A 144,179-nucleotide genomic window follows, 5' to 3' on the forward strand; every position below is an offset into this window, starting at 1 on the left:
AGGGATTGTGCCAGCTCACAGGCACCGGAAATGGATCAGGTCAGGCACACCCATGTTATCCTAGCCCAGCCCTGCCTCATCTTCGGAGGAAAGGTGGAGTGGAAAGGAAAAAGTCCTGCTGAGAGGGTTATGACTTTATAAAGCCCAGACTTACCAATCAGTTTATCTCTGGCTGTGTCAGGAAGAATTATTATATAGACACGTTCTTCTTTTCCTTTTTTTTTTTTTTCTCTTTGCCTTCACCGGTGTATTCCTGGTATCCCCTGAAGAAAGAAAGAGATACTATGTATTTAACTTTTCTGTTTTAATTGCTGCATGTGCTGCTGCTGCTGTTTGGTTCAGGGAGACCTTTCTTCTCATGTCTCTTAACGCATTTTGGCACTGTACATGTGCATTGCAACAGGCCTTCACCCCCCCTTCCAAGTACCTAGCCTCCTTTTACAGCCGGCTCATAAATCGAGGGGATCGCTTCCACTGATGCAGCTCATAAACTTATCTTCACAGGAAAGTCTCTTTTACAGTCTTAAAAAGATTAAAAGGAAAAAAGAAGTAGCTCTTTCCTGGCCTTTACCTCACAAGAAAGGGTTTCCCTTGGTTTATTTTTATGCCCTTGGTCTTTTCCACTGTTTTCATATAATCTGTTCTTATCTTCATTTTTGAAAAGGCGTATAATGTCTTTTTTATAGTCCATACTTTCCATTTCTGTAGCCAATGAGCGTGCTTCTATTCAGAGTCCTTTCCTTTCTGAAGTCTTTTCCTAAATTCTACCACTCTTTTTAATAATCGACCATATAACTTCCCGCCCCCATTTCCATAGACCACAACATTATAAATCCATTATAAAAAACCCAAGGGTCCTGGTACTGATCCTTAGAAAGCTGTGAAAGCTTCATGGTGTTTTCTTGCCATCTTTATTACAACCTCTACTCTTCTACTCCATTTGCACAGCCACCTTCTGGTTTGGCCACTCGAGAAAACACTGTTTGTCTAGCATTTTGTTCAATGGGTTCAGAGGGGTACATGTGCGAGAAAGAAATACCACATTAGTAATTTTTACATAATAACCATGCAACAGGCAAAGGAGTTTTTATGTGTTTAAAGAGATAATCCTCCCAGTGCTAGTGCATGTAGTTGAAAATGTAATGTCAGGTAGTCTCAAGGTCAGGCAGGAAAAAGATCAGTTGTTTTTCTTAGAACAAAGGAAATTCATATGGTACAAGCTGGGGACGAGAGGGCTTCTGCTCCAAGGGCACTCTATTACAGACCTGGAAGGCAACCTCAGTGCAAAATGAGGGTAGAACATAAGATCAATGGGCCTGTGAAAGATTGCTCACTGTCTTGATAAAATCTGACAGGGTCCAAATTGATGCAAGAAGGGTCTTGCATTTCCTTAATGCAGAGGACACAAAAAGCTGTAAAGGCTGCATAATGTTACTCATGCAAATTAAAACAACCCTAATTGGTAAATGGGCACAGAACTTCTCTAGGTTATTTTCCCTGCTGGATTGAAATCACTGAAGGATGTGAAACGCATCAAGAAATTAAAAAAAGATGCAAAGGGCAAAAGCCTGCTTTTGGGTGAAACGCCATAGTTTTGCCCAGAGTTAAGGCTGTGGTGCTAGGAGCTCTGCCAAGTAGAAGGCCACCCAAAGGGGAAGTGTCCCTTCCTGCTTTCACCCTCCTGTTTCTCACCTTGAGGTGACACTGGTGTGTGGTGCAGTTTTCCGTATGCCAGGTGAGCTCATTAGGCTGAAGAAAAACCAGCAAAAGAGGTGGACAGTTCTCTGCATCTAGAGATTCAGAGGGTTGATGGAAAGGTCTTGAGAGTGCGAAGCAGGGATGAAAAGGGAGATGAGCCTTTTTCTTCCTTGCTGCAGTGACTCGTTAGCTGCCCCTAAAACTGCACTCTAGGCGGCCTCCCTGCAGAACGATGGGGCAGCTTCAGTGTAGGAAGGTTCTTCCTAGCTTTTGCCTACAGGGAACAGATAAGAACAGCAGCAGGGTATGGCAGCCCAGGCTGGTGCCTGTGCCACTAACTTTGGTATCAGCATCGCTTCCACCGCTTGGGCTGGGATTGTGTGAGTGTACGTATCTGACCTGCAGAGCTCTCCTTGCTGTGAAAGTATACTTTGGCCACCCCAGATGGCTGCAAGACCTCTCGTTGTTCAGCTTCTCAATCAATTAACCGTGTTCTGTCAGGATACCGTTTGCTTTCATGTTCTCATATGACACATTAGACATTCTTAGTGTACTCCTTACGCTTGCTCAGCGTGAGCCTCTAAAACACTCCCACTCAACAAAAAGTTGCCAGACAGCGTCTTTTCTGCTTGGTGCTGCCTGATAGTCAATTATTTCACTTCCCTTTGACAGTAGTTCTCCAACTGAAAATCCCTTCAGTTAGTTCGTTAATACCTGTTCTATAGGCTTTTGGCAGCTTTTTTGCTCAGAGGTTGCTGGAGATTTAGTTTCTCGTGAAGGTTAGCACAATTTTCCTGATCTCTCCCATTTCAGCATTCAGTCTAAATTAGGTTTCCTCTAAAACTTGTATAATGCATCCTTCCACTAGCTTCAGCTATATAACTCCGTTATTGTTGAACACCCAATTAAGTCATTGACAGCATGGACTGAGACACAGTTTAAACTCTTTCTGCTTTCTGCTTTACATTATACATGGTCGTGCAGCTTCTCATTTTGCTGCGCTCTTGTGATGTCTTGTTCTGAATTCATAGAGAAGCGTTATCCAATCTGGTGGCTTTTTACTTTAATATCAGAACGCTTGTGTTCTGCAGTGCCTCTGCTGCAGGACCATCACGTATAGATCTGATATCTGCCCTACATGAAGGATATTTAAAAGCCAATGGTTTTCTTTGACCAAATCATGACTGCTTATCTGGGGAACAGAAATTCAATAGGTGAAGGCCATTTGCTGTAGGAAAGATACATGATCCACTGACTGGAAGTTGACAGCCTAAGTATAAGCTTCAGTTTTGTAATCATAAGGGTTAAGCTAATGAGTAGCTACTGAATAACATAAAGGAGGACTGACTCCAGTGTTTGAAGTTAAAGCTGAATGCTGCTGTTCAAAGAGGAATCAGCTCAGGCTTATGTCTGATACAAAGTCAACTGCATAATCACAGGTAGTGCTTTCTGGAGTTAAAATCAATGAATAAGAAGTTATTTGGAAAAAAAACCCCAAACCAACCCACAGAAGCTTGTGGTTCATTTAGGAGGTATGGAAACCAGTTTTGGAAACCAGGGCCCTTTCCTGTGATATAGACATTTAACGTCTGGATTCAATGGTACAACAGAAGGTAAATGCAGATTAATGTAATTAAACACTTTAATTTGGATAACAGAATTTAATCACTTCTGAAAGTCCATCTAGGAATAGCAATCAGGCAAGTTTATTCTCTTTTTTAATCAAGCAAATATTTAGCTGCTTTTTTCATTTACCATCATGCCAGAACATGGCCTTTAATTAATTATATTGCTCTTCTTTAAAGCACAAGAGATTATCAAAGGCTTGTGTTCAGATAAAGTTTGAAAGGCCTTTCTGATGCTGAGTAGAATCCAACAGAAAGAATCACACAATTTAACATTACAGCTGTGAAAGACTAAAAAAAGTTATTTTTTTATAGAAAAACCTAAATTTTTAGTTAATGGAATTACTTAATTTCCCTGAAAAAGCAAACTGAGATGATGCTGTATATAAAGACTGCATGAGGACTAATCAAACTATCTTGTACGGTTGATTTGCTGTATGTTTAGCATATTAAGTTGTACTGTTGTTGGAAAGTTTTGCACAAAGCCACCTTTCTTTTTTACCCCGGGAACCTGGGTCTGGTAGTACCAAGGTGTACCAAAAATTGTCTGGTTTTATTGACTAAAGTTAATTGTCTCAGTGTGTGATCTACCACATTTCTCACACCATTTTCATTTTGTGCAGCACTGTGGAAAGATGCATCTACGAAATGTAATTTTTGTATATTTTGTTGTGTAGTCATGACTGCCTCTAAGGTGCCATTAACATTTTTTAAAATAAAAATATTTACATTTACTTGACCATGAATGTTGTTTCTTAAACTTGCTGTCTGATCACTCAAACCCCCATCAGTTTTTCTTTGTTGGTAACAAAGTTATTCAATCGATAGGGACAAAGTTATTCAATTGAACATAAGCCTCAGCTTTAAAATACTGATGAAACTGAGCATTCCGCTCTGCTGCAGTTTTGACCAAAACTGGTAATTTGTATTTTATTTACAGCTATAACAGGGCAAAACTGCAAACATCAAGTGGAGCTCTTCTCCAGAGCTTGTGTGAACACGCTATGCAAACGTGATGCTATTGTGCCAAGCAGTTGGACTTGCTTTGGATTACTATTTTTTTTGGAAATCTGAACTAGAAACCTAAGCTGAATTTTTACATTGTCAGAAATCTCGGTTACGTGTGCCAAAAATGTAATACTGACATGCCTAATAGTTAACATAACTGACATAAAGGAAAACATTTGCATTTATTTTTCACAAAGCGGAGGTCTTGTCAGATTGCACCGGCAGCCATTTGGAAAGATACTATTTTTATACCAAGAACAGGGTAGAAACAGTGCAGTAACAGCCTGTTGCTTTGCAATCATGCCGTACTTCCTATTTCCTCCTATTCGAGGAAATGGCATACAGCGGCTCCCGTGTCACCTGCAGACTTTCCAAGGCCTTGTCACGCTGAGTTTCTTGCGGGTGCCTGGAACTCAGTCTGTATTAAGGCTAACTCCATTGCCAAACAGCAGGTTCCCCCACAACGGCTAATAACTTTTGCCCGCTTCTGGCATGGGCTGAATAACCCCTGCTAACGCACTGGCAAACCAGACGTCAAAAAAGGCATCTCACTCGTCAGTTCGTAACTCTGGCTTTGAAGAGTGCATAACACAGCCTGGGAACTGTTTTAGCACCCAAAAATAGAAAGGCAGAGAGGAAAATACACAACTGTGCTGTTTAACTTAGCGCAGAAAGAGAAGTGTCACTCATAGCCAAGTAGCGGTCACTATTCGGTGTCAGGAATCACTGGATGAGACACATAACCCTTACCAGCAGTGTACGCTGAAAACACTTTGTGTTGGTGCCCCCAATACCTCCGAGAACCAAAGCTGTACGAATGTGCCAGAAACCATCCGAAGGCACCCAAGACTTCATCTGTTACTGCACTGCAACTCATTGAGACACACCAAAAGCTGCTTTGAACTTGTTAGTTCGGATACTGCCAGCAGTGCAGTTTAAACGTAGCGATAATGCGCATGTGCCATCGCTCTGCTCCTGCTAATGTGGCAGAGTACGGCAATCAAACGGCCGGTTCTGCCTCCCCTGGTAACTAGCACTCAGCTGATGTAATTGAAAGGAGAAATTTCCACCCTGTATCCTCCTCGATTCATGTTTGGGCTGTGGACTTAGGTGGCAACTCGTTAGTTTCGTGAAGTTACCTAATGGATCGATGCTACGTTACCTTTTATGTGCAGCCTACCCGATTCAGACAGAAGTAAAGCAGAGAGGCTGAACTCCCCTGCCTTAGGACAGGCTTGAAGTTGGCCAACGCTAAGCTGCTGAAAGCAGCATCAACATGCTTTTGACAGAAACTTTAAGAACTGAGCTTGCATTTAACATAGTTGTGATCCCTTCAGTTGGTGCGTGTGGGGTTCTACCCACCTGTGTGCATAAATTTGGAAAAACTCTTTTTAGTGTGGCTAGAATGGAATCAATCTAATGGAAGTTGTTCAGCCTGGAGAAAAGGAGGCTGAAGGGAGACCTTAGCGCTCTCTACAACTACCTGAAAGGCGGCTGTAGAGAGGCGGGGGTCGGTCTCTTCTCCCAAGTCACAGGTGATAGGACAAGAGGAAATGGCCTCAAATTGCACCAGGGGAGGTTCAGACTGGATATTAGGAAAAATTTTTACACGGAAAGGGTTATTAAGCATTGGAACAGGCTGCCCAGGGAAGTGGCTGAGGCACCATCCCTGGAGGTATTCAGAAGACCGGCTGACATAGTGCTGGGGGACATGGTTTAGTGATAGTTTTTTATCAGAGTTCGGTTGATGATTGGACTAGATGATCTTAAAGGTCCCTTCCAACCTAGACAATTCTATGATTCTATGATTCTATGAAATGAAAGCACAGTCAGGACTGAAGCCTGTAATATATGAGAACAATACACAAAACTGTGAAACCTCCTTGTATCCCAATAAATTCCCTCTGTAATTTCTGTTAAATACCATTTTAATAAGTTGGTACTAGTCTGCAAAACATCCTTTTTCCCCACAGTCACGGCCACATGGTTGAAGGGGAAGGAGGCAGAGGTCAGTATTTATAAGCAGGAGAAACTCTATGTACATGCTGAATAGAAAAGTAGAGAACACAAGGCCTGTGTGATCAGCAGTCCCACACAGCACATTTCCCTGAGTAATGGCTTCATAAACTGTCTCATGCTTTACATCTACTGATGTCCTACGTGCTATAAATGACATTCTGGCCCTACTGAGCTCAATGGTAAAAACCCCTCTCAGTTTAACCAGGGAAGACTCTTATCACAGCACTGTGGCACTTAAAAGCAATTTCATCTTCTAATTTTGCAATACCAAAAATATTCTTTTTCTCAGGCAATCTAAAACAATGTATGGTTTTAACTCTCCACCACAAATAGCACGTCACTCAGTCACAGACATCTCTGCCACAACTGTGTGAGACAATTAAACTATTTGGACACTTTCAGGCTCTGCTTACTCAGAGGATGACCGGAGCTTGTATTCCCAACACTAATTCCCCACTCGGCCTCTATCCTGCCAGGTTGGATTCAGGTCAAGGTGACACAAACTAAGCATGGATTAAACTACAGGTAAGAGCAGCAGCACGTGTGCATAACAGCAAAACCCTTCTCTAAAAATATGCCACTGGGCTACAGGAGCTTGAGGATTTATCTAATCTAGCAACTATTTTCAGCTTGCTCAACTGAGGCAGCAAGGAAGTCTAAAAGAGCTTTCAAACTCATCGAGAAGTTTTCTGACCATACTTACACAGTATCGTCCTCCAAAGAATGTATCTGAAAAATGCATCGAAATATTTTCCCGGGCTTCTCTACATATTTTAAAGCTCTTTGTCTTGATTTCTTTGTATGAGGATGAACCTTGCTGCCCTGTGAAATGCTGATCTACCCCAAACTAATATAAGATGTAATTTAAAGAGACATAAAATCTCTGATACTGTCAACCAAAAACCTTGAGGTCTCTAAATGAAATCTCTTTACTTTTACTTGAGCCCTACAGTGAATTTAAATAGTGTACCTTAAAGAAACCTTACTTTTTTGTGAAATAAACTACAGAGATCTGTGGCTGCATAAATTTCTATTTCTACAAAAAAACTGTGTTGTGGGAGGTGTTTCAAAAAAGGGAAATTGCAGGTGTTGGAATAATCCAACATATTATAAAGGTATTATACCTGCTTCCTTTATGTTCTTACTTAATTAGTAGAGTATGACTGACTTAAACAAAGAGAAAACAAACAAATAAACGCCAATATGTGTTTCCCCTCTCTCCTCAACAGGATAGCTTCTTTTCATAGTTACTTCTCTCTCGTTTTTTTTTTTTCATTTTTCTTGTAATATTTATAGTCTTTATTTTCTAGTCATTTCTCCCTCTTGACCTCTAGGATCATCTCTTGATTGACCCTCTTCTCTCTCTTCTGTGTCCATAAGCCCCAAGCACCTGCTTTCCATTCCTCCTTCTGTCAGCCATCTCTTCCTCATGCCCTTGAACTCCATCTTGTCTCTTGCTTTTTCTCTCTCTTTCCTTGTACTCCACAAGATTCCCAGGTCAAGCCCATCTGAGTCACTACAGCAGCTCTATTTTTAAAGCAAGCAGGGGTAGGAGCAGGTTTTCAGCACAGCTTCTTGCATCGCTGAGAGACATGGAGAGAGAGAGACGGTCACTGTGACAAACAGGAGCATCATCACCACCCATACTTCAAAAAACGCTATCAGGTGATTAACTACAATTACGTGACTCAGTGGGCCTCAGAGGGAAACACGGACCTTTTTTTTGATCCATGTGAAATACATGAAGGCAAAACCAAAGTAACACGATTTCCACCATCTTGAGTCATCCTCTTAGAACACGATTCCACACTGGAAATGGTTGCACAAAAATTGCACCATTATTCAACAGATTAGCTGTTGAATAGACAACCAACTCTGTTTGTCAATTTTAGTTACCTAAATAATTTTAGATTTTGTAATTTTTTTGCTATGTTCCCTGCAGAGGTCACACTGAGCGACCTAGTTTCTTGACGTCATGTTTCTCATGTAAATGAATTGTTTTCCAATAGATTACAGCTGTGTAATCCTGATGTGAACGGATACTAATAGAACCAGGGAAAGAATCTGGGCCACACTACCATTCCTGTTAATGAAGCTGCAGAGGAGAGGAAGATTTCTGTTTGACCTTAGTTAGCATTAATATTTGTAGAGCTGATAGTGAAAAAAATCATTTAAAAGTGAACAAATTCGATACAGAAAATGACAGTCAAGCATGCAACTTTATAATACTTTTTAAAAGACTTTTTGCATTGTAAAGTCATGTAGAACTATGCGGGTTTTTTTTATCATAAACCGTTTTGCATCAAAATTAAATTTTAGTTCATTTTGGAAGGTCAACTTTTAAGTTGTTGTAATGTTGCATCTTTCAGTATAGGTATATACATCGGTATAGATTGACTACTGTTGACATTTCACTTCTAATATTGCAAAGGTATTGGCCACAAGCGCAACGCTTGTGAAACTTGTAACAAGCACAACGCTTGTATACTGTACAGCAACATCAGTCTGCACAGCCAGTGAAGTAAGTACTAAACTCTTGCCACTGTAGCTATGGAAGCGACTGTAGTACGTTTCAGGCACCTTCTTGTTAGCTGAGCTTACAACCACCTCTAGGGGAGCCGGCTGTAATTGTCATCTCCAGATCTCTATAAAGCTACCGGCAAGTTTAACATTTGGGGTTTTTTTTCTCTCTTTCACCTTGGGGATGTGCGTGTGTCATCAGTAATACCCACCTGCTAATAAATTATTCGAAGCCAATTTTAATCCTTATTAAAGGATTGTTAATCTTATTCGGGGAGTGTCAATACTGGTCTGGATGATCGATCTCCCGCTTTAGTCGAAGAGATTCTAGAGGAATTGAGTAAGTTAACGAGAAGATCACGATTACAGTATTCCAGCCGCTCTTACAAGCTGGATTCTGTCAGAAAACCGCGGCCGTTGCCCACGAACGCCTGGAACGTATTTTCCTTTGTACGTGGCCATACACAAGCCTGAGGGTTCCGCCTGGTGTGGACAGCAGCTCCGTAAGTACCGCTGAACGCTAAACATAACGCAGGCTTTTGGCCTCAGCTAGAAGGCCTTAGATACCTGCCACCGCCCAAACTGCCGCGAGCTGCAAGGCCGCGCTTTCGTTTCCCTTCCCCCCCCCTCCCGTCACAAGCGAAACTGCAGCGGCGGGCACAGAACTTGGTGGAGTTCGGTGCAGAAGCTTCATGACCGCGACACGGCGGCACAAAACCCGCACTTCAAACGCTCCGCGCCGGCCCGAGGCCGGCCGCTCCCGCTCCCCCTCACCAACCGCCCCAGCCGCCGTTGGCGCCGGGCACCGCCCCTCGGGGGCGGGGCAAACCGGCGGGGGGACCGCCGGCGCAGGCGCGGCGCCGGGCTCCGCCCCCGCACAAAGCCCGTTGCCCTGGCAACGCCGCCTCGCCTCCCCGCCCCGGTTGGCCGCGGCCTGCCCCGGCGCTCCCAGCATGCTGGGCGCCGCCGCGGCAGCCCGGCGGGCGGAGGCGTCGGCGGGAGGTGAGGCGCCATTTTTAAATTCCCCGAAGCGGTGGCGGCCGCTGCTGGCTGAGCGAGGTGGGGTGTGAGGGACAGGGCACGGCTGAGGAGAGGCAGGGCGGGTCGGGCGGACTGCGGGCCTTCCTGCCTGGGGCTTCATCTCGCGGCCTGCGGCCTGGGGGCCCGTCGGCCTTTGCTCCTCCTACACTAGGCCTTTAGTTACCGAGTAGAGCGCTGCAAAGCCGGGGAGAGGGGTCGTCAGCCCGTCCCGGAGCGCGATTGTCTTTGTCTTGTGTCCCGTCTGGTGGTAGCAGCCGGCTGCGGCCTCTGTTGTGGCTGGTCGTGGGCTGGGGTGGTTTGGGAATCACCGAGCAGAAGCCCGGGGCGGCAAAGTAAAGGGATAGGAAGAGCCCGCTCACTGCCAGGTTTTCAAATGTTTGCGTTTGCATGTTTTTTTTTTTTTTTTTTTCTCACCAGTGAACTTCAGGCATGTGCAATTTGAGGATAATGATTATTTTCTGCACTTCTGGGTGTGTGACACCCCTATTAGTGTTGTTCCTCTGACCAAGTTCCTATATCCACAAGTAAAAATGTCATGGTGACTTACACAGCTCACTTTGCCTTGCATGCTCTTAGTCCACATACTGTAAGGTGCATAGAATCATATTTTTGCCTACAGGAGGTGTAGGATACATAGACTAGCATGAGACCCATGCCCTGTCTGAACATCTCTATTTTTAAGTCAATATGAAAGGATGTGATTTTTCAGAAGAGTTTTGGTTGTGGACTGTAGAACTATTTGTGACAAGCAGTCATCTGTATGCCCAAGTAAAAATGAATGAGGTTCTAGTAAGCAAAAGTTTCTCATGTGTGTTTGAAGGTCTATTGCTATGAAAAAAACCAGTGGAAAACATACTTGACATATGTAGGTTAGCTGTTCTCGAGTACAGCTAGATTTGCCAACCGTAGCTCCCAAGCAAAATTTCAGTTTGATCAGTAACTGCTGTCAGTTTGACTTAGTAGTGTATGTCGCTAAAGCAATTATTTTAATCCTGAGTTAAGATAAAACCTTGTTTGTTGCTTTTCGCCTCCTAAAATTAACCATATCTCTTGTGTAAGACAGAAATTGTAAGGGTGATACTGTGAGCCATGTGTAGGGTTGGACACTGAAGTAATGTGTGCTTAATTGTTGTTGGAATTTGTACTTTGAACAGTGTTGTGGAAGAAGTGATGGTAGTTTGAATGAGCTTGATTCTATAATGTAGAAGTCATACAGATGTTCTCCAAAATTTCTACACTTAGGCACACAAAGGTATTAAGTGTTTATTTTCACTGGATTCTCTGCAGTGATATCTGAGCAGTATCTAGATTATGGAACTTCCTATAATAAAGGTTTTCATGTTTCTCTGATTTTTTTTTTTTTTTTCTCGCAGTATGTGTGTGTGTATATATATATTTAAGGTGATTGCTTTGGCTATTGCAAGTTGCTGATGGTGGATTAGTAGAATACAGACTGTTGAAGAAATAAGAGATATGCTAGCATATTTCTCAAATTATATATAATTTTGGTTTTTATTCACCTGATGTTCACGGGAAGTCTGATCTCTCTTGAGTGTGTTGCATAGTCATTGAAGGTAGGATTTGTTTCTCTTGACTTTGTCTAAAAGCTAGGTATCTAGTCCAAGGCTGTGAGTTTGTGAACATCTGAGCTCATGATGTGACAACTCTTTGCTCTTGAAAGGAGAAAGCGTTGCCCCTCCTCCTGCCTATTTATTTGGCTCTTTGTTCCTTTCTCCTACCCAGTACCAGCTGCGTCCTTTCACTGATGATGTAGCTTGTTGGATTTTTCCATGAGTTAGCGTGACTCACTGACCTCATAGGAAAACTATTGAGTGTTTTCTGCTTGTTTAAGTGTGTTGGCTTTTTGAGTTAAATCGGTTCATGGAAGGGTCTGATGAATGACAAATCTAGGAATGGGGATGAAGAAAGGAGGAGTGGAACCTCCCATTCCTGGTGACAGTGAGCTCCTGTATTGGATTGCACTTTTTCATTAGTTCATTATGTAGTCTTACTGTAGACTCTTAAGTAGGGATGAGAAGGGGTAGTGTTTGAAGAGTCACTTTCATGAGGCTGTGCTTCCTTTGAGTGTCTCGCTTATACTTTCAGGCAAATAGTTGTATTGTTTCACAAGACCTTGGCTGATTCAATTAGGAAAAAAAAAAAAAAAGAAAGCATATAAAGAGGTCTAGAATTCTGACAGTCAGGCAAATGGATTAAACCATACATTTTATGAAACAGCTGTTTGGTTTTCAACAGATTTTACTGAGAATTTTAGTACTTGGACAAATCATGGCACAAGGCTAAATACTATTAATTCTTTCATCAATAGTTGCAAAATTACATTCGTTTTATCATTTAACTGTTTAAAACTGTTCAAATGTGATAAATTTATGTGTGTTAAGTGTGGCTCTGGTATGGAAAGCAGAGCCAGGAGTGAGTTATATGTGTCACCCAGGTGAATTACCAGCACATGCTGAAATCACGTAATTTGGTTATGCCAGGTAAGCTAGAAGGAAGCTTTGTTATTGTAAACAACATAGAATGAAAATAAAAATTGTAATATAAATACATTAAAAAAATGTATTGATATCTTCGTATTTTTCTCTAAATACACGTATTCTCACCATTTTAAATGCTTGTAGCAAACAAAAAGTTTAAATAGCATAGCTGAAAAATCTTCTAGAAGAAGAAAAATACTTTCATGTTGTGTAGATATGAAGGAGAGATGTGAAGTAGGTCTTTAAGCAATGTTTCTGTATGAAAGTAAGTAACTGGAGAAGAAAGGCAAAACAAAGGTGATTCTTGGAAATGTATGATATTCTACAATAAATATTGCTATTTAAGCTACTGAGTCTGCATTTCCTAGGTTTCAGGACTCTGCGCTAACCCTTTATACGTGTGCCTGCACAATATTATGTTAAGATTTACTAGTATGAATTCGGGGCAGCTGAGGCAAGTTTGCAGTTCTGTAACATGATAAAATTTGGCAAATATATAGGTGGAGAATTAGATATGATGTGGGTTTCATTTCTTTAAAGTATGTTTTATGGCTCTCGACTTGAACAGATCTACAAGAGAGAAAGACATTTTAACTAGTGTTCTTTTAATGTATTTCTCTAAAATTATGGGTATAGCTCACTGCCGGGAATTATTTTATGACTGGGGGGAGGGGAAGTTTTTTATTTGTAAGATTGTGAGTAGGTTAAATATTACAAGTTGATATTAATGATTTCAAGGAAAGAGCTCTCATGAAGTAATGAAATCTCTGTGTTATTGTAGTTTGTTAAAAGTTATCACCAGGAATGCAAATCATGAAACTTGCCACTAGATGTCCCTGCAAGCCAAAATAGTTTTGCTTCCTTAAATACGTACTGCTTAGATTCTTGAAGTCTGAAACGATCGGTTTATAAGCTACAATTTTTTTCCCCTCTGCTCTTTCCTTTTTTCCTTTTCATGAAATTTTCTTGCAGATGAATACATGACCAGTTGTGTGTCTTGCTTTACAATTTGTGCACTTTTTGATAGTAGTGAAAGCTGTGAGGAGAGAATGTATTTCCCACTTGCAGCAGCTTGGAACTGAGAGTACGAAAGGTTGTAATTCCATTTATCTTTTTCTTTTGGTTGATATGCTCTCAGAAAATGCTGTGGGTTTTTGGTGTCTTTGATTTTGTATCTGTTATGCCACTTCAGAAGTACTTCTTACGCAAGCAAATGGCAGGACTTGGACCCCCCTTTAAATCCTGTGTTCGTAATCCTGAGCTTTGGCTTACAGTTTGATAGTTACATTTGGTATCTGGAGTTTATGAAAGCAAAGATCTGAGACAGAGAAAAGTACTATAGCCTGCTTGTTGGTTTCTTTGTGTTTGGTGTTTTTTGGTTTGGTTTTTGGCTTTTTTTTTTTTTTTACAGTGATCATGACAACCCTGTTGGTATGTTTAAAAATTATGAAGGATGTGCTGCCTTGGGTTTTCTCTGTGTACCAGAACTTTCTGTCCTCTCACATGGTTTATTGTCCTTAGGATCACTGACCAGTTCTTCTCATACAGCTGTTGGTTTAACAATTGGAAATGTATTTATATTGAGTTTGGAAATTGCTGCTCTTCTTTGTTTCTCAACAACCAACAAAACTCAAGAATGAAAAATAGATACTGTATTGATTAGAAGGTTCTTCAGAACTTGTGCTGTTACTGTTTGAAATTGCTTGTGCATATAGGGCAGTCATTGAGGAGAACGCTCTTTATTCTGATTTCTCCCCCCTTATCCTCTCAGCAAATTTGGGTAAAGCAGAATACGAAGTTGCTACTGTCACTTTGCCTATACTAATGTTGTAACTGTGGTAGATCTTCCTCTGACTTTTCCCCATCTTAGTGACAGAAGGAAAAATGGGAAAGAATGGAAATGTAAGGCTTTCTTTACATGTCTTTTAGTGGAATAGGCACTGACATTCAATGTTTATTTTCCTATATGAAAAATAGATTTTCAACTTGCTTATAGTTCAGGGGTTTATAAAATCAAATTGTAAGTTTTTAAGATAGGTCCATGAAAAATTTAAAGAGTGGAATGGTAGAAACTCTTACATATTCATCTGTATGTGTAAAGAAGGTGAGGTATTTGCAGTAATGGTGGAGATTTAACATTTTTCCTGTTTGAGTTTTACTTTGTACAGGTATATTTAGTTCACTGCAAACATTGATCTCTTAGGCACCAGTCCAGTTATGCCAAAAGCTAAAATGGCAGAGTAGTTGGTTTCAAAGCCTTGTAACTTCCCTAAATTTCAGTTACAGTCCTTCCTCCCCCAGATCCCCTGGAAGTGTCAGTAATGGTCAGATTAATACAACTTGCTTCTAATATCGAAAAGAACTAATGAGACATATTAGAATACTTTCTCATTTCTCAGCATCTGTCAATTTGCAGCTTTCTCACACCAATCTGATATTGTCACATTTAGCAAAACTCTTTCTGGAAAGGTCACGAGAAACCACCAGATAAACTTTGAAAATGAGGAAGTAACATGTATCAATGATATTTCAGGGTTGAACTTTAAGCAGATATCTTAGAATCATAGAATGGTTAGGGCTGGAAGGGACCTTAAAGATCATCTAGACCACTCTGCCATGGGCAGGGACACCTTCCACTAGGAGCTCAAAGGTTGCTCAAAGCCCCGTCCAACCTGGCTTCAAGGCCACTTCCAGGGATGGGGCAGCCACAACTTCCCTGGGCAACCTGTTCCAGTGCCTCACCACCCTCAGAGTAAAGAATTTCTTCCTAATATCTAATCTAAATCTACCCTCTTTCAGTTTGAAACCATTACCCCTTGTTCTATTGCTACACTCCCTTATAAAGAGTCCATCCCCATCTTTCTTGTTGGCTCCCTTTAGGTATTGGAAGGCTGCTATAAGGTCTCCCCAGAGCCTTCTCTTCTCAAGGCTGAAAAATCCCAGCTCTCTCAGCCTGTATTCATAGGAGAGGTGCTCCAACCCTCTGATCCTCTTCGTGGCCCTCCTCTGGACTCGCTCCAACAGGTCCATGTCCTCCTTATGTTGGGAGCTCCAGATCTTCCAGATTGTCCATGAAACGTTGACTCTTCTCCAGAGATGGCTTGATAGGAATTCAACAGTGAGAATTATCTGCTCTTCTTCCAGCTGAAATGATGGTGTATTGAGTAGTACAACTTGTTAGGATAGCGTGACAGACTGTGACTGTGATAAGTAGTAGTGAAAGCTGTATGTGTCTGTTGTCTGTGGCCTCTGCTTGAACCCTGGTTAACAAGGCATAATTAAGGCATTACCAGCATCATAGTTTGATTTTTAGTGTGCAGCATAAGTAAAAATAACATTTCATGTGATCTGTCAGATAGAGGTGCTCGTGCTTGTTTTGTATTGACTCAAATAATCTCCATGTTTAAGTTTATTCTGTGCCCCTGGAAGGGCTATTACTTTTCGGGGCAGGCAGAATGAGCAGAGAAGAGCTGCCCTTTCCGTAGATGTTTCTAACCTGAGTTACAGCAGAGCCAGGATTCTTCTGTACTGAAAGCAAAAGCAGCATGTGACGTCTTTGGACTGTGAATGTATTTGATTGCTAATTGCATGTTCTTGTATTTGTTCAGGTGACGTGATCTTCTGGGATGTCAGCAGAAAAAGTGGATGGTGTTGTATATTAGTTATAAGTTAAATTTTATTTTATCCTCTCCGTACTTATCGTCAACAGTCATCATAAAATGGATGCTTTGGGCACTCTTCTTCCTCCCGTGGTTGGAAATGGTGATACGGCTAATTCACAGGAACTACAAAAACTTCTGATAGATGAAAAAATGCGATGTGAACACCATAAAGCAAATTATCAAACTATAAAGGCAGAACATCTAAGGTACACTAATTTAAACAGGTTTCTTCATTTGAGCTGTTGAAAGCTGAAGCTAAATGTTAGGTAAAAAGGATTTGTGTGTATGTGTATTTGTGTGTCTGTGTTAGCTATTTCTGTATGTAAGGACAATTTGAGTGTTGTTCATATTAGAAAATAAACAATTCAAAATGTCTAAAGACATTGCAGATTAGGTTTCTGAAATACTTTTTATGCTTGTAAATATGGGATAACTTTTCAGTATATTACAGGAAGAGGGTATTAATAGCTTAGTTTTAACTTGATATTTGTATGTTTGCTTCTGCACATGAGTGTTTTGAGCTTAAAGATCTAATTTTAGAGTGTAAATATAAAATAAATATATATTTTATCTTGCAGATTACAAGAGGAATATACAAAATCACAAGATGAACTGAAGCGGTTGTTAGTTGAAAAGCAGACTTTACACGACAAATTTCAGTTTCTTCTTGCTGAATATCGAGAGGAGTTGCTGGCTAAAACACAAGAGCTGGAAAAAATGAAGATGCAGGTGAGGTAATTTACTGGCAGGACTTAACATTAATTTTAATCCTGTAATAGGGCCATGCATATATTTCTGTTTATGTAAGATGTATATACCAAGGCTGAATATATTTCAGACATCTTGAAATTCACCCAAATTGAGTAAAGTTTCTTCTCTAGAGTGACTCTGGGATGAAATTATTGTTTTCTTGTTTAACTGATTCTTTCAAATCCTATTTTATGTGCTGTGTGAATAGTAAGACCCTCAACCTCTGTCTGTGTGTGCTCTCCTCTTACGGGGGGAATCTGATGCTCTGGAAGATAACTCAGATGCCTAAACCTGTTGGGATAACTGACTGGAAAAATAGGTACTTGTTTGTCTTTGTAATAACAGCTTTCCCTGACTTAAAAGAATCCAACCAAACAAAAAACCCCAACATTTAAGGTAACTTGGATGACACTTTCTGTAACTGCTTGTTTCCTTAAACTAATGCAGGACATAGTTCTTAGGAAACAAATATAGCATCTAACAAAGGATCCCAGACTCTGAATGGAGGAGATGTACCTTGGTACTATAACTAGAATTAGTTTTCAGGGACTTCAGGGTACAGAAAAATGAAAGAAAAGTAGAATAAAGTAGAATATGTCACAGATTGTGGATGAAATTTTTTTTAATGTTTTTTCTTGGTCGATAGTTTGTTGTATTAACCATAACCAAGAAAACTTAACAAAATACCACACAGCATTGAGCTTAGGGCTGATCTTGGTTTTGTTTAAAACCGCTATCCGTGTATCTGCTGGAGAACATGTATCTAATTTGTTTTACGGAGAATTGGTTTGGTGTTGCTCATTTTGATTCTTTGAGGTTGGTTCACTGACTGTTAAAGAGTTAGCACTTGGAAAAGCTTAATCTTTTATGTGAGACCACTTTTTCTCCCTCCCCTCCCCCACAGAGGAGATAAATCTCTTGGCAATTCAGCTTGACATTTGTATTGCTTCTACCAGTAAATACTGACATTTTAAATGCTTCTGTTACCTTCCCAGAATACTTTTAGTTTTTAGTTCACTAATATGTTTTTTTTTTTTCCTTCTGTAACTACTATTGAAAATTCTTTAAAAAAACAGAAAATTAAGCAGGATTACTAAAATCATATTTGAAATACTTTACTCCTGGTTATTTGTCCTATCACAGTGTAAATAAATGAATATGACTTGTTATTTATAACACCTTTCTGTCTTAAGGTGCTAACTCCTCAAAAATTAGAACTGTTAAAAGCACAAATACAGCAGGAATTGGAATCTCCTATGACAGAACGTTATCGGAAACTAGAAAATGTAAGTAGTAAGTATTAAAATTCTATTTCCTTTAGAGTAGTGATCACCAATTTATAGTTGTCCCTAAAACCTTAGGAAGTTAAAACTGAAGGGGGAGCAAAGTATGACATTCTTTATCTGGTACTGTTGCCCCAGGCAGTGAAAGTCAAAACCCTAGAAGAGGGAGAAGGAGGGTTTCAGTTCACCAAATATAACTTGTGAAATGATAGGAATGTTGCATGGACATTTGAAGGTAATAAATCTGAAAACTTGTCTGATTGATGTTTTTGGGTTTTTTTGGCCTAACTTAGGAAGTGGAAAAATACAGAACAGAATATAACAAACTTCGGTATGAACACACTTTTCTGAAATCAGAATTTGAACATCAAAAGGAAGAACATGCACGTGTTTTAGAGGAGAAGAAAATCAAATATGAGGCTGAGGTACATCGAATGTTACAATAGCTTAAAATGTATCTGATGACAAAGCTGCTCAAACACTGTGAAAACGTTGGTGCTTGATGGGTTGTCAGTTTGACACCATTTCATAACGTAGTGTTTGTTTCTGTTCTGTTAATTCTGAAAACACTTTTATGACTTAGCCTAAAGCTGTCTCTGTAGGTTTGTTCAGTGATGTGTCGCAATATCATTTGTGCTATTATAAGTAAAAATAGACTTGCCTTCTGATAAATGACAGCCAGTAGCTTTGCTTAATGCTTTTTTAAAATTGCATTTGTGATGAAATTTGAGACATTACGCTAACTGAAATTAATAAATTATCTGAGCAACCGATGTAAGTTTTGATTTTAAGTTACTTATATGGCAACTAATCCAAGAAGGCAGCAGAAGATATTATTAACAAGGGTGCATTTTGCAGCTAAGTTGGATCATGACAGTGGTGGTCAAAATGGTACTGAAAACTTTGGTAACTTTATTTCAGTTGTATTGACTCTTGAATAAACCATTCATGATTATTTCTGTTTCAGAATTGGACTTTCAAAAGTGTTGCTAAATAAACTGCCAGCTCATTTATGTTTTAAATATATGCAGAGTGTAAATGAGTGTTGCATATGTCATTTGCATATTCATTTAAGTATTTGTCTGGGAGCATATATCCTAAGATGCCAGATTTGAATGTATTAGTCCAAACATGAGACACAAATCAAAGCAATCATCGCTTTCAAAATCAATCCAAATTTGGAAATGCAATGTCTTAAAAACAGAACAGTTGTCCTTTCCGGAGCTAAACCCACATGCTGCTTTACAGCCTGCCTCTCTTGTGGGCTTGTTAAGTTTGTGCTCATCCTGCAGCTAATTAGCACACTTATAGAGAATGAAACTACCTTGAGCCCAGGGCACAATGTGATCTACTTTCTTTCTCTTAGAGCCTCTTAACCTTCCATGCCATTTATCACAAGGAGGCTACAAAAACATCCTAATTCTTAAATGATGGCTTGGGCATGTCATGCAATAAATGCTTGAATCTCCTCATAAAAGGGATTTGGAAGGCTTTTACTGCAGAAATTGGCTTTGTTCCATAGAGATCATTGATGCAACTTCTGAAAAGCACTGCTTCAGATCAGAATTTGGACTAATCTCCAGCTATCAAGCAATCTCTTACATCCCTTACTTCCTCACTCTTTTGCTGCCAATACTGCATTCAGTCCACATAACTAATTTTGAAACACTAGAATCTATATATTTCTAATATGTTTCTTAATTACAGTCTCAAGATTAGTTTACACCTATCGTACTACCTTGTAGCATGTCTTTTTGCTTTATTTTCTGTCTGACAGGGCCCAGTCATGTTGTCTGTCTTGAGTTACTAGCAGATTTGAGTTCTGTTGTGGAATCATAATATAAATTGGAAGAGACCTCCTTGTGGTCCAACATCCTGCTTAAAATATTTAAGTGTAATGAGATCAGGTTGCTCAGGGCCATGTCCAGTTGAGTCTTGAACATCTGCGAGGATGGAGATTCCACAACCTTTCTGGACAAACTATTCCACTTTTTAACCGTGTTTATGGTAAATTTTTTTCCTAATACGTGATTGGAATTTCACATGTTCCAAGTTGTGTCCATTGCCTCTCTTCCCATCACCATGCATCTCCTTTTCCAAGCTGAAGAGGCACAGTTCTCTCAGCGTGTCTTTACATGTCATGTTCTCCAATGCCCTGACCATCTTGGTGGCTGTCCACTGGACTTGCTCCAGTTTGCCATTCTTCTTCATGTACTGGACACAAACTCCAGATGCAGTCTTAAAAGTACTGGAAGGGATCACTTCCCTGGATCTGCTAGCTGTCCTTCTGTTAACCTGTCAGGATGCAGTTTGTCATCTTTGCTGCAAGGGTACTCTGCTGGTTAATGTTCAACTTGTTGTCCACTAGGACCCCAAGATCCTTTTCCATGGAGCTGCTTCCTAGACAGTTGCCCCCAGCCTGTACTGTTGTGTTGGGTTACTCCATTCCAGATGCATGGTTTGTACTTGCTCTTGTTGAAGGCCTTACTGTCGGCCCATTCCTTCAGCCTGTCCAGATCCCTCTGAATTGCAGTTCTGCTTTCCAGCACGTTGACCATTTTACCCCAATTTGGTGTCACCCGTAAGCTTGCTGAAAGCGTGCTCCATCCCATTACCCAGGTCACTAACGAGGACATAAACCAATATTGGACCCTGTACTGATCTCAGAAAGACCCCCTCTAGTTACAGGCAGTCAGCTGGGCTTTGCACCACCAATCATCACTCTTTGAGCCTGTCAGCCCAGCCAGTTTTCCACCCACTTTATCATCCACTTTTCTAGCCCATATTGCACCAATTTGGTGAGACAGAAGATTATGGGAGACTGTATCAAAGGCCTTGTTAAAATCAAGGTATACAAGATTCACTGCCCTCTCCTTGTCTGCAGTGCCAGTCACCTCTTTCTAGAAAGCAGAGAAGTAGGAGGCATGATTTGCCTTTGATAAACCCTGCTTTCCATCACCTTGTCTTTCATGTGTTTAGAAATGGCTTTTAAAAGGGTTTGCTTCACAGAACCTGATGTAAAGCTGACTGTCCTGTAGTTATCTGGATCCTTCTTGACTTTTTTGCTCTTCTTGGGTGATGGGTGTGCTGTCTGCCTCTTTCCAGTCATCAGGAACCTTTTCTGATCCGCATGACATTCAAAGATGATAGAGAATAGCCTTGTGATGATACCGATCAGGTCCTTCAAAATGCTTGGGTCCATTCCAAGGACTTGTGTGTGTCCAGTGGATTAAATGATCCCTAACATTTTCTTCCTCTATTCTGGCTACTGCTTTACTACCACAGGCTGCTAGGAGGCTCAGGGACATCTGAGGCCTGAGGAGAAGCCTTGTCAGTGCAAACTGAAGCAAAAAAGACATTGAAAAATGGCTCTGTTAATTTTCCTACTTTAAGAAAGAAAAGAAACGTGAATGTAATTTCTTAATTTTTTAAATGTGCACTGCTGCTCTTCCCTGAATTGTCAACTGCTGTATTTGTTGATGCCTGACACCTAACCAACGTAAAAGCTTTTATTTTTCTGATTAACAACTATCAGATTGCAAGGCTGGATAAAGATAAAGAAGAACTCCATAATCAGCTGCTTAGTGTGGATCCCACGAGGGACAGTAAACGTGTGGAGGCACTCTCTAGAGAAAAGGCACAACTGTATCAGAAATTAAAAGGCTTAGAAGCAGAAGTAGCAGAGCTAAGAGCAGAAAGAGACAACTGTGGTGTGCAAGCAGAAAATGTTCAAAGAGTACAAGTACGACAGTTAGCTGAGATGCAGGCTCTGGCAAGGTCTCTAGAGGTAAGAATCTTTTTTTTTTTCTTTCCTTTTTTTTTTTTTTTAATTAAATTTTGCCTCATTGTAGAGTGTAGTGAGAATAACACTTGGCCTGATAGAACTGTCGCTGAAGTCACTGATAATTTTTCCATTGACTCCATAATTTGAATTTGTACATTTCAGATTTAAATTGTAAGTACTTTGGGAATTGGGAGTCATGTACTGCCAATTCAACTTTGGAAAGGTGGAGAGCTCAACTGAGAGATTCTGTTGAATGATCTCCTTTCTAAACATGTGAGTGATATCCATTTCTGCAGGCAGTAAGATGCTCGTGTCAGCACTTGTCACTTGGCTGGAGTTAGAAACTCAAGACAATATGTTAGTAATTTGGTACAGTAAATTTTCTATTCTTTTCAAAAATGTCATGTGATGCTCCCCTATTTCTTTAATCCCTTCCTCATGTGTCATCTTGCTTGCCTACCCGTGTCTCTCCTTTCTCCAACACATTACTGCAATTGTTTAGTTCTTGGCTGTTGCTCTCCCTTAAAGAACCTCTGGCATTTCTGGCCTGTTGTATGTTTCCCAGGATTCCACTGTATTCCTCATCTGTGGTCTTCAGTCCTCCTGTCAGCTCTTGCTATCTCTGTAGGTAGTGAGTCTTTCCATGTAGATTTCTCACACAGTTGCAGCATACAGATAGATGGTTCATTTTCCTTTTTACTGTTATCAGTGCTGTATACCTTTCTTACAAAATGCTCTGATCACGACTTAAAAAGAAAAGTGCTGTAATATTCTGAATTTAGAAAACTAAAAAAAAAAGTCATGCTGGAAATAAGTCAGTTCAGAAAGAGGAAGGTGAAATCATAGGTTAGATTACCTTTTTGGTACTTAATAAAGCTTGGGGTCTTGAGTCTGTAATATGGTAATTGCATTTTATTTCCTCTTAATTCTTCAGTTAGTATAACTGCATTGGCCAACATATGACATCTTTTTGAGCACCACTTACTGGTGGTGGTGTTACAGCCCAGTGATTTTCTGGTAGTAATACCTGCTGCCTCTTAGCCAAGTCAGATTACCTCTGCTTCTTCTGAAGTAGGATTGAAAATGTGTGTGATTCTGTGCAGGCAGAGTTAGTAGAAACAGTTGTGACTTTTGAGTAGAATTCAAGACACTTGTTGTATTGGGACATATTGTTGAGCAAAGATATTTATGTATTATATTACTATATAACATAAAGGGTCAGTAATATCTGAAAGCCCAGATCAATTAAACCTTTCAAGTGAGTAGCAAGAGACAGCCCTGCTCCAAAAATCTTACCAATGCCTCCTTTATTCAAGGCAGAAAAGAAGTCTGCTGAACTACAGATTGATCGAATTGAAAAAGAACTGCAGATGAGTCATGAGCAAAACATCCTCTTAACTAGCAAACTTCACAAATCTGAACGAGAAGTCAATTCCTTAGCTGCTCAAGTAAGTACTTTTATGGTATCTGAAATACATTTTCCATACCCTGTTATGTTTAAGTTTAAATTTTACACTAAGAATAAAGTAACGTCTTCTGCTGTGATTTAAATAGGTTTGGAATTTTTTTTCCCGATTTCAGTTGGAAGATATAGAATATGTGACTTTACAGGAAAAATGTCATCCCTAAAAGTATCTCTAAAGATTGAGGTTATGCCCTTTTTATTTTATTTTCTAGAACTTTTTTCTAAACAGAACAGGGCTCAAAGGGGTGTCTTTATGTTCACGTTCTTAGTACTCATGAAAATAGCCAGCCTTATTTGATGAAAACAAGCATTACTTTTTCATAAAGTGTGTAAAGTACAACAGAGCTTTAAATTGAGTTTTTTCCTTTTTTTTTTTTTTTTTTTTTTTTGTAAATAGAGCTATCGTTTCTGGAGATCTTAAAAACTATCCTCTGAATCGGCCGTGTGAAGCAAGCTGCATTGGAATCACCTGCAGAGATTTAGGTTATGTTGGAAGCAGGATAGTCACATTAGCATAGCGTTCTTCTTGGGCTAATGCCAGCACAGCTTGTACAGAAACATTTCTGAACAGCACTCCATTGTGTCGTTTTAACTAGATCATTGTCTTGCTACATGTTTGAGTATCTTAGTTGCTGGGTTGGCACCAGATCTTAAGAAGTTCAGGATTTTTTGGTGATTGTTTTTTTTTTTTGGGTTCTTAGAGGAATTTCTAGAAAAATACTTAAGAAAAAAAAAGATCAGAAGGCTTCAAGATTAGGGAAAACCTGAAAGTGCTTAAGAAACTTGACATCACTGTTTAGAATTTAAGCATAATTAGCTTAGTGTGGATGCCAGATTCAGAGCTTTATCTGGTCTCAGTGACTCCTCAGCTACACAACTAAAAAAAGACAGATCCTTTATGCAGTTTCATGTGTGAATATTTGAATAAACAAGAAAAACCGAAGCACTAGTAAACCTTTTTACCTTCAAATGTTGCAGAATACTTACATTGCTTTATGTAAATTTGAATCAGGATACTAGAACTAGTGAAATAGTTACTTGGGTAAATATTAGCTTTCTGCTGTCTCTTATTCCCTCCTTTCTGGAGAGAATACTGGGTAATAAATTTTTATCACATCTGTCAGTTTCTGGTAGCAAATTTAATCCCCCGTGTTTTCTTACCTTTCTGCAGAGGCTTTAGTTAGTTCTGAACTAACTGCAAAGCCCGTAACTTTGGTTTTGTATATCTAGATGAAATGCAGGATTATTTTAAGCTCTCTGTTGACTTAAAGCTATCCTGCATTTCTGAACTTACTTTCCAAAATAACACTGACATGTGCTTTGCGTGGGTACCTCCACCCCCTTCTGCACCCACTCAAACTTATTCCTGAGCACAGGTGCACACATTTGTCTTCCGGACTTTGTGCCTTAAAAAAGCCACCTTAAATCTTTGCAGGTTGCCCTGAAATATTCTCAACTTAGTATTTAAGCAACCAAATCCACCATGTAGTTACTTAATAAGCTACTATGTCATTCTTAACCTTTTGCCACTTGTATATGCTAGCAGGTTGTAATTACGTTTGTCATTGTGAACGGATTTTCATTATAAGTGCTTTCCCCTAGATATTTAATTCTCATTGACCGTGTAATTACTGCGTACAAATGCCTAAACTATAGAAAGTTTCCATGCAAGCAGTAATTGTCTTTGATTTGATGTTCTTAAAGCTCCTGCTTTTACGAGGCCATTTGATGCGTATGTCACAGTTGTAGAGAAGTACTGGATTTAAAATGCACTTAAGACTATGAAGACCTGAATTTTGAGAAAGTAGTGTGACCTCCAGGAGGTCAGGGGAACTATAAGTAGTTGCCAAATTGAAATTACTTGGGGTAGCAATTGATAATCTGGTTTTGCATATCACTGTTTTGTTTTATTTAGGGAGATTAAATTTATTTTAGCTTAACTTTGAGGGATCTTTATTCAGAAGTGTGTGTACAGTATGTGTACATTGACATGCTAATGCTTGAGTTCGTGAGGTATCAGGGTCTTAGGCAATTTAGATCAGTGTCACAGCAAGATATTTCCAATGAGGAGTCTTTAATACCCCAATATTCGGAGGCTGCTTTGTAGAATGTGTAGTATTTATTCAAAAAACAAGTTTTCACAGGCAATCCTGCACGTCCGTACAAATATCACCAAGGCTTCTTAAAAGAGTAACTTTTCTACGTGTAGCTTGTAATAACTGGCTGGTTAAAGATGAAATACATGTCAATAATCAGACAGCCTGGTTTCTGGAAGATATGTTGTGTTTGAACACTTCAATTTTTTTAATATAAAACTTGCATTTCAAGATGACTGACAACTCATTCAATAATCTTCAGTGTGTGATCTGAGGAATTGATAAAAACCTGTAATACCACTGATTATGATTTGGGGAATCAGGTCATGTCACAGAATCACAGAATGGTAGGGGTTGGAAGGGACCTTCAGAGATCATGTAGTCCAACCCCCCTGCAAAAGCAGGTTCACCTAGAGAAGGTTGCACAGGAACACATCCAGGTGGGTTTTGAATATCTCCAGAGAAAGAGACTCCACAACCTCTCTGGACAGCCTGTTCCAGTCCTCTGCCACCCTTAAAGAAGTTTTTCCTCATGTTGCGATGGAACAGCTTGTGTCTGTTGCCCCTTGTCCTCACCAGGCACCACTGAAAAGAGTTTGGTTCCATCCTCTTGACACCTGCCCTTTAGATATCAATAAGCATTGATGAGATCCCCTCTCAGTCTTCTTCAGGCTACACAGACCCAGGTCTCTCACCCCTTCCTCATGAGAGAGGTGCTCCAGTCCCTTGATCGTCTTTCTAGCCCTTTGTGTCAATAGCTTTAGTGTTATGGTACCTATATACTCACTATTAGAATTATCTACAAGAGTGGATATTCTGAATTGGCTTCAGGAAGGCAGTAGATGAAAAACAAATCACTAAGGTATGTTTAAAATAAGCATAATCCATGATTCTTTCACAGATTTTCTTGTTAGCAAAATATCATCTGAAAAATCTTACAGTAAAGTTGCAAATATATATATTTTTATTTTAGTTGATTTGGTTTTTTTTTTCCCTAATTCATAGGTAGAAGAACTTAAACATTCTCATAAATTGGAAGTAACAAATGTCAAACTGGAGGCAGCACGAACAAAGAGTGAGGTAGAAAGAGAGAGAAACAAGATTCAAAGTGAAATGGATGGTAAAATGTGCAATTAATTTCTCATGATTTCTTTTGTAACTTCTAGTTGGAATATTACAATTATTTTTCCTCCAAACGTTCCCCAGCAGCCTTCACCTTCTAATTCTGGTCTATGTGATAGATCTGACAATTAATTTTATATTTGAAAAACTGTGTCGTTTCACTTGGTCTACTAGGTTAAGAAGAACAGTTGCATAACAATTTTGCATTTATGTAAATTAGAATCATAGAATCATCCAGGTTGGAAGAGACCCCTGGGATCATCGAGTCCAACCATCTACACTACAAAGTTCTTCCCTATATCATATCCCCCAACACCACATCTAAACGTCTCTTAAACACATCCAGGGATGGTGACTCAACCACCTCCCTGGGCAGCCTATTCCAATGCCCGACCACTCTTTCTGTGAAAAATTCTTTCCTAATGTTCAGTCTAAACCTACCCTGCTGGAGCTTGAAGCCATTCCCTCTTGTTCTGTCATTAGTTACCTGTGCGAAGAGACCAGCACCAACCTCTCTACAGTGTCCTTTCAAGTAGTTGTAGAGAGTGATGAGGTCTCCCCTCAGCCTTCTCTTCCTCATACTAAACAGTCCCAGCTCCTTCAACCGCTCTTCATATGATTTGTCTTCCAGGCCCTTCACCAGCTTCGTTGCCCTCCTCTGCACTCGCTCCAGCACCTCGATATCTCTCTTGTATTGAGGTGCCCAAAACTGGACACAATACTCGAGGTGTGGCCTCACCAGTGCTGAGTACAGGGGCACGATCACCTCCCTAGTTCTGCTGGCCATGCTATTTCTAATACAAGCCAGGATGCCGTTGGCTTTCTTGGCCACCTGGGCACACTGCCGGCTCATATTCAGCCGCTTGTCAATTAGAACCCCAAATTAGTGAATTTGTGACATAATTTGAGCATAATCTGTTTCAAATCATGTACTGCATGTGGTTATTTTTTCTATTCTTGCCAAATTCTACTGTCTTTTAGCTCTGCTTGAAACCTTAATGTACTTCAGTGGTTGTTTTGTTTTCTGATTCTGTGTCCTGTGAAATTGATAACAATTGGGTAAGGATGCCATGTGAAATAAAATACAATTTCTAGCTCCTTCTTTGAAGAACATAGGCAATGTTCTAAACTACTTAATTACAGCTGAGTATGTAGGCAACTTGAAATAGCTTTCCAGAGTGAAAAGCCAAAGCTTTCTAGTACTATTTATGTGTTGATGATTTGAATCACTGCACAGCTTTTCAGTGGACTATCCTCACCAATTTGCCGTAACCCCAAAATAGTACCTTGTCTTCCTGGAATCGTTATTTCTGTTCACTTGCCTTGATGTTAAGCTCTCTAAGAGCAACTAAAAAGTGGTGTTTTCTGTATCGCCAATGCACTTTACAGCATCATCCAAATGTTGGACCCTATGAAATACGAAACTAAATACAGGCATGACTTAAGCTAACCTGAACTTGCTGTGGAACCCAGTTTGCATCACTGAATTAGCTAAATAACCAGGAGTCAGTGTTATTGCATGTTGGCTTCTTTGCCAGTGAACACAGGTGTCTTGGTCACAAGTTTTTAATTTGCATCTTTCGTCCCTACCCATAGAGTCATAATTTTAGAATTGCCTCATTTGGTAATATGAGTGGATTAAAAAGTGAGATTTGTTGTAGCCAGTTACTACAGTTTCACTGCTAACCATTTACTGTTTAACATAAACTTTTCCGTAAAAAGAAAATAACTCATTTTCTTGCTTACCTTTTCATAGCTACTCTGGAACAGTTTTTTTTTTTTAATTTTTTTAATATTTTTTTTTAATCCAGAAACAACTGCGTAGCAGAAATTGCTTTAGAGTTTAAATCTATAATATTATCAACTGTTTAATTACTTTTGTATGTTAAAATTATAAACCCTTGCAGACAGAGATTCCAGTGTAACAGTTACTGTTCAAAAGCTTTTGAAATGTTGCTGTTTTACTAAGAAAGGCTGTGTCGCTTCTGGTTTTCTTGTTGGTTTTTTTTTTTCCCATTCGTTCATTCTGTCATGTGAATTGGGATTTTTAGCTCCCTTTTAACAATTTATAAAGTTATTTTAATACTGCATTTCATCAGGTTGATATCAATAATGACATTTTAATTTTTTTTGATGTATAATGCAGGATTGCTGTCAGACAAGGAAATTCTTAAGGCGGCTGTTGAACGTCATAAGGTGCTTTTAGTAGAAAAGGATCGGGAGCTAATTCGTAAAGTGCAAGCTGCCAAAGAGGAAGTTTTTGAAAAAATTGCAGCTTTACAGGATGAAAAGTATGTTTGTTGATTTACTGCTCATCTTCTAAAAAAGGAGCGTTTTGAGTGACTTTTAAAAATGTCATTCTTAGCAACTAAACGCTTCTGGCATTTTGTCATGACTCTTGTGTGCGTGTTGAATAATCTCTCAGGTTAGAACTCGAGAGCAGATTAGCTGATCTAGAGAAGATGAAACTGGAACAAGATGCTTGGAGACAATCTGAAAAGGATCAGTGTGAAGAGAAACTACGTGCTTTACAGATGGCAGAAGAATCTAGCAAAAAGGAACTTCAGCGTTTGCGGTAGTGTGGCTTTTCTAACCTTAACACAAGCTTCTCTTTTTTCCCCTGCTAATTTCGTTACAGTAGTCAGTATAAAAGTTTACTATTTGTAGATACACAAATGTTCATTATAGTAAATTAAACAAAATTATCTTTTGCATTGTTTAAAAAGAGGATAGAATTTAAAATGTGCTGTTTAAAAAAAAATAGCATTTTTCATCCAAACCTTTAAAAATTACATGATTTTAATGAACATTTTAAAGATGTAATTTTGCAATACTCATGTTTGTTAAAATTGGGTCCATGTTGGCTGCTGGCACAGCCCCAGCGTTAAAGTAAACCATTTCTCTTTCCATAATGTCACCATCTCAGCAACTGGCAAACTGGGACCCTAACACAGCATCTCTTTGAGTTGGTTATTGTATTTGTATGAAGGTCAGTATGATAAAATGAGCAAAAGTCATACTCCAAAAGCAAACAAATCAATGCATTTCTTACTCCTATATGAATTCTAATAATCAATAAAAATATATTTTTAATCATTGCTTAGTTAAATATTTATCGGCCTTTCAAATTGTGCAATATATTCTATTGTCAGACTGATTTGTCCTAACTTGTAACATCTATATTTTAGTTAGATAAAAAATAAGTATGTCTTATACAATTTTAGATTAAAAATTCAACAGCAAGCTATTCAGACAGAGGAGTTGGAAGAAAAGAAACGTGAAAGTGCTGATCTGAAACAGGTAAGGTTTTATTGCAATGTAATGTTTTATAGAGAAATACAGCCTTTCCTGCAGTTCCCATGTCCAGTGTTTGAAGATTGGATTGAATTTTTAAGCCCTTTTTTTTTTTCCTGAGGGACAAAATGCCTACAACAGATACTTAAATGCGGAAGTGTTCAGAAACAGTCATGCTTTCCTGGACCTTTATAAATGGATTACAGCTTTTTGCTTCGTGCGTTTTGTAGGTACCAAGGATTTCAAAGCTGAATGTTTATAGACTGGTATATTGAATATGGTTATGCACTATTTAACTGGAGATTCAGTTTCCATGGAGACTTATAAATTGTTTCTAGGTAATGCTTTGCATTTACACTGAGTCTCTCATCTGAGGTTCTTCAAGTGCTTAACAGATGTTTCATAAATGAATAAACTCGTGTAAAGAGGTATATTTCTATTGCAGAGTGAATTGATGGCAGTGTTGAAAATAAAACCTAATTCTTTTAACTCCTGCTCACCCATCATGTTATGTAGTAGTCAAGACCGTAGCTGTGCATTAAAGTAGTCTGCAAGCTGTGTGCACTTGAAGTTCAAGACAACGTGGGTTTTTTTTCCTTCAGAAATCAGAAACTGGGGTATCGGACTGGTCATGTGGGGAGGGGAGATGGAAAGGGAAATCATCCTTTCTGTGTGCTGGCTGCAGGGGTTGGGCTTTTCAGACTCTGTACTTGGTTTTGTGACCTGGTTGGTGTAGCCACTGCTGGCGGTAACACATTGTGCATTATGAGAGAGAAGAGTCTGGGTAGCTCAACAGCTCTGCTACTAATGTTGTGTGGTGCTCTAGTTCTGTTCAGGGCTTAATTTAATCATAGAATCATAGAATGGTTAGAGTTGGAAGGGACCCTTAAAGATCATTGAGCTCCAACCCCCCTGCCCTGGACAGGGACACCTCCCACTAGACCAGGTTGCCCAAAGCCCCATCCGGCCTGGCCTTGAACACTTCCAGGGATGGGCCACCCACAGCTTCCCTGGGCAGCCTGTTCCAGTGTCTCACCACCGTCACAGTAAAGAATTTCTTCCTAAGTTTTGGGGACACATCGCTGACTGAAGACTTCTACCTCCCTTTCTTTTTCTACTACAATAGAAAACCTTCTTTGTCCAGTAGTGATTTATTGCAAAGCTTCTGGAGAAGCTGTTGAGTAAGGAGAAAAAGGAACAAATAAGAAAGGCTTATGAAAAGCTACTGCAGCCAGTTGGTGTCTGTGTTTTGCTCTATCTCCGAATCTCAAAATTGATTGATTGTTATTTCATAACTTCTCAAATGGAAAAATTTCAATTTTTTTGTAGCAAATTCACGAGCTGCAACTCCAGCTTGCCTCACTTTCTCAATCTGAGAATGATTTGCTGGAGTCTAATCAGAAGCTGAAAGAAATAATAGAGAGATTAAAACAAGAATGTCAACATGCAAGGACTCAGGCAGAAAAAGCTCAACTGGAAACAGAGAAGTAATGTTTTTCTTCCTTTTGGCTTTACTTTTCCTTTCCGTATCGCTTGTGCTCCTTTCGTATGGGTTACTTAACTATGCATTGTAGGTTCTGAATGAAGTCAGAAATTAAAAATGTATAGGAAATACTGGATAATTGTAAAAAATGGCTACACCTGTTATGCAGCTTTGCTTGTGGTAACTTCAAAAATAGGAGGTTTTCCATTCATGTCTGTTACAATTAATTATTGACTAGTGAAATACACTGTATAAAACCAAATCCTATTTATACTGAAGGCAACGTCAAACGTATTACTTTAAGTGGATCTAGAGTTTCACACACAGGTCTTTTAAGAGTGTTTAAGCATTAAGGGTGAAAAAAGCATTTCGTCATTGTATTATGCTTTGATAAGGTTTTGGGACCCCCGTCACCTCCCCGGGTCCCACTAGATCCTTTTAACTGTTATTAGGCAAATAAAAGCTTATTGGATATCTTCTAGTTGCTCTCATCAAAATGAAAAGTAATCACTTTCCTTTTTTGCACAAGCTTTTTTGCACCATCAAAATATGCTCATAAATGCTGAAGGAAACCAAATCTTGTTCAGACTTCATATAGCGATGAACACTTTCCTGAAATTTAAAGATTAATTTGACAGTCTGGAATGGCTATTTAGTATTTCCCAGCCTAATAACCAAATACATGTCTAAATTGTACTGGATTATTGTGCGGTGGGCTTTTAAAAAAGTCAGTGTCCCAGATTAAATAGAAAACTTCCACAAGATGTAATGTTTGGTGTTTTTTTTTGTTTTAACTTCTCTTTTGCTATGAATTGGTACTGCAATCGCTTTGTTGTCATTAGTTGAAGTATTGCTTTTCAGTTTAACAAGTGAAGAAATTCTTGCATTGGGACTGCAGAGTATGTCTAGTTGTCAGTAGCATGTTAAATCCTCTGGATATTTACTTCAGGAAAGTGTATTCATATTTTAAGTGAGATTGTCACTGTTATTTGAGTGAGACTGTCAATGTCTTTTACATATTTGTGGGCCATAGACCACTCTGGAGCAGGTTTTCCTCCGAGATCATTGTTTAAGTATGTAGATAATGGGAGATTCACCGGGGCTGATACTGCAGCAATTAAGCAGATTTGCAGCCTACGTGGGAAGTCGTCCAGATCTGTCCTTCTGTTACCCGGGGAGCCTTGGGACACGTTTCCATTCTTTTTCTGACTCGGGGGGGGTAGGACTTGCTTCCTCTGTTCAGTAATCCTTACGAGCTTGAACTCCAAGAGTTAAGTTGCACCAATGCAACTTGGCTTAAAGAGGAAGTGAAATAAGGACCAAAAGATAAGGAAGTCCAAGATATACAGTTTCAGATAAGTAAGATAATGCCAGTTGAGCCAAAAGTAGGCAAAGCAGCTGCCTGCCTGCCTGTGTCAGTCTTAGGCTTGGAAATGAAAACGTGAAAGGAGAAAAAGGGCTGAAGGCAAACTATAGGACTGATACAGATGAGACATCAGCTCAAACAGGCACTTGTTACACATCTCAGGAACAGCATTAGTGGCATTAAAAAAAATAAAAATCTCGTGGCAATCGTCTCAATTGACGTTACTTTACTGTCAAGCAGTGCTTTTTGAGAAAGCTGTTTCGTTCCTGGATAGTAGTGGTTATTTACAGCCAACAGCAAGGTACAAACCACACTGCATCTGCTAAAAGAACTCTGACAGGTAGCAAGTGGGCCAGGATCCTGGTTCTGATGTGAGAGCGGATGATTCCTGCTACATCTGCTGTGGGGAAGGGAAAGGCTGTTTGGTGAGAAATTTATGGAGATTCATTCAGAGTCCCTGTAGGGAAACTGTATCGGCCCAGGACTGGAGTGGCGTGGCTGCACTCATACCCAGCCTCCGGCTGCGTTTCTTAAAAACCGCTGCACACGATCTCATGATTTGATTTTCTTTTTATAATGATGTCGTTAAATGTGCAGTTTGTTCTTGTCTACTTAGACCCCCAATGCAGAAAGCCCAAACAAACAAGGCAGCAGAGAGAAACTGGCTCCTTTTACTATCCACTACTAGAGAACCGAGCCTAATTTTAGTATGTTTTAACCATGCAATATGCTGTTGGTGGTGCGTGCTCAGCTGGAATGTTGTCTAGGAACCATACTGGTGGGAGCTTCATGTTGTGTTGGTATTTGTTCTGCTCGGGAGCACACACTGGTCCTCTGTCCTTCTCGGTTCCAAAGGCGTAGTAGACCTCACAGGGCAGCAAACCCGTTCTCTTACATCTCTCGCCTACCAAACAGAGCAGGCAGCTGTTGGCTCTTCTGACAACTGGTGTTTGGCAAAGGCTTGTCTTCCAGTGTGAGCCTTTCCTCTGTGAGCCTTTGATCTGAATTCCGAAATTTCCTGCGGATGGTTTGGCAACAGGCCACGCCAACAAGCAGCCAACAACTAACTAGCTCATTGGAATCAGTTTTTAAATTTGCCTCACAGTTGAACCAAACCTAGGACGATGTTAATGCGCAGGTTGGAATGTTGTTAGTCCCAGTGAGATTGTTAGCACAATCAAATCTAAATCGGATCCTTCAAGTATATAAAGTCAGGAGTTGTGAAAAGATGCATCTGTGTTAAGAGGCTTAAGGCATTAATCCAACGCACCGCCTTTGTATATATAACCTCTTAATCTTTTTAACCTGATTTTTTTCAAAGGACTTTAGAATACAAACGTATAGAGTGGCTGGAGGAGAAGCATGTGCTTACTCAGCGCATCACAGAGGCAGAAGAGAAATACAGCCAAGTGAAGAACAAGCTGTGTCGGGCTGCTGTTGCTCAGAAAAAGGCACGTTGACTCTTCCTTTATGAATGATCCAGCTTAGGAAAAGTTTAGCCTTACTTTGGCCAGATAGAATTGCTTTTTTTATCAAGAGTTTATTTGCAATCTACTGAGTATGGTAGTAAAATATATCAGGTTCTTCAAGATTAGCATAGAAATAGATTGAACATGATATGCAAAAGAATATTACAGCCAACAGCTTTCTTACAATGCCATCAAACATTTGGTGAGGCTTTTTAGCGCGTGCATGTGTGTATACACTGCTATTTAAGAGGTGGACTCCTTAATTAGTAAGGATGATGTTTCAGATACTAGACAAATGATGTCCTACTTTTCGTTGGTGGAATATTAAAGTTTTATGTCTTCTCCTAAGCTTTCTTTTTATAAAATAACTTGAAAGGAAAGGCTGATTAATTGTTTATAAAAGCTCAAGATTAATTGGCAATTTTATACATTGGACATATACAGGTTATGAAACCTGCCAGTAGCTTTTAAGGTTGTGTAAAGTTGAGGTCAACATGAGCAAAAACCCAACGAGACAAAAAAAGAAGGCATAAATTTTTTTGGGTCACATTTATACTTATTTATACATGGTCGTTTAAAGACCAACGAACAACTGACCAGCTGACAGCTGGGAATCTTTCAGTAGCAGCTACGGATCATCTCCCATCTCTTCTGTTTCCCGTCATGGGGATTCAGAACCTTCAAACAACACAGCACTTCTTCTTAAGGAAGGAAAATCCAAAAAACTACCACAACTTTGAAACCATGTAGAGTGTAGATTTAATTTTTACAGAATCTAATCTATCAAGGCGTTACTGAGCTCTGTTTGAAATATCTGTTTGACAGAGGAAGACTCTCACTGATAATAAACAAAGAAGGATGCAAGAGAAACTAGAACTTTTGGAAGCCAAGATAGAAGAGCTGGAAAAAGAAAACCAGGTGCTAAATAGGTAATAAACTTTGCTTTTTCTTAGCTCAAAAAATGATATATGCCCAAGATTTGGCTTATAAATACGAATTTTGAAGGTACATGACACTTGGTTTAGTAACTGGAGTCCAGTCTAATGGCGTTTTCAGCACTAGAATTCTTCGAACGGAGTGTGTTTAGGATGGGCAGCTGAGAGCTTATGAGACACCTGTAGGGCTGTCTCTTTTGGGGAGAAATGAGGGGAAAATATCTGGTAGATACAGTTGCAGGAGTCCTTTCGAAAGAAGGAAATGGAAAAGACTTCAGAATTGCAAGAAAAACGTACTTAGTATTTCTTTGAAAAGCAAACTCCTGTTTTTTTTCTTCACTGAGCACCTATGGAAGCCTTGATTCCAAGAATTAATTTAATGTGGCTCACTACTGTGAATGCTATTAAAAGCTTAATTTATTCCATGTAAATTCTAATCTGTAATACAGCAGACAGCTGAATATGTAGAGGGACTTTTGGATAGACGTTTAGGGAGAAGAGTATAGACAGGTCTTCCACCTTCCAGTTCTTCTGGTATGTCGTGTTCCTCCGTAGGGATAGTAAACAGCAGAGCTCTGGGGGAGAGATGCGCTTCTTTGTTGGGGGTAATAAAGATTTTGAGCAATAAGAAATCTGTTATTTCCTAGGCAGAATGTTTCCTATGAAGAATATGCACGTCTCCAGAAGAGACTAAAGGACTTGCAACGTAGGCACAATGAATTCCGGAGTTTAATCCTGAATCCGAACATACCGTCGCTCAATCCAGTCAGTATGATGTCTGCCTTGCCTCCTGGGCCTGAAGCCTCCTTCCCCCTTCTTCAGGTGGGGACGTATTTACAAGTTGCAAAAATAATACAATGAAAGAGGGTCCTGGAACAGTCCTTCATTACAGACTTCAGTCTTAACGAGGGAGTACTTGATCTTGGAACAGAGGAAGGAAACTTTGAGGAATGGTTCCTTGCAATAGGAAGGGACCTTTAAAAGTCACCTACTGCAACCCCCCCCTGCAATGAGCAAGGACAAACCTGAAGAATACCCACAAAACATTGAGTAAAATTTAATGAATAATGGTGTTTTGGACTTCACAATTTTTATTTTAAAATAATTAATTAAAGAAAAGGAAAGAGAAAGTATAAGAAAATATGAAGGCAGGCTGAGAGAGTTGGGGTTGTTCAGCCTGGAGAAGAGGAGGCTCTGGGGAGACCTTATAGCGGCCTTCCAATATCTGAAGGGAGCCTACAGGAGAGATGGGGAGGGACTCTTTATCAGGGAGTGTAGTGATAGGACAAGGGGTAACGGTTTTAAACTGAAAGAGGGGAGATTCAGATTGGATATTGGGAGGAAATTCTTTCCTGTGAGGGTGGTGAGACACTGGAACAGGTTGCCCAGGGAAGTTGTGGATGCCCCATCCCTGGAAGTGTTCAAGGCCAGGCTGGATGGGGCTTTGAGCAACCTGCTCTAGTGGGAGGTGTCCCTGCCCATGGCTGGGGGGTTGGAACTAGATGATCTTTAAGGTCGCTTCCAACCCAAACCATTCTATGGTTCTATGAAAATTAAATTATTGCTCATTTTTGTCCTTCGTAGGTGTGCAAATTGTAATATAACTCTTTTTTTTTTTTTTTTATTAATTTCAAGGAGGAACAGCATCAAAGAGAGCTTTCCCTCCTTCGCAAGCGGCTGGAAGAACTAGAAACCACGCAGAGAAAACAGCTGCAAGATCTTGGACCATCTAGAGAGCGAGTAACGGGGGGCGTGTACAGGCACTTGGCGAGAAACAGGATCGCTGGAGAGGGCAATGCACAAAGCGAGGACTCCAAATAAAATCTGCAAACTCTATGTGCTGATCGTTTTCTGTGGCTTATCTTTTGTACGTGCTTTTAATATTTTGCCAAAAACATGCTTGTGCGTGCCTGAATCGCATAAAATATATTCTGCATAGTTTTGTATTTATTTTTGATAGACTCTCACAATGAAATTATCAAATATAAAGGTTCAAAAAAAAAAAAGCATTGAAAGATTAACTACATTTTGAAGTGTTTTTATATAAATGAAGTAAAATTATTTGGAAGTGAAAACATGAAATAATCTTGTCACACGAATTTTTAAAATCCATTGATCAAGGTTTGGGTTGTGCTGACATCTAAGGTAGAAATTAAAATCAAATTTTTTTGATAAATCCTTTAAAACTTCTTTGATAACATTCTCTTACTCCTTCAGCGTAGGAGGCAGTAACTGCACCAGCGTGGAGTTTCGCTGGGTTGCTGTTCCGCTTGTTGATGATGCTGTAATCCACGTTTGGATCGTTATTTAGAAGTTCCCGTGCAGAGAGAGAGGATGAAATGAAATGGAAAAAATGCTGCAAACTTGAATTTCCTACCCTTGACAATGTGCCTCTTGTATTTTTACAACGGGAATAAGCAATAACCAGGGGTTTTTAATATAACGTAGAGATGAAGTATAACAAATTGCCTTCATGTTATGAAAGTGTAAGTTTGTATTTGTTGCTGCTGTAATTTGTTTACATAAGTAGAATAAAACTATTTATTCAAGGTCGAATGTATTTATTTAAAAATATTTTTTTCTTCCTTATCAGTTTGGCAACAGAAACTTGTAAAAGGTTGATTAATTTTTTTTGACTCGATAGTGAAAACTTCCCTGGAAGTGCAGGAATGATTTAATCTGTGGTTGGTTGGTTTTGTTTGTTTCCAAATACTGCAGTGCAAGTAGGAGAGAGTGAGACAGGCGGTGCCGTTCCGTTTAACAGCTTATTTGGCATTGTTTTTAGGCTGCAGTAATAGACAGCGGAGTAACTGCCTTGCACGTGGGGACGTTGTCCTTGATTCAACTTTTCAACTTCTCTCTCCGGCGGCTGCGTTTTTGATTTTCCAGGCCGCACGTCAGTGCAAGGATCGTACTGCGCTTCCTTGGGGAACTTGTTAGACTTGAGGAAAGCAGTGTAACTGTTAGAAGTACCACGAGCTATTTCTGCTGTCTCCTGCGGGATTCGTTTGGAAAAAGCAATGTAAGGGTCACTAAGGTTTGCCAGTGTGTGTGTATATATATATATATATATATAATGGTTGCAAAGAGCTGGTTCTCAGCAGCCTGGTGTTTCTGTCCCCGACTCTGGTTATGTGGGTCTTCTGCAAGCTCTGATGTTGGGGGCAGGGAAGGTGGTGATACAAAGGAGGGAAGCCTTGGTGAGGGGGAGGGCAGAGAAAGGGTAACAGCGGGAGGAAGAGCGATGCTTATCTGCTGGTTCGTGGGCTCCCCTTTCCCAGTCAGGCTCTTTGCGCCAGAGTGAATTTCCTGTCCCTGCAGCACCCTCCTCAGAGAACGGTTACCGGGTTTTCCTCCTTTTTAACACTTTTAGCTTTTCAAAAGTATCAACGCCCTCAGGGCCTGAAAGCAAAGAAGCTGCAGCCTGGCTCCCGAGGGCTGTGTGGAGGAATAGTGTCCCAGAGGCGGGAAGGCTGCAGGACTCCCCCCAGGCAGTGCTGGGTTTCAGGCCCCTACCCCTGCACCCCCAGCACCTCCCAACACGGCCCCGTACCTTCCTTCTTGTGCTGTCCCCAGCTGCAGAAGGACATCAGGGTTTGTGCCACTCCATGGCTGTCACCTGCCACCTCAGCTGGCACCAGTCCCTGTCCTCCATCCCCTTCCCGGCGTGACCTCAGCGGCGCCACACCCTGTGCTTGCTCTCTTAACCACTTTAAAGTACACGAGTTAATCAAAAATAACCTCCAAATGCATTTTATTCTAGATAAACCCATACAAACACCAACATGTATTTGTCATTTGCACTTTTTTTAAACCATTCATTTTTAAACAACAGGTTCACTTCTGTACAACAGGAATTACTTTACACATTAGTAAGAGTTGACTTCAAACTAGATGACTGCAAAATAATGCTCTGTTAAGCTAGTGTTAGAAAATACGCTGTTTGCCATAGTAGTTTGCCTGTAAACATGTGAAAAATCAGGTAAAAGAGAAGTTTGCTTCTCGTTTCAGAGAAGGCTGCCGGGATTGTTGGGAAGCCGTAACACAGCTTTAGTCAGAGGTGGTTCTTTTTTTTGTTTGTTTTTTGTCCGGGTACCGCTAACAGCGAATGGCAGATATGGAAGATGTGCCAATGGATTTGGGTTTTTGTGTGTGTGTGCTGACCCAAACCTACCAAAAGAGCCACAATCACTTCATTATACGTCACATCACTTCGTGAGATCCACTCCACGGGTTACAAAAGTCCCAGCATGACTTCAAAATGGTTTACTAACAGAGTGACGCTGTTGAGGAGGCTTGAATAAAAGGCAAGAATCCTATTCCAGGCCGTCGGCTAAAAAAAGCTACGGGGCCTGCTTCAACACATACTCAGTCTCTAGAAATCATTAAAGCTATTGTAGCAAACAAGCAGTAGTACAAATACAGAATAGGACTGGTTTTCATTTCCTCATCATATAAACACATACAGTGAAGTTCACAGGATCAGACCCACGCAAACAGATTATATTTTACAGCTTTTTTTTTTTTTTTATAAAGCAGAAATGTTGGGGTTTTGTTTTTTGTGTTGTGTTTTTTTTCTGCCTGTACAGAAGGTTACTGTTGACCCAAACTATCACAGTTCATTCAAATACACTGCCAGCAAACACCTGAACTGGAGTGGAGCTGCTGAGACGTCTGTCTAACTGGAAAGAGTGATCTGCTCATGCCCCTCCTTTCACATTAATTACTGTGCTTTTTGTTTTCTCTATGATTTGATGCTGCTTTAAAAAGTTAGGTTAAGAATGATAAAAATCAAGCCCTTAAGTACAGGTATTCTAAGCTTAAGTGCTACTCAAACCACGGTCCACTCCTTTAGGACAGAGGGCAAGACAGGTTAGGGTTGGGGTGGGGTTTTTTTCCCTAATTAAAACTAAACTTACCACAATATATTTATTGTGCCAGGCAGAGAATAGAACTGCTGAAAGTACTGCAACGCTGTAGTGCAGTTTCCTGAACAAAGCCATACATTCCATCAAGTATAAAGTGTAAACTTAATAGCAAGTGTAAGACTTGAAATAAAAAAAACAACAACAACAAAAAAAAGCCATCACAGTATGGGTTGGTGGCTGCCCTCACCAAGCTGCAAGCGGGACAACTTGTGCAATCACGTGGTGGGGAGGGGGGGACAGACCAGTAGGCAACATCTTTTTGTGTTTGCTTGGCCCCACGTGACCAGGTGGCCAAAGCGTGGTTAGCGTTTACCGGTGCTGACCGGCCACGTGCTGTGGGATTGTGCCTGGTACCTGCTTCTGGTAGCCACTGCAGCCAGACCTGCCAGCTTTAGTACTGCAGCCTCGGGCGCTGCCGGGGAGCCTCTGGCTGGTCACAGCCCCAGCACAGGTTTTCCGTACTAAACTTGGGCCATCTGCGCCATCCACGGCCCGTGGCACCCTCGCCGCTGCCACAGCAAGGGACAGCTCTTCCCTCGCCTGTGGGCCACTGTGCTACGCCATAGGTCCCTCTGGAAATGTATCGCCATCTCATTGACATCTTACCTCAAGTCTAAGGGAGCCTCAGTAAGTGCCTCTGTGTGACTGACACCGAGTCCACAGCAACAAAAGCTTTCAGGTGGGTAGTGGAGGGTAGGACGGTGCCGGTGCGGTCGCCGAGCCAGAGCCACGGCTCCTCCTCCATGGCTTTGCACAGTAGCCACTGCACCAGCCTCTTCTCAGCAGCGTGGCCACGCACCTGCTTTCCAGCTGGGCTAACTTTAGCCAACAATGCAAATGTCATGGCTGCCCTCCTCTGAAAACAGCCAAGCCGCAAAAACCAGCCCAGCAGGACTAAGGCAGAGAGTTACCCCCTCCCCAGCCCCAACCCCAGCCACCACCTTTGTATCAGTGTCTCCTACAGAGTCAGAGATGACCCCAGCTCTCCTGTTACCCTCTTTTGACAAAGCCTTTGTGTGGACAACCTGGAAAGAAAAATAATATCTGCTGGCTTTAGGTTTGTGGGTCCCTCGTCCAGGGCTGGCCGGGACCGTCAGCGCTGAGGCACGGGCCCATCCTGCACCTGAGCACGGGTTCGTGCACCAAAGGGCAGCCATCGTCAGCTGCTCCATCACATCACATCACATCACAACGCTGTTCCCACGCGGTGCAGCTGCACCGGAGGCTTCATGTGTGAAGCTGCTCACGAGCGTTTCACAGCTTATTGAAGGATGGAAGGTAGAAATGTAACGTAAACACAGACTGATGGCGCTCTAGTGCCTTGCTCCAAAAGCCTCCCTCCCCCATGCTCAGTGGTCGGCCTCGCTTTGCATGTGGAATTTCTAACCTAAGGAAGAGAAGTCCTGCCATGTGGCACTTGGCCTTCAAAACTCAGACCCACTTTTTCTACTTAAACACACTTGTCCTAAGTGTCACTTTGGTGCTGGTTTTTTTTTTTTTTTTTTTTTTTTTCTTTTCTCTGAACAGGAACCAGTGTACATTTGTCTGGAAGGAAGGAAACTGCAGCTGACCCGTATTCTGAAGCCGGGGCTCATCCAGACAGTTTGCAAAGGCTGCTGAAAGGATGTGGCGCAACATCAGCTTTCTCTCTTCAGAAAAAAAGAGCTACTTACAAGTAGGAACTTACAAGTTCACACGGGCACCCCTGAACTTGCAGTGTGCTTTGCGCATCTCCTACGAGCTTGCTTTCACGCAAGCAGAAAGCTTACTTAGGCCATGTTTTTGAACCAAAAGGTATGTGTGTTCAAAGTACCTAAAAAATGCTGGCCCTGCCAACACTAGACTCACTTTCGCTTTCATGTGCCCATGTTTGAATACGTTACCCTGCCCGTACTTCATTCCCAAATGTAGATATTACTTGAAGGGTCAGAGAGGAGAAGAGTGTCCGAATGTTTCAAACCCTGTACATATAGTCAGTCAGAACAGTTCTGGGAGCAGTAGCGCTTATTTAAAATCCCCCACAGTGACGCTGTGAGCCAGTGCTCTGCTCAAAGCCATTTGCATTTTTTCTTTTCATCAAATAAGGCTTTTACTTGTTGGAGCTGTTTCTGGACTTCTTCAAACCCCCGTTCTCGCTCGAGTTTGCTGACAATCTGTTAACAATTAGCAAAAAAAGAGAATAATTTTTTTAGTGCTTATTTTTCTTGCTGTTTTTTAAAGCCTGCTTTTCTGCATTCCAACAACGGCTGGCAGAAAAATCCATCTGAATGCCTGCCTATATGTAAACATTCTTTTCTGACTTTAACACTTTATTTTGGTAGTTTTCCTTTCAAGTCATTATGATTACAGGATTTGCAACGCTTCCACAAAAGAATGACAGAGCCAAGCAAAAATCCCCAAACAAATCCAACACACGTTCATCTCTTGGAAGTGTGAGGCGAGGCCAGTGCTCTAGCTTTACTCTAGAGCAGATTCATAAACGGTATTTTATTTCTCTTCCTCTGCCCTATAAACTGAGGGCAATAAACTGCCTCTCTTCCTCTAACTGGCCCACTTGGCACCAGCCCAGGTGATAGGAGGGAGCATTACTGCTGTCTGAGAACTCTTTGCTGGCAACTCTACAAAGCAACTGAGGTCTCAGCAAGCAATGAATAAGGTTTAGCTGCTCCAAGTCAAAAGCCAGAGGGAGAAAGAAAACTAAGGATGGGGTAAGTTTAGCCAGTACCAGCTTCAAAAAAGCAAAATTGGGCACTGAGATTAGAAAGTATTTTGAAGTCTCCTGTGTCAATATTTTAATGAGCTTAATAAAGTGTAGTGCCATTCCGAGTGCCATCCCAAGCTTCTTTTAAGAGGCAAAGATTTACTGCCAAACTCGGATAATCTGAGATGTTAGAGATCAGAAGTGGTGAGCTCGCTAACAGGTGACTGAGAGCAGGATGATTGCAGCCAGCGCCGATGCTGTGCTGCTGGGGATGAGAGAGAGAAAGACCTGGTTGCTGGGAGACCCAGACAACCTGCTGGAAGTGGTAATGAGCCCTTCAGGCAGCACACCCCAGCTGGCTCTTATCTGCCTCCCTGCGCAGGCACACGCCGCCTCTGTTAAGGATGCCGAGGCAAAACGGAGCGGAGAATCCTATCATGCAAAGCGGAGGAGGGCAGGGATTTTCTTACAAAGCAGCTTAGAGGTAGCCTGTGACTAAGTGCTTTCAGTTGAGAAAAGATTTATTTTGTTAGCAATAGCAGGGACTGGAAGCTAGAGCTTCTTTAAGAGAAAGACCGTTAGAGCAGAGCATGAGAGGGCTATGACGGGAAAGGAGCAGACACCTCTTGCTGTAAGGCTGAGTGTGCTCCGCTGAGGTGTTTGTACTGACTGTTAAACCGAGATCCCTGGTGCTAGTCTGATCTGATTCCTGAATCTCCGGGGAAATGGAGCGCACGAACAGGAGTTGTGACAGGCATTAGCAGACACTCTGCAAACACTGTAAAACAGGAAGTCTAGACTAGATAGGAACTTCCTTAAAACTGCAGGGAGCATTTCATTGCTTCTATCTCTGTGAAATACAGTGGTGATGGTATTGGCCCTTGACCCCTCTGAGGGGTGGGGGCAGCACCGATCTGGCCCCACAGAGCTCAGTGGGAGCAACAGCCTTGGCTGCATCCCTGAGGGGCTGTCGCTGGACTGGCACCCAGTTAAGGCGCACCCCAGGCCAGCCCTTGGTTACTTTGTCAAGCCCAACTTACAAGCAAGTAATAACATTAAGGGGTTAAACAGGAATAGCAGACGTGCTTACCTCATCATAATATTTCACTATGTATCTGTGGATTTCAATCAAGGCCACTTTCTCATTAAATTCATTTTCATGTTTCTAAAACAGAAAACAGTTCTGGTCAGGGAGTTCTCCTTTTTAAGAAAACTTCACATGAAAGCAAATGAAGTTCCCACTTCTCAACCATACCTTAGATTCCTGAGTTAGAAATTCTTCAACCTCTGAAGAGGTCAACGGAGGCAGATCCCTGATGGCTTTGTAGTACGCTTTCACCTCCTTCTTGTAGAGTGGAATGTCCTTAGCGTAGAGAAGTTTATTTGTTGGTGCTTCCTTAAAAGAAAATATTTGAAGCCTTGTCAATTTTCACAGCACAGATTTTCTAAGGTTCCACCTCCACATAGTTAATTGCATCTAATTGTGTCTGTTCTCTGTGTGACTCATGTCTCTTTGCAGTGGTTTATGTGCAAGGAATCAAGGTTATGAAATAAAGATGAAGAACAGAAGCAGGACCTCAGTAACGGTGCACTGTGTTTCATGTCAGCTGCCATATAATTATTTCTATTGGCATCATGAGCGATGAACATTTGTGCCTCAGAAACATTTTTCTTTCTTCCTTCCTCCTCACCCCTCCCCAGACCTAAAAGATTGTGAAAGCTGAACCAAAACGGCCTTGAGGCTGATACGCTACTTACACACAGGTTACAGCGCTGCTGTGGAAAGCTCCCCCAGGATAAGATGCCAGAGAGCCCTGCCCTGGCAGAGGTTCCCCTAGAAGTCTTTGGTCCCTACTGCTCCTTTCTCTCAGGGGTTCCAGAGCGTGGAGAGCTGACTGCCAGGCATATACAGCCAAAGAGATTTATTTTTTTCCCCAAGGGCTCTGACAACCCAGGTCAGGACTCACCTACCAGGCAGTTTTAGGCTCATCCGAGGAAATAGATGCTGATGTTTGTGGTAGGAGCCAAAGCCCCACCTGGAAACCATGTTTTCAGAATGTGAAAGTGGGGGCTGGTAGTTTCCTGTCACTGCTCTAGTTTAAATTCTGGGGAATAAATGACACAACCATGTGATATCTTGTCACTACCATTTCCACTGTGTGATGAAATGATTTGAATGTTTGTTTACTAAGTGGCTAAAGAATGTTTTAAGATAAAAGGCTAAAAATCATGAAAGTTAATATATTTTAGTACTCAAAGGCCAGGAGATGTTTACTGCATTGCAAACCTTTATCGGGTTTCAGCATCCCTTTTCTAATAGCAGCTTTTGTATCAACAGTACTTCACAATGGATGCTAAGCACGGAAAACTAACAGACCATGCTCATTTGCTGTTTCTCCATCAAGTAAGTGATGTGATGAGTTTCAATTCATGACACCACTCCTAAAATAAGACAAACAAGCGCATTATTTGTCCTTTAACAGATGAGCAAGTTGGTTCAGATCACACAGGAAATGAGTTCATTTTTATATAATTTTTTTTTTTTAGGCTAAAAAATGTCTAGCCTGTTTTTCTAGGTACTATGAGCCTGAACAAATGCTTCCTACTTTGGTTCAAAGAAAAGGAAAATATCGTTGGTAAAAATGAAGTATTTCTGATCCCCAGAGTTCTGGTGACTGTACAATAGCTTACAATGTGTGCACATTGGTATGTGGCAGACAAAATTTGGATTACTTATCAAATAATGTTAATGCTTTTAAGAACTTTGTTTAAAAATTCTTAAAACTTCATTAAAATCTTACAATTTTCATACTCTTCCACGTTCTATAAAAACACTATGCAGAAACTGACTGCAGAGAAGACAAGCAGCAGTTAAGTATAAATACAGCATTCTAGTAGCTGTATCTGCCTACTCCAGTGAATTCCTCAAAGTCTTGTGAGAAAGAGCAACAAGGAATGGAAACCCAGCTTAATTAGTCCACTGACAGTTTTGCCCCCGATGTCAGCAGATCCAGGACTTCATCCCCCAAATCATTGTACGGTTGCAAAAGACATTGGTTGAGGAGTTAGCAAAGGACTGGAAGGGCAGCTTTACCTTCCCCAGTGTCTGTTCTGCTAGAGAAAAGGCATCCATGAAAGCTTGTGCGATTACAGACAAACAGCCATCTATATGTGAAGTCTTCTTAATATCAAAGACAAACTGGGGATTCTTCAGTATGTTCACCCAGAAGCGAAGAGGAAGACTAGACAGAGAAAGAACAAGCATCTTTAAAATTAACCACTCATGTAGCACAACTGCTTTAAAATGGTAGTTTAAATGCACTGCACTCAAGGAAAGAAGCACATTTCTACAGCCGCATTCATATTAAAAAAGAGATCAAGGAACAAAGGCTACAGAGCAAACACATCAGTCAATCACCCTTCCAACTTTCAAATAATGCTCTCAACCTGCAGACACTTCGTTCTGAGTGTGATGTCAGTACGCAGTCCTGGAAGCTATGGTGGTTTGTGTCAGTATCCAATCAATATGCTAAAATTACTGGGATCCACAAAGCCAAACCACATCTTCACCCAGACATGCCAAAATCTTATTCTTCCGATCACCTGCTCCATCTTTGCAACTACGTTTTCAGAGAGTGCACGCCCTCCTGCATATATCATCAGGACATACCTGTTGGTTTTCCATATATGCACCACATCAGGGTCAGTAATTTTTTTGCTCTCAGCCTGGGCATCCAGAAAGTCAAAAAAGTACTTGATGGCAACAGGCGCTTTATTGTTGGGTAAACTCCAAATGCTCCTGAAGAGTTTTTCAACAACTGAATGAATTGCAACCTGAAAAGTAAGAAAATGAACAGTGGTATTATTATGCAAGAAAAGAGTATGATTTCTTGCCTCAGGAGAGCTGAGTGTGCCTCAAAGCAACCACACACAGAAACTACAATGCACTTGTGGCAAACACCTAGGGCATAGGTTATTGGCAAACAAGACAGTCAACAACAAAAATGAAACTCCAAATACACCATAATGAGCCGCTTTCAAATGTCACGTCCTGTCACTTTACAGACAGGAGAATTGTGGTGAACCTTGTGACAAGTCGTAGGTGGAAGGAACCACTCGTTCCAACAAAGACAACATCAACTCTTCAGATACTGTTGGCACCATTGCTAAAGACATTTGGAACTTGTGAATGGAAGTAACAGGGAGGTGACCAAAAGGAGTTTGACCAGTTTTCTAGGGCACTGGTGCCATCTGTGACACGTTGAACACATGTGCTCATCAACACTTCACAGCCACGTGACTGTGGCACTTGATCTAATTCTAGGATAACAGCTTTGGGTGGCATACAATGACACTAATATTAGAAAGAAGAACTGAAAATTGGGTATTTCTGATCCAGAAGTGAAGCTATTTGGCTCACAAAGTTGCTGATGGACTCACTGACATCATTACAGAGTATTCATAAGTAGAGGCAAGCAAAGCAAAACACTGTCTTGTACTTCTTTTCTTCACATCTGTTCTGGAGGTCAGTTCAGCCCAATCTTCTCTCAACAAGAAGGATTTAAGTGTATCCCAGGGCCTTGATGCACTACCGGCCAGTTCATTTCACCTGGCAAACTCTGCGGTTGTGTCTGTGTACATGTGCGGGTGACAGAGAGAGAGGGAGAAAGACACGGTTCAATGCAGTTCCCTTTAGTGCACAGCGTATCACGGGTGGAATTTCACAGTGGAGGATATCACAGCACTGCTGTTCAGAGCATTATCCTACGTTAGAGAAGCAGATGATTAATGTAAAGCCCTTTAAAGGACTGTTTCTTAAAAGCCTGATCTTTCCTTCTGTATTTCAGTCTTCCACCATAAGATATTACCGGTTTATTCCAGCAATTCCTAAGGGCTTATGTTCGTTTCCACAGCTAATGAGAAATGACTAGTCTTCACTCTCACTTTGGGTAGTGTCCTAAATTACTTCAGATGCTATCAACAATCTAATTAAATAATGATTGATAGATTTTTAAATGCAAGAAGGCCATAATCTTCATTCCTTCAGGCCTTTTGTATCACACAACACTCAGTGTTGTTGGGCACTGATTAATATTTTGAGTAATATGCTGTTGCAAAGAGTTTTAGAAACCTTTCGAGTAAGTCAGAAACAAGATGACGTTACCGGAGGGAGGGAGCAGGGCTTATTCCTAAGGAATGAGCATTGTATAAATTAGGCAATCGTATTACAAATCTTAAGGACCTTATTTTTAAAATTATTCTAGTTATTTTGGATGCTTAATTTGAGACCCTAAAAGATTTTTTCATTTCATAGGCAGTATTTTGTGAAACTCAGGCCTTGGAAGTTGTCTCTAAGTAGAGAGTGAGGAGATCGTTGACTGAAAGCTGTCTCTCCAGAAGGGATGGGACTCTATAGGACTCAGTGGCAAACTCACTTTCTATAAGCTCAACAACAATCTTCTTTCTTTAACCTGACAAAAGAGGTTGTGTTTACTGAGGAGATAGAGACTGCGAGCAACAGACAATTTTAGAACTCTAGCATTAGAAAACCTGAAATGTGGCCATCTTTGCAGATGGTCATAATCTGTAGTTAGTGCGGTGATTTTCATAGGCTACCTTTGTAATTTAACATTTGATATATGTGCAGGAAGCCTGCGTAATTTCTGCTTTATCTTCCACTTCCGCTGTGCCAAACTAGCCATGTCTAACACCAGCCTTCCCCCAAAATAAGGCCTTTACAGTTTACCTTGGTTGACAGAAGCTTTGTCAGATACATTTCTTTCACTTTGAATTTTTGCTTTCCTTTGTGACCCGCTCCTTTCACATCTTTGTTTGCTTCAGAGTCTGGTAAAATCTGTCATGAAGAGATTAGAGAGATTACACAGATACAAATGCAGCTCAGTATTAAATCTACCATTTAACAGTGTAATGACTGAACTCACCAAATGACAGTGTTCATCCGAGTAGTCCACATCTAAACAACACAAAGGAGAAAGCAAACAGGCATTAATGAAACACACATCTACAAGCCTGGGAGTTCTGCAGAGCTCTGGGCTCTGCAGAAGTGCACGTGGCTCAGGATGCCGAGCAAGGAGGCTTGGTGTCACACCTTCCTGCCTGCAGTGTCGGGGAAGCCTCTGAGAAACACACAGTTCCTGGCTCACCTCCCCAGTGCCAACCTGTAGCTCGGACCACTATGCTCGAGCATCGTCATCTGCTGCTGCTGGGGTAAGCTGGCAGCAAATCACAACTCCTCTGAAAGCTGCTCACAGCAGCTCCGACAGAGAGCAGAGATGACTGCATTGGTTTAGTCTCTCTGTTAAGAGTACTTAGCACAGGGGGACCGAGGTCAGGCTTGAAAGCAATGACTGAGAACAGACAACCCTGCTCTTGCCGAGGGAGAGAGCAATGCCATCCTAGTGACCTGCACCTCAGGGACACATCTCTCCTCACTTTAGATGTTCACCTTGACCGTAAGGTGAATCATGCACCACGAGTGTCTTTTTCCCCTCAGGGGCTACAGAAAGTCCACCTCCCCCAAGCCATCAGCTGGGCTGGATCAACCTGCACCACAGGAGTAGATGAGATGAACTGGCCCCTTGTAAGCACCCTTTAACTCCTGACCTGCTGTTGAGACAGCCGAGTCAAAGCTTTCAGAAACACAGTCAAATGAGCAAGGAAAATTCCAAAACAGCATGTTTTTGTTATGCCTGTCTCTGGACAGTGCACCACTATGTCTATGATACATAGTACCAAGCACTGGAGCAGGGCATATTCCCTGTGGTGGTCTCACTTTGTGCTGCGTGGGCTTTCCCTGCCTATGAGTCTGTATTTTTAAGCATTCATTTGCTGAGGGCTGTAAGTCCTTCTGTCCTTCTTTCCTTTGCCTTCTTCCCTCATCCTAGGCCCACTATGCCTGCCAGAGGCCCAGAGCCAGGGTAACACAGCTCTTCATTGGGCTCAGCTATACCAAAGTGCCAATTTTTCTGACCTCCTATTGACAAAGATACAACCTGTCATAGCTCAGCTCCCTGCATTCCCAGCCTGTTCTCCACGAAAGATTAAACAGATTGCAGTTCCTTCATTACCTGATCGGGTATTTGTCTTCTTTTTAAAGACTTTTATGGTTGCTCCATTTGAAATCTGAAAGAAAAAAGAAATGTATCTTGCTGAAACAAAAGTGTCTAGAACTCATGAAACTCTCAGTTTCATTTCCTCTGTCCTTAAGTCCGTGGCAACACAGGACTCTGCCAGCCCACTCTGTTCTCACCAGGGTGTGCGGGGCTCTCAGCAGGCAGCCAGGGCTGGGCTTTCAGGCATGGGCAGCAGCTGCAGTTTGTTAGCCTCACCTGGCAAGGTGGGAAGGCAGTGCTTCTGACAAGCTAGCCTTTAAAGCTCTTCCCTTTCTTTGATTTTTCTGGTTCAGCCCCTATTTGGACGCTTTCATTTTCACGTACTGCTTTGTGCTGCTTCTCACATTCGTCTTTCTACAGATTGCCTGGGCTGAACTCTCTGGCTCCAATGCAATTGGATCTTACAGGAAGGTGAGGCAGGGAGGGAAACACAGCCGATGATTTCTCTTCTGGCCCCCTTTCTTTCAGCTCAATCCATTCCAGAGCTTTCCCCCCATGCCCTACAGAGGGGCCATGTTGAGGATCTAGCCTGGTGCTCCCAAGAACTATTTTCAAACTTCAGTTCCCAAAGTGAGCAAAATATTTACGCCCTGCGGACTGTGAGGTCAAGATCCATATCTAGCCACCTCGGGATTTCTAGGAAGAAACTCTCTCCTTCCCTGAATTTATAGTGTTGCCAGGATAGTAACTTATCTTTACAAGAAACTGGCAAGTCATGCTTTTATTGTCAAAGAGTAACTCAAAAACGGCTCCCACTGAGAACTACACCACTGCTCTGCTGTCAAATGTTGGGTCTTGCCAAGTGCTAGTATACTTCCCTCTATAATTACAAAAACAACTGGCCAGTTCTAGGAAGGGATCTCTGCCAAAATAATTTAAGTGTTTTTTAAACCTTGGCAGCCAGCCCGATGTGAGAAACCAGTTTAAACATTAAGATACTCTATCAAAAGCTGTGTCTTGCGCCAGAGAAATCTGCGCTTACACTTGCTCCTGGAAAGTAAATGCAATCTATTTTATATGTATGATTTTTTTGCATGGTTTCCATTTATCATACAGTGTTTCAGAGCTCCTTCAGATAACACAGAGCACTTTAAAACCACTCTACAAGTGGGAATATGCTCTAGGCTGGCTTGTGAGATGACACAAACACCCAGAGAGAACAAGAGTCCTCCTACTCGGCCCTGAGGATAGGTAAACAGGAACAGGGCTACCCAGAAGCTCACTCCCTTCCAGAGCAGCATGAGCAATGCGCTGTCTCCACTCCCTCTCCAAGAAGCAGCTCAGTGCTGAAATGTGTCAGGTCCTGTCCTGAGGCAGTCGGGTAATGCTCGGAGGGACAACTGTGCTTCCTTCCAGGAACCAGAGGCATTGGTGCAGGGCAGGCACGATCCAACTTTGGGTTTTATTTCTGGGACAAATACTGCTTTTAGCACTGAGTGGAATGTGCCTTCCCTTCTTTATCATTACTTCACTGGCCATAGTTGCTGTTTCTTTCAGATCAATAATAATTTAAGAAGCCCCCTTTTTTGGGTCCTGCTGCCTAAATCACTTTTCATGGTGGGCTGTTCCCATGGGCACCTCAAAAAGTCCTTACTTTGTCACGTGCATTACTGTGGGGGGCAAAAAGGGAGAGGGGAGATCTGTTGAGACCCACACAACACAGAGTACAGCTACTCTGCAAAACAGAAGATGTAGCAGTGTGGCTCTACACCTCTTCCTTGTTCTCCAGGCCTCCTGTCCTCCCTATAATCTGGTCACACATTCAGATCACACGTTCAGATTCACTCTCTGGGGCTGTGCCCGCTCCTGGAATGTTGAGAAATTTGCTACAGGTTGAGAAATTTGAGATATGACTGGACAGCAGAGCTGAAAGCGGTTCTCTAGCTCTCTCCTTGTGTGAGAAATAGGACATCATGATAATCAGGAACTTTCTTGTCAAGGCTTGTGGTTATTCTCATGCAAACAATAGCAGCCTGATCTAGTGGGAGGTGTCCCTGCCCATGGCAGAGGTGTTGGAACTCAATGATCTTTATGGTCCCTTCCAACCCAAACCATTCTATGAATAGTGCAGACCTTAAATAATCACATCAATAGCCCTACTAGGAGCAAAAAATTAGAGCAGAAGGAGCACACAAGTTAGAGACACATGAAAGTCTAATAAGAGTACAGTGTATTTTTCTCCCTTCAGAAACACCACACAAAAATGCAAACATCCCTTACTTCACATTTAAAAAATCAATGTACAAACTAAGTCTGTTTTTTCAGGAGTGACTAATGATTCTGAGACCTTTACAACACAACCCTCATGCTCTAGTATTTAAAAAAAAAATGTCAGTACTTTCCAGTTTCAGAAATCTGGTTACTTTCTAGCATTTAAGGCTGGCAAACAAACAAACCCCCCAAAAAACCCAGGCTTGCCGCAGAACTCTAGGCACTATTGAAATGTAAGTTGGAATTCTTCAGGCAACATGACTACCCTCACACTGTGTATGCAATGCTCCCTTTTCTTGCTAACTAGACACCTTTACATTCCTTTTTGCATTAATATGCATACAAGAAAATAAACTAGATGTACTAATGGCTGATACTTGTCACTAAGGTTCTGCCTAAAATGTACATTTTTTTGTCAGTGACAGAAAAAGTGAGCTAAAATATCTAAGAGAAATACCCAGCACAATTTCCATAAGGCAGCTGCTAAGCTATAATTAGTGTAGTTACAGCTTTGCAAAAACAACTGAACCTCCAACCTAACTTGCATCTGCCTGCAGAAACCACAGACGAAAACATGGGCTGGGACAAAGATGCCCAGGGATGACAGTGACCAATTGAAGCAGACTCATTTGCCATGAAATATGGCACCCGTGAGCCATGGCACGCCATGAGCTCATGAAGTGCAAAAAAGCTGCCAGGTAAAATAGCTGCCTGCAGTAAAGAGGGTGGGTACTATCACATCAGACAGAAGCTCAAACATCTAATCAGATTCAAATCTACATTGACCTTTGCTGCATAGACTCTGACTGCAACACTACAATGTCCTAATCTGTACAAAATCTTTACAAGTGGAGTGGAGGGAAGTCCCGTGCTAATCTACAGACAAGATTCAAGAGAGGCACGGGAAAAGCTGTATTTAAGGCAGTGGATGGTGTCTCAGGACATCTGGGTTCATTGTTGCCTCCCCGGGAGGTAAGCAGAGCAACAAACACCTACAGAAATCTGTAAAGTGATTCCAAGTAAGCTTGCTCCAGATCTGAGCAGCCTTGTGCTCCACCCAAGCTACGAAGAGTCCTGCTAGGAGTCCTTGTTCCTCTTTGTGGATGGCACTGTACTTGCTCATGCAGACAGCAACGTGCTCAGGGCTGGCTCAGGTTTCTCAGCACCATACTGCATTGCATGATACAGACTTACACCCATCAGCAAAACTTCTAAACAAATAAAAATCGGTTATCGGGTTAAGAGTCAGACTTTCAAATTCAACAACGAGGCATTAAGAAAGGTCACTAAAAGCACTCAACCTACCTCATTTCCAAAATCTATCTAGAAGCATCAAAACGTGAGCTACCCTATCACCTGAGGCCAATCACCTGCTGCACCTTTTCCCCCAGCCTCTCACCTTCTATTTTGACTAGTATCAGTGGAAACTCCTTAGACAGGCAATGCTGCTCGCTGTGCTTTCCCACAGGGGCTCTGCCACCAGTTGCAGCCTTGTGTGTTGTTGCAATGACACAAAGTTTATTGCAGCATTGAAAAGAACTGGTTTATAGGTGCAATTGGAAGTGGAGGGGAAAACATACAGTACAGGTGGTGACAGAAGGTGGAAGCAGGAACAGAGAAAGCAAGGAGACTGCCACAGAAGGTCTCATGAGAAGAGGAACCAAACTCATCAGCCCTTTTTGTTTTGACCCTCAATGAGCTTTCAGAAGTATCACTACCATCTGTTCAGAGAATCAAAATATGAGGTGGGTAGAAGTAAACAATTGCTCATGGTGCATCAAAAACTCAGCAGCAGAGATGAGAAAAGATTCAAGGCAATGTTCATAGCTGGAAATGAGATGTTCTTTTAACTGAAATGCTCAACAGAAGTAACAGTTTACCAGGTATGCTTGAACAGAGCAACCCTGCAAGACGCAAACCTCTGAAAAGTAACTGAAAACATATGACTCATTGGCAAGAAAGTTACATGTCACATATTTCTTTCCTTCTGTCAATGATGCTCAGCTATCTCTTCACCACTGGTCAATCAAGATATTTCTGTGCAGACAGCATTTGGGAGTTGGGTAGAAACTGCTTCTCAATTCATTGGTTTGGCTTCTGTGCTTACCTCATAATGGCTGATGGTATTTAGCTTCCTTATCCCATCCTCCATCACTTCTGAGGAACCATCAATATCCAACAATTCTCTTTGCTGCTCCTCAGACACAAGTTCTGCAGTATGACAGCAACAGAAAACAATTACATCCCAATGGCATTCTCACAGTACCAATGTTTGTAAAGAAAAACACCACCTAATTATTTCTGGACCAGTGGCTCCCAACTAAGCTGTTTCTCTCTGTCATTGTGCTAGGTCACATGAAAGTGGTTTTGTACTCCCACACTGCAGATTCCTTTTCTGGGGTGACAGCCTGGGTGGCTTCCATTACTGCAGGGTATTGGTGCTTCACTTTCTGTTGGTCAAGGCAGAGTTTTTGGAGGTGCTTTCACCTAATCTAGCTATTCTGTTGCACAAGTGAGCCCTGGTGTTAAGACCACGTTGGGACTAGAAGAAAGGTTTCACAAGCCACTTCTGAAACCACCAAAAGGAGCTGTATATGACTGACCTAGTATTTATGAAGGGCAGTCAGGCACTGGTGGTGGATATAACCATCGGATATGACTATAAACTGTCATCACTTGCCGACTCAGCAGCTGAGAAGGTAAGGACATACCAATATCTTAAGAAGCAAGTCTGGGAGGTGATAAATGTCAATAATATAATTTGTTGGATTTCCTATTGGAGCATGTAGGAAGTGGTACAGTGGTAACTACTGGTTTTTATCTGACCTCGGGCTCTTGAAAACCCAGGAAGAAAAGGTGACTCGACTCTTCTCCGGAATGGCTATATTTACATCTGCAGATATTGTACATATCTTTGTGAGTCACATGCAAACTATTATATACACCTAATCTGACTGTAAATAAACTATATTTGTGGGTTCTGCTGATCAAGGGAAATGCAGGCCTGTTGGAAAGAAGGGCAGTAGGAGGGACAATAGGTAGGGACTAAAGTACTTGATAATCATGACGTGTCATCTTACCCGCTGACAAAAATTATCAACTGGCTGTACTTAGGTGGCCGGGCCACCTTACTTAATCCAGAAAAGGAACATATAAATTAGATGTGTTCAGTAAATAACATGTGTTTGTTAACTGCATGCTGAAGTCCTTGCAGAAGTGAAGAGGATGTAGTTCCGATGTTCTAACTGGTAGCATAAATGGTCTAGTATTTCCCCAGAGATTCCTTACAAAAGCTATGTTCTGCCTAAATGCTAAAAAAACCCCCAAAGCCAAAGGTAGGAGTTCCTAAAAAAGAAAACTTCACAGACAGACCAATGGAAATATAACACAGTGACACACTCTTACCAAGACCAATCTCATCCAGCTGAAGACCATAGGGAAAGCCATTCTTATTAAGGAAAGCCTGAAGGCTCTTCTCCTTGGCTTGGCCTATCGTGTCGCAGTCCAGAACATTAACTTGGATAGTCTGACAGGCATCTCCACTCTCATTTTCTGGGATTTTTTCAAAGATAACATTCACTGTCTGTGGCAAGAAACACACGTTATTCTGACTTACAGGGAACACCTGGCATGGGAAACCTACAAAACCTGAGAGTTTTTCAGCATATTTGTTATTAAAGCTATTTCAAATAAAGATTATTTGAAGGCATTGCACAATGAAGCATTTAGAATTCCTCATGTCCAAGTAATCAAAGATATATTTCCAAAAGGATATTTTATATTCTGCTTTTGTGCAAATCTATTTCAGTGAATTACCAAAAAAAGACAGAAGACCAGAAAAAAATTACAATGCATGTTCTAAAAGAAGCAGATCTTTTATTTAAAATGAATGCCTTAAAAGCAAAACTGTAAGCTACTAGAGATCTGATAAGGTTGCTAAGTAAGTCGTCATGGTAAGCATGATTGATTTTGAGTAGATAGCAAGCAGTGTTAAAATGCATATTTACACCAGCAGATTATGCTGAGTACCTTATATCATACAAAAAAATACACCTCCCCCAGAGACGTCAGTGTCTGTTTGCATGCAGCCATGTCTCTAGAGGCAACAGAGACAGGGCTACCACAGAAGCAGTGGAAAGGGAAAGCATGTTGCTGCAGACACGACCCAAAATGGTCCAGATCTGCACAAAAAAAGTGTCATTTATTATATTAGTTACCACCCCAGATCAAACACCCACATGACCTTTTCAGTTACAAACCCCCTGCCCTTTAGCTCACAGCTATTCTTAGCTGGGACACAACTCATCTGCTGGGCTGCACACAAGGTGAGTATGGGCCAGAGGGAGGTGCCAATGGGACTCGGTGAACATCTCCAGGAAATGCTTTCAGTCAGGTCATATTTCTGGTCAGGTCAGGTCAGGCTTTCAAAAGGCAGGAAAAAGGGATGAGCAAAAGATTGCTAATGCTGAGTGATAACAGCACTCACTTCCAGTAGCCCGCTCCTTGCAGAGACATTTCTGTTCAGCTACACGGATACAAGCATCCTGCTGCAGATGTCTCAGAATAGAATTAAAACAAGTGTTTTAGGTGCCAGCACTTGACTGCAAGTGGCATAGGAAAATCTATGTACTCGAACCACTCTGGTTATTGGACATTTCTGGTATAACGCGTATCTTTTGACTGAAACGTGATCACTGCAGGTATGACTCAGTGAAGGAGTGATCATTATAAGAGGAAGCACCTAAATTTAAATTTTTTTTTTCCCTGTTGTCATGTGAAGGAAGGAACTTCTGTCCAGGTTGCTGCATGGACAACTTTTCTCTCTTCTTAGAAAAATGGGTAGTTATGAATATTTGTAGAATGCTATTTTCTGCTTTATTACCCAGCAAGAGTGGGTAATACACTGGTGGTGAAAAAAAGTAGTCAATAAGACATAAATTAACTTTACTGTTTCTAAAGAAGCAAAAGAAGTATTAAAACAGGGCTGCAAAACTACGTATATCAGGATTTAACACAGACTAGGATGTAACTGAAGTAACTGAGGATAACTTAATCAGGACAGAGAGATGTTTAATTGTGAGGAAAATAAGACCACAGAAAGGACAGACGGAACGGAAGATGAGGAGATGCAGGAATAGTGCCTGCAGAAGGAGAAGCAGACTGGATGCCATGCCTCAGGTTGGGATTTCATGCAGAAAATTAGTAAAAAATACATTGGCACAGCAATGAGGGAGTCATGCTTGGTTAGGCCCACAGACCAACTGAACAGACAGCAGTCCTGTCCTTGACTTTGATTGCCCTGAGGTCATGGTCTTGTAGGATAAAAACGTGGACAGGGATTAACTGTATTTTGTCTTTGGAAAACTCATTTTAATCAAAGTCTTTGTCTCTTCTAGTCTCTCAACTGATCTTTTTGGAGTAGCTACTCACACTTTAACTGATGTTCCAATACATCCTTGGAAGCATTCCTTTCTTTAGTTGATCCTTTCCTCCTAACATTATCCCTACCCTGCAATATTCATGTTACTGCTTCTCCTTCATTTCCTCCTCCTTTCAGACTGTCAAGAGAAACTGTCTTTTTCTCTGCTGCATTTCCTTTTCAGCACATGCTCTCACACAGATTGCACATAAATGTGCAGCCTCTTCAGTCCTCCCATCCCTGCTCAACTCATTGTAGGATGACAGGACTGTAAAAAGAGAGAAGCAGTCCTTTATGTAGGTGTAATACAAGTCATTTATAGACTCCTTAATCAAAAGTATCCACAATGTGAGGATAATAACAATACTTTACAACTCAAAGAAGTGGTCAGATGGGATGAAATATTTAAACTCATAAAAATCTCAAAACCAAGAGAGCCAGACAGTTTTGCTGATATGATTTCCTGCAGAAGTTAATATTAAGTGATGAAGCAATTGATGGGGAGCTCAGAAAGACAATTATTATTATGTCTTCCCTCTGTAGTTGAAGTTTTCATAAATCAGATTCAACCTGTCTGACAGCACAATCCCTGGCTTTAGAAACCATTAATCAGAAGCTGACAGTCACCATCACTGCATTTAGACACAAAGTGCAGAATTGGAAAAAGAATCAGAAATGACTGTAAAATTATGAAAGCCCTTTTATGATCATCTCTGAAGGTCAGAAAACATTTAAGAGAAATCACAGGAGGATACACGGAAGTCAAGAGGAAACATCATCAGGCCCTTTTCTAAGCTCTCTCACGTTGCAAAGGAAACAAAAATACAAGTTAACTTAAGGAAAGATTCAGGAGAAAATTACAGGACATGTGGTTCAACCTAGTAATATCTAGAGTTGAGACTTCATGCACTAGAAATTAGTGGTTAGCAACACAAAGTCACAGTGCTCTTCAGCAAAGGCCTAACACAAGTTGCAAGAATTGTTAAAGGCTACTTAAGGAGAATGAGGCAAGCATCTGCAACTACTTGTATTGGAACTAGCTTGCAACCTAGCTGAAAGACAGGACCAGATTTTAAAAACATTTTTACTCATGCAGTGACAGTAATAACAATATTTGAAGACAATGTTTACAGATGCTTTTTTAGAGTTGTAGTTTTCTTGAAAATGAATTTCAAACAACGAATTATTTAGTAAAGCTATTAATAACCATAGCAGATGATAAATGAGATGTGGTTTAATAAAGAAATATGTAAATACCATATTTTCTTAGAAGTAAAGAAAAATCATCTGCGATATTCAAGGGCTCTTATTCATTACCCTGTTCTCTATTCAGCTATACATCTGAACAAAGCGTATTTCCATTTATCAGACAGACTGAAAAAACAAGAAAAACTTTTGATTGGTCAGAGAAGTATGTAAAGGAGACAGCACAACGAAATTGCCTTAAACCTACTCCCCTGTCTCCCAGACTATGAAATACAATAAACAGAAAAAATCAGATTGACTCTATGATCCTTCTGCAGCAGCCAGAACAGTTACCCATGAAGAGGTTATAGAAGAGCTAAGAAATTAGCAGAGAAAATGTTACAGGAGTTAAATTTAGGCTAGATGGGCACTACGCAAAGCGAGGGTTGTACTCTCAATGCTATGATGTGGTACTCAATCTGTATCTAATTCAGAAGACTCTCCTGTAGCCAACATCTGCACTGCTCACTTCCTAGCAAGGGCTGTTGTGTCCTTTTCTGCTGACGAAAATCCCCATATGTCACATGCTTTTAATAGCTTCCTTATCTCTCACAAAGTGTGCCTAATAATACCACAACCACGACATCTTGTTAGGAAATCGGGTTCCCTGTCTCTGCTTTACTCCCTTACAGCTCTCCCACTTCTTTTAACACCCTTCTTCTAACTCCTAAAGCAGTTGAACACTTTAAACAACCTTCCAGCATGTGGCTTTGCTTCACTTTCAATAAAAGGCCGTTGGCTGAACAGGTGAATTAGGATTCTTTCTTCCCATCTAAAAATGCAAACTCAATTCAGCAAAGAATTCAACAGCCCATATCCCTTTTTTAAAATAAGCAGTGACTATTCAAAAGAAGTCTGTAGCTCTTAAATGCCTGAGCACCAAGTCTACCGCATGAAGTCTCCCCTGGTTTTCCACAGCAGCTATTCCACCGAGAACTTCTCCCACGTCAGACTTGCATCGTGCAGCTTTTCTATTTAAAATGAAACACTTCAGTGAAATGCTAACACTCAGCTGTGCACCGCGCTTCTTCGTCAGTCATTGAGCAAATTATCCACCGAGGGGTGCAGCTGCTTGTCTGCCTGTGAGAAAGCAGGCTTGCTTCCTCAGCCTGTGAAAAGGCTCCATGACACATCCAAGTCTCTTTCAAGGCAGTTTTATTTCTCAAAACTCAGATACAAGCACAGCGTGAAACCGCACAGCTCCTCAGCTCATACTGAACCAGCGCTTTTAGAAGTATCTTTACTTCAATTCTTCTGCTTGAGTATTTACTTCAGCAGCCCACCTCTGTACAATATCTGACCCTTTCCAGCAGAGAGGGGTAGCAGTAGGGGGCTGGCTTGTCCCAAGGTCAGTGGCCTTTTAAAAACAGGCATGGGGCCCAGCCAAGGGACAGCTCTAATACAATTCAAAACCAACATGCCTCTTAGCTCTCTTATTTTCTTGTTACAAATGGCCTGAATTTTAGAAAATATCTCCCATCTTTCCTTCTTTCTCTATGCCTGGTGCTTCTTCCTTCTTCTGCCCCAAGAGCTTATCTGCATAGCAGTGTTTATAAGAGAAGAACCTGTAGAGCTCCCCCTGATTTTTAGGAGCCTGTCTGTATCCTGCTTTTATTGGTTTAGAACTGAAGTCTCAATCCTGAAAGGAGAGATTTGCATGCAGAGTGCCAACACCCTTCCTTGTGCCCCCTACCAGATGCATCCCTGCATCTTCAAGTGCCTGCATACCTTAAAAATCTGGACACAGTGTCTGCAGACATGCTTCAGTATCTTTCTATCAACTCTTTTTGGCTGTATTTTTATAATTTGCTCTGGACAGGTAGGCTTTAATGTACTGCTATTGTGGGGCCGTGGAACAGGGCAAAATAAAATGCCAACAAAATACTGCAAGATTTAGAATGTAGCTGCAGTAAACAAAAGTGCAAATGCATGCAGCTCAGAATTTATTCCGTTTAGAAAACAAAACCTGCAATCCTTTAGGCAGAAATTTTCTTCCAAAGAAAGGAGAAAATACTTGGTTCTCTGCCTGTAAGCTCACAGGTCCTGCACATCATTGCAGTGCATGTGAAGTGGTGCTAGTGAGAGAAGAAAAACTGCCTCCTTCCACTTTAGCATCCTGGTAAATGCTGTTGTTGAAGAGAAAATGTGCCCAGCTGGCCTGTTTCCCCAGCCCAGAAAACTTCACTGTTCCACCCAAATCTCTTTCACAGCACAGTTCTAGTTTCTAGCATACATCTTAGACAAAACACCAACCAAAACTGTTTCCCTGTTCAGCCAAAGCTGGAGTCCTTGGGGTCCACCTCTAATTTTACTGCAGGATCCTCTCTCCTTTTCCGACAGTTTCGAAGGGAACATTCAGCCACTTCTCAACTAAATCAAATAAACTGCTGGACCTTAGTGAGGAAAGCTGACTTATTAACCCTATAGCAGTATCATTATCTCCTATTTAAAAGCAGGAATACAAAGTACAAAGGCAGCAAACAAGTCTGAGAAAGGCTATCTGCTCTCTCACTTCCTCATCCATCCGCAGACAGCCTTCCCCACTGATACAGAGTCCTTCAGACCACTTCCCCTCTCTCCTTTTCACTGCAGGCTGCCCACAAGACCCTATCAGCGACTGCACACACAGAAGTAGCACTAGGAAAAGTATTTAAGGCGGTGTTCAGCAGCTTCAGAGTCAGTTATTCCCCCAAGGTGCTCTCAATTTGAATTTGTGCTATAAATAAGGAAAGTCAATCAATTCCACAGGACCAGATGTTCCCATGCAGTCTACTAGTAACAGGCATATTGAGCTTGCTTGAAAATTATTGCTCTGCTTAACTACTGGGTTTTGTATCCTATGTCTATATATTTAAACTTATCCTGGATCCCAAATACATGCCAGAAATGCAGCGCATAAACAAGGAAACCAAAGATACGGTATTTTGCATTTAATTTTTAGTCACAAACTTCCATTCCAAATGCACACTGTGGTAACTCAGCTTGAAGTACCTTCAAATGAAGCTTCCAACAACAGCTTTGTAAATAGCTATAAGAAGATTTGACTCTAAATTTGTCAGTCCAAGAGCTTTCAGCAGAAAAGGACAATTCAGAAATGGTTCACAGAAAGGTTGTCATTTCAGTGAGCTTCCTATGTCACCCAGTGAGCTAAGTCCAACAGATTGCTGACCAGCCAAAATTTCCAGGGTCGTGTAGTCTACTCCAGTATGTGGCATCTTAGGATCTCCAGGTTCATGCTGCAAAAGCAGAAAATGGGCAGACCTGGAACCTCCAGCCCTACCTGAGGCTCAGGATATGGGCTCTGAAAAGGACCAAGTTCTCCTCCAAAGCTACCAGCACTTGCAGTGTCCCTGACATGGCAGTTGCTGCTCTGGCAGGTTCTACTCCCAAGCTCTGACGCCCACTATTCAGTCGCACTTCTCATACTCCTAAGTATGTCTGCTAACTCTGATAGGAAGCCAGGAGTTAAGAAGCAAGGAAGCTAGGGAAATGACTGGAAACGCAGATTTTTAAGTTCTCAGACTCAAAATCATTTGGAAATTCTGGAAAAAAAGTACTCTCGTTATTCTGAAAACCTTTTTCAGACCTCCTACTCAAAAGGTCACAATTTTTACATGCTCTCAAGTGCAATAATTGTTGCTATCCCTTCTCCCCTCAGTCTCAGAATGACAATAAGTAGGGGAATTCCAGCCTTCAAAGAATTTCGTGTGCAACTGTAAAATAGGAAGCACTTTGTAGTTACTTTGAGAAAGGCAAGAAATCTATGGTAAAGTTTAGAAACTTAGCTAGGCTTCCCAGATACTTTGTTTTCAACCAAGCATCTAACCTTGCTAATTTAGAGCTAATAACATGGAAACCCAAAGCAAATTATTGCTGCCTGAAGATTAGCCACAAGTAAACATAATAGAAAAATAAAGCCTTTATATTCCACTCTTTGATTCATTGGAAAAGTGTAATTTAGTTTAAATTCTAAGCATATGTTTATATTTTTGTAGTACATTTTAAAATAAGAAGGATTTTTAATACACTGAGACTTCATTAAATCTAACCTTTGGCGATTATGGCATGCTGTGAAGTGACGAGTGAGTGCTATTTGTGAAATGCATATAGGTGAAATACCAGATAGTTAAACTCTACTGTGTTTTGAAACGTCGTCAGCAATAACAATTTTATTATCTGGGTACTCAACCATCACCTTAGTGTCTAAGAGTCTTAATTTAACTTCCCAGAAAAAGAAAAAACATTGTAGCTGTCCGTGTTTGGAGGGAACACAAACTGGCAAACATACCACTGTTTTGAATTCAGACACTTGCCACAGCAGCCAGTCTTCGTTAAGCGTGTACAGGGCTTTGCAAGTTATTGCGTCAACAGGTCCTTTGTTTATCCTCTGATTGAGGGTTGTCACTAGCAAATAGAAAGGTTCACCAATTGTCTCCTAGGACATGAAACAAATGCAAGGAACATGTTTATTTTTGTAATGATTAAATGGGCATGAATAACTAGAAAAAAACCAAGTGTAACAAATAATTTCCTTTTAACTAACTTGTCACCTTGCAATTAGAAAAGAAAATCCCTCTGAGCAGATTTATCTAGTTATTTGTTTAACCTCCATCCTTTGCTTTTCAGTGTGAACGTCTTATGCAAATAGCAAGGGACAGCTGGAGCGTGTGGCAAGATAGCTCACAGCCCCTTGCTGTGCACAAGCATGCTACAGACAAGCTGCTCCTACTCCACCTGGCAGACGCTTCCCAGTTCCACCAGCGAGCGGGTGGGGGGTGAGACATGAATGTGTTCACATGCCTACTTCAGCTATTTCTTCCTTTTTCAGTCTTGTGAGGAAACAAGCTAACAACTAGTTTGCTTTTGAATTGGCATCTCCCTTTGTTGTCCCTGAACAAAAGCTTTGGGGGCAAGGTGGTGGGACATACACTGGTATATCAGTGAAAGAGGGAACGAAACTGGGGCTTCTCCCTCCTGCCTGAAGCCAAGGCTTCAGGAAAACACCTGAGTAAGGAAGGATGGATCTTTTTTTCCACGTGACGCCATTCCTGCAGCCTGGCTAAGGCATCTCACTAGCACAGCTCTGTAAAGATGGTGCATCGAGAACAGATCTCTGACAGTTCCTTGGCTCTCTCCTGGGGTTTCAGGAAACCCGTGCGAGCTACTGAGCCTCAAACAATTCTGCTGCTGTATTAATGCAAGGACTGATATGAGCGGTACCAACAGGGTGATAGCATCGCACTGGCAAGAGAGACAGGAAGCATAACCAAGCTCTGAAACCAAGAACCAAGTGCTACCAAGTGGGCTAAAATAAACAAACAGTAGAATTAAAGAAAACATTTATTTTGTTTCCACTTGAGGTCATTTAGTTCTTGAAATCTGCAATGCCATTTGGAGGTTAAAAAGTTTGGAAAGAAGTTTAATTTTCCAAAAGACAGTGTTCCATAAATCTCCATTACGTGGTAGCTTTCCAACAGCTTGCACAGAAAGGTACAGCTGCATTTTAACAAGTGTGTCAGTCTTTTAGCATGATCAGAATACATCTCATGGAGACGAAATAACGTCTGACATGAGAAAAGGATATGCTAGAATTGCAAAATTACCCAATTCTCAGCCAAATAAATGACATGATCGTCACTTACAGATGCACTCTTTTTGTACATCCCATTGACGATAGCTAGCCAAGTCACCTAAACTAGAAGAGCACACATTAATAATGTTCAATGTTAGATTGAATGCTTTAAACTGATCCCTCTAACAATTCCTATGGAAGAAACCAGTTTAAAAGTTTCCTTGTGTATCTTACATAGTGAAAAGATGTACACGTACCCGCAGAAATCCAGAAAGGCAGACAGACATCCAGTTTGTTAGCAATTTTTCTACCACAGATTCAGTTCGTCTGAGCAGAAGCTTAGGCTGTACATTGCTTGATTGCTCCATCAAGTCCTTTGTCAACACTTCCAAAATGTGGGTTAGATAAACTAGCTTAGTTTGTAGTGCAATAGTCAAGAAGGACGCAAACAAGCACCTGTCCAAAAAAAAAAAAAAGAAAAAAGAAAAAAAATAATGCTATAATATTTGGAATTTCTCTTCCCAGTCATCTTTAACAAATGAAACACACTTCAGTGCAGTTCATATTCTAAGTTTTCTCTCCTCAGGCGAAGAAATTGTCCACTGATCTCTACGAAAATATAAAAAATGCGAATCCATCTGCTCTTGTGATTATTTTTTAAAGACAGAATTTGTGTCTCTAAATTTAATTCTGCAGAACAACACCTGCTTCAGTGACAGAACATTTCCAAACTGTAGAACTGTTGATCTAACTGCAGGAAGTGTTTACAGTTTTGAAGTGAGTTTTCCTGCTCCTCTGCCTCTTTGTTTACATGTACAAACATTCTCATTTCTCTTTAATGGCTTGTTTTAATGGCAATGTTTTTTCTTCCTCAGTGTGTGCAGATGGAGAAGATAGAACAATGCTCTGGAGTAATGCAAGCTTGTTTTGCGAGAAGTAGAAATTACATTTGTGTGCTACAATCCATGTTGTTTTTTCCTGCTAACTCTTTGTCTTGAAGATGATAAGCATAATCATACTATACCTGTCTTTCACAGTGAAATTTTTCTGCTTTTCAAGGGTGTGAATGAGAGTAACAAGAAAGTTCTTGTTACAAATTAAAGCATGCAACATGTTGAAGCTTTCATCCTTGCTCGTTTGGTCTCTGCTCTGGAATAGTTAAACAAAAATAAGCAAACTGTAGTTTGGCTATGATGGATTCTTAATGCTCAGAAAAATGGTAAGCAACATATGGGATAAGATCCTGGCCTCAGTCAAATCAGTGGAAACTTTGCATTTATGACACGAGTCTCAGGATTTTACCAAAGAGGCATTTGCATTTGTGTACAACACAGAGTACACACGTGCAGAGCATACATTTTCTTTCATATACACAAAATAATGCCAATAGTTGTTTGCCTGTCATTTCTCAAGATTAGATTCTGTTTATTTTATTTAAATAAGTCATAACATACATTGGGTAACAGCATCTTACATATAAAATTCTTTTTATACATAAATTCATGTAACCCTCCTCATGGGGGAAACGAAACATATTGAAAATGCAATCTGATGCGTTCTAGGACAATACTGAGATAAGGGATAAAATCACTCTTGAAAAAATATTTATTCATTAAGGCATATCACACTACATCAACTTACCTGTGGCATGTCTTCACTGAAGATGGATGCAAAGCCTCCTGACTAAAATATAAGACAGGTGATATTTATCATTCTTACATATACCAAAAGTTTCTAACACATGTACATTAAACACACCAAGTATGCTCCTGATGGCATATAACTTGAAATAAAACAATGGAAATGCTGGCTTCTAATGCAGCTACAATATGAAAACTCTACACCAGAACTTTTGCAAAGGTGCTGCCAAGGTTCATTAAAAAGTGAACTCTCAAAAATGGCCTGGTATTGATTTCAGTGATACAGTGTGCGTTACTCTGAGCTGCTCTAGCACAGCAGTCAACTAATGCTCCACAGGAAAAGCTGTTTTTTACCCTCATCTGCAAATATGCTGGTGTGCATGGGGTGTTACAGGCTGCATCCTTCTTGGACGGCAATGACAGCCTTTGGTACACAGGGTTTCTGTCACAGAGTGACACTTGAGTTCATCTGCGTCCATTCATTTCAAGGCACTTTATGAATGTTCACTAATGAACTCTCCAGGAGGTCCATACTGTCAGCCTCCAGAGAGGCACAGGTGCCACCACACATCCAGTCCTAGCGAAAGCTCTCACAACAAAGGGAAGCTCCCAGTTCTCCAATACCTTGTCAATGCCTCTTGTCTGACTCTTACAGCCCGCAAGGTCCCAACACAGCTGCATGTTCCCAAAGCAGCACCCTCGAGCAACAAATTCACACTAGTAACATTTACTGTCATCTGCTTTATCTGTGATGCTGGCAGCTCCTATTTTCCTTATAGAATCATAGAATCACAATGGTTTGGGGTGGAAGGGATCTTCAAAGATCATCTAGTCCAGCCCCCTGCCATGGGCAGGGACATCTCTCAGTAAATCAGATTACGCAAAGTCCCATCCAACCTGACCATGAACACTTCCAGGGATGAGGCATCCACAACTTCTCTGGGCAACCTGTTCCAGTGTCTCACCATCCTCATTGTAAAGAATTTCTTCCTTATGTCAGATGTAAATCTATCCTCTTTCAATTTAAAGCCATTGCCCTTCATCCTGTTACTACAGGCCCTGGTAAAAAGTCCCTCTCTGTCTTTCTTATAAGCCTCCTTTATGTTGAAAGGCTGCAATAAGGTCTCCCTGGAGCCTTCTTTTCTCCAGGCTGAACAATCCCAACTTGCTCAGGCTTTTGTCATAGGAGAGGCGTCCCAGCACCCTGACCATTTCCGTGAGCCTCCTCTGGACGTGCTCTAACAGGTCCATGTTTTTCCTGTGCTGGAGACCCCAGAGCTGGACACAGTACTCCAGGTAGGGTCTCATGAGAGCAGAGCAGGGGGACAGAATCACCTCCTTCGACCTGTTGGCTGCACTTTTTTTGATGCAGCCCAAGGTACGACTGGCTTCCTGGGCTGCAAATGCACATTGCCGGCTCACATCTAATTTTTCATCTATATAATTGATTTTCCATCCCTCCCTTTCCTCATGACTCCTGTTCTCTTTTCCCCTACCATACTCTTCTTCCTCTTCCTCCACTCACTATTCCCATTTTTACAGAACTTCTTCAGCACTCCTAACACCACCTACCAATAAAACACACACACACAGAGTGAAACACCAGAACCACGTTAAAGGTTATATATGCTTGTGAACAGGGAACAGTAATGGTAGCATTAAACCAAACAATGTGGGAAATTCTGGGAAAACAGAAATAATAATACAAATTTAACAAGTAGCGGAAATCAGGCTGAACATATGGAATATTTTAAGAATAGATGTAATATCCCTTTACCACCTACAAGCACTAAGCACAAAACAAAAGCTATCAAGCCAGATTAAATATAGAAAATTGAAGCAACAGAAAGCAAGAAGTTCAAAATGAAGACAGGGTCCATCACTTAATTTTAAGTATCTGACTCCCTCTTTAAGCAACTTGTCCCATCCTGACATAGATGTCTCAGGCAAGTAGGATAAAACACTTTCTTGAGCTGCCTGTCTCTGCACTGACTACAGAAGATGCTCAGAGAACAGCTTTGAGGTCCATGTTTGAACAGTTTAGATTAGATTAGATGAAGCTCTTCGAACACACTGGAACGCACGAGTACAGTTCGTACATCTTTCAAATACATGACATTAAAAAAAATTAGACATCACAGCAGTACTAGAAGAGATAGAGATGTTCCCAGTTTCCTTTGGTGTAAGAACTGGACTCAAAGTGTACAAAGATTCTGCATATGTAATTGTTAAATATTATTTTGCCTGAGTATCTGCTATTTGGTGTTGTCCCAAAAAAGGCCCTGATTCTGCACTATCACATGTTTAACTTTATCACAAGGAGCTTTTAGTGAGATCCCACACTGCGATGAAGTGAAGCAGTGTGCAGATAAGACTGCAGGACTGGGCCACATGAAGACTAGTAGATAATTTGCCTACAAACCAGCTATACCCTAAAACACCACAGCACTAACCAAGAGTTTCCATTCATTGGTGTCAGTTACACAGCAAAATATCACCAGCTGAGATCACAGCTTTTGCCAATTAGTAAATGCCAGTAAGCACTGGTTAATATCATGCTGTAATTTTGAAAGCTGTGGCAAATGCACTTATCAGCTTCGTAATGTGCCACATATGTAAAAAAATAGCAAGAGAAGTAAAACATTCAAGAGAAGGCCTCTCAGTCCTTTGACACAGAGGCACAAACTGCTCCAAAGAACAATTAAAATATCCACCTCTAAACTAGACAGTACTTAAGTACTTATGCAATTTTTAAGCATTTGACCTGCGCTCCTTTGAATTAAGGTCTTACCATTTCTGTCAGCAGCTTGGAGTAGAAAGTCAGCACGACCTTAGAGCCATTTCTTCATCCCACAAGTCTAATTAGGAAGTGTCATGATGTTAGCTAGCATGTTAGCTAGCCTGACTGTTACTTTAATTAGCTATAGCATGGAAAGCGAAAGCATGAGAACAAAAAAGGCAATGGATAAATTATAGCTTAGTTGGGATGGCCTGAAAGGCAAGCAGCAAAAAAGAAATGGATGCACACACAACCCTTGAAAATTCAACAACGGTGCTTGATCTACAGCATTTAGGCTTGGTTAAATACAGACATGTACAGCCATAAGTGTTCTTTGGTAATTCTCAATTTAAGAAAAGGTTCTTGTGAAAACAATGTGCAATTACTGTGTAGTATTTACTTTAATTATTTGATCCTGACCTTCCTAGCTTTTTCATTATTAGGCAGGGCTGACAACTGAAAGACTTGTAAATACTTACCTCTGGAAAGAAAGTTCTAAGAGCGAAGTGCTTGTAGTCAAGGAAGGGAACGGTTCCAAAACTATCCACCACATCTAATTCATCCATCTGCAGCTCAGCAAATCCTGAAAAAGCACCCCCCAGCCCCACCCAGACAATTAGTTTAGTTGACACAAAATCATCTTCACAATTATGATTTGAACCCAATAATGTTCCTTAATAAACGGTTTTCAGGGAAAAGGGGTTGTTTTTCAAGCTGGAGCCCTTATGAGTGGGAAAGTACCAATCCATTTTTTTCACCTGCTTCTGTTGAAAGAAATATTATTACATGCAATCCTCTTAGCTCAGTGCTATCTGCTGCTGCTGTGCACACCAACATTGAAGAGGAACTCTGATACAACACAAAAATATTCTAACAGCCATAAAATTAAAATGTTTATATAATGTGAGCTTCTTGACAGTTTCATTTCAGAAATTATGCTGTACTTAAGCTCTACAAAGCTCTTTAGACCTACCTTCACGTATTTCCTTCCGAATCTCATATTCCAGCAGTTCAAGTTGCTGACTCTGTTTACGAGTTAACTCTTTAGATTTGTATCTAGTAACTACAAATGCCACTAAAAAGGGAGAAAAAAAGATGCTTAGTACAGAAATTGCAGAACAGACAACCCCTATACAAAACATATTTTAATATTATTTTAAGAAACAGAAAGATTAATACACACTTGCACTCTCCAGGAGGATGTCAGTGTGCTAGTACCCATGAGCCCTAGTTATTTGGACCCCGATGTTTAATAAAAACCATTCCTTTTAACAACGTCTTAAAATTGTCAATGCAATTTTATTTGAAAGTACAGCATACTGTGCTATGTACTACCTGCACTATGAGACACAGTCTAAAAACCACTTCTACTACTAGCAATCTACTTAAAGTAGCACTGATTTAACACAAAACCCAGTTGTTTTGAACAGGAAATCTACTTCCAAATTGTTAACTCTCTCAAGCTTATCTAGAGAGTGTAAAGGCACGAGATATGGTTCCTGCAAAGGTAACATACTTTTTAAAAAGAAGCCAAACCAAACCAAAGAACAAACCCCTAAAATTATTACAATAAATGGAAATTTATCAAATATATAACCAGGTCAAAACATTCAAAAGAAATAAGTGACAGAAAGAGGAGGGGATAACTGTTTGCCCCCCTCAATTTAGTAATGACCTACAAATTCATGAATGATCCAAATGAGACAGAGCAGAACACCACACACTCTGCCTGAGGATGAGCAGTTTGTTAGGGATCATCTGCCCCAGGGACAGGAGGAGAGCCCAGCTCTGACAGCTGGAAGGACCCAAGTTGTGGCACAAGGATGTGACACCTATGACTTGCCTCACTAAACAGTGGTGAGTAATCCCAGCAGAACAGCCAAAGCTACTTTTTGTAACATGCTGTAGTCTGACAAGATGTACTTCACCACCAAACCAGAGTTAATTTTGTCCGCTCTTTTTGGGATCAGGAGAAAACCGCCGGACTGTTTGTGACAGTTCCAAACGAGTGTGTGCATGTACATGTATTTATGTGTCATGATTATAACCTTCAGCAAATCAAAATCTGAGAACACATTGTTTTACTTACCTATAATGACACCCACTATAATTGGTAGCAAAATAAGAACATACAAATATATGTGTGATGATGTTGGTTTGACTTCATGCTCAAAATTTCCTAATTTGACCTGAAGAAAAATAATGGCTGTGTTAATAGAGGCCAAGTATTATATCAGTGCTTAAAATGATATTTAATGTATCAAAAAAAATTGAGGCACATGAAGGGCCCTCGTTCTGCAGATTATTGAGAAGACAGCAGCAATTCGGGAAAACATATGTGAACCCACACAAACTTAACGTTTATGGCATTTGATGTTTAAGCAGGATAACAGAGCAGTGACAAGAGAAAAATTTGGAGGTCCTCATGCATCATGAAATTTTGTCATTGCTCTTGCTGCGAACTAGGGCCCTGAAATGAATGGCAAGATCTGACCTCCAGCTGGCTCATGCACTTCAGAATCACTGCTAAAGGTTCTGGCATTTTGAAGAGAGGAAGGTACGTGTTGATAGTTAAAAACATTCCTTTGCACTCACAGCGTTACTCTGCTGAGCAGAAAAGTAAGATAAGACTCACGCTAATAATGAGGGAAGTAAAATTTTTGATAGACGCGTGGCCCACGGCCCTCTTCCCTATTTCTTTGCAGAAGTTTCAACCTCTTTATGTAGGATGTAGGGCGTTCCTGATGGTCCGCTTGAGAACAAATACAACATACAATACATGTACAACATCCCCCAACAGCCACCAGGCTTGTCAAAGGCAGGACAGGCATTAATTCTTAGGAATACACGAAAAGTGCTGAAGTCTGCCAGATGCCAAACTGAGACATTCACCACTGATAATTATGGCAGAAGAAGTTTCACAAAGGAGGATCTCAAAGAGGACTATGAAAGCACATAAATAAAGGGTAGCTGAGACTACAAACAGGCTAGAAGTAAAAATACGCTTTGACTCAGAAAAAGAATACCACCAAGTGCCAGGGATAGAAATAAGCCTGAGATAATTGAAAAGGAGAGTTGGGTTGAAATTATATTGGGTTACAGCAGGGAAGATGGAGATCTGGTGATTTCAATCACTGACTTGTCACAGGAGGTGAGCAGCCAGGGCAGCTGGACGCTGCCAACTGGATAGTCACATTGCAGCTACGTGGACATGATCAAGCAAAGAAACCCCACAGGGCTGGAAGGACACAGCCTTCGTATTTCCAGGGCAACAAAGAATTTAGACAAAGCAGACCTATTTCCTCCATCAAATGTATTTTTTCCTTGGTTGTATATGTGTTTTCACAGTTCCTATACAAAGTACTTTTGGTCTGAGCCTTCCTAGGATCCCATTTGCTGAAATGCATTGGTGGCTAAATACGTTAATCATCCTGTGACTAATACACCTGCCTTTCTCCACTTGTCATGTTCAACCAAAGCATTCCTAAAGCAGAAATTCCTGTTACTCATTCCTGCTTATTGAAAACCGAGGCAAAACATTCATTTAATTTTCCATTCATACTTAGATTACCTTAAATTTTCACCACAACCTTCCTACTCAATGGCCCTATTTCTTTCCTTCTATTTATCTTGCTTATGAATCACGGACTAAATAAGGTACACCTGAATTCACCCAATTCCTATTCCTAAATTCATTTTGTTCTTCCTGCATGACATTATAAAACCTGCTCTGGACTGGAAATGCCTCTGAGCTGTATATCATCAGAAAATGTTATTAGTGCACACCTTATTTTTGTGCTCAAGCCACTAGTGATATTAAACAGTATCTGTATGAAAATCAACATTGCCCAGAGTCAGATCCCCATACACAACATCCAGTTTTTCTAATCCCTAGCATCTTCATAATCACCATGTTAAGTAGTTTACTGAATGACTTCCAGGTACATGTGATCTACTGCTCTTTTTGTTGTTGAGGAAACCACTCATCTTACCTTCTTATGCTAGAAATAAAGATATCTAGCATAATCTGCTTTTATTAAAAAGACGTGGACAATTATTCCATTTTCCATTTACCTCCAGGTCTTTCATGAGTCCCTCATTCAAAACACATTATAAAGCTTTACATAGAGCTAGATTAAATCAGCAAGCCTCTATTTGCCTCATTATTTTTTTTTCTTTTAAATACTGGTTTTATATTTGCTGCTCTCCAGGCATATAGTACCCCTCTCGACTCTACAGTTTTATTTAAAATCTTTCCTACTAAGCCTACAATATCATGCGCCAGTTCTTTCTCAGTGTTGTGATAGGAATGACCCTGTTCCAGCAGTCTTCAGGTCCTTGATCTATCTGAATCTTGCTTCTGTCACAAGAACGGCATTTTTTTCTTTGACACCTCCATTCAGATTGATCATCCTGTCTTTGACCCCATACTCAATATCCTCTTTCTTCCTGAAAACTAAAGAGATACGTTTATTCTTGGGCCATACCTATCTTTTATACCCAGCTTATCCTTTCTTCAGAGTGGCCCTACTTCTTCTATGGTGATTTATTTATAAGATTGAAAAAACATGTGATGATTTCCTACTTTTACATTTTTCTTGATGTTGGAAAAAAGAATTCTTAAGGTACCAGAACTGAAATGTGACATTATAACTATTGCATTTGATTTGCTTTAGTGAAGCGGTGACCTTTCTATGACAGTCACTCCTATGAAGCTTGCAGGATGAGCACATGATACTGCAAGGCAACGTTAATATTTAAATGCAACGCCAATCTCAGAAAGGCTTTTCCATGCCATAACTGGCTCAGATGGCAGGATCCACAGATGGGGGATCAGTTAACAGTGATATGAAATTCAGAATAGCTTCGTTAATCTTTACTATGAGCCATATGCCTTGAAGTCAATAGAGTTATTTCAGTTTTATACCACCATACACTGCAATAAGAGTCTGGCATCATTTTTCTCCCTCATAAATGGTGACAATTGCTTTTTAAAAAATTCATGTCTTCATCTTATTCATGAAGCAAATATCTTAAGATGCCATTTAGCTCTGACATCCATGCTAATGTTCTTATATTTGGGGCTGGCTTTGTTCCATATGTTCATAGCATTTTGCCCTTTCCAGCACGTACTGAATTTTACCCCCATTTTCATCCAGAAATGCCTTATCTCTGTCTTACTGGTGATCACTACACACTGTTCAAGATCCTTAATCTACTTTAGTGGGAAAAAGTGAATGGGAGGACACAACGCTTTTCCTCATGGCCACACCGCAGCAGCAGATTGCTTACAGATCTAAGATGAGTGGCTTTCCTGGAGCCAGTGATGCTTTATTGGTGATGTCTGCGCTGCAGCCAGAGGTCTGACAAGCTACTGCTCTCCTGGAGCTCAGCAGCAGTCAGCTCAGCTTGGACTGCAAAGCCTACCTCTGACACGACAGCAGTAACCAGGCACTACACGAACTCAGCACTGTTAGCGGTACCTACACCAGCACCAGGCACGCACACTCAGATGTGAGGAAGATAACCAGACTACCACGTACCAGGAGAACAAAAAATGCATCCAATTCCTCCCTCTATAAAGAGTATTCATGACCACAGCATTAATGCTTTGTTTTGCTACATTTGCCTAAACATCCAAACATTGTTAAATTGCAACACAAGGGAATTCTACTTACAAAAACTTTCACTGTGGAAAAGTCAATCTTGTCTGTTGCTTCCCTTTTGAATTTGCACAGTATGGTGCTACGGTCTGGTTTTTTGGTAATATTTTGGACGCTGAACCATATCTTTTTGGTCTGTGAACCATTCATATATGACAGATAAACCTCTACCTCAGTTTTAGAAATATTCAAGTTGTCATTTTCTTTCTAGAGGGAAAAAATTGAAGATAATAAACAGTCACTAAACAAGATAAAAAGTAAAACGATCCCCAATGACTATTTTAAATAGGGAATTGTAGGTTATTACTTTCAAACTTACATATATTTTTAATTCCAGATCAGGATCCAACTCAGTGTGCAGCTGGTAGTTAATGAACACTGGGTCAGGGTGATAGCGTAATCTGAAACATGGTATAAAGGTAGTTTCCACTTTTAACATCATATCAACAACTTTGCCCTCTGTTGCATGGCTCAGGCTTGGCGTTAAGTAATGATATTCAGATTCATTTCCAGGATACCTAGAGACCTAGAAATGCAATAGTAAAGCTGTAACAGTCATTAAGCACTCAACAGCAGGTACAATTACAAACAGAGGCACTCAAAATCATTTTAGTGTCTCCCTGACTTCACACAGATATTTGCTACACCTCTTCTCTGCGATCAGGGCTGCATGCAGAGCACCTGGGAAAGTTTCTGTGTTGAGCGTGCATCTACCTTTAAGCACATTTATCACACACTCTGCACGCTGCTGTAAGGCTGATTGCACACTGCTAAGGCAGCTATTTCCTGCAGTGAGACAGGAATAGTGACAGTGATTTCTCCTTCCTTCCCCTCAGTGCAGGTGCCAAGAGAAGAGCAGGATGAGCTCTCCAGCACCCCTGGGCTCTCTTGATAGAGGGGAGTTGCTACAGTCACCCCATTGGTTACGCCATGGAGTACTGCTGCTGTTCTCCGGTCTCTGTGCTGCCAAGCCCAGGAGGCAACAGAGTGCCCACCTCCTTACAGCCTCAGAGGAAGGGTTTCCGTCCCAAAATCAGATCCAATCTCCCACCCCTTGCTGAGGCAGTGGCACCATGTGGGTCCTCAACACAAAGCCAGAGAGAAGTACATCACCCCCTTTTCCAACAGACCCATATATGGAGGTTGGGGAGGTTCAAAAAGGATGAGTTTGGGGCAAGTCTCTACAGCACAGAAAAAAGGCTCAGGGAATTATGCAGGAGAGTAGCTTATGTGTATCCATGATCCTGTACTGAGAATGTGTGCAACGGTAATCCTACAAGTGGTCATATTTATTTTAGTAGGGTGACTGATGTGTGCCGGCAAGTGCTTGAAAAATCTTGAGATCCTCCTGAAACCTTGGGAATAAAACCTAATCCCTTAAGAGACCTCTATTTGGTATTGTAAACGAGACTAAGACTTACAGTGAAGTTTGATCTCTGGTCATCTGAAATAATCACACGGTCCACCACCTTAAAATTTCTACCAATTGTAGTAATTTTGCGACCACCACTGTAAAAAAAAGGGGTGAAGGGAAGTTAATATTATGTTTTCCCACAGATAAGTCCTGCATTAAGGCTTCAGCCCTGAATAAACTACTCATGTGCATTTTGCTTTGGTAGAAGCCACTATAATAAAGTCAAGCTACAGGACAAGATAATTTGAACTACACAGTGTACTTCCATTATTTCCTCATAATGTCATTATAAATGCTTTTGCCACCACAAAACCAAATGACTTGATAGCATACGCATGCATGTTCCTTTTTGGGGACTCTCCACCTTGTTTTCTATTCAGGGAGCCAAAGAACTAGACCATGATTTAATATTCTGTCTTGAAGACATGGTATTTCACTTCCCCAGAGCTGCCCCGCCTGTGCTTAATTCCTGCCTTCTTCAGGACAAACTGGTGGTGCCAGGCACCTCACAGGAAACATTCTCCGCCATGCTCAGACCATCTGTCTCAGAACACACAATGGCGCTTTTGTCCAAAGGTCTGGCTCACAATCTCTGCTCAACACAGTTGGAGTGGTTTAAGGTATTATTAATTTCCAGCTGCCTGAGCTGCCCCTCACCTGGAGATGAGGGCATGAGTCCTAGCTGCTCAGCTGCTGCAGCTGCCAGACCAACTTATTACCTCAAATCCACACTTGACAGCGCTTGATGCCAAGACATCAGATTAAAAACGTGAAAGTGGGTAAAAATTGTGCAGGCAGAGGGACAGGTGGAAAGCTGCACCCGAGAATATCTTAAAACCACCCTGTAAGTCTTTCACTGGAGCTGTGAGTCTCCCACGAAACACAGCAAAGGCTTGAAAAGGGTTCTTTTGGCGTTAGGGAACTTGGTCCTAAAGCTAGTCTGAGCGTATCACTGCAGTGGTGATTATTTTAATTTCATTTCCAATTCACTGATACTTTATATTGTTTTGGAGGTAAAGGGTATATTAGTATCAAGAAATCAAAGTTAATTGGAGCTTGAGTTTATGCATGCTACCCATATTTTGGATTTAGCTTTAGTATGGAAAGACTATTTTTGACTTCTACAACGGAGATCTGGGGTGGGCAAGAAGGAGTTTACAGAATCCTGCAGAACACAGAATTTGTCTTGCAGCTATCATGACCCTATCTGTATGTTAAATGTTAAATTAGTTCACCAGCATACATTCATCCTCCATAACAGGTCACAGCAGTCATCCAAGCTTACAGTCTGGCCGAGGAAGGAGGCTTATATCGGCTCAGTGGGACTACATTTTAATAAATACACAAAAAGTACAGAAAGACAAATTTACCTGATCCAGGATGTATTTGGTGTGATTCCAAAACATAATGGTACTGAAACATAATGTAGAGTCATTGGTGGTGAACATTTTTTCCCATTAGCCTGTATACATATACTTTTGGCCTCTTTACGTGTTGGTGGGAGAGCAAATGTCATCTGTGTATCATTGAGCACATTTCTAACTTTAATGCTGAAGGAGAAAGAAAACAGTCAGATTCTGAAACACAGATACAGATACAGATGCCACTATGTCACTCATTTGTGTTACTACACAAAACCTATAACCTAAAGCAAAGGATGTGGAGAGAAGAGGAATGAATCTCTCTTTGAGCGGCCACATGAAACTGGAAAGAGAGCAGGGAGTTGAGACAAAGTACGGCATCTTTTGAATGAAGTTGCTATGTGTCACCACAATCAAAGAAGACGGTAAAGATATTGGTCTTATAGCCTTGGGATGAGCCTATGTAATGCAATGTGTGATTTTGCTGTGTAAACTGTGGACTTTGCAGTGTATTTCTCTGTGCTACCAACACATGAGCTAGTCAAGAATGAGAATCTTCAGTTTCCTTTTCTTTCTTCTTTTTCACTCTCCTTCCCTCTTTCCCCGCTCCTTTCTCCCTTTCTTTCCTTTCTCTTTGTCTCTACTGCCTCCCTCTCCCTCCTTTCCCTCTCTCCATCCTTCTCTCCTTTTGTTTTCTGTGGTCCCCAAGAAATTCATGGTTGAATTGAAAATTTAACTCTACCATATGAATACTTTTTCAAGTACTAGCTATGTAAAATGGTCTTGGTAATTACAGCCAGCCATTGCAGCTGCACCTGAAAATGACTGATTCAGAATAAGATAGCCTAATTATTTAAGAGGGTTACACTGTGCAATCATCAACAGAGAAAAGTACATGCTGTTGCATGAGAGATTCCCTTCCCTGGCACAGTGTCTGTGCTTTCACAAGCAGAATCCTAGAACATATGGGGGATATTGTGAAGCAGAGTAGAGTCAAACAAAAGCTGAGGCTGGCTTTCCAGTGACCTAACTTCTTATTGCCTGCTGCAAAGCACAGAGGGACACAGGTATAGAACTGCCATAACTACTCCCGAGAGCCACCCACCTACCCACCCATCCCAAACAACAAATTCATTTCCATCTTTTGGAAATTTAAAGTGGAAGTTTAACTAAATAAGAGCAGAGCATCCCCCACACACTCTGTTGAGGAGAGGTCCACGACAACTGTTCACACAACTGTATTGCTAAGGCAAAATGGGCAGAATTTTCACCATGCAAAGTAAACAGTATTAACTCACATTTCTGGTTTACAGCCAGTCATTCCAGTCAGTATCATTTTTATGCCTGATGCACGTGTAAAGTTTTCTCCTTTGACTGTTACTTCACTTTTGCCTAATGTAGAAATCCACAAAGGTTCAATGGAATGAATGCTGATACGCTATTAGAAAAGAAAGCAAAGCAAAATCTGGTTATGAAGAGGCTAGGCAGCTCAACAACAGCTACAAAAACAACCACCACTCAGGAATGCAGGTTTTATTGCACTAGGATATGTTCTTCTTATTAATTTCATATCTTGTTAAGCTTGATCCTCGGAAGTATTGTCAATCACAACTTATTTACAAGCCAAATATTTTTACCTACATATTTTATATTTCAATTTATCTCATAACAATAAGTTGCCCAAATGAACCACAGTCTGACATACTGGAAAGTAAGTATCATAAAAACCCAGCTTGAAATTATACATTTTGTGTGACTGCTGAAGAACTAAGAAACAACGCTAGACAAAACCCATGATGCTGTCACTAGGAGAGATCAGAGAAACAAATGAAGGCATCTCTCAAGACCTGAAAAGGGGAAGCAGGGTCAAATCCTAGAATGAAAAGTCAAGAAAGAGCCCCAGAATTAGCTTTACTAGAAAGCTTTTTCAAAGTCATACATAGAGCTAAAGGTACAACACAACTGCAGGGATTTTTTGGTATCCCATTTTGATGCTAAGAAGTTTAAAAATCTATTTTCCAGCATTTAAGAATAATCCTAGTTTACTCTGATGCCATCACAGTCTTGCACAAATGTGGCCAATTTTTAAACTGTGCATTTCTTTGTGTATCTTTATATTTACTTATTCTAACTTACTAACACTACTGAGCAAAAAGAGAGATTTCTTCCCTAGTGTATTTACTTGATACATTTGACAGCATCTCATGTTTAATCAGTTTTGCTGCTTCCCCAGTTTTATAATCACACAGATGGCTTCCTCTCTGTGTATCTTTGAAACAACAAACTGAAAACGTTGAAAAAAAACAGGAAAATACGCACATGAAACCACAAACTGTTTGGGACCTTCTCAGGCAAATGATTTGTAGCTCGCTTTTAGACTGCCTATAATACTAGTTTAAAATGAGTTTTCAGAGTATTGTGATTTCTGCTGTGATCCTGATTTCCGCTGTGGACACATCCACTGGGCAGGGAGGCCTTCCGGACCCTGAGAATAGAGCTGGTGTAAAACCTCTAGGAAAAGCCCTTGCCACCGCGTGTTTCTTTCCACTAATTTTTTCATGTACCCAGAGCAGCACCAAGCCTTTGGCCTGGTGGCCTGAGGGGACCACTGGGGTCACATCACCATCCACTGAAAACACAGCATTTGCCCATTTCAGAAAGGTCCCTGGCACATTGTCGCCACACGCTACCATGGCCTGCTGAACGCCTGTGTGCTCAGGAGCAAATGTGAGACCTGTCACAACTGATCGAAAGCTGCAATTTGTGCCTTAAGAAAGGGCAAGAGAGTGCAAAGGCTGGGGGCCAGAGGGCCTGCACAAGGGTCTCCAAGATGACCTCTGGTATGGATAATGGAGGAGGGCAAAGGAAACCCCTGACAAACAGCCTGAGGGAGAAAATTCACTCCCACCCTGAACTGCGGATCAGTTCAACCCTATGTATGTGAGCAGGACAACTGAAGCAGAAATCTGAGAGATCAAAGCCAGCAAAGCACCAGTGCTTTTCTCCACCCGCGTCCCGTCCCTCTGCTTGTGCCCAGCCTCCAGCACACCAAGGACAGTCAACATCCTCACACAAATCCAGAGAGTGAATACTACAGAAATGAGTAAAGCACTGCTTTGGGGTTCTCACTGGTAGCCAGCATGGAGCCCTGAAGCACAGGAATAACACAGTATGACACAAACACACAGAGATCCCCCAGAGCCGCATCAGGGCTGTGAGCCCCTGTGAGGGAAATGGCAGCCATTCCCTGCCCCGGGGCGCAGCACTTCAGGGCTCCCCCTCATCTCTCTGCCAGGCACCGCACACCACTGGGCGCCTCAGCTTAGCTTGCCTTGTTCCCTTTCTTACACCAAGAAGAAATGGTGGTAAGAATAGTTTACTCTGGAAGTTTCAGCCTCCCCTGAAATCATGCCTTCCCCACAGCTACACAACATGGACTCCCTCACCATGTCCTGCCTCGGACTCATGGTGTCAGTGTGGCCACCCGCAGTCCACCTTGTCTACTCAAGAGCCCGCTTCTCAGCTTGACTGGCTGTGACACTTGGTCTGTGACACTTTCCTTGGCAGCAAAAGAAACCGTGGATTTCCTCACTGAATGCGGGAGGGACCAAGCTGGGGTCTGTGGTGCTCATTTCCCCAGTGCCAGAGAGCCAGTGACCTTCCAGTTGCTGCTTGGCAAGGGAGACAGCAGAGAGGCAGTAGGATATTTATAAAAAATCACTAGTTGCAAGGCATGTGATGAAAGCAGCGCAAACACGCAGTGAGACATACAGCAAGCGAGCGCCAGGTCCTCAGGTAATGTAAATCAGCACAGCCCTGTCAACTTCAATAGAGCTCCACGCTTCTGAGCTGCAGCCCCCCAGCCCCCTGGACAGCCCAACGCTTCCCCGGGGCGGCGTTAACAGTGGCAGCCACATCCTCAGAGGTGAGGTTAGCATGGCTGCAGGCCCCAGTGAGACATCTGGCAGTGGCCCAGGTTAAGCAGCCTCTGCCACCCCCAGGAGCTCAGTCTCCTCTGCCACCCCGGTGAGCTCGTCCCCGCGCCGGCACAGCCCCTCCTGCAGTGCTAGGATGGGGAAGGCCACGGGAAGGACCGGATCAGGGAACCAGCCCAGATGAAAAACAACCTGCCGAAAAAAAATGGTTCTTTCCAGCCAAATCAGTTCCCCAGCCAAGCGTACTGGCGCAACCACCCCAAATGCTGCTCCGGCACAGGGAGGGGGAAGGTACACGCCTGGAAACCAGCAGCTGGAGTCAGGAGGAGGGCTGCCACCGAAAAAAAAAAAAAAAAAAGTGTATTAATCTATATGCTCGGCTGGCGTTGTGGGAAAACACAAATCCTCTTTCTCAGCCCTCCAATAAGTTCTCCTTAAAGCACGAGCAGTCAAAAGAGAGCAGGATTTCAAATGCAATTTCAAGCCCTCTGAATGGATCAATCACTTCTAAATAAACATCTGCCTTTGGATTGCCTCTAGTGCTTTCACTGCCTTGTCCATCACTGTCTTTCCAAGATAAGGCATGTGGAAGAAAGCCATCTCCCAGGCAATTCCAACTATTTACCAATGTCAAATTAATGCACTTGGAAGCAGAGCAAAGAAGAATTTCCTCTGTTCTTTCACCAGCTTTATATGCAGACCAAATCCAGAATATTAATGCTCAGAAGCACAAGTATTACAATCCCACTCATCCCTTTTTTTAAAAAAAAAAAAAAAAAAAACAAAAAGAATTTTGGGATTTTCTTTAAGAAACCTCAGCTGAACAGCTGAATTCAAGAGGTAATTCCTGTCTTCACAGGTAAAAGTTTGGGTAGTTCTAACGAAACATTTAGAGATAAGAACACAGTTGCTATTTATACCAACCGTGCTATCTCTCACAGAAAAGCAGAAACCAAAAAATGTAGGCAGCAAATCTCTACGTACTGACTCATCAGTCAAATTTCTCTTCACTACTCATTTCTTTCCTAACACCTGCATGTCATAAGCAACCACTGATGACAAGATCGCTCAGTTTTATGAAAAAAATAAAACCATTTTGGCACCATAAAGAATGAAGGGATAACCTCGTGGTTAAAGGGCTGGCCTATGAGGCAAATTGCTTACATACAGTCTATATGATTTCAATAGAGATCTCAACAATCAGATTTGGAGGTACTTTGCATCAGCAATTCTCCTTTCGTACCAGTGATCCAGCTTGAGCAGGATGGATGGAGAATAGCTCCATCTCCAGTTTTGTCTGTAGCCTGGAAGCATGGAAAATTTTTCTGGAAGTGTGAACCAAGGATTTACTAACACCCAGGGATTTCAGTTCCGGGATGCATCCTCTAGCCACTTGTCTGTTACCCAGAAACTGGCTGGCACATTCTCCCCCTTCTTCTGCTCCCCTGGCAGCTATGTTTCAGGAGAAGTTGTGATCTGGCTGCATAAAATGAGGAAGAGGTTTCAGACTCTGAAACCTGGTTTCACAGAGTTGTCTGTGACAGCAGAACTCAAACACGCATTTAAGCCTAGGTAAGAGATTGAGTCGAAGATGTTCGTTTTTTTTTTTTTTTCTTTTTGTTGGTGGTCAGCTTACACATCCAGCCCTCAGCACACTGGGTCCTGTAGAATGCCTAAATACAGCATGCAGGGGCTTTGGCATTTAAAGCAATATTGTAAATCTGCATCTAGAGGCAGACACATGACTATTGCAGTATTTACTGTTTCAATGCCTGGATCAGAAATGCAAATCTTTGTTGGTACCTTTAAGTACCTACAAAGCACTAAGAAAAAATAGTATCAATCCAAGTTCTGCATTGCCTTCCCACGTATTGACTGCCTCCCTATCCACATGTATATTATCCCTGCAAAGTCCACTCATTTTACATAAATTTCTCCCCCAACCCACAGAACCCCAATAATGCCAATCTTAAAATGCTAACTAACCTCTGTTTTCTGTGCAGTGGCGATCTCCTTGGAAGCAGTTGCGTTACAACTATCCTGAAAAAAATCAGCATTTCTCCATGTCAGGACAAGGAAGAGATAGATTGTTGTTCAGATGTAAAAAATACAAGAAGGCATCATGGGGGATTCCAGCCCTCCCCAACAAACTTCACCTGGCAGGTGGTGGCAGGAGAGACACGCATCCATTTACAGCTGGCACACTCATGCTTGTGTATACACTGTGAGCAGCTGGTAACACAGAAAACAGAGTTTTTGTAAGACACAGGGACTCAATCTAGATTCAGCCATGAATGTGAAAATTCAAGTGACAGAAAAAAGCACAAACCCAAGAGAACAACCTGGAAAACACATAATGAAATGTGTGAAACACATAACCTGCATTTACCCTCCAAGCCTATTGTTCTCTTGTGCTTATTCTGAGGACAAATTTAGTATGAAATGCAATCTCTGTCAAGATGCTGAGAGTCATAAATTTCCAAAAAGCATGAAGCAGACGGAACACTTTGAGTTTCATTTTGTTGTGGTTTTCTCCAGTACGTAAGTGGTCAGATAGTACATTTTAACCAGAAAAGGGAAGAAAACCATCACTGATTCTTTCACGGCTTGCCTGAACTTTGTTCTGTGTGTGTAGTGCTAGCAAGTATTGCTAGTTTGCTATTGCCTTCCCCTACCAAAAAATATGCCTGTTGGAGACTAGTTTGTCCCTATCTTGCTTTGCAATGCATCTATTGGCATGGAGGAGAGCCAAGAGCAGCACAGGTCCTCTCCATGCACGCTGAGAAATGCTCTCATTTGGAAAGAGAGCTCCCTCCCTGTGTTGCTCCAGAAACAGGGAAATGATGCGCCACTTTCCAAAAAGCAGGAGTTCAGTTTCATTCTGGGTGCCTATGAATCACCCTCTTTGTACAGGGGGAGGAGCATTCTGAACAGGAACATAGTAGTTACCTACAGAGTATGTTAGCCAGATCTTTCTAAGTTTTAACAGCCATATATCATAAAGGGTTAGGCCGTGTACTGGGCAAAAATGCTTTCTACTGCGAGCTGTTAACAAAGAATGTGGCTTTGAAAAATAACGTGTACAGAACAATAGCTATTCCTTATTCCTATTTGCAGATTAGATGTTACTTTTTGGTTAAATTGTATTCACGTTACCCATGGATGACATTTAAACTGCATCTGGCTCAATTAAAAAACAGCTCCATAAAGTGACTTTTACAGAATCTCCCGACTCCTCTGATCTAGGTCTTATGCTGAGTATCAGGGGCCCACCTTTTTCACAAGGACAAAAAGGATTTTAATGTCATTGTGCCATCCTTTATTATCTCTACAGGCACTTGTCATAAATTCAGTCATTGTAATGACTCTCCTACAGCTAGCTGCCAGGGTCCTATTAAACAAAAGAGTTATCAGAAGAAGTAGCTTTCTAAGGACAATAAAAAAAGAGGAGAAGGAGGAAATAGGCCAAGAAAAAGGATTTGACTATCTTTAGTGAAATGTATTTCCTCAATAAATACAAAATAAAAGAATGATCATACTTCAGCCCCCTCCCCCCACCAAACCCCTAAATGAACTTCAATAGGAACCAGACTCTTACTTTTTCAACTGAAATGTTTGTGTGAGGTTCCATGAGCTTGAGGACAGTGATGCTTCAAGAATTAGACAATCTGGAAAAAATATGACCGTTAGACATACGCTGGATATTAGAAGAAATAACTGGAAAAAAATAGTTGAGTTGAAAGCTCACGTGCTTTCAGCTGTTCTCTACATGGTATGCACCTTCTCATGTACACATCCACTCACACTTTAGACTGATAAAAATAACTAGATTTTGTCCTTACATAGCACCCTTCAGCTGACTTACTCCAAGACTTTACACACACTCATTAATTAAGTTTGATGTCACCACTGCATGACATACAAAAGTAATGTTATTGTCACAATACAGATAAGGAAATGCTACCATGGAGCACGGATATGAAATCATCTCCCAAAGAGCACACAGTGGCACACTGTGGCACAGCCAGAACCTGAATTCAACCCTTCTAATGCAACAGACTGTTCTAACACAAGAGATCCCAATATACCGTACTTCTCTCTCTTTCTGTCTCAGAGACTTGTTTTCAGAATCTTCTTTTGTAATCTGTGCAGTAGCAATTTTCATCCTATTTAAATCTTTTATGATTGCATGAGTCAATTTGCCATTATTTCAGCTAGCAATTACTATACCAACAATTCACTGGCAGCTGTGGAATGAAAGAGTATCTTCTCCCATGAGCAGAATACCACATCGAAAAGCAGAGTTAGATATATACCACTTAAGCCATGGTCCCTTTCATCTGTGTGCCTGCAGATGTGTATGTCTGCGAAATGAATGACTGTCTGAGATCAAATGAAACCCATGTGTGCAGACTTCTCTGGCTTCTCTATGCTAAGAAGTAGACAGCTTTTTAACACAGGAAAGTTACATAGATTTTAAAGTGTGCCTACCTTGCAAAGGTAGAGAAAGCTTTGTCTTTATCACAGGCTGGCTTGTTCAGATGAAAACCAGCTTTGGATATATCTACACTGTTAAATCAGAAGTATCTCCTGCTCTACACATCAGCATGGCACTTTGGTGCTCTCCGCAAAGGTCACCTGCACTGCTTGTTAGAAACAGCCCTTACTAAATGGATAGCAAAGAGTCTGATTTTTAAAGGTATTTTAATGCTTGAATATGTGGATGAGCACACACAGACATTCCGAAATCCTTCACCAAGCACCTATCTACATCTCCAGAAGTCTACGTATCTGCAGAAATCTGAAATGTTGGGCAAAAAATTGCTTAAATCAGTTGCCTAGATCATTATATGAGAAGGGTCTCAAACCATGAACTACTGAAAAATATTATTAAACTAGGAATAATAAGTAAAAGTAAGGAATTTACCTGCTTCTGGCAGAGCTTGTCTTCTCTTTTAAGTTTGTATAAATACTTTTAAAACAACACTGTCAAATATGGTTTCCTGATTTTGTCCGTGTTGAAATTAATGGAACCTATTATTTTCTGTATGGCCTGGGCTGACCTTTCAAAACGCACCAGTCTGCACTGAGTAGCAAGTATTTTTGAAATGTTTTTTTTCCAGAAATGATACCTGAAGGAGTTCTGCAAATGCATCTTCTTGTGAGACCAAGGTCACTTTACATGAGGAACTGTAAACAGTCAACGTAACTCCCACACCTGCATTATCCACTAATATATGTCAGCTTGTAGGAGCATATGAATGGCAGTAATACTGCCAGGCACAAGCTAAGCCCACAGCCTTCTGATTAACACTGCCAAAGGGCTCATCTTTGGCACAAAGGACAGGCCAGGCAAGCTAGCTTCTGTAACACTATACTCTGAAAACCTGCTAATGGAGTAAGAGAAAGCCTTAGTCCAAGACAGAGAACCAAAAAAAGGTACTGCGTAATTATAAGAAAATATGGCTTTTGGGTCTTGGTCAATAAAGGACTTTTTTTTTTTAACTCTCTAATGCATTTGTCTCTTAAAGATCCACTTACAGTATTTACTAAAGACAGCTTAATAGACCAGAATACTAATGGATATATCCCTAGCTGTCACCTGCCAGTGACAAAGTCTTGTCTTCTCAATTCCCAAATCAATATTGGACAGGAACTCGACACACAACACTTGTATGATGACAGTGGAATTTTTCTCATATAAAGGCCAAAGTATGAGCTCCTGAGATCCCAATACTCCAAAGAACCTCATTCAGGGGCAAGGATTCCCAAGACAGAAAGCTTGTTGCAGCACTGAGCTCTTCAGCACAGATCCTTGTAAATTCTGGTTAACATTTCATTCCTCTTTCTACACAGAGGTATTATAAGAGAATCAGATTCATGCAGAGTATTACATCTCTTTTGGGCTATATTATCTAGGAAAAGATAAAGGCAGGCATTTATCTGAATTTTCTGTTTCCTCTTCATGTCACTTAAGAGCATATGGTATCTTTGTCCCTTAGTGTAGATTAAAACTCTCTTATTCTAACATGAGCAACTTTAAAAAGGTACAAGGTCAACCTGTATTAAAAAAGCTTTGTGCTTCTACACAGACCCTTAAAGCAATACAAGGGGGACGTTTTCCTCCTAGTAGTCAACTAAGACTCTACTGTGAAGGATTATCATCTGATCTTTGAGACCAAATCCTACAGAACAGCTCAAAAGTCTAGACATGCCGTGATTTACCACCTCATTCTAAAACTTGTACTTGTCCGTAAGATGCACAAACAGATCACGTGCATGATGCGTCCAACACATATGGCCCAGGTGTCTAATTCTGAGAACTACTGGGAAACAAAGTAGTGTACGAATTATTGCAGCAATAATTCAGAAAGATGAATGAAATCAATTTAAAAAGATGTACCAGCCAAACTGCCCCTGAACCATGTACTTTTCTGCTAATACTCTACATGGGACAACCACTTTCTCACAAGCGTCTAAGTTAGGCTGAAAGAGTTAATTGAATGTTAAGATTATTTATTGTACAGACATTCAGATTCTCCTCTTATTTATGCTAGTACAGTTTCTTGCAAAAACAAATTCTGTTTGCAGATAACAGAATCGTTACGATGGGTTAATTTGTCAAGACAGAGCAGTGGACCAACGCTGCTTCCATAGGTCCAGACAGCTTGATTGTCATTGCAGCTATCTTAAGGTTCCATAGACAGCGATTGATGGCACCATGTAAATATACTCCTAATACTAAAAGACTGCACTGCTATAGGCTGAGCTGAAGAACCTGCTTCTAGCCATAGGTTAACATGTCTTATTACTTCTGGAAAGGATTCCATATTAACAAATCCTTAATTATCAAGAATAGTGTGAGTATACTCAAATCACTCGACAAAACAGGAATTTTCTTTTTTCCAATGACATTTAATAAAAAGCATTACCTACTCTCACATTCATTAGGCCTGTATTTATGCTCGGTTCTCCTGAGTAATAAAGGACAGTGAACAAGCATTAAATACATGTAATAGTAAAACATACCGTCATCCGTTATCTCTGCAGTAGTTAGATTGCAGAAACAAGATGAGTTTTTCAGCACTACATTTTCATAAAATACTTCAACAGGTTTTACAATTTTTATCACACAGAAAGTAAGAATTTTGCTTATGCTTGCAGCCACAGCAACCTATAAAACAATAAAAACAAGAACACAAAAGATTTCTTGTTATACTTGTTATGTTGTCACCTTGTTTTTACAGAAAATGACAAACTATGAAATGTACAAAATGAAACTTTTTGTGGTGGAAGCAGACAATTCACTAAGTAGCGTCTCAAAGGAGAAGGGCTCTCCCTACTGAAGAAGCAATACAAAGAGTCGTGAGAGGAACAGCATTGCTTACTTCCAGAAATTAAATGGATCTGTAAGGTACATGCGGGGATCAATCTGGAATAACTTTGGACTTTAAAATGAGAATTTTTCTATAATAGTGTTGTATGCTGTTATTTTCCCTTAAAAACATTTGAGCAAGAGTGTACAAACCCTAACAGAGACATGATGTTTGCATCTATAACCAAAGGGCATTTAATTATGAAACAGAATTTGTCTTGTAATGAATTATCCTTTGTTTCTGGCTGAGTGTGCTTTACAAATATGATCACATTAGTGCATTCAATCAGGAAACCAGAAACAATAGCATGCAGATTAAGTGGCCAGTCACAATACTTGATAATCAAATACTCAAGGCTGTGTGCTGCAAAGAGATACTGAGTAAATACTAATATCAAACACTTAAAGATGCGTTTGTGTTACCATATGTGTCCCAGTGAATGTTTTGTAACTTGTTACAAAGCTCACAACTTACATAATGCACTTGATATATAGTCACTGGAAATAATAAAATAGCTGGTAAAGTGATATAACGGAAACGTTGCCTTTGTCAGCATAGTGAATTTTTGACTCAACATCATGAAGTACAGCTTCAAGATACATTTTATAGGAGAGGAAGAGAACATCTAACCAATTGACACCTTCAACTTACTGGGATTTCCAATACATTGGAATACATCTCCCATTGGAGATAACTGGAATACATTGAATACATCTCCTACTGGAGATAAGAGGGACTAATATATGGAACAGGGTGACAAAAGAAGGGAAACTGCAATAAGCTATAAAATGACACATTTTAAGTCACAATAAACAAACACACATAAAAGTGGGTGTACATACCTGATTTTTGTCAGGGAAACTTAGCAGGATTTCCAGATCTTTATCAGGCGCATGTGAAATGTTATACCAATCCTTTATGCTGTTTGAACGTGTACAATTTTCTTTTAATGTGCACCTAAAAGTATACATAAAATTATACTAGCCTCCTTATGGTAGCTTTGACTTCAGATACTGTACTTTAACTTATTTAATGTTATTGATTTTTTACAGGAACACTATTGATTTTTTACAGGAATATGGTTACAACTGCAAAACGCTTCAGGAAAACAGTCAGTAAAATCTTCTGCTTATCAAAATAAATTACAATGCATCGATTTATGCTCCAGGGTCCTGATTAAGTCAATGGCTCTCCAACAAATATTAGATGCTTGGCCAGTAATAGTGGATTTGGTAGCCTTGGATGGAATGTATCATGCCCAACTTTTGATTGCTCCATTGTACAGCTCTAGATCTGACTCCCCCAGTTCCATCTACACTCAATGGGGAGAAATATGCCCTTTCGGGGTGCAATTCACCTAACCTATTTTAGACATTCATACAAAAATGAAATGAATCATGCTATGGAATCTGCTCCTTCTTGCCAAAGAGTATAAAAGGAGATGGGGATGAAGCTCAGATGTAGAGCTATGCTACGAATGTGTACAGCTGATGAGAGGCATCCTCCTTCCTAATCATTTCCTCTGTCATCCACTGATGTGAATTGCAATCTTTCCCTCTTATGTCAGTGCACTTGGTTAAAACCACTGGGCTTGAAAAGGTAGTTCAAAATAGCTTTCTCTATCTTGAAGAATAAAATGGCATATAGTAAATAAAAAGGTTACAGATGCCAAATTGTAGAAAATAGAAACTATACAACAGAAAAGTAAGGAAAAATGAGGAAACACTGGGATATACAAGTACTACTGAGATAATACGTATTAAAAACGTGATAAAAAAGAGACACAGGCATACAAATTAGATGGACAAACACTGAGTTTGAAAGGCAAATCCTTAAAATACTGTCTGCTGTGAACAGTTACTGAACAACCCATAGATGAACTCTGAGTAATTTTGTATAGCCAGCAATTAAAGACAAGTGCCAATTCATATCCTACTTTAATTTAAGATTGAATATTTATAAATAAATGTAATATTTAATATTGTTTTAATAATCCTGCTTTTCTACCAAATGTAGAAAGATGTGTAGCTTCAATCATGTGATCAGTGTCATGTGCCTTAATGAACTAACTGCTCCTTCGCAAAAACTAGAAATGAATACATACTTGCAAAGCGTGAGCCTTTTTCATGAGGAGCTCACTGTATAGATGTATTTCACAAACAATGTGTTTTCTCTCCAGAAGGGATAACATAAGAAAGACTTTCAAGAAAAATATCCCCTGCTTTCCAAAATGCCCGAAATAAGCCCACAAACTATAGAAACCATAAAGCCATCTACTCTGTAGATCAAGACGTTGGCAACTGGAATGCAGTTAAGCACAAGGTTACTTCCTTTGTGGTCTAACTCAGGAAACTGAGTTCCTGCTGCACAAGAACCTGGTGAGGCTTTGCATCTGAATACATTCAGATCATAAATATAGTGTAAGAAATTGGGACTATGCCTGACATATTTCAAACTGTCTTAACTAGGACAAATTTCAGTCTCCTTTGTATCTCTCTTCACTTCACTGAGATCACAAAAGTCCATTAGCACCACAGTTTTAGAACCACAGAGGATGGGATCTGTCATCATCAACAGATGTGCATAAACCAGATGCTCGAGTATGTACAGATAGACAACTCTCACTGGCAAGAATGGAAGAGAGACATCCTATATTTTTCGGCCAGGCTGAGGATCATAATGTTGAAGATGCAAGGCAACATGCTTGCAACACCTGGTACTAAATGAGTACGTGCATTTCAGTGTTATATTAAAAAAGAAAACTGTTTATAAAGCTATTACAAACTGTCCTAGGACAATTTGCCTTCTTACACTGCCTGAGGAAGTCAAGCAGTGAATTTGTTTCCCTCATTTGCGATGAAGAATCAATGAGTTTAATGGCAAAAAAAAAGTAATGCCACGCAGGACCCAGGGTTGTACTTGTCTTCATGACAGGAAAAAAATGTGCCTTTTGTTGCTCTAAAAGCTGACCTTTAACACTCAAACAATGTGCTATGGAGAATGGTCATTTTGTAGGAAGCAGTTACAAAGGGGAAGAAGAGCATCTGATGCCTTCAGCACAAATTCTCACAATTGCCCTGCACAGGCCAAGAGTAACGTGAATTCCTCTCACATAAAGATGAGATTATTTTGTTCTATCCCTATTTTTAGACAACTGATATTGTTTGCAAGCACCTTGCAATGAATTTAACAGATAAATATTATTTGTGAACCACATGGCTCTGAAAATTAACATACAGGCTCAGACAACTACTAAGAAAACAAAAATACCAATGCTGCAAAAGTGACTGAAAGTTTCTGGAGTCTGGCTTTCTTGGAAAGGTGGACTGGGTCGGAGCTTATACAAGTATGCATAGATATGTGTACAGAGAAAAGCAGAGTCAAGATTTTTTTTAATCTTTCACAGGAAGCTAGTTCTTTATACTACTAAAGATTCCTCTTCACAATTGGAATCAAGTTCTTATTTCATTATGGTAACACGATACGTATGCCTACTGGCTTATTCATATTTATTTATGTTTCTGCTTCCCTAATCTTGTATTAACTACAGATCCTACTGAGTTTGCCCTCTCTGCCTTGATAAAGCACACTGATTGCCTCATGGAATGAGAATGTGGTTTCAGAGAAAGTTCTGGCTTCCTTTTCCACAGTACCAGCCCCTGAATGAAGTCCACAGATGTCACAAACACTGAACAAATTCAAAAGTAAGTCTGGTCATGTCAGGTAAGTAAGATCTATTATGTTATTTCCATATGGAAAATATCAGTGCCTTGTACTGGAATAATTTCAGCAAACTTCAGGTAAATCTGATTCATCTATAGAAAATCTATAAACATTAAGAGAAATCACACAATGCTATGACTAATTGTTTTGAATGATTGTAAGTGAAAAAGAGAACTTACATATTTGTCCCTATGGAAGAAAGAGTAGAAATAGGAACAGTAGAAACATTTTATTTTGTTTTGTTTCCTCTTGCAATAAGACAGGCAGATTTTTTTCATCAAAATACTGCATTTGAGTTCATGCTGTCTTTCAAACGAAGCACTGCTGGTAAGTTTTGTTTAAAAAACGGAGTGCATATTTAATATAAGATTTATTTCCCAGTAAGAGTATAAAACATATCATCTATCTCAAAATTATTATGGAATATATTGCTTTAGTGGACATGTATGGACTTTGATTAATATACTGGTAAAAATATGTCTTCCTGTTTTTCTAAAGCTTTACTCAAGAGCCCTGTCTTCAGAAAACCAAATATTTAATGATGCTAAATGCTTAACAGTGAAAAATTACGTGGGTGTTGAATGGGATTCATATTGTAGCAATTCTTTTTTTCTCCAATTTCTGTTTCAACCAGACGGAAACTTTTGGTAATTCCCCTCATAAACAGGGGATTTACTAATAACTGTTAGTCACAAACTCTTTATAAGGTAACTAAAAGCCTGAAAAGCTTAGCACTGTAACATATACAGTTTCTAACAAGGTAGCAAAAGAGAGTTTGAAGAAAACACATTATAGAATAAACACCTACTCTCTTCTAATAACTACCTTCGCAAACACAAAGTAGCAGATCTTCAGCAAAATCACTTTAATAGGAAACAAACCAAAATGGGTCGTATTAACCTTCTAAAAGAAGGCTACGAGTGGAATTCCTCAAAAAACAATCTTATAACTACTTTTGTCTAATGTTTAATCAGTGATGATCTGGTATAAAAGAAAGTTTATGCTGTGGACATCTGGTGATGATCCAAAGCTGGGAATGCTACCATGCAGAGGAAGATAAGAATATCACACGGGAAAACTTGGATAACCTCGAAATGGGATGACATTTCAAAGCATGTAGTACAAGAACATGTACTTAGAGCAATAAAAATCTCACAACCCATATGTGCTATAGACTGGAAATTCATCAGTTGGAAAGAAAACAAAGAAAGAAAAGGACCTGGGGGCATTGTTTGATCATGGATGATTGTAGCCCATCAGTGTGATGCAGTCATGAAAAAGACATTTGTGATCCCAGGACACACGAACTAAGGTGCTTCCTGGACAGACTGATTAAACACCATTGAGCAAGGCACAGCCAAAATCTCTTCTGGAATACTGTGACAGTCCTGGTCATCCTTATTTTAAAAGGATGCATAAACTTCACAGAAGGGCTCCTGGAGTGGAGTGAAGAAAGGAGTGTCTTATGTGAGAGGATCTTAGTGAAGTTGGCTCTTTCAGGCACAGCGAAATGAAAGTGAAGAAAGAGACTGTTTTCATAAAAACACTGAGAAATGTGAGGGAGGGGGAAAACCTATTTAAGCCAAGGTGATGTGAGCACCAGAACAAAAGAGTATAACCTGTCCATGAACACACATGGGATGAAAATAAGCAGGCAGATTTTAACCAGCAGAACAACGAGACTCTCAGATAGCCACACCACCAGGGCGGGGAGGACAAAAGGCCTATCTAAATTTAGGATGGCCCTTGATTATTTTATGACTAGGTTTACATGATGCGGTTGCTTGCAATTGCCAAGACTAGGCTTGATGACCCAGGAATTTATCCAGTCCAGGCCAAAGATGTACAGCAGCTTTCAAACCTGCTTCAAAGAAAGCAGCAAAACTAATGACTTAAATGCGAGGATGAAGTGTTTAGAAAGTCTCCTCTGGCCTAAACCAAAGGCAGTGGTTCCAAAGCAAGGAACTATGAATACTGAAGACAACTGAGCATTCTTTCCCTGTTCTCACATGCAAGACGCTTCTAGCTATTAAGATGCTTCAAGCACAAGTATACAATTTTATCTCTCAATCAATTTGGAAAGCAAAAAATATATGTTCTAAAACCCAAATAATTTTTTCTTTTTAGCCCAACTTAAAATTTATGGGTAGATCTCAAAAATCTGAAGGTTTACATGGTCATTAAAAGGTGCAGAGCTCCCTTTCACATGACAATAGTGTCTCACATTTATGGCTATAACTGATTCCGTAAAAATTCGGTAGATACAACCTTGATACTGAATAGCCCCAAGCCAGTCAAAATGTACACTGACTAATAACGCATTGCTTTTATATGAAAATCTAAAATACGAAAAAATACCTTTGATTGAAAGAACACCACCCACAGTAGGGATCCTTTGCAGATAAGCATTCTTGCTCGGAAACATATCTACCACAATTTGCAACTGGTATTCTTCTCACCTAAAACCAAAGAAGGCAATAACACACTGAATTAAAATAGTCTCCATAAAGAGGGAAACTGAGGGTTACCATTAAAAATCTGACAGCAACCACACACGATCCCTTCGGGAAAGTTTCCTTATGGATTCCCCTCTGCCAGAAGACCTTTGGATAGAAATATGCAGCCTACTTTACACACGCTGTATTTTGCCATCGAATGATGAAACTCCTCTGACAATGACAAGGCCAGCATGGACAAAGTAATGTGGGAAAGCCTAATTAGCATAGTGAATTATAGATAACAATAGAAAGGAAGTATATTCTACAAACAATGTTCTGCTCAGCAGAACATCATTTTCCTCTCATCAGAACTGAGTTTTTTAAATGATTGATGAAGGTGCATCCAAAAATGCATGCGCAAACCAAAATGCATCTGTGTTGCATCACTATGTCAGGTAACTGCATGTGCACACTAGAACAAATGCATGCAACTACTTAGCATGCATGAAAATGCCATTTCAATAAGTCAATGTAGATAATTGTGGCTATATTGTATGTAGCTATACTTGTACATTCAGCGCGAATATCCTAGCCAGCCATTTTCAGAAAAGGAAAGGAAAAAGAAAAAGAGAAAGCTGATTACAAATACTGAATACAAATACAAATAATGTTATTAATAAAAATGTTAGTTAATAAAATCAGTAAGAAAAATATTCCTAATTCAAACCATTTTTTTACAAATTAGAATTCAAAGCATTCAAGAATTCAAAGCTCCTATATTTTGTGAACAGAAAAAAGGACACATGGCTTTCTGCAGAACTATATTTACTGTTTTTTCCAGTCATTTTTTGTAAAATTCTATTTATCTGAAGATGTGTAAGATAATAATTTCAGAAATCAGCCAACACCATAGACTACTAGCATGTTAAAAAAGACAGTGTAAAAGCCTTGCTTAAGGTCCAAGAGATGAACAGAGAGAGGCATTTATTCCTAAAAGCTGTTCCTCTATAACAACTTGCTCTTTGAGCAAAGGTAAAGAAAATTCAAGTCTTTACTGATAATATCTACATATACTTTTGAATGAAATTTTGATTCCTTCTGCATTTGTGATAGTTGGTTTATATCAGTCAGGAGTTCTCCTACCAACTTACCCACTCTCTCTCAGATGGCAGGATAAAATGCTATATTCACAGCTGGAAAAGTGATTTTATTGTAAATGAAGGTAATCAAGTGCTGGGTGAAATCCTGTCCAGCCAAGATGGACAGCCAGCCCTTACGTTTTCACTGCCACGTTCCCTGCTGCTGGCGAGACAAAGGAATTTGCCAAGCTGATGCTCGGTAGCCGCTGCAGCATGTGCTCCAACAACTGCACTGGCTCCCGGGAGCCGCTCTCTGTTTGAGATGCAGCGTTTGCTCGCATGCATTTGCTCCCGGTGATTGCTGAACTCCTTGGCCTCACTCTGCGTACACATTAATCACTTCTGATTGTGTTTTGTTTTGCTATGCCTAACTGAAGACAATGAGACTTTTATCATTGATTTCAGCAGAACTAAGACTTCAAACCTGTCTCTCAAATTAAGAGATTTCTCCCCATTAGAAACTCCATAATTGACTAGCAAATCCTGGCCTACCAATAGCTGGATTGCTAATTCAGAGGAACTCCATCTTCAAAGAGTCTACAAGCTTTGTTTGCAACCTCCAAGCTTGATTCTGCATGATGCCTCCAGGAAAAAGAGAAACAAAGACTCTCTCGACAGAATGATATAAAATAAGCGTGGGATTAAGGGTGTAGCAACAGTGGGCAACACTTGTAGCAACAGCGGGTGGCACCATGTTAGTGGAGGCTCTTCTGAGGTTTGCAGAAGTGCAGCCCAAACTTAGACAACATAACCAGATACTAGATGTAAAGTTGACAACTGCTGTTTTGACATTTAAGGTCTAACTCTGACCCAAACTGATGCTTCGCTTATAAAGTGGGAGAAATCCTTAAAGCAGTAGTTTAATTTTTTATTTTATTTGATATTGTGCTTACCTTATTGGCAGAGGACAAATAGATGTAGTTATTGTCTACTGGATCAAGTCGAAGCTTGGGGAAAATGGACGTTTCTTCCTCAATTTCATATAAAATCTCTGGGCAACTGGATTCCATATGCTCATTAAGAACAGTCTAAAACACACAAAATTAAATTATCCACAAGTCCTTTTATTGATCAGTCAGCACTTTAAACAAAAGCCTAACTTCAGCTACATCAAGAGCTTCTGAGATGATTTACTTGTTCAGTTCACCTACTGCACTGGCTCTCACTGCAGAAAGATGGAGGAAAAGACCACCAAAACAGAATTTCAACAAAATCCATGACAGACACATTTTGCACTAAATCTGGCACTGGTTTAGTGTATGAAACATTCCTCCCACCAAGTATGTTTGTGATTGATGCAGAAACTGAATGTGGAAGAGACGCCTATATCCCAAAGTCATAATGTGTTAAGTACTCCTATGAATGGGGAAGAAAGTATTAGCATTCAGAAAACAAATTAACACCCAGACACCCATAATGTAAAAAAGGAACCTCCGCAACTGACTGACAACTGTCTTCAGGACAGAATTTTCTTTGTGGCTTCTGTGAGTATACATCTGAGATGGTATTTCTTTTTCTTACCTTGCCCAACTCTACAGCTTTCCACCACCCTTCGCACAGAATTCAAGAAAACCAGAGACCACAGAAATTTTACTTTGAAAGTTAGTAAGCTCACCAACATTGATATAAGGTTTTCCATAAACATGGCTAAACAAGGGAGGTATGTTCATGGTCTCCACTGTGTTAAGGAGACATGGAATATTTCAATTTCAGTTTTCATTATCAAAAGCATAGTGAAATCAAATGGGCAACAGCTTTTCAAGCTCTCTACTATATTCCTCTCCAACTGCCTGCTTAATTAAAACAAAAAACTGAAAGCAATCCTTTGCAGTGTAGACAGGAAATGCACATTCGTTCAAAACCCAGAAAAAAATTAAAGCATAAAAGACATTTGACTGGATGGCTGAAAAGTTTAAGAGTGAGACAAGATGACTTTCACTTCCAGGTGATTGACTTAAGCTAGCATAGGTCAACTATTCAGAAGCTAAGGCAAAATGAATCTTGACTTTTCTCTCTAATGGACAGCTATTCACATCACACAGATAGGCTAACAAACAAATAAATATGCTTCCAAAATCTAACAATATTTAATAATTTTACTGGAAAATCAAAGCCTGGAAGGAAACAAAAGACAGAGTAACTGAGAACCCTACACTCCATAAATTCATACTGTGGGCATTAGCAGTTTAGTGAAGCATTTCCATGAATTTTAAGCAGGGTACATAATTGCTTTTGAAAGTTATCTTGCTCTCCAAGTAACAATGCAGCAGTTGCTTCACAAACAAGAAAAGAAATAGAGATTCGGGGGACTATATCTGTTTATAATACAGTGTCTAAACCAAAAAACGTTTACCCACTTGAACACAGCAGCAGCTGATGGAGAAGGGCAGAACTGACACACTCTGCTTACCTTCAGTAACTGTCCATCATCTGTCCCCAAAAAGAGAACTATCTGATTCAAAACAACTGTGCCATAAACAACCACCAATCCAGAGTGAATCAAGGTAGGTAATTTCTTGATTGATCGTGCCTCCTGAAAATCAGATAGAAGAGAAAGCCATCACAAAATCATTCACCTGTACTGCAAAAGGTTAAGAAAAAGAAAAATCCCTGGAAAGATTCTCAGCTTTAGACAATACTTCCGGTAACATTTTAATTCTCACACAATTTCAGAGCAACTTATCATTGGAAATGGCATTGAAACATGAAACTACTTCCTTTTTACACATGGCAACTGGTCATATCTGTGACAGAGATTACATGTACTAAATCATTGACCTCAGTGGGACACAGACTCAGCCTAACAGCAGCAAGTTACTTTGCAACAGAACTTCTCTTTTTTGGGACATAACGCCTTGGGCTTATTCTGAATTGCCAGTTCTCCGCGATGAAGCCATGCTTTGCCCATCACCTGACTGCACCTACCCTGAAGGCTACAAGATACAGTCAGCAACCACTTTTAAAGGCATACAAATGTTCTGGAGAAAGGAGGCACTTCAAACAAAGAGAAATTTGTGTGTGTCAGAAAGTGCAGAGCTTCATCCTGCCCTTTCTGGTTTCCTGCATTACACTAAAGGAAGCTGAGACTTGCGTATTACATAAATACAAAAATGAGATAAACCAGCATAAAGTTCATGTCAGAAAGAACATATATGTACCTGTGTGAACTTTAAAATCTACATGTTACCTACAATTCTCTGTCCAAGCTGGAGGAAGTTAAGTGACAAACACGTGCAAGCAGTTCATGAAAGAAAACATCATGCAAGAAATCCCTGTATCTTGTGGAAGAGAAAACCAAACCAAATAACCCTGACTGCAGACGATCAAGTGCTGAAAGGAAGCCCTGATGTGTGAGAATAAAGTCATTCACCACGTGAGAGATGGTCTCTGCCCCGAACTCCCTACAAGCCCAGATATCTCCCTTGGAAGCAGTACCTCAGTTTTGCAGTCCTGTAAATGCTTTAAGTCAATTCCCGTGGCAGATACTGCCAAAGGTGTGATCCCACCTGCTCTCTAAACAGGTCCAACCTCAGCCAAGCTTAACATCCCCTTCCTCTGTATTAGTATAATGCTTTCCAATGACCTTACTTAAGGGAAATATGTGCCTAGAAAATGGTCTGAAAATCCTTCTACCTACCTAAATTTTCATTCGAGTCATTCTCCTCATCACGTGAACATGTGGCTGCACAGACACCAGTGCTGGCACAAAGGAGCAGCAAGCACAGAGAGGTGGGGGGAAGACCTCAGGTAGAGACCAGGATCTTGGGAGCAAGCCCAGTAGGTCACCTTACAAAGCCCAGAATCCTAGCCTCATGGACGGATTCCTAAAACTACAGGAACCCTCTGAGTGCAAGAACCTATTTTGCTTTGATGCACAAGACAAAGTGTGAGAATGGACCATTAAAACTGACATTTTGTAGAAAGGTGAAGGCATTTCTCAAAGTTATGAAGCGAATCCATAACAGAGTAACAGCTGAATTCAATTCTCTTGCATGCCAGGATGCTGGCTTAACCCCAAAAAGTCTTTCCACGTAGAAATAACTTTTTTCTAAACTGCAATCCTAAATCAATTAAAATCTTTTTCAGTCATCTGAATTATTTTAATTAGTTTGCAAGAAAAGCCACTTGGAGTAAAAGAAGACTTGATTAACTTTCATATTTAAAGATATTTTTTTTCTTGCAGGAAGAAGACGACACAGGAACTGCCATGTACTGGCACAGAACTTCAGTAAAACCCACTTAGGCATGAGACTCCAGTACCATGGAGGTCTGGTTTAGATATGGGAGGAAAAAAAGTGATTGCAAGCATTTTAAGGTGGAAAAAGTTAACTTACTTTTTTATTAGATCAGAGGTAACAAAACTCCAGCACTGGTGCACGCAATGAGCCTTCACTCAGGCTAAGGAATGAAGAGGTGAAACTTCCAGGCTTTGATTTCCACCAGAATTAGGATTATTATTTTCTGCAGTGCACCGTGTAGTAGTGTAAGGAAAACAAACCACCTCACAGGGTCTGTACAATAAGATCACAGAAGAGGGGAGGACTGACCCAGTCTCTGAAAAGCTTTGCTGCCAGATTTTATTTTGACCCACATACTAGTAAAATAACTAGTGTCATATCAGTGCACCCTCCTCATCTGACTGAAGAACCAATACTGACAAGTGTGGAAGCCTCCTCCCCTCACTCTGCTTGCTAGAGGGAGGGTCAATGCGACATTGAACTAATACAGATAAGAAAAGGGGGAATTTAGACGGTGGGCAGTCACAACAAAAATTGCCTTCTCTCTTTTGCAACGTATTTCTCCAGCTTGCCCATTCCCTCCAGGGTGCAGCTGTTGCTTTCACCCTTCTGTCATCCCTCTTCCATGTGCATTTATTTTTTTAACAAGCCCTTTTACCTCTTCCACTGTGACTAATGGGGTTACAGCACTGTAGGGCCTTCCCAAGCTTTTTCTTTCACAGCTAAATCCAACTTTAAAATGCATTTACACTCTAAACTTCCTTTATTCTTGAAGAGTCACTCATCTCCACGATCATCTATCTGTCTATCCTGTAATATTTTCAGTCCCATACAAAAACAAGAAAAGCAAAAGAAAAGACAATACTGCTCTAGAAGACCATTCTTTTTTTAATTCTTCAGTTCCACCCTTTGTTCTATTCTATAGTCCCCCAAAATCTTCACGTGCACAGGTAAGACTGGAGATCTCCTGAATTAACTTACATTTTGCTTTTAGTTCACCTCCCTGTGCTGTTTGGTTATTGACATGGAAGGTATTTATACTCATTTTCTATTTTGCATCTCATTTTCAGATTTATCTCTGTATGATTCCAGCTGCAGCAACCATATTCACACTTCTACTTTCTGTCTTGATTTTCCCCTGATTATTTTACATTGCGTGCTGCAGAGGGAAGGACAGCATTTTTTGCTCACGCAGCACTCAACATATTGCAGCTGGCCAAAAAGTATAAATAAAGGGTTTGAGCATCAGAGTGAATGAACAGATGCAATTTTACAAAAGAACACAAGATTTGTGAGCAGTGTATAGCAATAGACAACACTGGAACAATACATAGATGTTTTTCCTCAAGGGGAAAAAACTTGTGGACCTTCATTCTTCTTTCTTAACTTCACCACCCTTCAACCTCCTGCATCAATTTTTATTATATCAGAGGGTAACAAACTTAAATATTGGTGCATGCAGTGAGCCTTTATTAGGGCTAATTAATGAGGAGATGAACTGTTCCAGAATTTTATTTCCATGAGGTTTTTTGATTTGTGCGCTGCAGAGCAATGCTAGGTGGACAAAGCATCCCAGCGAGAAGACTACAAAATCGAGGAGGATGAGCAGGAAATGAGAGGGTCTTCACAGAGACCTTGCAGATGCAAGGCAGGAGGGACAGGCATAGGCTATGCTTGAGCAAGAGGTTTACAGAGACTCCTGAGATGGGGCAGGCTAGAAATCTGTGACTTCTTGCAGCAGCAGAAACACTCCTTCTCTGCCCTCAGACCTGAGTTTACAGAATTGATAAAGTGTCCTAATGAGTCCTAAAGCCTCCCCAATGAGGGAGAACAAGCTCCATTAAGGAAGGCTTTGAAATCAACTGAGCTTGAACAAAGTATTAGCAGAAAGCAACAGGAAGTGGTGGGTGACGGTAGTTGGGAGATTCCCTCCTGTGAAAGATGAAGGCACAAAACTGCTAAACCATCATGCTGTTACAACACGTTTCTTTATTTTTAGGGGCCCTGATCCATTACACTGCAGAGAGACTGCCAATGATTTTCCATTCCTTAGATCACTACCCATTGTTGCACATCCACATGGACACCAAAGACATTGCCTTGTGCAGATCAGGACTACAGGACTACAGTGCTCCTCACTTTACAGAGCAAATGAAGGAGATAGGACACCAGGTTTTGTTAATCCTATGGGGTCAGTGAAGGGTGATGTTCTTCTGGATTTGCTATTCTGCAAACAAGGAAGAACTGACTGAAGATGTGATAATCAATGGCAGCCTTCACTGTAGTAACTATGAAATAACTGAGTTCAGGATCCTGAGGGAAGTGAGGAAAGAACAAAGCCAGAGACCAGGCTTCAGCTTGTTCAGGGAACTGGTTAGTGGGATCCCCCAAAAGCTCTGAAGGGAAATGGAGCTCAGGAAAGCTAGAAGGTCCTTCAGGACAACCGCCTCCAAGCACAAAACTCAGGAAAACAAGCAGATGTATCAGGAGGTAGCCCCTACCTAAGCTGGGAAGTCATGACAGAACAACAATGCAGAAAAACAGTATAGAGGAGGCGGAAGGAGGAACAAGCAACTAAGGAGGAACTGCTTGGACATGTAGGGATGGTGTTAGGAAAGCCCAACCACCTGGTGTTGAAACTGGCAAGAGATGTTACAGGCAACAAGAGCTTCTACCACCACATGAGCAATAAAAGAATAAACAATGAAAATGTGGGCCAGGTGCTGTATAGGTCAGGTGATTTACTGACAGTGGACACAGATAAGGCTCTGACTTCACTGGCAAGATCTTGTGGTCCTTTGTACCTAGAGAGTTCAAGGAGGAGAGAAACTAAAGTACTGGAAGAGGATCAAGCCAGGGATCTCTTAAGAAATCTCAGCTTACAGAAGTCCCAGGGGAACCAGATGGGATCTGTAGGAAGATGCTGAGAGACTGATGACACTGCGAGGCCATTCTCTCATATTTCAAAAGTTGTGGAGATCAGGGGAAGTCTCCAACAACTGAATAAAGGCAAATTCTGCACCCATCTTCAAAAAAAGGCAAGAAGGATGACCCAAGGAACTACACATTGGTCAGTTTCACTTTTTCCCTGGAAAAGTAATAGAGCAAATCCTCTTGGAACCCATTTCTAGACACAAGAAGAAAAAAGTGACTGGCAAAAGCTATCATGGATTCACTGAGGGTAAATCATGCCTGACCAACCTGATTGCTTTCTGTGATGACACGACTTGTGGAAGAGGGAAGAACTATGGATGTCACTGACTTTAGCAAGGCTCTTGACATCATTTCCCACAGCATCCTTGTATCCAAGTTGAGATGCTACAATTTAGACAGGGGGATTACTGGATGGGTGGAAAAACTGATAGATCATCAGGCTCAAAGGATATTGGTTAATGGCTTTTACTCTACCTAGACACTAGTTACAGGTGGAGCTCCTCAGGGAACTTATCCTGGGACACGTTCTGCTCAATATCTTTATCAATGACCTGGAGGAAGACACTGAAAGCTTCTGGGCCAAGCTTGCAGATGACATCAAAATGAGTTGCCATGCTTGACTGCAAGGCTGCCATTCAGAAGGACCTATACAGGCTGTAGTAATGGGCCAACAGGAACCCCAAGAAATTCAGCAAGGACAAATGCAAAGTCCTGCACCTTGAATGGATTGACTGCCTGTGATGGTACAGACTGGGGAGCAGCTCTCCTGAAAAGGACACAAGGGTCCTGGAGGGCAGTTGGCTGAACGGTACATCCAGACAGGAAGGAAGGTCAATAGCATCTTGGGCTGTATCAAGATCATCGCCAGATCGAGCAAGGAAGGCGATCATTCTCCTTTACCTGGCACATGTTCAATTGTATCTAGGATACTGCACTCAGTTCTGGGACCCTCAGTACAGCACTGCTCTTGATAAATGTGGGTGAGTTCAGTGGTGGGCCACTGTGATGGTCGGAGCCTGGAGCACCTGCCCTACGCAGAGAGGCTGAGGGAACTGGGCTGGTTCAGCCTACAGATGAGACAATTTCAGAGGGACCAGAGAAACAGAGCCAGGCTCTTGACTGAGTTGTATGCAGGAAAACAAAAGATAATGACACAAACCGAAACAGGGGAGGTTTCTAGTGGACAGGAGATTAAAAAAAACATCACTATGAGGACAATTAAGCAGAACAGGTTGTCCAGAGAAGTTGTGCAATCTCCATCCCTGGAGGTTTCAAGACCTGACAGAACAGAGCCCAAAGCAACCTTGTTTGATCTCAGAGCTGACACTGCTGTGAGCAGGGGGGCGGACTGGAGACCTCTTCTGAGGTTCTTTCCAACCTGAATGATTCTGTGATCCCAAGGAAGCAAATCCTCTGTTGAAGAGCCCCCAGGCTCTCAAAAGTTTTTGCTAAGAACACCTGACTGTTCCAGCCAGATGACTGAAAACACCTCTTCTTCTTACTGACAATGTGAGAGTTTACAAGTCCCCCATGGCTTACTTCCCACAGCTAACAGGGATGAACTGAAAATTCATTGTAACTGGACAGAAATACTCACTCTAGAAATGTTAACTCTAGAAACCTGTCAAACATTAGATGAAATACTAGCAGTATGGTAATACACAGAACATGACTTTACTACCAGAAAATTAATTACAGGATCAATTTTGATACCAAATGATATTTAGAAGTCTGTTATTCTTTCCTTAAATAAAAGGCCATGAATCATTTTGGAATTAGTTACCACACAAATTCAAATGTCATTCCTGAAAATTAATGGCCATGATTAAACTGATGTGACTCTGTTGACTTCAAAATCTAATTTCAGCAACGCTTATACCAGCTAGGATTTGTCCTAAGATTCCAAACTATGCTGGATAAATTAAGGGGCATATACCAACCCACATATTTATCACCCACTGAAAAATGCAAAAATCCAAAGAACAGACTGTTATATATCTTCACTTGCATTAAATACCAGATGAAAATCCAACCAAGATAGCTGAGCATTCAGTAGCTATCACAGCTACTTAGCCTTTGCACATCATAAAATAAACACCTCAATATGAACTACAGCAACTTCTCTCTGTCTTACAGATATACACCTAACTTATGTTTGGATTTTCTCTGAAAACCTGTAGAATCCTTTTCTTCCCACGCAACTTTTTTTAACGGCAAACCTCATTTCCGGATTTGTCATTGTGATTAGGTAACATCCTACAACTCTCTCCTGTTGATGTTCTCTAATTTGGGTACTTCTCCGACTCATCTCTTTGGCTGTGACCCAGAGGATCCTGGAATCTCTGGGAGAGATCTGAGACTCTAGAAGCTCCTGTTCAGCCACGGAACAGCAGAAGGAAAGGCCTTCTTGAAGCTCACTAGCTACCAGAACAAGTTTGTGACAAATTCCAACATTCCTCCTATGTACTGGCTACAGAGTTTCGATTTCATAATTGTGATCCACCAAAATGTTTGTTAGTGCTCAGTCAGGTTTCTGAAAAGAAAATGAGAGTGAAATTTGGCAAATTCACAGGTATTAACCTAGGAAATTGTGAAGAAGATGTGCTTACATGTGTGCAGGTTATGCTAGCGAGTCCATTAACACATAGACCTCAAGACTGTGTAAGTAGATATAACCAAAATTTAGACACGTGTGGATCAGAGGAAAACAAGCTGAATATAAAACTGCAAAATGTTTTCAGAGTAGTTTCATCTAAGACACCACTTGCCTCTTGCTAGTTAGAGATCATGTCTTTGGGAATCCAATATTATATACGTCCAGAATAAACACATACAACTAGAACAAAATGCTTTGTGCATACTACCACACAAAATGTAAACCTGATTAGCTAGTGCTCATAAGAAGCAATTCCACAGAATATGTAGCACTCATATACCTTTTGATAAAGTTGGTAAGCAAGGATCCTAAAAATTACTAATTTTCAATAACAGACTCAAATCCATCATTAAAACGTAATGCAAATGTCAACTTTGGTCTAAGAAGTAGCGTGAGGATAAAGAGATTACACACCTACAATGAGTTCCTACAGGATGCGGAGCAATTTGGTTCCAATCCAGTGAAGTACTCAAGTCCATGCTTAACATTAAATGCATGGGCAGTTCCCTTGCAGATGATGGAAATACTTATATGCCTAATGTTAAATATGCCCTTAAGTGCTTTACTGGGTGAGGGCCAGGAAGCTCAGTACCTTACAGGAATGAGTGCAGAGTAGAACATGCAGCAGTACAGGACCACAAATACCTCAGGCTAAGTCCCTCTTGAGAAGCACAGTGCCGACACAGTGCAAAGACAAGCAGCTGTGTGAGTGTAGACAGGTAAGACGATGTCTTGCCTAAAGGTAATCAGGATAATTACAGAAATCTGAAGAATGACAAGATCAAAAGGAAAACAAACTGATGCTACTCCCTAACGTATAGTCTATCCATAAATTGTATTCCTGCCGTGAAAAAAATTGTATTTTCAATTCCTACATAAACTGACAGTCTGTGTCCGTGATAAGTCACATCACACCTGAGCTCCAGAATTTAAGCATACCCAGCAAAGAAGACTAAGACCCGCAGCACCCTACAACACATGGCACCTGCAGTGCAAAAGTCAGGCTGACACTCAGCATGGTCCACCCGCCACAAATGCCATCCAGGTCTTGCACTCCAGGCAATCATGACACTGCAACTCATTCACCTCCTCAGTACCAGCACTGCCTTTAAAAGACTGGGCTTTTAGGCAGACGTTAAGTACTGCTGCTTGCTGCCATTCCTACACATCGTACTGCAACGTACTGGTGATAGCTCCCCGCTATAAGGCACTCCTTTCTGGCCAGAGCCACTGCTAGCTATTGCACACACTTCTCCTAAAATCTGCGTGCTGACGGACGTGCTGCTCACCATCTTCCTGCCAGTTCTGAAGACCGCGCGCTTCCGAGTCCAAGAAGAGCACGTTCCACATTTGCAGAGACTCCCATGATTTGGTGAGAGACAGAGGAAGGATCTGGACTGAAACAACCCAGAAGCAGCAGCATATGGGCCTGTCATCTCCAAACTTACTCTGCAATAGCCTAGCCTAACCTTCTGTAGTATAAAAAACATATTAAAGCTGAACTACATGCATTTATTTCTATGTTTATACATCATAAGCACATATAATTAGCTTAAAAAGGGAGCATAATTAGCCATGTAATGTTACAGGTCATATTACTACACAACACCCAGATGTCCTGCTATCTCACAAAATATTAAAATACCACTTTCATGTCAATGGTAAACTGTATTTACTGTTGTGCCAAAATACCATGATTAATACCATCACCATAGTTAGAGACATAATGTTAAGCAAACAATCCTTTTAATAATTTTTAAAGTTGGGATTCTTCAGCATTGTACCCAAATATAATCTACGTTTCCAGAAGGGAAAAGCCTTCTGGGACATGAAAGTAACTTTGGAGTCACATGAGTCTGATGTGAATCAGACTGATCCTTAAACAAGTGGACTGTTGATTTTCCATATTCAGGCACTGGGAGGCAATGGGGACAGGGGATTGAGAGGAACACTGGTCAGACAGAAATACCCGCCTGACCCTACCTGCATTATGTTCCCCTATGAAATCCGTAAGACTCTTCTGAAATTTCTAGCGTGGGGCTTTGGAAAGTGTTTAGAAAGGATCTGCTGCCCAGGGAGGTTTCTTTTTTTTCTTTTTTCTTTTTTGCTTTGCAGGCTCAGAAAGCACCTCGTGAAGAAACCCCATGAGTGAATACAAATTAAAGATCCAACTAGCAAGCAGGTATTTTGGGATGAGGATGAGACCTCAAATTCATTCAGCAAGTTTGCCTTGTGAGTGCGCAGAAATTGTGCAGTAAGCTATAAACTGGCACTGGAAATCGAAGGATTGGCTCTGGCTCTGTGGTGAGAGTTTCACTATTTACTTCAGCACAGTTGTTTCACCCACATGTGGGGTTCTCATTTGTAACTACATCCTCTAACACTGGCAGTAGTCACACAACTCAGCAGGGAGATGAGCAGACTGAATCACATGTCCCCTCCAGTAGTTTGTATTTGGAAGAATCTCGGCACTGCACTCTGCTACAGACAGATTTGGGACAGATTTGGGAAGCCAAGGAACGACTTGCGCTTCTGCACTTCTTTCAAGGAGTTTCCAGCAACCTCCCATCATAACACAGCAAGGATTCAGGGGTTAAGCTGCAAAGTCCCTGGATGGTGGGGGAGCTGCAAAAGGCCAGGGCTTGCTTTATGATGGCTTGCTTGATCCCCTGCGGTCGTCCCTGATACTTTTCAGCATTGTTCCTTTTGCTACAGCTCTGAAAAGACTTCTGAGTGTGACTTAGAAGCAAGGAAGGGCCTTGCAAAAGCACCTTCTTTTCCTGAATTACATTTTTAGCTTCTTGAATTTCATTTCTAGTTCATTTCTTTACTAGCTACCGAGGCCACAGCAAAGCCGGTAGCTTTGCTCATCCTGCCCTCCATGAGCACAGCTCACCCTCAAAAGGAGGAAGGAGCTGAAGAGAGAGTGTTAGAGAAGTAGGTGACCAGGGGATCTCCATGGGATACCACTGCCTGTGAAAACGTAACCACTGCAACAACAAAGACATATCGTCTACTGCTGTCTGCCGTGCATACAGGTTTGGGGGGGATGGCTGTGATCCCCCTCCAGCAAGGCCAGTCCTGGGAGTCTAGGGAAACACCTACCACCGAACAAGCAACCGTAAGTAACTAGTGAGCAATGTGGATAACAACGCACACAGCCCAGTGCACAGGAGTCAATTTGATGGGCTTTTTTTCATTTCTGATGTAGCTGCAACGACATGAGATGTGAATGCACAGAACAAGGTAGGAGATGCTTTATCTAGGCTGCATGGAAAATACAATGAAGTACGACTAATCCTTGGCAGCAAAGGGCGCATTGAGTGAGGAGCCTGAGACTTGGGCCTGACCTGGGATGCCCTCAGGTGTTCCCTCAGACATGTCTTTCCCAAGATGTAGGTGGGAAGAATACTCCAAAGTCTGGCAAGGGATCGGCTTTTTAGAAGCAAAGTGCTGCAGAAATCTTTAGGGCTGATGGAGCCAGGGCTGACACACAAAGCCTGGCGCAGCTCTGAAGTTCCCTGGGAACTTCACGTGCCATCAGGTCAGGGACACCCCACCAGTCATGCACAGTGACACCAGCCACAACACCAACAGTGTCAACAACGGCGTGCAGGATGAAAGCTTAGCAAAACGATGCCCAGACTTACACAGCTCTCCCCGACCACGTCGAAGTGCGACAACGCACAGGCTTGCTCCTTCACCTCCTCCATCCCAAAGATGCAGACGGCGGTGTCGTTCCAGGCCTTGTCGTTCAAGGCCTCAGGGTCGCGACTGTGGCGGAAAACACCCACCCACCAGCCCCGTTCATCCTGGCGGACAAGGCTGGAGGAAACGATGAGGCCCCTGCACCCGCACTCCAAATACACGTGCCCTTTCAAAGTAAGGCCACCCTCTGAGGGGCTGCGCAACTGGCGCAGGACAGCCATGCTCGGTGGCTCTGTGTTGTTGACCTGCCTGGCCTTCAACTTGTAGTAGGGAAAGAAGAAGTGATCCCCCCACCGGAGCGCGTCGACGAAGTGCAAAGGCTCATTCTTGCGCTTGATGATGCCCAGATCCTCCTTGGTCAACAGGTCGACCACTTTGCGCACCGTGATGACGGTTGCCTCGTCCGACAGGGAGGGCTCGCACTTCAGACGGCTCCTGTAGGGGAGGGCGGAGTAGGTGGCCGCCAAGGCCAGGTACCAGATGCCGGCCACCTGGAAGACGACGCCGGCGGTGGAGCCATCGGGCAGGCAGCTGACCACCTCGCTGCGGTTCACGCGCAGGTGGTAGGTCGGTTGCTCCCACACCTCGCAGTGCCCGTTCGTCTGGGTCCAGCCGGTCAGCACGACGCCCACCCCGCGGGCCTCCTCGTAGGCCAGCAGCAGGTTGCTGCGGACGTCGGGGGGCTCCCCGCAGCCCTGCTCCGCCGTCGCCGGCATCACGCGGCGGCGCAGCCCCAGCTCGGGCCGCAGCTCGTAGACGCAGCTGCCGCCCGCCACCAGCACGCCGCCGCCGCTCACCTCGATGTTGTCGATGGCGGCCCCCGGCAGCTCGAAGCTCTGGGGGCCGCCGGCGCCCGCCAGCGCCGCCAGCAGGGGCAGCGCCCAGCTGAGGGCGGGCGGCGGCGCCGCCATGGGCGCGGGCTCGGCTCGGCGCCGCGGGGCGCCTCAGGCGGCGGCGGCGGCGGCGGGCGGCGGGCGCTGCTGCGCCATGGTGTGCGGAGGGGCCGGGCGCGCTGCCGCTGCCGCCGCCGCTTCTCCCTCCGCCGCGGCCGGGCGGCGAGTTCCTCTTTCGGGGCGGGGAGGAGGAGGAGGAGGAGGGGGTTGCCTGTACGGGAGAGGTGGGCCGGGCTCCTCCGGGAAGGCTGCCGAGCCACCTCGCTGCCGTGCGCCGCCGCTCCCCCTCCGCCCCCCGGCCCCGCCGGCCCGCCTCGCCGCGGACGGGGGGCGGCGGCGGCGGCGCGGGAGCCCACCTCGGCTGCCGGGCGGAGGGGGGCCGGGGCTGGGGGCGGCCTCTTCATCGCGGCGTGGCGGGATGCGGGGGGGGGGGGGGGGCGAGCATCGCCTCGCCTCGGGCGGGCCACCTCGCCTCGCCGCCGGCCGGGGCAGCCGCCCCTTCGGCGCCTCCCCCGGCGGCGCCCAGCGCCCGGTCCCTCACGGGGACGCCTCCGGAGCAGGGCAGCCCCCGCGCACCCCGCTTTGCTTCGCCCCCTGCCCGGCTGAAGGCCACCCTGCGGGCGGAGGGGTGAGGCAGGGCGTCCGGGGGTGAGGGCGCGGAGCGGGGACAGGCCCGGGGGGCGCTCCGCCGGTGGGCGCGGGGTGTGGGCGCAGGGCTAGGCTTTGCCGGGCACCGGCAGCCCCCATCTCTGCATGCTGCGAGCTTGGAAACCCGGCTTATACCCGTTAAACCAGTCGTCCTGCTACACAGCACCCCTGTGTCCCAGTCGGTTGCTGCCACCCTGAGCGGGAAGGTTGAGGTGTCAGCTCATCTCTGCTTGGGAATCTCATGATCTTTGCCCGAGGTAGAACAAAGGCTCTGGGCTTTCTCCCGAGTTCAGCAGGGTAGGCAAAAAGCCCTGCCGTCTCCAGCTGTGCTGCTGAGGGATGGACGCCCATCCAGCACCTGCTCGGGGGCAGGACAGACCATAGAATCATAGAATTGTCTAGGTTGGAAGGGACCTTTCAGATCGAGTCCAACCATGAACCTAACACTGACAAAAACCATAACTAAACCATATTGCTAAGCACCACGTCTGCCCGTCTTCTAAATACCTCCAGGAAAGACGATTTCACCACTTCCCTGGGCCGCCTGGACCACATCGAATGGCGCAACCAACTGGCTTTGCTTCCCTCTGGGTAGTTGCTGGTAAAGGCTCATCAGAATAAGAAGTGTAGGCTGCATGCTCAGCTAACGGAAAATGATCGTTTTGCTGAATTTTAAATAAAAAATGATCTTACGAAAGGTAGCAAAGATGCATTTTAGTGTTCTCTCAGGGGTGTCTCTGGAAACTCTGGGTGAGGATGGGCATAGAGCCCATTGCCATTCTTGTTAAGAAGAGGACATAATGTTCAAAACCCAGAGGCCAGCTGACCCTCCATTTACACAGCTTTTATCTTAAAGTAGCTTTACAGTGGAATAAGTACAAAAGCAACCTCTGTGTAAATGAGTCAAGTGCCACATTTTCAAGTAGGAAGTGCGACGCAGTTAGCAAATGTTCATTATCTTTTTCCATTACTGTACCCAGCAGCAGTTATTGTGCAAGGATTGATGTCGCTCTGGTCAGCAAAAATATTTGACCATCTTGCAGCAGTCAGCGTCTAGGACAAATATTACTGTGAAATTCGGAGCCCTCCACAACTCATCTGCTTATCTCTTGTACAGTGACTCCAAAATGCATCCAAAATCAGGAAAATGTAGCAGAGGATGTGAAGCAGAATCATTGCACAATATTTCTTCTCGCCAGATGCGAAGAGGTGCTCTGCCTACTAACAAACACTGCCTGCAGCTTCCCGTGCAGGACTGAACTTCTAGTCGACACGTAGGCAAAGTAAATCCTCATGCCAATATCACCAAAATAAATTGTGTACAGAAATGCAATTTATACAGCTTTGCAAAGGAGGCTGAACATGTCACGCTGGAGTGCGTTATACACTACCTTGCCTTCTAGTTGCTTTTCAGTGCAAATATAAAGCTCTCCATGATCTGCCTCTTGCTCACAACCTATGAGGCTAACTGGGAAAGCACACCAACCTCCTGTCTGCAGGACATCTTTGGTCCTGGCCACAGAGCACGTCCAGCAATAGGTTTCCTTCTGCAGACATCCCTTGCTTTGCAAAATCACTGAGCTCTACATTTGTTGGCTTTGAGGGCTGACCAAACGACCTCTTTCTCAGGCTTTACATATAGAATAAACCACATGTACTTCCTTCACCAAATGACTGATTTTGTTAAATGGGTGAGACCAAGCTTATTCTAGTCTAAGAGAACAGCAGCAGCTCCTCTGGCTGCAGACTTCTCTGACTACCAAAACAGCAGTGTTCTGCTTCAAATTTGCTTATTCTAGGACCTGGGAAGGCTGGACTGCATATGGCTGCTGTCGCAAGAAGACGGTCTAGTTGTGTGGGGTAGCAGGTACTACCACGATGGGATGGGATGGGATGGGATGGGATGGGATGGGATGGGATGGGATGAGGTAGGATAGGATAGGATAGGATAGGATAGGATAGGAGGCTGCACCCCACCTGTCCCAGGGACAGCCATCGGAGCCCAGTTCTGCAGAGTCTTTCCTGCCTGAATCACTCTTTTTTTTCTGTTCTTTCCTCCTTCTTCCCAGGGAAACAGTAGCTCGGACCAGAGCCTCATCTTGCAATGTTTAATTTTGCATGCACTTCTGAGAGCCACTGGAGCAGCTTTGCACTGAGAATTAGTGCATGAAGTTTTGCTCATGAGTGAGTGACCCAGTTCTTGAAGTGACAAAGTATTCTCAATTCCTTTCAAAGTAAATAGGAGTTCCTATCTTCAACCCATTCTTCCAGAGATACCCGTCAGGACACCGGAAGAGTTGAGCTTCTACTGATGTTATGGAAATAGAAAGGGAGACTACAGTTTATTTTTAAATGCTGCAGAGTGTAATGTTTGTTATTAACACAGCAAACCAGAAAACAGTGCAATCAGTTCATGATTGAACTGATGGAACTAGATGATCTTCAAAGGTCCTTTCCAACCCAAACCATTCTATGATACTTTTATAAAAACTAAGCATACAACAGCAAATTGTCTTGCTCTATTTTGTTGGCTGTCAGTTCCATAGTTGGCATTTTTATCCTGTTGTTACACTGTGTTTTATTTTTCAGGCATTGAAGGAAGGGCAAGCAAGAGAGTCTGCCTCTTAATGTTAGACTTTACAAAGCATTGCTGCCTAACTCGGGCACTCCAACCAAAATTTCTAAAAAAGCCAGGGAACCAAATTGAGCTTCCTTCACTCTCTGAGGCAAGCTTTATATATTTCAGCAGGGTGTATGAGATCTGAAGTTAGAATGTGGATCACATCAGGACTTGGTTCTACACGTACAACTTAAAGAGCTCTCATTTAGATCTTCATCAGTATTAGGCAGGACACATCCTGAATTAGCTTACGATTGCTTTCCCACTACAGTTCATGTGCCTGCTTCCCTCCTCCTTATTTCTCATCTGCATGCTAAATTTCTCTGAATTTATGACTCCACGGAGAATCTGACAAAATATTACTCAGTAAATGAGATTTATTTTTTATGTTTAATTTATTTAACTTTGATATTTTCCCTGTTTTGAAGCTCCAAGCCCAATTAAGGTTTGATTTCATTTGTTTATTTAATGCATATGGTTACCTTAACTTGGTTCTGAAATGCTTTTTCTCAACCCTCCATTTACAAAGTAGTAACAGGTAGCATTAATGTTAACGTGCATTTTATCTTCAGTGTAATACTTGAAATAACTGCTTTCCTCATTATATAGTTAAGTCAATTTTGTACTGTAACTAAATGTTGACAAAATAAAAAGGAAATGCTGAGCAGTTTTTTCAAAAGTCTTTGCTTAGAAGGATTCCCTCCTGGCAGAGTAAGTGCATTTGAATACTGAAACTGAGTTTGCAGATTTGGATTTTAGTTCTGCTTTTCAGTTTTGTTTCTATGTTTCTTCATTTAATCTAAAAGTTACTGATCCTTCTGCATTTTTTTTGGTGGTCTTTACAATGAGGAAATGGCAGATTCAAGAACAGGCGCCTTTGTGACCCTCGAGAGGAAATTCCAGTTGCTATTGCAAAACATGAGCGATTAACTCTGAAAGGTCTGCAAATAATGCAGTTGAAGGTAGAGGACATTTACCTGAATTCATGAAGGTCACATATTTGCCTGTATTAAACTATTCACAGGTTCTTTTTTTTTTTTCTGTACTGGGAGAGGGAGAGGGAAAGAAGGAAAGAAGGAGAGAAGGAGGAAAAAAGCAAAGGAAGGAAGAAGGTTTTCATCTTATCTCCATTATAAATGGTATGAAATTTTGGATAAGAAATCTGGTTTGCTGGTTTTAGCTGGGGTAAGGTTAATTTTCTTCTAAGTATCTAGTATGTGGCTATGTTTTGGATTTGTGCTGAAAACAGTGTTGGTAACACAGGGATGTTTTAGTTACTGCTGAGCCGCGCTCACACAGAGTCAAGGACTTTTCTGCTTCTCACACCGCCCCAACGGTGAGCAGGCTGGGGGTACACAAGACGCTGGGAGGGGACACAGCTGGGACAGCTGACCCCAACTGACCAAAGGGATATTCTGTGTCATGTGAAGTCATGCTTATCGTATAAAGCTGGGGGGAAAAGAAGGAAGGGGAGGACATTTGGAGTGACGGTGTTTGTCTTCCCAAGTAACTGGTATGAGTGGTGGACCCCTGCTTTCCTGGAGGTGGCTGAACACCTGCCTGCTGATGGGAAACAGTGAATTAATTCCTTGTTTTGCTTTGCTTACATGCATGGCTTTTGCTCAACCTCTTAATCTGTCTTTATCTCAACCCATGAGTTTCTCACTTTTCCGATTCTCTGCCTCATCCCACTGAGGGGGAGTGAGTGAGCAGCTGTGCGGTGCTTAGTTGCCAGCTCAGGTTAAACCACAACATCAGGAAACCACAATTAGATATGTAAAACACATTTTTTTTCAATCACATTATGTTTCCTTTCTTTTCAAATGTGATATTTTTGAGATACAGTAGCAATGTTACAGAAAAGGAACTCAGGAATATACACAAATTAAAAATATATTTTGCTCTACATTGAAAAATGTTCAAAATCTAAATTAAAGCAACACTGAGAAGATTGATTTTGTATCAGAAACACAAGCACGAAACCTGGGCGATCTGTGCCACAACATTCCTGTATAATGGAATAAGGAATAATGGAATAATATATATGGAATAATTCCTATAAGACAAATCCCTCTCTAAATCCCGTGTCTCTTGTGTTTATGAAAGAAGTAAAATGACTTACCTTTCAAGGAAGCTCTGGGAATCCACACCAGAAAAGGCATTATATGCATGGGAAATAAAATTACAGAATTACAGGAAGGCACGCGTTACTGCAAATAGTGGTTTTTTATCCTCAGTTTATTTTAACTTCCAGACCTAATACATATCAACAGCTATGTTTTACCTAGGATGTATTTTCTTTTTATTTTATTTATTATAAAACTTTGGACCATGACATCCAGCAAAATATTGTCTCCGTGAATTAACTGAGAGGAATAAGAGTTGAACAATATCAATCCCCCCCTTTTTTTTTTTCCTTCACAACTGCCACGGTTCATGGATAGTGCTGTCTGGCTGAAGCAGAATGATGCAGCTGGATGGTACTGGCCAAAGCATGGTGATATACCTGAAACTGGTATTTGCTGCTGTGTTTGCATCTGCCACTTGTATGCACACAAAGAGTACCCAGCACAGAAGGAATTCTGGAGAGAGATCTTTGCCTGTAGTCACTTGGGGATGGGTTGAGTGTGTCAGTGTATCTTGCCAACATCCAACGCAATGCAGAATAAGGAATTTCACTGAATTTCACTGAATTTTTTTTAGAGTTGGAAGGGACCGTAGAGATCATCTAGTCCAACTCCCCTGCTGAAGCAGGATTGCCCAGAGCATGTTAGAGCATGTTACTCAGGACTGCATCCAGGCGGGTCTTGAAAATCTCCAAAGAAGGGGACTCCACAACCTCCCTGGGCAGCCTGTTCCAGGGCTCTGTCACCCTCACCGTGAAGAAATTCTTTCTCATATTCGAGTGGAACCTCCTATGTTCCGACCCATGCCTGTTGCCCCTCGTCTTCTCACTGGCAACCACTGAAAAGAGTCTGGCTCCCTCCTCCTTCAACCCACCCTTTAGATGATACTTATAAGCATTGATAAGGTCTCTCCTCGGCCTTCTCTTCTCCAGGCTAAAGAGTCCCAGCTCTCTCAGCCTTTCTTCATAAGGGAGATGCTCCAATCCTTGAATCATCAGAAAGGCACAAAGGTGTCTCAAAACCATGGTCGGTCCCTCCATCCTCTGTAGGTCTGCCCATTGTTTCATTTTTCTGGGACTGCCTGTCTGTGAAGGAAAAGAAACGCAACCCAGTTGGAATAAAATGTGCCAGGGGTTGAGCAAAAGAAAAGCTTTGTGGGTGTGGCCAGAGGGGATGCAGAGAGACTATGAGGATAATGCTGGGGATTACTGAGGGAAAAAAGTTGAACAACGGAGGATGAGAAGGGATGTGAGACAGATGAGGGGAAGGAAACCATAACTTTTTAGATAAGAGAGAGCAGAGCATAGATAAATCTGGAGAGAAGTCTGGTAACAGCCAACAAGGACTATACTGCCATAACTCGTTGGGCGTCTGTGTGGGCTGGTGTCAGCTGTAGCCACCAGTAATATGTCTGTGGGCTCCAGGGAAAATGTTGCTTTGCTGGAGTCCCACTAATGTGTCTGAGCCACTTCCCCAGGGAGATGCTCCCTTCTGATGAAACGCTGGAGCCATATGCAACACCTGGGCATCTCTGACCTAGCAGTGCTCTGGATGCTGGTTAATGCTTCTCTTCATGGGACCAGCACGTTATAACCAAAAGACTCAACTTTAAACGAACTGGGGCTGGAAACTTTGGGATGGGTTCTGACTATCAGAACATGGCCCTTGAAATGTTTTTTTTAAGAGGAGCAGTGAGTACAGAGAGCGGCAATGCTTTTAGAGGGGAATTTCATGACTTTATGGTGGAGGTATATGACATGGAAACCTGCAGGAATTTATGACCCAGAAGGCTCCTTCCAGTGCTTCATTCTTATGTCAAACCAGCTAGGAAGGGTACTGCCTGGTCTTGCTCAAATGCTTTTAAAAATCACCCAAGCTCTTGACCTGGCTGTGTCTTCAGTCAGTGATATTAATCACTGAGGGACATAAGTTGTAGAGCAAGATGTGAAGCAAGAGTGATTTTGATCAAATGAGAAAAGGGCAAATGCTGTATGATGTGGCCCTTCCTGTGTGTGCCAAAATACAAAACAGAAACTTTGCATCAAGTCAGTTCCTCAGCATTAGACAAACACACCCTGAGTAAAAGAAGGACAAATTTCATCTGCCACACCTAACAGTGCCAGTAGAAAAGGAAAGCTATCAAGAACCTGTCCTAAACTCCTCTTCATTTTCCCCCTTTGCACCCTTACACCTGCAGAGGAGATACTTATTGGAAGGCTTACTAAAACATTTCAAACAAAATCCGCCAGGTCAGCATGTTTGCCATTTAAGCTGTCTAAACCAGCCCATCTGATTTGAATGCGCCAACTGTAGGAGAGCTTGTGCAGGTTTTTCTGCTGGCAGATCTGAAGGGGTGATAAATTCAAGCGGAGGACTGTGGTGGTAAACAGCTGGGTACGGGCCAAGAGGTGGTAAAGGAAACAGTGGGTAACCCCCCCCCAGGAGCCTGGGTATGTCTCTTTTCAAGTCTTGTGGGTGTGAACTGAGGCTGTGAGATGCATACATGCCTTTCACAGATGCCCTGAGTATTTCTTAATTTACCTTTTTATTAAAGACTCATTGGCTGTCATTAAGAGCGTCTAGCACAAAACCACCATAGTACTATCTTGCACCAGCACAACCATTTGCAGAGTCACCGTCTACCTAATATCCTTAATATTTTCTTATCTCTGGCACCATTGTCTTATTGAGTTTTGTTCTCACCCTATTCATTTCTAACAAACGTAACGTTTAATGGATATACGAACACTTTTTAATGGATAAGTTTAGCAGGAGCAAAACTTAAACAGAGCTTTTTTTCAACTGAATTCAAGAAATTTTCACCTATTAGGATTTGAAAAACCTGTGTCATTCCACTAATAAGAACCTTCAAGTCATAGAAAAGTTAAAATGCATGCTAAAATTTGTTCATTGAATTTATTTCCAGTTAAACTTGGAATGCTCACTCAGAATTGAAAAAAAAACCACAAGTGCTCCAAGATGGGGAATAAGATGCTGTAATCTTCTAGAGGGACAAGCAAAATGAGTGACTGCTTTAAAGAACTTTAAATCTCAACTTTAATTACAAAACTGGTGCAAGAGCCATTGTAACATTATTGCATATTGGTACGTACCAGGATTAGAATAGGTTCTGAATGGATCAAGTACTATGTATTTCCCCCATTTCTCTGATTTCCCAAAATGATACAAATTTTGTGCAATCCCACTGTAGATGTGAGTAAACACGCTTACTGTTATTTATACCTCCGGCTTTTAGTTGTGGTTGTTAATCTGGTCACAGCCAGAGTTTCATAATCTGACACAAAGACATCACTTGGGAATTGAGTCAGATTGCAGATATATGCCACTGTAGCAGATAGATAGAAATAGTTGTTCACTTTAAGAGAAGGGTACTAGAGGGTACTATATACAAAGGAACAAGCCCTAACTATAAATAGTTTCCAAAGTATTCAAATACTGAATCCTGACAGTCACTTATAATAGGAAGTGTTACTTTTGCTTGCCGTTAGACCCACTTGCATCAGTTGGGTCTAAACTCAGATAACAGTCCAAGTCCACCCTTCAGCACTGTAACACTGATGTTGCATCCTTCACTTTCCAGTATGTGGACTAAAAGATGACAGCATACCAAACCTGCTTCACCAGGGCAGTTTGGGAAAAGGATCCTCCACAATCTCTCATGTGCCAGAAATTCCAGTTCCCTCCATGCGCCTTTCCTCCGTCAGCCTGGGAGTCCTACTCTCCTACAGTCCTGCCCTCCTAGAGCCCAGATGCCGACTGTGGGAGAGATCCCATCTGAAATACCAACTGCGGCATCCAGTCGTTACCAAGTGTACAGGCCTCCACATACCCAGTTCTACAAATTAAAATACTTAGCTATGCTAGAGAGGAGTCAAACATGTCTGCAGAGAAGAATCTTGGATTTTTCTTTTGTAAGTAAAGATGTAAACAACACACTGGTGCTAGACAGGTTAATACAGATAGGTGGACGACATTAAGGGATTTTGGAATAGAAAACAAAATGTTTTTCCAAATACATGTTCATTTAAGGAACGGTGTAACTAAGCACCTATTTACGCATGTATCTACTTGCATACTGACCTTTGTATTTTGAAATACTCTTGGTGAGAGAAAGAAAAATAACTGTATTGTTCCCCAAAGTTAAAGATCTATGCAATTATGCTGTGAAATGAATGGCTTATCAGTAAAAAATAACTTTGCAATTAGCTGTGTGTAGGAAGGCAATGAAAGATGTTAACTCCACTTAGGGGGTAGCCTGAAAACTATTCCGGTGTTCAGACCAGTCTTGATCTCTCACTGCTGGTGCTTGACCTTTCTTCCCTGACTCCATGGCTGGTTTCCAGGAGCAAATCTTCAAGGAAAGGTAAAAGCTGACCCAAGTTTAACTCCTTATTCATCATTCTGGCAATTGTTTTTCGTGTATCTCAATGTCATTTCCCCCTTTTTGTTTGTGCTGAAGAGGCTTTTGCATGGAAACAGGACGTTAGAGGCAGACAAGCCAGCCCAGTGCTGCAGGGTATTCGGTGCCTGCAGGCTGCGATCTGCAAGCTGCTATTTTTTTTTCTTCTGGAGTCATCTAAGAGGAGTCAAAAAGACGACAGAAGGAAAGACAAGCTCGGCATATAAATCCTCCCGTTTCTATAGGGAAGATTCTTTTGAAGTTGCCTGGGTATCAACAATCTTTTAATGAGCATTTTTTTTAAAACCATTATCAACATGACAGCAGTACTTACTCTTTTCATTGGTTTTAATGAAAGTCTGATTAAGTTAGCCAAATTAATTAAGCTAATGAAATTAACCAAGAGAACTTTCAATTTTGTATCCAGAGGCTACAAAGGTAGTTTTTGCCAAATTATCTCCTCAGTGCTCCCACTCTGAGATAAAGGAAGACCCAAGATATACATTACTTTTGCCACCAGAGAGCAGTGGAATTAAGTATTTTAATTACATCAATAATTGTTTTTAATTAGTGACATGTGCTAAATGCAAGAGTTTGCCGTTCCTTGAATGCTGTTGAAGAGCAGTGCCTCTGAAGGAAACGGGGACAAAACACTTAATTTTATATGAATTTGCTTGAATTTTTTTCCTTTTTTTTTCAGTAACATTTCCTTTCACTCTGTTCATTCTAAGAAGGATCTGATTGAATTGTCATTGTCTCTGATGGTTCACCAACAAGTTTACCCTGAAGAGCTTGTTAGTTGATGGTTGTACCCCCAGTACATCAATCTGGAATACCATTTGGAAAGCCAATCTCCAGTCTTTTAATTGCTGCCACTTTCGCAATGAAGAGTCTGACAGAGAGATTGCTCTGCCCATTTCCTTCCCTGCCTCCCTTCTTTCCTTCCTTCCTGTCTCTCTGTCTTTCTTTCTTCTTTCTCTCTGTATCTCTCTCTCTGTCTTTCACTCCCACTCTCCTTCTTGCTCTATTTCTATTTGTCTTCTTATTTTTACCATCCTAATCACCCCATATTTCATGCATGTTTGTCTTCATGCTTCTAAAAATGCTGCCTGCTCCTTGCAAATTCCCTCTGCCGTAGAAGTTTTTTACACCCCAGTACTCCCGCAATTTCCCCCTTCTGTTCTTGTCCCTTCAGTCTGGGACATTGTTCAATGCCAAATCTGGGCAACAAACCTATGCTGCGTGCCCTATTTGCTGTCTTGCTCAAATGAAATCCTTATTATGGATGTGAAGCCAGAGGATTCTGGATGGCCAGATGAAAACAAGGATGGTGGATGCTATATCTGAATGAAGGTTGGTGGAGGTGAGAAAGCCTGGTGTGTAGTAAGATTGGTCATCTTCCCCATTACAAATGCCATTGAGCTAGTTTGTTATTTGCAGAAATACCTTGCTTCTTTTTTATCTTGTTAAAAATACCTGTGGCTTTTCTCATTGTCCACAAATGTATCTGGGATCCCTTATGTTCCCCATGTGTTCTAACTTCAGTAATTCACTACATAATCATAGAAACATAGAATCATAGAATGGTTAAAGTTGTAAGGGACCTTGAAGATCATCATGTTCCAACTACCCTGCCGCGGCCAGGGACACCTCCCACTAAGACCAGCTTGCTCAAAGCCCCATTCAGCCTGGCCTTGAACACTTCCAGGGATCCACACTTCTCTGGGCAACCTGTTCCAGTGCCTCACCACCCTCACCTCAGAGTAAAGAATTTCTTCCTAATATCTAATCTACATCCCCCCTCTTTCAGTTTAAAACTCTTACCCCTCATCCTACCTCTACTCTCCCTGATAAAGAGTCCCTCCCCATCTTTTCTGTAGGCCCCCTTTAGGTACTGGAAGCCCACTATAAGGTCTCTCTGGACCCTTCTCTTCTCCAGGCTGCACAACCCCAACTCTCTCAGCCTGTCTTCATAGGAGAGGTGCCTTCGTCTGGACTCTCTCCAAGAGGTCTGTGTCCTTCTTATGTTTGGGGCTCCAGAGCTGGACACAGTACTCCAGGTGGGGTCTCACGAGAGTAGCATAGAGGGGAAGAATCACCTCCCTCGACCTGCTGGCCACATTTCTTTTGATGCAGTCCAGGATGCAGTTGGCTTTCTGGGCTGCCAGTGCACATTGCTGGGTCATGTTGAGCTTCTTGACAACCGACACCCCCAAGTTCCCCTCCTCAGGGCTGCTCTCAATCCATTCTCCACCCAGCCTGTATTAGTACTTCTGAAAGCACAGATATACTAGAAGATCTCCTGTCCAAATAATCCTCTATGTATCAGTTATATGAAATTAAATGTTTACTGTACAGTCTGAAACTGAAATATAGCTTAAACTACTGACGCGTACCATGCTTTAAAACCTTCAACGTCTTAATCTACATGAAAGGATACTGGCTACAGTTTCTTTTTCTTTTTTCTTTCTTTTTTTTTTTAATGTGAACAGTATATTGCTTTTAATATTCTTGTTGAAATATAACAAAGGCAAGTCCTCAGCTATTACAAAATGTCAGAAGTCTGTGGTCAATGAAGCAATAGCAGTTTATCCTAAAGGAGAATCTGAAACAGAATAGAATATTTAGGCTGAATTCAAAGTAAAAAAAAAAACCAAACGGAATTTTAAAAGAACCATAATTTGTTTGTCTGCAATATCAATGCTTGAAAGTTGATAGTGTTCTCTATATCTCTATATTCTCCATATACTTACCGTTTTATCTCATAACCTCTGTATTCATTAATTCACCAAATAATCTATTGTGAGACCTCCCATCCAAATCATCCTTCAGATAACATGACACTCAGGCAAAAATACACATTGAAACTCTGTGATAGTATAAGGTACGCGATAATGATCCAAAATTTACCCTAGCAAGAACTAGTTTTCTGCATGAGCACTTCCATTAAGTATTTCTGCGAACATTCAACATGTACAAAAAGCCTTTGAATCATTGTCTTAAAAAAAATAATTTAAAAAATGAATAGACATATGTGCAGCTAGGCCTGGATTCCAAAAGGTAGTTCAAGAATTAGATCTGTTACAGAAGTATGTGGAGGCCAGGCAGTGGCTCAAAGAGCAAAACAAGAAGCTTGCTTTTTACACAGGGAAGAGCTGCCAGAAACAGAATCTTTTCAGGAATGCTCTGGTTTAACATAGTTTGCTAGCCCAGATGTCTCTTCCTTTAGAAGAGTAGCAGTAAATAAAGTCTCCCCCTTTTCAAGGTACTTAGAGTCTCTTAATCCAGGCTAAGGAAAATAGTACTTTCAAAAAATGACCCATAGGTGATGCAGCTCAGCAAAAAGACAACACTTAGCAGCTGTGTTCAAAAGTCTCCTGGGGTCATGTTTTCAGTGAGTGTTGGCAGCCACCAGGCTGGGAGGGGCTTCAAACATTTTGGAAGACAGGATTATAATTCAAAATGATCTTTACAAATTGGAGAAGTGGCCTGGGGGAAAAATAGAATGAAATTCAATAAAGAAAAAGAAAAAACCACATAATTTGTTCGGCTGTGAAACCCATGGCTAGAAAGATGATGCAAGTTCCTTGAAAGTAGAAAATTCCACATGTAACTGAAACAACCAGTGTTGCAGGCACAAGATTGGGAGAAACAAGGTAACCCACAGTTTTACAGAAAAGGATCCATGGGGTATCCTGTCACATGCTGGGATATGAATCAACAGCATCATACATTTGTGCTAAATCACTTGGAGATGAAACTTCTGTATAAGCAGAAATATTGTCTGCAAGAGCATGAAGCAATCCTTCTGCTCTGCTCAGCAATGGCAAGGCTGCAGCTGATGTGTCGCCTCTGGTTTTGGGCATCACCCTTCAAGGAGGAGGAGAACCAATGGAAAGCAACAAAAAACCAGAATGGGCCTTTGAAGACAAGACTGGATTAATTAGAATTGGCTTGAATTTATTTTTCTCCAGAGGAAAAGAGAAAAGGGTAAACAGAGAAGGGTTGCGGTGATTTTCAACTATGCAACAGGAAAGGAAACCGTTTGTTCCCCTTGTCTGTGGTTGATTGCATGACAGGAAATCTACAGTGAGTAAGGTTCAGATTTGACATTACGAAACATCAGGAAAGCAAAGTTTCAAAGGGTCAACCACTGGGCAGTATTTAAGAACATAAACCTTGGTCAGGAATGACAGGCAGAGTTGGTCTTGCCTGGGTGGTTCCACAGTGTCCCACCAAATTTGTGATTGATGTTCTGGCTCTATCTTGCCGAAGAGAACTGGGCTTGAGCAGACAGGAATAATGAATAACTGGAAAAGAGAGATGCGTGTGTGTGTACAGGGATGACACCATTTATTCAGGAAGATTTGTTATGCATTCATGGTTTGTATCTTCATCCCAAACTCAGGCCAATAACATTCTTTATCATGTGAGGATGGCATTTTCTTCTATCTCTCATTCTCTACCAGTGCCTTGTATTTTTCATTCCTTCTCCCCCTTCAAACTGGTTTTTTTTGGCTGGAGGGGAGTGGGGAAGGGGGTTCTCAGTCTCTCATCCTTTTTGAACATCCTGCATTTTGCAGTGATTAGGAAAAAGCTCTCAAAAGTCCTCCTGGGGGTGCTGACCTCTCTATTACCACTGTGAGGAATGGGGAGGTCCCTCGTAGTGTGATGGCTGCAGAGACCACTAAGCTTCAGCAAGGCAAAATAAGGTAAACATTTTGCAGGCGGAAAATTTTCAAAGTATTGCCTGGGAAAACCGATGAGAAAATATCTCCCTAACACATATTTATTGAAGGTAGAAGAATTAGCTTAGGTATGAAAGACAGCAGTTACTGAAACATGAAAAAGGAATGTGGAACCTCTTTTAGGTACAAGTTTAAATGCAACACAAACTTTATTTCATATATCAATCAGTACTTTTTTAATTGACCACAACTAATCAGCATTTAATGGACTTAAGGCAGAATAAGACTTTACATTTGCTACGAAGAAGTATCACTGTTCCCGGTGTACTGGATTTTTTTTTGTTTTTCTTTTTTTTTGTATTGCTGTTAGGTATTGTAATCAATATAGTAAGTCCCTTCAGATCATTCAGAGAATTCTAGAGACTGAAAATTTCAGTCACAACTAGAAATCATAGAAAATAAGGCTGAACAGTACTTTAAGAGGTCCTCTAGTCCATCCTCTTTCTCATAATGGAAGAACAATTACAAGTAAATCATTCTCAAGAGATTTTTCTCTCTCCTATTTTTAAGAGTCATAAGTGGTGGAGAGTCCTCTGCCTCCCAAGAGGAGCTATTCTTGTGCTTGATTAACCGTATAGGCAGGGCCTGAACGGACAAACTGGAGCAGGTCTTCTCTGGCTATTTAGGAAATTATCACTAAAGGTTTTCTGTCCCATCCTGCTGCCTGAGATGTCTGCCCAGCAGCTGGAGAGTGAAAATGGAGAAAGCCCCAGTGTATCCAGCTCATGATCCAGCCTGTGAAAGTCTCTGTGAAGCGGGTGGCTGAAATGCATTTGCTTCTACTGAGGGTAAAGGAAACCCTTGCAGAGGGGTGGGGGTTAGAGACAGGGATGTCTCCAGCTGTTTGCTTCTTCCTAACTCCAACGTCTTCCTCTTAGAAGTGAGTGTTTGTATGGCAGGATGTACTCTCAGCCAGTACTTCCCAAAGGAACAACTCACCAAGGTGAGGATCACATCTGTAACCAGTTGAGCAGTAGGTGTGTTTCTCTCCGGTGCTTAAAGTAGGAGGTGTGTGGTAGGAGGGAGACTTACAACTAGAAGAAACGACTAGAACAGAAACCAGTTTGGAAACTGTCCTGCCAGGCATTTCTCTTGGTGCATGAGGGACAGAAAACTTGGCACCTGCTGGTGCATGTTTTTAAACCTCTTTATGGTGAGTGTGCTTGGCAGCTTCCCCTTAAGCTTCACAGATGGCTTTGTGAGGTCAGTGGTGATCTGTAGGTTACGACCACGAGCCGGCAGGCGAGGGCTGGGCTGTGGTGAGCCCTCAGCAAGGGCTCACTCTCACTGCCTCTGCATCAGCAGCTTTTTCCTTTTTTTCTTTTTGTGCCTTCCCATCTTTCCACACACCAGGTTATCTCTCTGAACTACCACGGGAGGCCACATACTTGTAACCACCTGCACCTTACGCCACCTGTGTTCATTATCTCGTGTGAAGGGTGTGTTTCTGGTTTTGATATTAGTACTGATCTTACACTGCCTTGAAAAGGTTATTTTACTTTTATGTGGTGCACTAAGAGCTTTGGCTGAGTATTTAGAAATACATTTATTATTACAACAAGATGTTTCCATCTGCTACTGTCAGAGTGGGTGCTTGTCTACATACAATCATCTCGCTGCCCACCCCAGGGTTCAGCCTTGAGGCTCCTGAAAGGGTCCCAGCACCCAGTCCAAAGGTCCGAGGCCATGCAGTGAGAAACCCATGTCTTGGGGAAATCACTGAGAGTTTTTCCAGCAGCAGGGAAGATACGGCATCAGAAGCCTTTCTACATGTGTAAGGGACGCTTAGCACATCTCCGGTTAACGTAGGTCACAGCCTGTGCCATTGCAGCTCTGCTGCCCCAGACCAGGGGATGAAGCCTGCAGGGGAGCACCAGCATCAGCTGCCCTCATGACTTTGTGGGACAGACGCATTCAAGGGGCCAGTATTTCAGCCCTGGTGTCTCCTCCACAAGCACTGATTCATGAAGCATGGATACTGCTCTACTTCATGTCAGCTTTTAAACAGTGAATGATGTGGACCAGCAAATAGTGGACTCTTAGTGTTGATGTTCTGGGTTTGCCCATTTGTTTTCCTACAAAATGCTCCATGTGCATGCGCGTGCACACACATATAGGTAATCATATATAACATGTATGTACATATAGAAATAGAAATATATATAATGTCAAAGGCAGGGAATATTATAGTGTTTTACAGCATAGAGTATATATTGCCAGGAGCTCACTGCAGATATTTTGCTTCCTATTTGCAATTATGTGGATCACATCCCTTCCCACAAATTGTTATATAACCCTCCCATGGCAACTGCAGCAGTTGCACAGGAAAATAATGTTAGGAAAATATTTGTATTTAGCTGGTTCAGTGAAAAAGGGTGTATTCCAAGGGTAATTAGATACCTCAATGCCTAACTCTTTTAGTACTCCTGAGAGAGGCTGGAAACAGTTTCCCCTTGCTAGGATCTCCCTGAGCTTAGCTGGAAGCTTTTTAGCTGGTGGACACGAGTACATTGGAGTTGGGAAATCTTTGGGCTAGTAAAATTTGCAGTCTATATTTTAGCCACTGGGTGCCGCTACCAATTCAGTTGACAAACCCAGTTTCTCCAGCAAATACGAGATTGTAATTTTAACAGCATGTCTTGATCTAACTCAGCCTGTGACACTTGGTTTTGTGGGGCTGCCTGTTGTCCAAAGGTTCATACAATAACCCTTTTCTCTCAGTGGCCAATAGTTCAGGTGCAGTCAGGATGTTTCTTCCCAAAAGAATGGCTTTTTCTTAAAGTGCACAAGTGAAAGGTTAGTAGAATTAATAATAAAAAGATCTAAAAGAGAACTTTAAGAGGTATTTCATAAACATCATATGGTGATAGAGGGTTAAAAACCCTAATTCTTATTATATGATTTGAGATGAAGCTGCTGAAAATAAGCTACTCATCTCTGCTGTTATACAAACTTATAAAAAGTATTAGTGAAACAAGATGATCAATTAATCCTATTCCAAACTTCAAACACCTCTTCCATCATCATTATAAAAGTGCTGTTTCAGATATTTTTTTAATCAACTGCAGATTTTTTCAAACTGCTTCCTCACATGATCTTCACTGTTGTAGTGATCTTTGTTCTGTTGGGAACTGTCGGATGTAAATGTAATACCATCAGGGTAGTCTAATGATACATTCAGACCTGAGAACATTTATTTACAGTCCTCAGTGGTTAGGAAAATGCATGTTTTCTAACATGGGAAAAGCACACATCTCAACAGATGCAACTACTTACTGAAAAGCCCATCAGCATTTCGCAGCATCTTCAGGTAGAGGGAGAAAACACGATGCTGTCAAGTCACCTCTCCAAACAAAGCTGGGCAGATGCCAGCTAAAAACCACTGACAGAGCACTTGCCTGGGTGCCCTCTGAGAGGCAATGACAAAAGGAGAGGAGGACGTGGTGGGAATCCTGTGTTTGGTGGTCAGAGAAGGAAAGAAGAGTGGTAGTAGCAGCAGAACTAAGGGCAAGTGCAGGAGGAAAAGGAGCAGGATTTTGGGGGTGGAGGGAAAGGCATATAATACTATCAATTTTCTCTAGTGAGCCTTTCTTACAAAACAATTGGGAGCCACTAACCTAGAATTCACAGTTCTGCAGGTGATAGAGACCATATTGTCATTCTGGAAATCATAATTTTTTCCTGGAAATCATAATTTCTTGAATGCTGCTGGCATCTGGCCAAGTCAGATATAATTTCAATGATCCTCTGCCTGAAATCAATTCGTGATAGTGCAGCATGGCGACATCCTGACAAATAACCTCACAGAACTGTTCTTGATTGTGGACTGGATTTCATATTTTAAACAGAAATTTGCCTCTATTCATAGCCAGTTGCTTTCACTTGCCTGATATTAGCTCATGCAACAGTGAGTTTCAGGCATGCATTTCAATGTCAAGCCTTTGAAAAGAATTTCACATTTTTCTGTTGGTTATATATCACCTTGTTTCACTTCCCTGTATTCTGTAAGATCCGGGATTTAAAAAGTAAATAAAAGAATTTAAGGGCGACTTCATGCCATTTCCGTGCAAGGTACAGGACTGATGTTCCCGCAGGAAAATAGTCTGCTCAGTTCCCTAAATGTGAGCTCAATAAAAATCCCCAGATTCTCATTAAATGGCTGGAATGTGTCAGACTGTAGAAATCAAAACACTCTGCTGAAATCGTTTAGAGAAAGCTCTGGCAGTCTCCTGCCTGATGTGCGCGTGGATGCGTGCATGTAGGTAGGCATATACCTACTCCTGCCCCACTCCATGGCAGCTCAACAGCTGGATTGCCTTTGGTATTGGATCTGAGCAGCCTGTGGCTGTTACCTCTTTCCAGAGAACATGAAACAGTTTGGTGTCTGCACCAGGAGGAAAACACTTTCCAAAACATCCAAGTCCTCTGCTAAGCAAATTCATGTTGCCGCTGCAAGTCCAATCACCATCTTAAAACTCTTTTTTTTTTTTCCCTGGAGAGGTGCTTCAATTGGGTTTTATTTGCATGAGCTATTTACTCACAGGCTCACTAACACCATTGCTGTCCATGAACTTGCGTTCTGAGAGAACAGATGGCCCCCGAGACCTCGTATGTTGGGGCAAGCAGCTCCTTTTGAAGCTGTTGTAACTGCTCCGAGGCTCTGCATCCTCTTGCCTCTCCCTTGGGAGGATTTTGGTGCAAGGGACAATTTTGCTGGCAGCTAGGGTAAGAGCTGGGAGGTCACTCACAGTTGCTGGAAAAGAACAGGCACTCGACCCTATTTCCAAAGGTAATGGTGTTGTGTTTTCCCAGACCAATAACCATGTCCCCTTTTCCTTCATAAAGATCTCTCTGTTTGCATGGCTTCTCACCTGCCTGCTTGCAGCAGGTGTAAGGGCAGGCAGGGCCAGTGCCTTTAGCTTTCACAGGTCTCAGGATGTGGGCTCAAGCTGCTAAGCCACTTGGCAGATGATTGACAATTGCATTCACAACAGTGGGAAAGAACAATATTTATTTAAAGAATTAAGCTAATGAAGAATACACCAGAAGGATGGGGGAGAAGGGAGTAACACAACCCAACTGCCTCAGGACCTGCTGGCAGATAGCTGTAGATAAACTGTAGACACTTGTGCTCAACAGAGACAATTAATATTTGTCCCTCAGAATTTTTCTAGTTAGAGCACTGATCAAACTGTTGGTTTTTTTTAAAGACCTGCTTTAAAAGACCAAAAGTGCAAATGCATGGAGGGAGGCCTGACTCCCTCATTCGCTTTTTATTGATGCCCCATACAGGCAAGCTGGCAGGAGCAGGAATCTAAGATTTCCTGCAAAACCAAAATGCAGCATAGTCCTCTGTAGCAAAGACTGGAGAATAAAACAGTGAGAGATCTACTAAACTCCTCAGCAGGGGGAAGAGCCTGCCCACCTTCACGTGCACAGCTGAACAAATACTCTGCCTTTGCTGCGATCCAAAGATACAGTGCCCGAGCCTCCTTCCTGCCATTAGCTTTCCAAGCACGGCACAGCAACAGCAGGCTTCAGCTGAAGCTTGCACAACTCCTGCAAAAAAAATGAGCGCTATTGCTTCTTGGCTAAAGCTGGTTTGGATATTCCTGAAATGCATTGCAGAAACGATCATAGTCTGACTGCCTTCTGGAGATCTTGTTCTGACTCGAAACCAACGAAAGCTCGAGCCTGCAGGATAATCCGAATGCTTCAAACAGTTCTCCCTTACTCCATGTGGATGGTCCCAAAACTGGAGCCTGAACGTAACTGCCATTGCAATTAGTGGCTTAGGGGAACAAAGAAGGGTCTCTGTTTACTACAGTGAGACTGGTAAGATGATCTCTTTCCCAGCCCTCAGTTCCCACTGGTACAATAATAACCAATAACTGGGATTTCCATCACTTGCGTCCTCTGGGAGACACTTATATATGACTGATTCATATTGCAAGTTTCCTTGTTATGTGACTGCCATAAGCCTGGCAAATCAAAGAGCGCTGACAGCCTACTGAAGGAAGGGATACTGAGCAGAGACGGACAGGAATTTTTCAACAAAACAACATGTCAACACCAAAACATTTCAGGGAAACAATAGGAGTGCCAGTGAAAGTTTAATGAGGAAGGTATTTTGGAGAAAGACACGTCCCCTTCTGACTGATGGGTACCCCATGGGGAGGGATGTTATCTGGCAAGCAGGAAACCACCGCTCGTTGAATTTGTGCCGGCTGTCTCCCTCCGCCCCGTCCCGCCGGAGCTGCCACCTGCAATATAAACCATGGGCATACTCCCTTTAAAGCCGCTATACCAGATGGCATCCTCCCTTCCCAAATTAGAGATGAAGCATGTTGGCAGAAACTCCTTGGGAAGCAGGAAATGTCTGCACGATGTTTCCCGCTCCCCTCCCAGCAGCTCTCCTCGCTGCCTCACGGCTGCCTGGATCAGGAGCTCCCAGTTCCCACCAGCGTCAGAACCCAGAGCTCCTTAGTTTTTTGAAATTACAGAAACAACTCTGTGTAGCTGAGCCCTCTGTTCCCATCATTTTATTTCCAATGCTTAAAAACCCTATTTGATGATGCGCTACAGAGGCAGCAGTACCTATGCTAGTACCTAGTGGGATATGATATAGCTGAATCCTTAAAAGTAAACTGGTTTGATAGAACCTAGAAGCAAAAAAACCCACCTCGTAAAATATTCTTCTAATAAACAGCTTTCTGTGTTTTGAATTATTTGCAGGAAGTTTCCACAATGAGATATTTGGAACCAAAAGTTTGCATTTAACAAAAAAATAGGAGCTAAAGTAGACGTAGCACTACGGTCCTGTGGCAACGATGTTATAATCATGCTTCTAGCCCAGAGCTGCTCGCCTGGTTTCCACAGGCACCGCTTGAGAGGAACGGCCAGCCTATTCCCTCATGGAAAGACCAACTTTCATGCATTAACTAAAGCACTCGCAACAGGTGTAAACAACTTTCCATTAGAGGTAAAGTTCCTGATACATTAGACAACATCACACTTTAACCTTCCAAGATCTAATTTAATTCCTAGGATCAATAGCTCATGTTACTAATACATTTTGCCAAAACCTGGGATCATGTCCTACATATTATAGTAATTCTTTCCAGAAGAATTTCAATTTGTAAATAATGAAGAGCTCATACAACTCCTTCTGTTAGCAGTGCTGCCGGGCCTTTTGCCAGTTTGTAAGCTGAAGAATTTTGGTGTTTAGTGCTCCCATCTGTTCGGAAAGCCTGAGGGTGAGTAGTTATCAAAAGCAATATGTGGGCTTTTTTATTCCATGTCTGAGATTTTATGACACACTTTGTCACAAAACAGGCCACTGGGGAGAAGAGATTTCCCTCCTCCCGAGTTGCTCTGCCCAGGGAAACCTCTGAAGTCCCACATACTTGATTTTTGCCCAGTCTTGATCTAAACACACCAAAATTTGCACAAATATCGAATAATTCCCATCCCAATGCCCCAGATAGAAATAAGACTAAGTGTTTCACAGTTACGAAAGAATTAAAATCTCAGGCATGTATATACTCAGCGCAGAGGAATTCGATAAACACAGCTCTGTTTGAACGAGGGCTTTGAAGGCAGCCCCGCTGTCAAGGTATAAGGAAGCTTTTGTTCCCCAAATAAACACTTCAAATGTGCCCTTCTGCTGCATCAAGGTTTGGAAGGTGAGGGCTCCTCTCCCCATGGGGACAGTGGGGCGCATGACGGGGGACGCATGGGGCTGCAGGCAACCTGCCTGCTCCACGGGGGCTGCATGCCTGGTGGGAGTCCATCTGATCCACCCAGTGAAACAGCATTTTCGCTGCCTTTCCATCAGGATGCCTCAACCCTCCCGGCTTGAATGCACTCCAGCATAAAGGTTATTTTCCACAAGTGACCATCTCATTAGAAGTCACTCAGGACACCCAAGGGCAGGTAGATTGGCGGCTGCAAGCTCTCTACATGCTGTGTCAACGTCCGTCTGTCCTCTGTCCCACCCTAGGGAGGGACACTCGCCTCTCCTGCTGAAGGTGCTCTCTTCCTCTTCCCCTGGGGCAAGTGGGTCACTGCATCGCCTGCAAGCCCTGCCTGTAGAGCTTGCACAAAAATAAAAGTTGCCATCGACTTCTCCTTCTGGCAGCACAGGAGATGGTGCAGATGTTGACGGGGTGGCTCCAGGGCTGGTGGCATCCACTGCAGAAAGCAGAGATGGAAAATGTCAGTCTCTGTAGAAACCTCTTCCTGCTTCATCAAAACAAGTTACTGCACCCAGTGATCCCGAAGTCCAATGCGATGCCAGGGTATAGATGGAGTAATTCCTCCTTATGCTTTTTATTTCTTCAGGAAGGCTTAACTGTACAAATTAAGAAACCGAACTCCTGAATTGGACAAAATAAGGGAAAAACTCCAAAGGGTCTTAAATGACAAGTAGATTTTTAACTGTTATTTAAAGTCTACAGTTTGCAGACACCAGTTTCTCCAGGGTTTGCTCTTGGCCTGCTTTAACTCAGAAAAGTCACTGTCAAGATAATCATGAGCAGGTTCCTAAATGTTTACTGAAGTTTCTGATCTGCTTGTTGTAAATGTTAAGTGTTATAAGTGTTGTAAATGTTGATAGCTTTTGTTAGATTCATCCACTAAAAAACCGGTGGTTTCATGTAGCTGTGTTTTAGCACAGCAGAGACCAGACAAAATCCAAATGAACTCTATTACTAAAATTAAAACCAGTACTAAGAACTCAGAATCCAAACAAGCTCCGCAGTCACAGAAGCCTGGCACGGCAAGCACAAGGTGAAAAAGAAGTGTCAAAACACGAGCCTGAGAAGGAGCTTCAAGGAACAATTTTTAACACCCTTTTATCTCCAAATCAGCCAATTTCCATATTCATTAGATACAGGCTGTAAGTATAACTCCGCAGAAACTCCGAATACTGCATTTGACTGGTTTCATGTAACTTGGTCTGCATTTACTTTGCAATATCATTACGATTATCAAGCAAGATCTACTCAACCGTGCACAAGTCTATTGAATATTTTAAAGTCAGGCCAGCTCGTCTCATTAAAAAAACCCTCATCAGTCATAAGTGTCAGAGCTGCTTTTCTTTTCCTTAGTCACAATGCATTCCAGTCCTAACGAACCGGCACAGCAAGAGGTTTATTACCCTCCTGCTTGGTTAAGAAACAACAGGAGTCTTCTCTGTCAGATGCAGACTGTCTAAAAACCGTTCTGCTTTGTATTTGTTATCAGATCTTCCAATGCACCACAGCTAATTAGGCCTTTGCCTTCCAGACCCCAATTCTCCTACTGCTGTCCTTCAGTTTCAGTTTTAGTTGGCTTATGTAGTGCATCTGAACAAGCCTGGTTTTGTTAAATTTCCCGGCTTAAGAGGGATTGCTTGGAAAGCAACGAGAAGAGCCTAAAGCCAGTACCTGAGTGAGATTTAGGCACTTAGTCCTCTTTTTCGTTTAAATGAGAGGCCCACATTTGAAATATCCTGGAAAGCCAAGGCCTTAAGGGCAGGAAATTGTACATTTAGGGTTTTATCCTCAAGCTGGTAGAAATCATCGTAACTCCAGCCATGCGTGCAGCTGGGATAATGAGTAACACCGCAGCCAGCAGTCGGTGGCCAAGCCATCCCCAGGCACAAGAGGCTGCTGCTGCTGCATCCCATTCAAAGGGCAGGGCTTGGCATGGCTGCGGAGCCCAAACTCTGCCTGTTCTGGCACCGCCGTGGCAGGTTCAAGATGCTCAGCAGTCAGTGGGGAGAGGTGGGGCACAGGAAAGATCACCGGCAGCCCCAGAAGCCCACTGGCTGGCCAAGGATAGTGGGGGGAGCTCCCACGTGACATCTTCTGGGAAGCGATGCTCTTGGCATCTCCCGTGGGTGCCAAGGGCATGGTCCAACAGATAAGGCAACAGGCTTCGGCTCCCTGCTACTGCCAGGGAAGGTGGTAGGAAAGCAATCAGTTCAGCTTGCTGCATGGCTGATTTAGCCAACTTGGCTGTGGTGCTGCCAGCGGGCTGCCCGGGAGAGCAAACACACGCGATGCTGGCCCAACAAGGTTTCAATAGACATTTTATTCACTTGCTTGTTTTTTTGTTTGTTTTCAAGGGGAACCTCCTTTCCCCCTTTCTCCACAGGATTTCGGCACGGGCAGAAAGCACGACTGTAGAGCAGCGTGCTGTACCATGAAAGGCCTTACAGAAATGTGCACCTCAGCGATTGCAGTGATTGGGGATGGGAGCACAGCACATCCCATGGGAAAGGGGAGGGCTCTGGAGAGGGAGGGCTCTGGAGGGCTCTGGCTGCTTGACAAAGTGAAAGGGGCTCTTTCAGCAGCCAAGTATTGACTGCAGGCATTAAGCTTGTAGCTATAGTTTTATAGTTTAGAAAGTTTGACTTCCTGGAAGTTAATTGAACGTTTCTTTTCCAAGTATGAGCACAATACACACTCATCAAGGATCCAAGGATGAATTCAAGCTTTTGTATACTTTGCAGCGTGGTGCTTGCCATCTGTGACACTCGGATACAAATTCTCTGTGAGACTTGTTGGCATTTGGAAAACTAACATTTCTGGTGTGTTTTGTTTTTTTTTTTCCATCTGAAGATGAGCTACAGGAACTCCAATTTTATTTAGTTGAATACTAAATGAAATGCACATGATTTGTTTGTCTTCAGTGCCTTATATGTCAGCTTTAAACTTCACAGTTAACAGTTGCAAGGAAGCACAAAACTAGGCATTCATATTTCCTAGCCACTGCCCAGACAGCTACAAGCATAAGCTCTGGGATATTTGTTCTCAAGAGTTTCCCTGAAATCTTGAGAACTAGCCCAATGGTTTCATCAGTGGATGCTGAGCCATGGTGGAGGATGCAATGGGCATGGGGAGCTTCCACAGGGAATGGCAGAGTTCCCAGGGGACGTCCCATCCAGAGATGTGAGTCCGGTGACTGTCCTATCTGCTAAGGAGGATGGAGGATACTAAGTTTTATTTAAGTCAAGGTTGTATCTAAAAGGCTGCTGGAAAGCTCCGGATTAAAATCCAACCACAAGAAATCCTTCTGAGCTCAGCAGAGGTTCCTTTGCAAGGTGCTAAAATGTATCAAAATTTGCTTTTAAAGACCATAAAGAAAGAGAACTCAACACACAGAAACAAATTAATGATACCATTTTAGAATAGATTTTTAAAGCAGCTGTTAAAGGGACACTGCCAATTAGAAAATTACTAGAGATTAATTAGAAAACTAACGTAATGACTTCAAACCACTTTCAGATTTTAACCTTCTATGCCTTATCAGGTTTTGGGATGGAGGCATCATATTTCTTATAATTTTAAGAAGCAGTTCCCTGAGCAGAAGACCTGATGAGCTCTGGTTACGTGTGCCTCCGTGACTAATGACATTCTTCGCCTCATATGCTGCAAGCTCTGACTGAAGCATTGCCTATAGCCGGAATATTTAAACTTCCATTCTCCTGGGTGGCTTCCCTTAATGTCTAGTAATAGTGCTCAGAGCTCACACTAAGAACACTATTTTAGGTCTTTTTCCTCCACCCAGTCACAAAAGATCAGGAAACCTGTAGGAATTTAATATATTTTAGAATTCTACATCTCTCTGAAATGGCTGCAACTGCCCAAAAGTCATCAAGGAGGACAAGGAGAAATACAGACAGATCTCCAGGCTCTGTAATCATGTGAAGAACCAGATAATTGCAGGAAATCCAACTAAAAATAGGTTCTCTGTAAGCTCTTGCTGTGTGACCGTCCTACGCAAGCCACAGGATATCCTCATTAAAGGACTACACTAGGAAATGGGAAAGCTGACTTAAAAGTCATGTCAGAGGTCCAAAACACACTGTACAATGCTTGATTTTTTTCCCCAGTATAGTCAACCTAAGTGTTGCCTGTCACTGCTGTAAGTTTGGAAAAATAATGTAAAATCACCCTGTCACCTTCCTCTCTGTTGTTTTGCTGAAGTTCCCTTTCTCTTCCTTTTCTTCAGAGCTCACACACGCATCTATACTGTCTGTATGAACATCGCGTAGGAGCACGCACAAGAACACGCACACTTGTTGTAAAATCCATACTAGTAAATTCTTGGTGTTAGGTTACTATTTCCAGCATTGCTAGCAATTCACACTACATATATATATATATATATATATATATAAAAACCAAAACAAACATATATATGGACATGTGTGGCAGCTGTTCCTTTAAGGTGCCAGGAATGAGGCAGCCAGGGTTCAGTTTAGGCAACATAGTAGGCTGTGTGTAGGCAGTGGGAAGCAACCTAGAATATGAATCCTGGCTCAGCTTTGATGTAATCTCCACTGAAGTTGAGGGAGTTGCTCTGGCTTTACGCTGCTGTTTATGAGAGCGGAGCTTGGCGCAGAGCCCTGTATATAATACATATAAAATATCATCTAATTGTACTTGCTTCTACAAGATTAACCCAGCTGCTGAGATTTCTGCATGTAAATAGCTATGAAATACATTGTGTAATCCCCGTGATTGATGTTTTTGAACATGTTTTGGGCAGTGCTGTGGTGTCTGTCTACACCAGATTCATTACCCACCAGAGGGCTGACAGTATCAGCACAAACGCTGGTTTGCAATGTCTCCTGCACAGTCAAATCAAGCCAAAATGAACCACTTCAAAGCAAGGATGTGTAGAAGGAAAAAATTTCTGACTCACTCTCCCCTGAAGGAGAAGGCGTAATGCTGGCATGTGTGTGGCTCTTCTCCCACGTGCCTTCCTCTCCCCACCTTTCCTTATTGATACATTAACAAGCTTCCTGACATAGAAATAGGCATTTACGTAACTATACAAGTTCAACAGCTCTTGCTACTCGTTCCTCAAGTGACTGAGAAGTCTCTTTGTAACATCACAGCTACTTGCTGTGAATGCGATCAAAGATTAGTTTGACACAGGAATATTTACAGCCAAGGCAAAGATGGGTGGTTTTAATGGGAAGGTTTACTGAGATCTTAATCTGTGCTGGTTTGTTCCCAGTTAACTTTGCATGGAGTCCTCAACCCATGTGAATTCAGAAATCACAGCTGAAAAAAAAAGAAGTCGTGTACTACCATGTCCTTCTCCTTTGGGTTAACCTAAGTCTTGAAAGCCACAAGTTTGGCCTCTTTTATCTAGAAAACCATAGAAAGCATGCCGTAGATGCAAACAAACAAGAGTGTGCAAGGCTGTGATGAAAGCTGGGTTTATAACACAAGCCCAGCAACAGGTGAGCTCCATAACAAGTTTGGTTAGAACTGAGAAGTCTAATTAAGCAGCAACCGAACAACAAACAAATAACTCAGCTTTGTACTCATAGTGCTCTACTAAGAAAGAGTGAAGAATCCACCCAGCTCCTACCAAAATTAAAGACATACTTATAAACAGAATTGTTTCTAACAAGAAGACAAATCTCATCCTTGTGTAACTGTCCCGAGGTCAATGGAGAACCCCAAGGGATTAATTAAAATCAGAATGTTCATAAAAGTCTTCTGTGATGTGCCAGCTGCTCTTAAATAGGGAAGCACGTTAATGATTTCTCAACAAACATGTTGCGAGATCAGCTCCTTTTATTCAGCAATTCTGGTGTTCGGAAACTGTCTTTTTGGGTTTTTTACAGGAAAAATATTCTCCAGTACTTTTGGAAAAAAAATAATTTAAAACTAATACTCTTTGGATGGATTCTAAATCTAATTTGTTCTGGCATTGTTCTGGAAGTTCTGGAATCTGTTTTTTCTTTTTATTATAATTTGCAGAAAAAAATCTTGATCTGTAGAAAATGATAAGGGTCTTTTAAGTAATTGATTAAAAAAGTTCACTGTTTTGGTTAACTGTGTCTAGACAAAAAAATCAGAATAAAATGTGTCCTTAGTCACAATTCACTTAATCCTTTGAGCCAGATTTCCACTATAAGAGTTCATTTTATCCATTTAAAATTATTTTGAAAAGTGTTTTGCAGTTTTGATAGAAATTACACTGTTTCTTTAAACAACTCTCTCAGCAAAATGATTTTTACAGTATCGTTTAATTTAACACAGAAAAGTATGCATAAAGTCTACAGAAATCCATTAAAATAATTTGAATAATGAAATGTAGTCATTTGAAGGAATATTCTCATGGCTTCTCTTATTGGTTTTAGCGGCTTTAAGAAATAGCTCATTATAAATTTGTTGTATATCAATAATCCTGCTCCATACATGATTTTTCTTTCCAATTTGTTTTATTTTTAAAAGAAATTAACTTTGTTTATGGAACTCTCCCAGTTCCCTGAGCTTCCAACAAAAAATTGTTTATGTAAAAAAACATTTTAAAATCTATTTCCATTTCACTATGTTATAGTAGATTGCTATTTATTTTAAATCTGAATGAGTGGTATTCCATTAATATTTTCTAGTAACCTCTCATTCCTAAATCTCAGACTTTTTTCTAACTCAGATTAGAATATGAACAAAACATACAGTGAAACTGTATGTGCAAGAGAAAAAGGGTAGAATATAAGTATCAGTATAGGGAAACAAAAGCAGCAACTGTAGAGCTCAGATTTTATTCCTCTGAAAACTGAAGATTTCAACATATTTGTCTATCTCTACTCTCCATCTTTTTGAAAGGCACGGAGGAATCTTTAGACAATACAGTTATGGGAAGATGTGTGCTTGTTGCATGAGGCACCACTCTACTATATGGCAGAGAGATATAAGAAGTATCGTAGAAGAGGGGACACCCTGCTGTACATTTGTGGACCTATTTTGTGGCACAACAAAAGATCTCTATAGAAACATTACATCCCGCAGCACAGTTCCTGGAAGTTTAAGAACTGGCTGCAAACTCTTATAGCTGGTTTATTGCGCAAAATCATAATGACTTACTACTGACTAATAATTTTAAACTGTAAGAAGCTCTGTTTTAGGAATGTCTTGACTGGACTTCCAGGGGCTTATTTGTACAGACAGAAAGTAAGTCTCTGAACTTTGGCCAAATCCAGAACCATCTTAGACCATATAAGGACTTCAGGCCTTACTCCTCAAAGCTGAGCATTTTACATACGAAACCTTTTCAATATGTTGGTGGTTACATTCCTGCTGGCTTGATGCAAACAGCAGTCCATTTTTCTCCAGGCAGAGCCCCTCTCATTTTTGGAGTAGCAGAATATAAGAGACAGCAGTCAAAAAAGCCTTGATCCAATTGCCAAGGATGTTCAGTGGGAATCTTTTATGCCACCAGTTTTGGTTGATCAGAAACAAAAGGATTTTCAAGATCATTCAGTCTTGGCATAACTCTGTTTTTCCCAGTACCTGTACCACCAACCTCAGAGGGAGCAGAAGACCTGAACACTGATCCTTTGATGATGCCTCTGTGGTGTTCCAGCGTGGATAATGTACTGCCCAGTGTTTTGTGCAGCCATCTGCTTTATGGGCACCGGTGTTGCTTTCTGCCTGTCAGCAGTCAGCAGCACAAGGACAGCAGCCACTGTGCTGCCCTGGTACCAACACAGGTGTCCACAGCTGCAGTGAAAAATATGCAAAGGGGTTACTCAAACGAGCGCCCAGGAGAAGACATGGAAGTCGATATTAACCAACACTCCTCACCTCCTGAAGCACGTCTTAGGGTATCCCGGCCCTTAAGCTCCCCCCCCATCTCTTTCCTCCTCTTGCTTCTTACCTTTCCCATGCATTTACACCCAGGTCAGATCCTCTGAGATGCCATGGGAATAGATATTTCATCTCCATGTAGGCTGTTTTCATTGCTTCTGCAATCCCACAGCGTGTGAGCAAGCATTGCAAGCAGGAAAAGAGGAAAACAAATGAAGCCAAACCTCACTCATCATGTCACAGCACGTCTCCAGATCTTGGAGCCAGATCTTGCAGGAAAAAACAAATTGAGGTATGAATGGCCCTCTCCTCCTTATAAACCCCCAAGTTGTAAATTTGAAGATGGAGATACACATGGAAGGATTAATATGAGTCCATGAACCCAAAACAACTGTTCACAGTTATGTATCTGGTACAATAGCTTTTTCATCAATAGGGCAGCACCAACACCTTCACAACACCAGTGAACCTTAGTGATGAGTATGCACTTCTGGCTCCTTCAACATCCTTTGTAACTTCAATTTCCATTGATCTAACTCTAATTTCTCCCTCCTAATGGGCACTCTCTCCATATCTCTGTCTTGTATTTCAGGGATAGTTGCAGGTCATGCTCTTTACCTATTGCACCATTTAAGGTGCTCATTTAAGGAACACACAATAAGCAAGAAACAAAAGAAACAACAGTTCTTCCTCACCCCCCACCCCCCCACCTCAGTCACTCAGTGAATTATGCGGTAATTGTTTATTGGAAATGACCTCATAGTTCCCTAATTTTGTGGGGTGATCTGAAGAATAATTCTATTGCAACCACAACACAAAAATGCCTTGGAAATATTCAGCTGGAACCTATAACCATGGATGATTCCTGTGCTGTTGGCAGCTAAAATGTAGCCCACATTTGTAAGCGACAAATTATAGGATAATAATAACCTTTGTGGAGTTAAATATCCCAGAACACGTGACGCCAAGAGACGATAAAAATTACTATGTAAGGATGGTATGCAAGGATGTGACTGTATATTCAAAAGAAAGCCAAAATAAAACACGATACCTCTGTGCTAACATTTTACAATCAGTAAATACTCACATGACAAGTGTATTTGTAGAATATGTAGAAGTATGCATAGATTTTGCCAGCACAGCACCGTTTGCTGCACTCTTCCTCTCTCATTGAATGGCAGGTAGGTTTCATCTGGTCACTGCTAATTTGCTGATTTTTAACAGTAAAAATAACCTCTAGCATCTTACAAACATTTCAGCATTTCAGTGCGCTTATTTTTTTTGCCACCTCTGGATTCTACTTTTTGCCATCTTTTTCTTCTTTTTTTGTAACACATGGCTATTCACTTCAGAATGGGCTCCGAGTGAATGAATTTTGCTGTGGAAGTCTTCTAATAGTTTAGATTTCTGACTATTTTATATGGACAAACTTCTTGTTTGATTGATAGTAGCTTTTGACTCAAATGCAATCTGATTAGAAATTGCATCAAAATTGTCCCTTTGGAAGTCAGACTTGTGAAAAACTTGGCTTCAAAGTTCTTCTGAAGAAGAAGGTTTTATGCAAATGCACAACCTTTTTCTGAAATGTGTCTTTAAATCCCAAGCCTCTTTCAAGACAGATCCTTCCCCTTGTTTGCTCACTCTACTTAACGCAGTCCCCGTTGGATATATAATATTACCTACAATTTTAATATTTTTAAATGAATGAGTATTGAAGTGAATTTTAAGTCAATGAGTACTTTGGTTATCCAAGGACACCTAAACCATATGACCCTTGTACAGCTATTCCTGAGGGACTCATTACACAAGCTTCCAGCATGCTTCTGTCTTGCACATCCATCAGAGTTATCCCATCAAAAACACTGAATTCAGACTGGGATGTGGTAGCTTGGGATAACCCAGACCACAAGTTTGAGAGTAGGAAAAAAGACAGCAACATAGGTATTTTGTCCTAGAGAAAAGCTTTTCATTAATAGCCTTTTTCTAAAATTAAAATACAGCTAAAAAGGAGGAATTATATTCTAGTTATTTTAGATGTGTCTCTAAATAGTGGTTTTAAGCAATTTCACTTTCAAATCCAGCAAAGCTCTTAACACGGGCTTATGTTAAGCATGTAAGCAAAATGCTTTAAGGCCAATTGAGCTGTTCTTACAGTAAAAGGATAAGTACCTGGTTAGGTGCTTTGTTTGACTCTAAGTCCTTAATCTTAATTTTTCTGTACCTGAAATTTATATATATAATATTTAAAACACAAGCATTTTTAACATAAACAACACAAGCAGGAAGTAGGAGTATTAACAAAAACTCTGTACAGTTATTACAAGCAATGAATGTTGAAATCACTGTGAATAACAACACGGGATGTTTTGATGGTCAGTTAAAGGTGAACCTAATGCTTCTACAGTATGTGTAAAACATAATTGCAGTAGCCCAGAAAGCCAGAGTGCTGCAACTTTCATTAAATATAGCTGTTATACTTCATAGCATCAACCTCTTAAATCTCTGTAATGAGCAGCAGGCATTTCAATAAAGTCAGAAATAACTATGACTTTGTAAAGTATTGCTACTTCATGCATATATCCATTTTCAGCAGTTAAAGACACCATCAACAGTCCCTTTTTCTACTTACTGCCTCTGATTTACTGGCTGACTTTGTTATTTCCTTTGTGCGGTTTATAGGACATAATTATTTAACATGGAAAAGGGAGAACTTCTAATAGAAATTTTGCTGCAGACAGTTTCTGCTTTATATTTATTTAGTTCACCAGTCTCTAACATCCAGGAAGATGTACTGGCTTGCAGAGGGAATAAAAATGGCAGAACTGTGATGAAAATAAGCAATAAATACTGAAAGATATATTACCAAGTCATTCATTATTTCAGCTATGTAATTTCTGTAGTATAAAATCAAAACAGAAATAAAGCCATCACTTGAAAAATGCATCAAAGGCCATTGTGACTGTAGGGACCCAACATAAGATTTACATACCTTTTAAAGCAAACAGTCTCTTTGAGACAGAATGATTCAACCACCCAGCTCCAAAAAGGAGTGCTTTGTTTCATTTTCAGGTTTTTTAACCCCATTTTCAGGATACCTCCATCAATTTCAAAATGAAAATAGTTTTGAAATGAGGAGTCCAGATGTTTTCTATTGAAAATGTTTAAATTAAGCTACCCCTACCACCAAAATTAGAGTTTTCTTTACCGTTCATGTCACATGTGTAGAAGACACCATGCTGCACAAAGTCCAATTTGCAACTTGATTCATCCTCATTTACATATTACATAGGCCCATTTTACAATTCAAGTGCATACTATTTGCCAACACTTAATTAGAGAGGATATGCATCTGAACACGAGTTACTACATCTTCATTCTTCTCTTGATGAGGTGGCAACATCAAAAGCAGGGTGAGGAGGATGAAAGGGAAATTGTCCCAGTTTTTGTTTGGAAGATGGGCACCAGAGAGCAGCAGTTCCCAGGAGTTGGAGAGCCGTCAGCCAGCAGAGCAGCTCCCGCCGAAGTCAGCATCTGTTGAGAGAAGAAAAGCTGCAACTTGTGTTCTTTAAATGAACTGGTTTAGGTTAAAAAATGAGATTTTGTGTTATTAATGACGACTGTGACCATTTTACAGACTAAAATTTTTAATGTGTGCTAGAACCAGCTCATCACACCTTTCAACCATTCCTATTATAGGGATTTCTGAGTCTGTGAACTTTCAATGTTTGAAAGGGAAAGTGCTAATCCATACATTAGATAGGGTGCAGGGGAATCCCAAAGTGCCTGGTGAA

General features: G+C 41.5%; 2 protein-coding genes across 3 annotated transcripts; one reads left to right on the plus strand and one right to left on the minus strand.

Moving 5' to 3' along the window:
• Window positions 1-9,748: 9,748 nt before the first annotated feature.
• CEP83 (centrosomal protein 83) lies at window positions 9,749-37,672 on the plus strand. 2 transcript variants are annotated; one of them, XM_074162521.1, is made up of 16 exons: window positions 9,749-9,872; window positions 16,119-16,277; window positions 16,650-16,800; window positions 18,015-18,107; window positions 18,398-18,529; window positions 21,640-21,891; window positions 23,205-23,336; window positions 26,455-26,569; window positions 28,718-28,862; window positions 28,997-29,146; window positions 29,796-29,871; window positions 31,195-31,352; window positions 34,036-34,165; window positions 35,009-35,112; window positions 35,766-35,940; window positions 36,754-37,672. In XM_074162521.1, exons 2-16 carry the CDS (start codon window positions 16,129-16,131, stop codon window positions 36,937-36,939), a joined length of 2,148 nt encoding a protein of 715 aa, XP_074018622.1. In that variant the 5' UTR covers window positions 9,749-9,872; window positions 16,119-16,128; the 3' UTR covers window positions 36,940-37,672. The 2 variants fall into 2 exon arrangements, with proteins under 2 accessions (XP_074018622.1, XP_074018614.1); XM_074162513.1 differs by having other exon boundaries at window positions 9,783-9,872; window positions 16,018-16,277.
• A 3,891-nt stretch (window positions 37,673-41,563) lies between these two features.
• PLXNC1 (plexin C1) lies at window positions 41,564-110,242 on the minus strand. The gene is made up of 31 exons (XM_074168205.1): window positions 109,274-110,242; window positions 98,206-98,328; window positions 96,689-96,823; window positions 94,577-94,677; window positions 89,338-89,452; window positions 88,149-88,293; window positions 84,718-84,787; window positions 83,276-83,351; window positions 83,106-83,159; window positions 78,483-78,622; window positions 77,194-77,373; window positions 75,831-75,918; window positions 74,729-74,935; window positions 74,425-74,616; window positions 70,836-70,935; window positions 69,720-69,821; window positions 69,226-69,329; window positions 65,969-66,010; window positions 65,352-65,476; window positions 64,585-64,783; window positions 63,044-63,190; window positions 55,497-55,674; window positions 54,199-54,302; window positions 49,836-49,890; window positions 48,690-48,721; window positions 48,494-48,601; window positions 46,418-46,581; window positions 45,842-45,989; window positions 44,003-44,143; window positions 43,838-43,912; window positions 41,564-42,199 (listed from the first exon to the last, which is right to left on the minus strand). Exons 1-31 carry the CDS (start codon window positions 110,240-110,242, stop codon window positions 42,095-42,097), a joined length of 4,524 nt encoding a protein of 1,507 aa, XP_074024306.1. The 3' UTR covers window positions 41,564-42,094.
• Window positions 110,243-144,179: the final 33,937 nt, after the last annotated feature.

Source organism: Numenius arquata, chromosome 2, assembly GCF_964106895.1.
Source record: "Numenius arquata chromosome 2, bNumArq3.hap1.1, whole genome shotgun sequence".
Taxonomy (NCBI): Eukaryota; Metazoa; Chordata; class Aves; order Charadriiformes; family Scolopacidae; genus Numenius; species Numenius arquata.

Coding starts and splice junctions, on each gene's coding strand:
- CEP83 (XM_074162521.1), top strand. CDS start 16,129: ATGGATGCTTTGGGCACTCTTCTTCCTCCCGTGGTTGGAAATGGTGAT. Junction 31,353..34,035: donor GCTCAACTGGAAACAGAGAA/GTAATGTTTTTC, acceptor TTTTTTTCAAAG/GACTTTAGAATACAAACGTA. Junction 35,113..35,765: donor GAAAACCAGGTGCTAAATAG/GTAATAAACTTT, acceptor GTTATTTCCTAG/GCAGAATGTTTCCTATGAAG.
- PLXNC1 (XM_074168205.1), bottom strand. CDS start 110,242: ATGGCGGCGCCGCCGCCCGCCCTCAGCTGGGCGCTGCCCCTGCTGGCG. Junction 74,617..74,728: donor ATCTGGAATTAAAAATATAT/GTAAGTTTGAAA, acceptor TTTTCCCTCTAG/AAAGAAAATGACAACTTGAA. Junction 63,191..64,584: donor GCCTTTCTGGATTTCTGCGG/GTACGTGTACAT, acceptor TTCATGTCCTAG/GAGACAATTGGTGAACCTTT.